The sequence below is a fragment of the Hypanus sabinus genome, chromosome 27 (assembly GCF_030144855.1).
Source record: "Hypanus sabinus isolate sHypSab1 chromosome 27, sHypSab1.hap1, whole genome shotgun sequence".
NCBI lineage: Eukaryota > Metazoa > Chordata > Chondrichthyes > Myliobatiformes > Dasyatidae > Hypanus > Hypanus sabinus.
In genome coordinates, this window is record NC_082732.1 from 24,179,197 (window position 1) to 24,323,375 (window position 144,179).

The 144,179-nt window shown below is 45.4% G+C and overlaps 3 protein-coding genes and 1 long non-coding RNA gene across 7 annotated transcripts; 3 read left to right on the forward strand and 1 right to left on the reverse strand.

Moving 5' to 3' along the window:
- Positions 1-361: 361 nt before the first annotated feature.
- LOC132382106 (olfactory receptor class A-like protein 4) lies at positions 362-3,999 on the reverse strand. The gene has a single exon (XM_059951992.1). It carries the CDS (start codon positions 2,884-2,886, stop codon positions 1,939-1,941), a length of 948 nt encoding a protein of 315 aa, XP_059807975.1. The 5' UTR covers positions 2,887-3,999; the 3' UTR covers positions 362-1,938.
- Positions 4,000-10,829: 6,830 nt separating this feature from the next.
- LOC132382102 (Golgi integral membrane protein 4-like) lies at positions 10,830-85,602 on the forward strand. 3 transcript variants are annotated; one of them, XM_059951986.1, is made up of 14 exons: positions 10,830-11,019; positions 38,500-38,574; positions 47,212-47,261; positions 52,505-52,558; positions 53,695-53,845; positions 58,346-58,428; positions 60,628-60,777; positions 62,406-62,630; positions 66,901-67,064; positions 69,514-69,737; positions 72,966-73,060; positions 74,027-74,179; positions 75,111-75,179; positions 85,037-85,602. In XM_059951986.1, the coding sequence occupies exons 4-14, from the start codon at positions 52,514-52,516 to the stop codon at positions 85,148-85,150; spliced, it is 1,473 nt and encodes a 490-aa protein (XP_059807969.1). In that variant the 5' UTR covers positions 10,830-11,019; positions 38,500-38,574; positions 47,212-47,261; positions 52,505-52,513; the 3' UTR covers positions 85,151-85,602. The 3 variants fall into 3 exon arrangements, with proteins under 3 accessions (XP_059807969.1, XP_059807968.1, XP_059807967.1); XM_059951984.1 differs by lacking the exon at positions 10,830-11,019 and adding an exon at positions 29,057-29,428; XM_059951985.1 differs by lacking the exons at positions 10,830-11,019; positions 62,406-62,630 and adding an exon at positions 29,054-29,428.
- A 322-nt stretch (positions 85,603-85,924) lies between these two features.
- Positions 85,925-96,094, forward strand: fndc10 (fibronectin type III domain containing 10). The gene has a single exon (XM_059951989.1). It carries the CDS (start codon positions 94,697-94,699, stop codon positions 95,498-95,500), a length of 804 nt encoding a protein of 267 aa, XP_059807972.1. The 5' UTR covers positions 85,925-94,696; the 3' UTR covers positions 95,501-96,094.
- Positions 96,095-96,422: 328 nt separating this feature from the next.
- Positions 96,423-100,905, forward strand: LOC132382107 (uncharacterized). Of its 2 annotated transcripts, none has more exons than XR_009508202.1 (2): positions 96,423-97,469; positions 100,673-100,905. It is a non-coding gene; the product is annotated as an uncharacterized LOC132382107 (long non-coding RNA). The 2 variants fall into 2 exon arrangements; XR_009508203.1 differs by lacking the exon at positions 96,423-97,469 and adding an exon at positions 98,857-100,070.
- Positions 100,906-144,179: the final 43,274 nt, after the last annotated feature.

Genomic DNA, 144,179 nt, shown 5'->3' on the forward strand with positions numbered 1-144,179 from the left:
CAACATGCATTATGCAGTATACACACAACAAGCAAAGCACTGTCCACTCAGAGAGATAGAAAGAGAGGGAGGGGAGAGAGAGAGATGAGAAAAGAAAATAGAAAAATCTACTACTGAGGGTGGTTAAGATAGGAAATTCTCTTTCACAAACTGAAAATATAGCATACTTACAGTACCGAACGAAATGTCTTAAACATTCATACATTCACACCGATCCTGTCACTATGTTCAGTTTTATCTTCATTGTATTGAATAGATTGCATTTCTTTATTTAGTCTACTTCACTGTTCATAATTTATTATCAAAGTACTGTATGTTTGTCTATCATATACAACCTTGAGATTCATTTTCTTGCAGGTGCCCACAGGAAAGAAATGAAATACAATAGGATCCATGAAAAGTCATGCCTAACGAGGACCGACAAACATCCAATATGCAAAAGAGGACAAATCATGCAAATAGTTTTAAAAAGTAAAACAAAATGCTGAGAATGTGAGCTACAGGGTCCCCAAAAGTGGGTCCACAGGCTGCTATTCCTCTTTGTTCAACCTCCTCTTCCATTTGCTTCATTTAGAGGCATTAACTCCTACGTTTCACAAGCAATACCTACTCACTTGGACCTCGTCCAAGCCAATGTATTTTGTCTATGAGAGTTGTTGTGGGTACCTCAGATGAAGCTCAACATGAACTCATACAGTTGCCCGATATGAACTTCCTACTGAAAATCATAGGAGAGCAGTTTGTACAAACAACACATTTAATCTAGCAATGCCTATCGGTAAGTTATTCAAAGGTTGAAAGGTGCCTGCAAAAATAATAATGTTTGTATAGTGATGTCATAGGAGGGACCTAACTTAACAGTGCAAGCATCTTAAATGTTAAAATACAGTCAATGGTTAAGGTAGAGGAAACCTCTCCATCAAGTTAAGAAGAAGTTTTAAAAACACAATTAAATAGATACTTGAGAAAGTGGAATCTGGGGCAGTGAGCAGAAGATTGGAATGAGACAAGATAGTTCATCCCCATTGGTGAATGGATGTTTCCAAATTAAAGTTTTCAATGATTTGGTAGTTCTTGAGTTGTCTGATACAATTCATGACTCTATGGGCAGTCCACTTCAGCGTGGCACAAAAACAGTAAAGAGTGGGCTGCCTTATTCTCCATTGCCATTAATGTAAAGGAAGATGAGCAGGTTATTTATTCTCAAACCAAAGTTGTTGTTCCCACAGTGACCAAGTCTGAGCTGGAGTTTCAGCTTTCTTCCGTATTTAAGCACAGCGAAGGGCTGTAGAGTCTAAGAGCAGTGTTTGCTTAGACAGCATTGAAGTGCAGTTAGGAACATGAATTTACAAAACTCATGGATTTCTTAAATCAACGAGTTAATTGTACTGGTTCAAAGTGGTGAAACTGTGAAGGTACTTGGTTTAGTTCCAAGAAAGAAAAACAAGAGAATTCTCTAGACAGTGAAAATATTTAGGAGCTTTGACAAACAGTGAAATTTGAATAACCATGCATCGTAGTTAGTTAGTTCAATACATTAGCCCTTTCTTGGAAATGGGATGGAATTCACATTTAGTGGTGTTGAGTTTTGATCAGTTAGCAATATGGAGACTGGGGTCAATAGGTTTTTGTTAGTTGAGGGTATATTTATTCTGGAAAAAGGGAATACCTGGAGCTTTGATGTGGATCACTGGTGTCAGCATATAACTGAGGGATCGAATGGACTCCTCCTATTTACTTCGAGGATTATCCAATTAAAGCAAGGAGATGGTGGACCAACACATAATTTATACAAATTCTTGTGGCTTGAGTCAATATTACATCAAATATGAATAAAGTATAATCTTTCAGTAAAGATATTCCACAGTACTGATCACTTCCAGGCTAACCTCTGTAAGATTGGACAAGAAATCCACACATTTTTCGTTGGAAGAGTGGTCAGCTACTTTGGCTGGGGGATTTCAGCCACCCACATCTCAAGATGTTTGCCATTTTCCTTCTTAATTTGCCATGGCCTGTTGCCACCACCAGTGGGTAGAATCCCAGAAACCCCGAGGCAGAAAACCGAGCGATAATGAGCATGTAGCGCGTCGAGGGGCTGCCCTTAAAATTATAATAATTCACTGAAAACACATGTGTGCCCCAGCAAAAAATAAACAGCAGAATCAGGTACAGGATGGTCTTGGCTGCTTTCCATTCGGTGCTGATCTGTTTATTGAACATCGTGTCCTGGGTTTTTCTATAGTGATTATACAGAAATAACAAGGTGGCAGAGTTTGCAAAAATCATTAGAGTTATTGGGATTGCTTCATGAATTACAACAGAGACCATTGTATATATCAGACCACTAATGTCATTTGGAAATGTCCACACACAGCCGAGCAAAGGTCTGATGGTGCTACTAATTAACATTAAATTATCGGTACTGTTAGTGTTTGTATTGGATGAGTAGCACAGTGCAAAGCTTGAATACACAAAGCTCAAAGCCCACTCAATCACCATAGCTTTGGCAACCTTCCTTCTCTCATTTAGCCTCTCCAACGCAGTTCGGCTTGTTCTGATTGTGATGAAGTGGAACAGGCTCAGACTGAGGGTGACCCAGATGCTTGCCGATCTCAGCCAGGTCCAGATGAACATCATCATTCTGCACCCTACGTCGGAGAACAAGACGGTGTAGCCGGCGTCAAAGGTCAGAAGCAAGGTGTTCCTCGTGAGGGACAGCAGCAGGTTTGCCCCAGCGATATTCATCAGAATGAGGTCGGACGAGGCGAGGTAGCGGTTCTCTCGGGTGGAGTCGGCGGCAATCCAGATAACCAGGGCGTTCCCCAGAATCCCACAGCTCACGAGCAAACCATACACAAAAACCTGAACAGGGTGTTCTGCCATCTTACATCAGCACGTTGAGTTTGGTCACTGCTAAAATAATGCAAAGAATTAATATAGTCATCAGAAAAGGGAAATCTTAAACATTAAATACTTCAAGGTAAACAGATTAACTGAAATTCTTTTTCAAGCACCTTTTTGTTTGTTATCTGACTTTGACAGTCTCTCTTGACCATTATTATTGTCAATCTTGACTGGCTCTCAATCTGCAAAGAACTGATTTTAAAACCGTTGGTTCATTTCACCAATCCCTCCATGTCTTCACCCCATCCTCATTCCCTGCAGGAACCTATAAGCCCGGCTCTGCTTGACAACACAGGACCCTGTACCTCCAATTAATCTACACAGGCAGTGTCATCGGCCATTTTAATCCTATAAACTCTTCCAGCTCATGATCCCTCGCCCTTCTATTTGCAAATCTTTCTCCCCACATTGCTTGGTGTGTTCAATACAACACGCTTTGTTTGGGATGCTATTGCGCATCACTGAGCACAATAGCAATATATGATTGTAAGTACGGCTAAAGGTGAGTTGTGTGGTAAGCATTCTGGTGAATGTCATGGAAAGCCCTTTGCTCCATAGCTTCACAGACAATAGATTCTGTAGTGCCATGTGGAGGAAAGTAATGAGCAATTGTAAAGAGATGAGTCAGGAGGAGACAGAGTCACCTTTCCCATCTAATCATTGATCTTGTTATCAGATCCACAGCATTATCCAGTGACGTGACTATAGTCAGCAAACTGTATACGCGGCCAAATGTGAAACAACTCTTTGTACCTTTCTCTTTCCGAAGATAACTTTGAATTGGTATCTCCTTATCAATTCTACTGCCTGTGGAAATTAATTTGCTCCTCTAAAACTGTTATTACCTTCCTCCTACCTTTTTTGAAATCTTTCCTTCTATCTAACCTCTCACAGCCTATCCCTCAACCAGCACAATAGTAACAAATCCTTGTTTCTTTACCCTGTCACTCAAAATGACAATGTTTATGCTCTTTCCTGGCTACCACAGTCAGATCTTTCTAAAACCTCCTCTGACACTCCCCAAACCATCCCCATACCACCAATAACATCTCCCTTTCACATTTGGATGTCCCTGTACTTTTCCACCCAGTGATTTCCTTGCTTCCTCTTCCAGAAGTATCAACGCACGTCCGGGTTAAGTTGTACGTCACCTTAATGACCATTCTTCATAGGTTAGCACAGTGAATGTTGGCAATTTGTTAATTTGCAACAGACCCCATTGTCAGCAATGATTATGTGAGACTAGCCAAAGTGATCTAGCATTCTCACTGGGGGAGCTGTCACTGGATTGACTGAATCTAGTTAGTGCCAGAGTCTCTAGTCTGCGTTCCTTGACCCCAAATGAAAACGCACAATCCAAGAACTAGACCTGTCTGTTTTCTTTGACCCCTATTGAAAACGCACAATCAAGGAACTAGATCTTTTTACAGACCTAATAATAAACTGTTATAAAGATCCAATTCTTATGAAGGTATAGCAGTAGGATAGTTTTTATGAATGGCTAAGGAATGGTTTACATATTGACAGGTAGAAAGCAACTTACCAGAATGGTATATTTTGAAATAAAAATTAAAAATAGAAATATAGAGGAGTTGCAACTTATGTGAACAATGAAGATTGCTGCGTACTATTAGATAGTCATCAACACAGTTCAAATACTGGCACACTCATGCAACATATGGTCCCTATAAAAAAGTCCCTGTGGCAGGCTCCTGTCATAGGTTCTGTGTAATAATCATTTAACAGACTCCAGAGTGAGTATCTGTATGTCTAATCTATTTTCCTGTTCATTCTTAGCTTAAAAAGTTCTGAACTGTTCATCACAAGTGCCACCAGGTCATCTTTAACACGGGCAGCTGCTTCTTCTTCTCTTTGTTTCCCTTCGGAGTAGCTATACGTTGGTTAGTTTATTCCGTGATCACTATCTGTTGGTCAGGCATTTGAAATTCCATAATGGCACTGTAGTTCCTCGCTATAGTCATAAGTTCCTTCTCCAATGCAAGGCTAAAATCCTAAATGACCACATCAGAGGAACTGCCTACAATTTAGCATAGTAACTGCAGGGTCCCACTTCTGTTGGATTCTTTCCGTACAACAGTCGAAAGCAAATATAGGAGTTAGAAAAACAGAAACAGAGAATGCTGAAAACATTCCACAGGTCAGGAAACATCTGTGGAAATAAAATAGAATTAACATCTCCAGTAAAAGACCCTGAAGTGTCAATTCTATTCATCTAACTTGATGAGTATTTCCAGCATTTTCTGCTTTTGTTTCAAATTTCCAGCATCTGTATTTTTTAAAATTTGGAACATAGGGGATTAAAAGGCCTCCTGCTTTCAGAACCTTTTGTGGTTCAGTAGAGAGATACCGAATTTCTTCACTTCCTTCACAAACCTTCACCAGCTCTGACTTAGCATAGTGGCTTGTAGAAAAGAAATAAAAATTCAGCTCCCCAACATCTTTGTTTGAGACTCTACTTCAGCACTGTCATGGAGAAAGGGTCAATGTGCTTGCCTAAAAAATTCTCTTTCTGCCATTTTCACAACAGCATTAAATTCCATGTAAGGAAGACTTCAGTAAAGTCCTGAACAAAGGACGATCCTACACTGTGTCTATTGAGTAAAACCATCAACAGCAAAATCTCACCTGCAACTTCACTACCTTTTCTGCCAGGAGTTTTCTACCAGTGAGACATCTCTCCTTTATTAAATCATATTTTAAAGTTTTCAGTAAAAACATTAAATGGCTTATATAATCATTAGTAACTTTTCAGATCGCTGTCAATAATTAAGCTCATTTTGCAAACTATATAATTCTCACCTGTGTCTTTTTCTCTCCACTATGCAGTAGTGTTTAAATCACAGAAGTCCAAGTTTGATGTTGCTGTAATGAAGGTTGGGATCAGAATGTGGATAGACGTTTCAGTGTTATATACAAATAGCTCATTACTCTGGAGACAATCCCTTCTAAACTGCAGTAATACTTACATGACAGGCTAATTAATTAATGTGATAATGTTACTGACACAGCATTGTCCCTCAGTTTGGAAATTAGTCTTAAAACTGTTATCCACAGATCTTCTAGCTCAGTGAGTAAGTGGAACGCTGGGTGGGTAGAGGCCACCACTTACTAAATTAATCTGTTCTTCACTTATCAAATCAGGAGCTTGAGTTATACTAAAGTGAGGGAGTATGATCGAAACCAATAAACTTACACTAAAGGACATCAAAGAGTAGTTTACAGTTTTATTCCCAGGAGTGATAAGCACCTTCCAAGATTTGCCAGAAATTTCCCTAGGATAAGATAAGACTTGATAAAAAGTGGATATAAAGAGCAACAGTTGCATTCACCCACTCCTCCAGGCGGTGCCTCTTGTCGCTGGAGGATAATAAAAAATAATGAACAAGCTATGGTTCTCCACTTTCATGATCGCCTTGCTTGGCATAAAGTAACCTCGCCCTTCAGCATTCTAACCATTGCGATCTGAGAAAGGCCACACTGAGTAACCTTCCCGTTTAAAAACCTGTCAGCGGCTATTTTTATTTCCACTTGCATAAAATACTCACAACCCGCGTGGAGACCTATGGGAGACAACTCCTCCCACTTTCCGGAGACCTGGACCTTTTTAATAGATTGGAACAACAGTGTTTTAATCAATTACTGAGATAGTCTCATCAGCTTTCGATTGCCTGCTTTCCTTTGTGGAATAAATCCAATGCCTTGTTCATCTGCAATTTAGTTAGCTTTTACCTTTTGAAAAAAAAATTAAATGATTATACATTGTTTTTGAAAAAAACCTGCTTATTTTCCTTCTCCTTTCCCTAAAAAGTTGGCTACAAGTTCCGAAAGATGAATTTCATCCTCCTGAGTGTTCCTTTGCAGCTTCAGTATTGACCCATTGATCGCCTTGCTCTGAGCTCCTGCAGAGCAATGAAGTCCTGTAGTCTGTCTTGTCACTCTCTGTGTAACGAAGCAAGACCAATGCAACTGTTCATTTCTTTTTCTTTTCCTCACTCAGTGAAACTCCCAAAGGTGTTCGGTCTTATCCTACAAACCAGATCCACAGAAGCGGATACATCCACTGTGTAGTTACTCACTAATTCCTTACAAAGGAAGGGCCTTCCTCCTTTTAGCAGCCACACTTCTGCACTCTAATCCCTGATGATTTCCAGAATAAATTTTGTAAATATGAAGAAAAGAGAACAACAGAATGTTTTAAAAATGCATTAATGCGTAGAATGAATCACCAATTCCTCACAAAGTGAATGCCTTACCCAACCCTTTGTGAAGTCAGTCAGGAGTCAAATAAACTGTATCTCTGCAGGTTTCTGAGTTACACAGGCTGGAGATAACAGATTCTTTTAGAGCATGAATTTTTATAATATTCGATACTCTTTAAAATTCGGAACTTCACTGTGAATTTAAATTACTCAATCAGTGCTGGGAATTGAACTCATTTTCCAGACCCCTTAGTCTAAGAACTAAGGAAGCTGTCCTACTCCCACACCATCAAGCTGCAAGGCAGGGTGATATTTCAGCATCGGCAGCCTTGGATTCTGTAATTTTACATAGTCATCTTTAAGTCCCCTCCTCTCATTCTGGACTTCCCTTCCAGGAATGCCTACTATGAAGAAGCTCTGTAATTTAATTTAATACAGAATATTATAGGCTGATCAATGCCTCTATGTCCTCAGAAGGCTAAAGAAATTTGGCATGTCGCACTCGACCCTTATCAATTTTTTATTGACACCCCCACAGGAGGCATCTTGTCTGGATGCGTAACGACTTGGTATGGCCACTGCTCTGCACATTACCACAAGAAAAGTGCAGAAAGTTGTGGACTCCGCTCAGCACATCACAACAACCACCCCCCCGCCCACCCTGTAGACTCGGTCTATACTCCAGTAGAGCAGCCAGCGTAATCAAGGACCTCACCCACCCCGGACATTTTCTCTTCTCCCCTCTCCCATCAGGCAGAAAATACGAAAAAAATCAAAAAGAATGTACCAGCAGGCTCAAGGACAGCTTCTATTCCACTGTTATCTGACTCTTGCATGGACCACCCGTACAATAAATACACACTTGACCTCACCAGCTACCTTGTCATGATCTTGCACTTTATTGTCTACCTGTACTGCAGTTTTTACACTTTATCCTGCATTGTTCTTGTCTTACCTGGTTCTATCACAATGGACTGTATGAATAGTACGCAAGATAGGTTTTTCACAGTATCTTGCTAGAGGTGACAATAAATAAACCAATACCAAGACACTGTACACCAAGAAAGCTACTTGGGTGATAAATTATCTTCATACTAGCTCATTTCATCAAATGCACTAGTCCTGGTGATGCTGATGGTCAAAGAATGATGGTGACTATAGCAGGTTAAGGACAAATTGAATTGAGTGGGTTTGAAGAAAAACATTAATTAAATGTGGAAAGTAAAGAGGGAATACTTGGTATGGGAACAGATTTAGAATGAGCTCATTTATTGAGCATGCTATGTTGGCACTGGATGTGTGGTGACACCAGCAGACTGTCCAGCACAATCTTTGTTGATTTGATTTGTTGCAGAACGAAGCATTTCTCTATATGCTTCACGTAAGACAAATAAAGCTAATCTTGCAGTGGAAGACAGGAGGTCAGCCAGGGAGGCTTGTAATAATCCAAGCCGACTGACTCAGAGACTTGTCCTGGAGCCATCCAAGTGACAGAACGGCTCAGGAATTTGCAATGCTGGCTTGTCACTGGTCTCTGATATTTACCTCAGAATAATCCTCCCATGTCATGAAGTGCCGTGGCAATATTGGAGCCCAAGTGCTGAGGAAAGACAGACTCCGGTGTAGAGATGGCGATGAGAGTTTATTTATAATAATTCCGAAAGAACATCGGTGTCTTGACTGAGTGGGAACGCGAGAAGTACCATTTTCAGAACTAGGATCTTGTGATTTGTGATAATCAGGAGTCTGCTTAAATAATACAAGTGACATGCTATCCCTGAGCCTATCAAAATAAACTTAACAAGCTTAGGCAGAAAGCACCAGGAGACCTTGTTACAAAAAACGAGTTGCTGGAGTAAACACAGGGAATTTTAAATGATTAATGACTCCCATCAAACAACAACTAACCAATTCAGGTGCTCTGAAAACCTCAGAGCCCAACGCTGTCCGGCACCCTGCACAGGCCTGAAGAGCTCGTTTCATCCCACGTGCAGAGGCAAAACCATCCTTGCCCCCAGTACATATTAAACACTTTCTCGGCAATGCTAATTAACAGAGAGAGGAACTTAATAAAAAAGATTTGTGGTGGTGATGTGAAAGCCAAAGTTACCCTTGCACTTCAGGAAAGTTATGGGATAAGGAACAATTTTTGGCGGAGGAGACAGAAAACAGTAGTGTTTTACGTGATCCAGGCAGAGTTGATGATGCGCTGAACCCATATCAGTCCCCGGAGGTTAAGGATGAGGGAATGAAGCCCATACCTAATAAAAATAGGGATAAAACATCTAATCTGTTAAAACTAAGCAGTTTCTATCCCCAATCCCCCAAGCCCGGCTGGTATCTCGGATAGAAACTCTTAATTGTACAAGTAGGATTTCTTCTGATTTCTTGCCAAAGTTATAATATTTTTGAAATTCCTGGTGCTAATGTCAAGCATTATCTCAGGTCAAAAGATTTTTGGGGATTAGAAACAATGGGGATTACACAGGGGAAAGGTCTAGATATTTTGAAAAATACAATATTTACGAGAACAACAACACACACAAAATGCTGGTAGAACACAGCAGGCCAGGCAGCATCTATAGGGAGAAGCGCTGTCGACGTTTCGGGCTGAGACCCTTCGTCAGGACTAACCGAAAGGAAAGATAGTAAGAGATCTCTTACTATCTGCTGTGTTTTACCAGCATTTTGTGTGTGTTGTTGTTTGAATTTCCAGCATCTGCAGATTTCCTCGTGTTTGATATTTATGAGAAGTTTGGATAAGTCCATGGAGTATTGGGTTTCTTTGTATAATAGCTGCCTGAAAGAAGATGAATCTCAAGGTTGTATGAACACATTTTGATAATAAATGTACTTTGACTTTGGATGGGAGGGGTATGGAGAGCTATGTCCCAGGTGCGGGTTGATAGGACTGGGTGGAATAATAGTTTGGCATGGACTAGATGGGCCAAATGGCCTTTTTTCTGTGCTGTAGGGTTCGATGACTCTATGACTTAACTTTGGATCCATATTGCTACCCCCCTTTAAATTCTATGGTCTTTCCTTTTTTGACCATCCTCTTGTGTGGAATCTTGTCGAAGTCTTGCTAAAATCTACATTGGCTGAGGCATATCCACTGTCCCCACATAACCCTCCTTGTTTAACTCTTTCAAAAAACTCGATCAAGATGGTCAACACACAACCTTCCCTTAATGGATCCATGCTAACTGTTTATTGGTAACCGGTTTATTATTGTCACATGCACTGGGATGCAGTGAAAAGCTTTCGTTAGCAGGCCATCCATGCAAATCAATCCATAAGCATCCAGGTACTGTGAAAGGAAAAATAAAACATAATGTCAAATATACTGTAATGCTACAGTTGCAGAGAAAGCATGGTGCATTTAAAGTTCAAAGTAAACTGATTATCAAAGTACAGTACACATATATCACCATATACAATCCAGAGATTCCTTTCCTTGTAGGCAAACACAGTAAATACTAGAAACACAATAGAATCAATGAGAGACTGCACCCAACAGGGCGGACAACAACCACTGTGCAAAAAAATCCCAACAAACTGCAAATACAGAAGGAGAAAAACAAGAAATAATAATAATACATAAGTAAGCGATAAATATCAAGAACACGAGATGAAGAGTCCCTGAAAGTGAATCCAGTTGTTGTTCATTTTGTATGGCAGGGCCCGGGAGGGGCAGGCACGAGTCTGTCCGTTCAGGAGCCGGGGTTGAATCAGTCTTCGTCTGGCAACTTTCCCACAGACGTCCCAGCATGGGTGGCCCGAGCTGGCATCGCCTGATGGAGACCTTGAAGCACGCAAGCCTCCACACGACGTCAATGTGTTGATCCAGGTCATGGAGGAATCCAGTTCAGGGAAGCGGTTCAGCGATGGGGTGAGTGAAGTTATCCCCTCTGGTTCAAAAGCCTGATGGTTGATGGGTAATAACTTTTTCTGGACCTGGTGATGCAGGGTCCTGAGGCTCCTATACCTTCTTCTGGAAGGCAAAAATAAGAAGAGGGCATAGCCTGGATAGTGGGAGTCCTTGATGATAAATGCTACTTTCTACATCAGAGCTCCATATAGATATGTTTGATGGTTGGGGTGGCGGTGGGGTGGGGGGGGATAGTGGGTGACCCTGCCACTACTTTTTGCAGGCTTTTCTGTACAAGGGGACTGATGTTTCCATACCAGGCTGTGACACAACCAGCAAATGCACACATCCACCACACATCTGTAGAAGTTTGTCAAAGTTTTACATGACATGCTAGATCTATGCAAACTTCCATGAAAGTACAGGCACTGCCGTGCTTTCTTCTTAATGGCATTTACGTGATGGACCCAGGATAGGTCCGCAGAAATGAAGACACTGAGGGATTTCAAGATGCTGATCCTCTCCACCTCTGATCCTCTGATCAGGGCTGGCTCATGGACCTCCGGTCGTGATTGCGTTTAGACAACTATGTGGCATGGTCACGATGAAGTAAACTGAGTGATCAAGAGTTCGTCTTTATTGTGTACGAGGTCCAGTTAAGTGCCTTATAAAGCAGTACTGTATAGTAGCTGTCCTTGAGTCTGCTGGCATGAGTCTTCAAGCTTTTGTATCTTCTACTTGATGAAAAGGGGGAAGAGGAGAGAATAGGCTGTTTTTGAATCTTTTCTGAGTGAAGGTGTATTCATCCACCTTTTCAAAACAACATTGGCAGTCCTGCTACTCTCTGTCTTCAGTTCTGCAGTCAGGAAAAGATTTTAAAAAGTAGTCAGAACCTCTGTCAATTACTCCATTGTTCCTTTTAACAGCCTGGAATATACTTCACCTGGGCTTGCTGATATATCCATTTCATAGACATTCAACCCCTTAATATTTCCTGTTTTACTATGCCAGTATGATCATTCCACATGATAGTCTGTACCACCATTGAAGCTTTATTGATGGATGTTGTCTTCCAGGGCATCTGCTCCCAGATTCTGCAGATACCTGCAATGGTAATACAGTAAGTTTGGTTACTTCCGGGTACCAACCGTGTACAATGCAGCCCTATCAGGAGATTCCTTCAAAGCACCAAAGGGGGCGACCCTTTCTGTACCCACCTCATGACTTACCAATCAGTGTACAATACTGCACAGTTTCACCACAAATTCTTTGGCTCCCGATATACCTTGATCTTTGGCTACTCTTAAGCATTTTTGAAAGCTTTATCAAATCACATCCCTATACACGAACACAAGAGATCTTCAAAGTTCCTCTAGCATTTTGTGTGTGTTTCCTTGTACATAAAGCCAGCGTTTATTACAAGGATGTGCCCTTTCACCTTTCCCTAAATGATTCATAATTCCAACTGAGCTTTCAGTGAAAGCTGTGTGAATTCATTTTATTGACCCTGTGTAGATTTCCAAGTGCTCACTATCTCTTCACCAAGGACTGTTGTATGAGGGATTCAGAGAACACCCTCATTGTCTCTCCAGTGTTAACTTTTAGATCTGTCTGCATGTCCAACATCTTGACCCTCTTATCAAAATTCATTGATCAAGTATCACATTTCCCAGTGGGGCCCACTTGGCATCTTCAGACAAAATTCATTCCTTTGACTTAAAATCTCATCAAGACTCATTAGAAACATAGGGATATTTTAAAAAGAATTAAACCATAAAGACCTTCCAACCTCTCTGCCATCCAATTACAGTATGGCTGTTCTACACAGTTTTCTTGCCAATGCCCAATTTCCTTGATATCTTAACCTACTCAAGTTCCATCTCAGTCACAGAGTCAGTCACAGCACAGAAACAGGACTTACAGCTGATCTAGTCTGTGCTGACCCAGCTTTCTGTCTAGTCCCATCTACCTGCACCCGGCCCATAGCCCTCTATACTCCACCTATCCATCTATCAATTCAACCTTCTCTAAAGTGTGACAATTGATCCCCCATCTACCAATTTCACTGATAGCTCATTCCACACTCACAGTATCCTCTGAATGAAGAAGTTCCTCCTCAGATTCCCCTTAAATATTTCACGTTTCACCCTAAACCTATGACACGTTGTTCTCGTCTCACCCAACCTGAGGGGAAAAAACCTCCATTCATTCACCCTATCATTGTTCCTCATGATTTTCTATGCCTCCTCAAAGCTTTATATACTTATATATAAGATTTCCCTCATTATTCTGAACTCCAGGCAATAAAGTCTAAGATGTTCAACCTTTTCCACTAAGTTGCGTCCTGGGAATGTCCTTCAAGATTTTTTCTGCATTCTTATTGATAAACTTCCTGTAGGGAGATGACCAGAACTCACACAGAACTCCAAATTCAGGCTTACCAATACCTTATATAACTGCAACATAACAATCCAACACTCCTGTACTACTGCCCTGATTTATGAAGGGCAACGTGCCAAAAACTCTCTCATCACGGACCTATCTATCTGTGATTTTGCTTTCAAGGAATTACGGATCAGTATTCCCAGGTCCCTTCATTCTATCGCACACCTCACGACCCTATCGTTCTCTGTGTAAGATGTACACTGGTTTGTCCTTCAAAAGTGCAACATCTCATATTTGTCTGCGTTAAGTTTCATGAGTCATTTTCCTGCTCTAGATCCTATTGCACGCTTTGATAGCCTTGCTCGCTGTCCACTATGCCCCGCAATCCTCATGTCATCCACAAATTCGTTGATCCAGTTTACCACATTATCATCCAATTTATTAGTAAAGAAATAAACAACAGACCCAGCACCGATCACTGCGGCTCATCAATAGGAGCAGGCTTCCATTCAGAGAGACAACCATCTACTACCATCCTCTGGTTTCTCCCTCTAAGCAATGTTGAATCTAACTGACCATTCCATCTTCAATGCCAAATGACTTAAGCATCTGGACCAGCCTCCCATGTAGGACTTCATCAAAGTCCTTGCTAAGGCCCATGTAGACGATATCCACCAACTTTTTCTCATCATCTTTCTTGGTAACAATCTTGAAAGCTCCAAGGATCAAGGATCAAAGATCAATTTTATTCGAAGTATACATTTACATGTGTTAGGAATTTGCTGTGGTGTTACATGCTACAAAAAAGCAACATTTAACAATGATAAAGAATAAAGACATATAAAAACCATGTTAGTACAGACGTGTATAAATATGTCAATGCCAGCATGTATCTTACAATGTAAACAGCATTACAAAATGTAGTTTGAAGAGCTACAGCACAGTACATTAACTGAGGTAATAGACAGAAGGGATGGAGGTTTGGTGGGGGGAGGGGATGCCAACTAAAATGGTTTTATCACGTGGTGCCCAAGGAGGCAGCCACAGTGTACAGTATTGGCATCTCCAAATGTCCAGATGTCCGTAGGCCTTATGGAATCAGACTTCTACATTTCGGTTGCCATCAATGTGAAAAAATGTGCTTCCCAACCTTGTTCCTGAGTGATTGAACTGCAGTTTTGGAGCTTTGTCCCTGTGTTTTTTTAAACTGCTCATCAGGGACAGTAATCCTCCATATATGTCCAATCAAAGACCTTTTAACAATTGACACAGCACAATCAGAATGGCCCCCATTCTTTTATACCCAGGGACTACAAGCTGACGTTGTGCAACCTTCCTTGATAAGTAAACCTTGTCAATCCTGGTATAACAATGCTTAAGTGGGCAACCCGTATTAACCCCACCTCATTCACCTTATAACTTACCAATCAGTGATTCAAGTCTTTCAGTACTGCACAGTTTCCCAATAGATCCCTTGGTATCTTTCATAGATATCTTGCCTCCATTCAAATCTTGGCTTTGGTCATTTGTTTAGCTTTTAGCAAAGCTTTACCAAATCAATTCCCATTCCAAGATCAATATGCTTTTCAATAATCACACACAAAATGCTAGAGGAACTCAGCAGGCCAGGCAGCATCTATAGAAAAAAGTGCAGTTGATGTTGAAGTCTTGAACTAACTGTGGTGCACCAGCTATGGTCTGACCAAGATGAGATGCAAATGAAGCATAATTAAATTGATTTTTTATTCTAGCCCCTTCAAATCATTCTATTAAACTTTTAGAGTCATTGTGAGACCCAGCACAGAAACCACACATCAACATAAGAACACAGGAAATAAGAGCAGGAGTAGGCCCATCGAGCCTGCCCTGACATTCAATAAGATCATGGCTGATCTGTCCGTAAACTCAGCTCCATCTACCTGCCTGTTCCCCATAACCCTTAATTCCCTTGCAAGCACCAATTATCTACACTATCCCTAGTCTAACCTATTTTATTCTCTTATTCCTTCCCATCAACTCCCTGCAAGTTCACCACTCATCAAAACGAAGGATAATTTACAGTGACCAATTAGCCTACCCATTTGCCCATTTTTGGGTGTGGGGGGCAGGGTTGACCCAGGTATCCAAGGGAAATCCATGCAGTCAGAGGAAGTACATGCAAGTCCACACAGACGGTACTCAAGGTCACGATCAAATCACGGTCGCTGGAGCCATGAGACGGAGGCTCAATTAGCCGCGCGTTCTGACTGTTCTGATTACTTTTTGTAGCCATTTAAAAAAAAATTCTCCTTACCCATTGTGCCTTTTTAATTTTGAGCAGTGACAGAACTCCTGAATCCCTGTCTGTTCCAGCAGTGGTTCCTTTCATTGGTTTCCCAGCTGTGCTACCTACCAGTTTTTAATGATTTGTGTATGTGAACAGGCAAGTCCCTCTGCTCCTTCACACTCCACTGTTTCTCAACATCCAGAGACTGCTCTGATCTGGCAACCCTGTATTATAACAGTGACAAATTTTACAAAAGTACCTTGTCGGCTCTGAAAAGCTTTCTGATGTGGCGAAAAGTGCTCTATAAATGCAGGATGTATTTTCCCCAAGATATTCTGCTGATTCCGATCAGCCAATAGTTACATCAACTGGATACCCAGTGAAATGATGGTTTAAGTATTTTGCCAGAACGTTTCTTCAGTTGCAGAGGCATTAGTTCTTCAAGGATCATCACCTTGCTGTGGTGGAGAGGCCTGTGAGTTCTTGAGATCCCGAGAGCCATGTGGTCTGGAGTTTATCTGTTTGGTGCTTTGCTCCTGGTAGGGTGTGTGTGTAGACCTCCATTAGTCTCAATAGACCATGGATTTGCGCCTTGGAAAGTTTCCGAGATTTCTTTTATGGAAGACTGGCAGTTGCCCAAGCTGCAAGCCTTCCCCTCTCCACGCCACCGATGTTGTCCAAGAGAAGGGCATTAGGACCAAGCAGCTTGGCACTGGTGTCATCGCAGAGCAATGTGTGGTTAAGTGCCTTGCTCAAGGACACACACGCAGCCTCAGCCAAGGCTCGAACTTGCAACCTTCAGATAACTAGACGAACACCTTAACCACTTGGCCACGTGCCAACACAACCTGGTAGGGTCACCCATGGTGGTAAGATCAAGAAAAAGGTTGGAGACAAGGAGCGATTCAACCAAGGCCACAACGATGGAGCTGGAGGAAGAAGATGACACATCACACTGGCAGTAAAGGGTGGAGGAAGACTGAAGGGCCCAGTTGTCTTGCAGTCCATGCCACTGGACATGTCAAGGATATCAGCGCCCCCCCCCCATGTTAAAATCACACCCAGGTGTTCTCTATTAAGGGAATCCGCCCACCCGCAATTACAATAAAGCTCATGTTGATCATCCTCTGGGACTAAATCGGTTAATACGGCAAAGGAAAATACGCCTCTAGGCTAGAGGTGTACTACTAGTGGGAGGACCTTCAATCTCCAGAATGATACTATGTATCCAAGGAAAAGTAATAAAGCAGGGAAAACGATTGGTGACACCAGGTAAACATGTCGTTTCATAAATGAATACTAGCCAGAAATATTGGAAACTGATCTACAGGGAAATAGAGGCAAGGAATGGAACCAAGAATTCGCCTTAGGGCACTGCTTCACCTGCAGCTGAGAAGTGGAAATCCCTGCTTTTATATTGATGGTGCGATAGGGAAACAGAGCCGGGGAACCCCACTGTGTCCCTGGAAACATACTTCCAGTCACATATTTGAAGATCTGCTGCATCACATCGCAATAACCTAAGTGGAAGATCCTCGTTCTAACTTCTGTTGAAAAAGAACGAGTTCACTCCGATGACTGGCATCTAATGAGCCACCTGAACAATTAATTGGACTATTGCCCGAGGATGTTTTTGTTGCTCTTCGTTCATATTTACTCACATGAACTCTTCATTACAATAGTGTTTGTGTCTTCGGTTTTCACTTGATTAATGTCGTCCTCTAGGGTTCAATTATTTTCCATGAATTAATGGAATTAGTGCTCCCTATCCCCCGGTAGGAAAATGCAGGCTGGGCTTTTTGCATTCGGGTGATACCACTAACCACATACAACACACTCCGTCCAGGAGGAATTATCCAACATTAACTCATGCTGCAGAGCCTGGCTGGAGTTACCCCTTCTTTATGAGTCTCTACCTTGGCTCAATGGCAGCACTCTCACCGAGGAGCCTGAAGGTTATATGTTTAACTCCCATTCCAGAGACTTGATAACCTAATTTAGGTTATCGATGGAGCTGTAGAATGTGGCTGCTTTTCATTGGAACCCTGTCTCCCTGGTCACCATGTCCTGACAAAAGGTCTCGGTCCGAAACATCAACTGTTAATTCCCCTGCTTAGACACTGCCTGATCGGCTGAGTTCCTCCAGCATTTTGTATGTGTTGTTCTGGATTTCCAGCAACCACAGAGTATTTTGTGTTTATAACAATTCCTGAACAATATTTGAAGATGAAAAGTTAACATCTCCCCAGATCAATCTTTGCTCTTTATCATGATGTTCAAATTGGCTAGTCATCTACATTACAAGATATATCTTGACGCTATAAAGACAACGCTGCTCTGACTGCTGAATAATAATGTTGTATAAACACACGTACTATCAGGTTTAACTGGTTTTGACAGACCAGTTCAGATATGAACTGAGACAGAATTTGTAGGCCTTACTATTTATATCACTTACCGCCAAGCAGCCAAAAGTCTTTCTAAACTTGAGTGAGTTACAATCACCAGAATAGGGCAGAGGACACATTAAAGTTTTCAATGAGAATAAGACAGTTGTGGACATGGTTTTAGAAAACAAGAATATAAGAAACAGGAACAGGATTTCAGGTTTCAGGGTTCATTTGAAGACCCTGACCTGGAGTTACACGCTGACTTCGGTTCTTTGCGGGAATGGGACCCGCTCTCGAGGTCTCACGACTGGCCGCTATTTGAGATACCAAGGACGCAGCCTAGAAGACTAGCGTGCCTTTAGGGTTCTGGGATTTCGTGGATCTGTGAACTCAAGGTTGGTGCCTCCATAGGAATCTGGTGTGTCATGGGAGGACACGGGAGATCGAAAGCAGCAAGCTGGCTGCTGGCTGCGTGCCCAGAGACCCAAGTTCTTTTGGCACAGAGCTCAGAAAAAGCAACGCATCAGACTTTTAACATCATAAGTCAACAAGTTGTTTGTTATGTCTCCCTTTTCACTGTGAAACGGAGACACCCCTTTTTCCCTTATTAGGGAGAGGGAGAAAGCCTGTGGTATGTCGAATTACCGGGTGAACAAGTCTTTATTGCTGCTTTGCTACACGCTTCAGTGCACGGTGATGGGTGCCAATTCTTTTTTTTTTGCTGGTGGGGGAGGGGGGTTGTTGCTTTATTGCTGCTTATGCGTGAGTGGGGGGAGCGGGGGGGGGGCTTTGGGGTTCTAACATTTAACTGTTGTTCATTCTTTGGGACACTCCTCTGTTTTTGTGGATGGTTGTGAAGAAAAAGAATTTCAGCATTTTTTTCTCTGACATAAAATGTACCTTTGAAACCCTTCAATAGCTCTACCGTTTGGTAATTTTGCGGTTGTGCAGATCATGCCCTCAGTTCTACTCTTCTACTTGTACTCTGTAATCACGGACTCCCTGCATGGTCTAAAATCTAGTGTTGATGTCTTCGGTGACTCTCTGGGGTAGAAACGTACAGAAACTGACCACCCTGTGAAACAAGAAGTGGTAGGACTGCTGTTTGAGAACAGCAGGGTCAATTAGGCCTGAGCACACTTGAATCCGGAAGAGCGAGTCAGGTAGTGGTGAAACTATGGGGGTTTCTCTGCCACCTTCTATGACAGGGGCCAAGTCGCTGAATATATCCAAGAAAGATTTCAAAATGAAGGAAATCGAAAGATTGACTTATCCCAACTTTCATTTTGTGCTTGATTGCCAATTCTCTGCCTAGGCTGGTGCACTCCGGGGCCACTTTATTAGGAACCTACCTCCTGCATCTAATAAAGAGACCACCAAGAGTATATTGTGGTCTTCTGCTGCTGTGCCATATCCACTTTAAGATTGTGCATGTTGTGCATTCAGAGATGCTCTTCTGCACACCACTGTTGTAAATCAGGGTTATTTGAGTTACTGTTGCTTTCCCCGTCAGCTTGAACCAGTCTAGGCATCACCTGACCTCTCTAACATGGCATTTTCACCCACAGAAATGCTGTTCACTGGATGATTTTCTGTTTTTTGCACCATTCTCTGTCAACTCCAGAGGCTGCTGTGTATGAAAATCCCAGGAGATCAGCAGTTTCTGTGATACACAAACCACCCTGTCAGGCACCAACAATCATTCCATGGTTAAAGTCACTTAGGTCCCATTTCTTCCCCATCCTGATGTTTGGTCTGAACAACAACTAAACCTCTTGACCATGTCTGTTCACTTTTATGCATTGAGTTGCTGCCACGTGATTGGCTGATTAGATATTTGCATAAATGAGGTGTGCTTAATGAAGTGACCACTGAGTGTATATTACCCACATGCCATGCACTGTAAACCTTCCACTTGACACCTTATTGATTGCCTTTCAGAAATGAAAATGCATCACATGTTCATCTACTGTCCCGGCTTGTTGCATCCTTAAAGGCCGTCGATAAAGTTGCTTAAAACATTCATAAAACCTTGTGTGATTCTGCTTAATTTTATTTTGATGCTCTAAATGTCCTACTGTTAACTACTTAACAAAGAATTTCAGTATCTTCCTAATGATTGATGATAATCTTGCAGACCTATATAGATTTCTGCTTTCAGTTATCCCCTCTCTTGAACAGCATTTTCCCATCTATAAAATCTTCATAGTATTTCGGGCATTTTAGATGGTTATAATCAATCTGCTCACTTCCACTGAAGCCACTCCCTAATCTGCAGTCATCATTTACACGAGGCTCGACAACCTCTAGTCCCACTAGTATCTCTCTAGGACATGACGGTTTTAAGTTCCTCCCTCACTTAAATCCCGACATTTTTCACTATATTTGAGACTTCTACTATGGTGTTATGTGAAGTTAATTCTTTTCAAAACTTTTTGAGTGGATTGTTGCAATGTGCAAAGGTTGGGCAGAGACTGCTGCTGACAGACATATTTATTCAGAGCCAATATACAGTAATGTCTTCACCCAAAACATTACTATGTATTGTGGAATATCGTAGCAAAAGGATTTCGTCTCAATGGAAACAAAACATTATCATTTAAATGATGCTCCTGAACGGTTTAGTGTTTTATCCAGAAACACAGGAGATGAGCCATGGAAACGGCAGAGGTCATAATCTCTTATTGTCTTAATTTTCCATTTGATGAAATGATAGTTATTAATCTCAGTCTTGATTACACTGAACCTCTGTGGCCCTTCAAAGTTTCCAAAGCAAAAGACAAGATATATCAATCGTTTTTGATTTCCTTCATTCTGAAACCCTTCTGGAATAAATTCAGAAAAATATAGATAAGATGGCAGAGTTTCACACCATCTGGCTCACTCTTCCAAACTCAGTGTACTCGTGGCTAATTGACCCTGTGTCTTCTTGTACAACAGTTCTGCCATCCCTTGTCTCAGAGGATTGTCAATCTCCGTATGAAGAAATCTCCCTGGCCATTAACCTAATTGGAGGAGTTCCACTCTTGAGACTGTATACCTGGTTCCTTCTTCTCTAGCCAGGTGATATACTCACTCCATCAAATCATAAAGCCACCCTCCAATATCCTGTGGGATTAAAAAATAAATCAGCAAAGCCTTGTACTCTAATCATTCGAACCAGAATCAGGTTTAATATCACTGGCATATATTGTGACATTTGTTAACTTTGAGCCAGCAGTACAATGCAATACTTGGTAAGTATAGAAAAAGACTGAATTACAGTAAATATATATATATATAATAGTTAAGTTAATTAAGTAGTGCAAAAACAGAAATAATAAAGTAGTGAGGTAGTGTTCATGGGTTCAATGTCCATTTAGAAATCAGATGGCAGAGGGGAAGAAGCTGTTCCCTGAGTGTGTGTCTTCACACTTCTGTACCTCCTTCCTGATGATAACATTGAGAAAAGGACATGCCGTGGGTGGTGGGAGTCCTTAACGATGGATGCTGCCTTTTTGAGGCCCCGCTCGTTGAAGATGTCTTGGATACTACGGACTAGAAGCCATGATGGAGCTGACTAATTTCACAATGCTCTGCAGCTTACTTCGATCCAATGCAGCAACACCCCTCCCCCCAAGTCTATGTTTGTGGACCCAAAGGGCTAGCCGATTATAGAAACAGCAGCCACAATGGCAGATTCTAATTGTGTTGCTGACATCTGAATTCATACTGGAGAAGAATGGTGCAGAATTTGAATTAAGGATAGACTTTTATAAAATACTTTATGAAACTAAATAATATTTTGTTTATGGAAGCATAGGTGAATGGATGAATGAAAATTTCAAGATATTCACCAACATCAGAAACAACATAAATATGCAGGAAACCCTGCTCACAGATTAAACCATTTATCAATCCTCCTTGTTGACAGATCAAATGGTTTTTTTTCTTTGGCGCCAATTAAATTGAGCAACATGCTTGAAATTGTAAACGTTCTGCGCTGTTGTCTGCATTTCTGGTGCCATTGGTGTAGGAGAAAATGATATTTTGCTTCTAAAAATAAATTTATTTACTCACAACAAAAATGCTAACACTTTTCACTTGATCAGCAAGCATTTTGTAAAGGCTTTGCTTACTGCTTTGGCCACAGACACTGCCTCCTCATCTACAAACTGTGTGGGAAATGGAAAATACAAATCCCGGCAAGATCTGGATATTTGACTGGCGCAGTTCAGTTGACTGCAGACTGCTGGCCCATTGAGAACCACAAGGAGTACAAAAGAAGGCACACGTAGGTAATGGAATGAGTGCACTGCTTCGCAAACTAATGCCGCCCACCCCATTTGCCACTTCCTACCCCATCTTTGGAAGAGTCTGCAGTTCTGCATCGGCCTCATTGGCCATCTAAAGACCTATGAAACTGGAGTGGAAGCCAGTTTTCCTCAATGATGAAGGAGTGCTTGAGATGTAAGGGTATGAAATATTTAGGATGGTGGTGAATATTTGTGACTTGGGTTGAGGCATTTGATGTTGTGGTGTTCGCTGAGCTTGGAAATTAACTTGCAGGCGTTTCACCGCCAGTCGAGGTGACATCCTCAGTGCGCAGTTGTTGGTGTTTCTCTCTGGGAGTGCTCACGTTTACATCGGCCTCTGTTCGCTTGTTTCGGTCCTGATCAACTGAAGGGGTAGACAATCAGAATGGAGGCAAGTCAACAGGGGCCTATATAAATGCAAGCACTCACCGACAGAAACACCAACAACTTCACACCGAGGATGTCACCTCGACTGGCAGTGAATCATCTGCAAGCTAATTGCCCAGCTCGGCCAACACCCCAACATCAAACAAAATGAAATGTATTTCAACATTTATGACTAATCCTGGAAACAATCCTTCAAAAACTGGAAAAATTTCAAATACCTAATGGCAGGTGACAATGAATGAGACTTTTATTAATTTCGACCTGATCATAGGTATTTGTGAATTCAGTGAATTTGTCATGAACCAGCTTTTCTTTTGAAAATATTAATAAATAGATAATAATAAAAGATAAAACTAAACTTGTATACATAGATAAAATCAGGATGCTATCAGCAGTGATATAATTTCCTTTTGTTAGTGCTCACCCAGGAAAGTGTTGTTGCTGAAGATTAATTTCAGATTCACGGTATCTGCGTCAAGAGCCCCAGTGTGATACAGAAGGTTCAGATGCAGACAAGTTCCCTCCATGCTATCTGAAGAGTAAGTTCTTCTATCTCAACAACACATCTCAGCTCCAACCTTCACATGTCCAGCTGCACCCCATTCTTCTATCAGCTCCTCTCAGACCACTCGGAGCATGACTATTAATGAATGCCAAAATTTGGGGCTGCTCATGTGGTCATGTTCACCTCAAATGGATCGAAATTACCCAAACTTTTCACCTTAGGTCCGCTACAGCAGTGGGCTTCTCTCAAGATGTTTTTTTTTCCTTTGTTAACTAGATTGACTTTGATGCTGGGTCCCTGAAGCGTGTTTTTTTCACTTACTGTAGTGCCTAGATTCCCTCAGGAAAAAAATTGTAATTGTTAGTATCATTAATATAAGTCAGCAGTGAAGTGTGACACTATTCAATATAAATTATGTATTTACACAAAACTTGCAATAGAAATGACAGAACTATATATTAGGTGATCTTTAAAGGGAGATCCATTTTAAGGGAAGGATAAGATGCCATCTTGGTTAAGGTCACGCCTGAAAGTATTAACTTCTTCCTTTTACAAATTCAACATTCTTAACGACATACAATGTGCCAATCAGCCCATTATGGACTCAAAAATACCGTATAGTGCAATTCCATCAGCACAGCGGGTCTCTATTGTTTGGCCCTTAACTGGAAACCCTTTCTTTTCTTGGATCATTCTTCATGCAAAGAACGTGGAGTGAACGGACCCAGAGGTTCACCTCGAGCTTGCTTGGCAGCATGCCAGTACCCTTCATCTTGCTGATTAGGAATATTTGAATGCACACAATTTAGTTGTATTTGACACTCTCTCTAGGAAGCAGGTATACAGAACCGTCAATATAATGGGGTTTCCAGTGTTGAAATCTCTAATACCAGAGGGCATGCATTGAAGGTGAGAGGGGGGAGGTTCAAAGGGGATGTGAGGGGTAAGTTTTTTACTCAGAGAGTGGTGGATGCCTGGAATGCGCTGCCTGGTATGGTAGAGGCAAATACATTAGAGGCTTTTGAGAAACATTTGGATAGGCACATGGATGTGAGGAAGATGGAGGGATATGGACATGGTGTAGGTAAGAGGGATTAGTGTTTGGGTGTTTTTGATTTGCTTTGTTGCTGGTTCAGCACAACATTGTGGGCCAAAAGGCCTGTTCCTGTGCTGTACTGTTCTATAATGACTTGTTGATCCTCTCGTTTGGACTCTTTTTACAGATTGTGAAGGAAAATTCAATATCTAACCTTCCAAGCACTGGCAAGATAACAAAACCAATATCAACATCCATGCTTAGGCCAACACCCCTACCATCAAAGCTCTGATGACACTCTGATAGGGCAGTAATGTCGTCTACCATGCACACTAAAATTTCGAAGATATTCTTGGAAATTATAACATCCTCGTCGAATGGGAATTCCTAGCCTGTGATGCTAAAATGGAGCTGAAACATCCAAAAAGTACAGACCTCATTTCTCTTCAACAGGTTCATGTAGAAGGCATGGCCAAACAGCTGAAGGAACTAGAAACTCCCTCTCGTTAAAGCACCTTTTGCGTATCCCATGGCCTTGTCCCCATGTTGACCTATCAGCCATGTCAGGACTCAAAGGAACTGAACTGATGCATCACCCTTGATCTCGAGTGACTGCTCAAGATTTCACTCTATGCTTCATTACACCAACTGTTTGCAGTACTGTTTTATTTATTCACATGAGAACATACGAAATAGGATCGGGAGTAGGCCATCTGTCCCGTCGAGCCTGCTGTGCCAATCAATAAGATCATGGCTGATCTGGCCATGGACTCATCTCCACCTACCTGCCTTTTCCCCATAGCCTTTAGTTCCAGTACAATGCAAAAATCTATCCAACCTTGCCTTAAATATATTTACCGAGGTAGCCTCCACAGCCTCATTGGGCAGAGAATTCCACAGATTCACCACTCTCTGGGAAAAGCAGTTCCTCCTCATTTCTGTCCTAAATCTCCACCCTCGAATCTTGAGGCTATGTCCCCTAGTTATAGTCTCATCTACCAGTGAAAACAACTTTATTGCCTCTATCTTATCTACCCCTTACATAATTTTATATGTTTTTATAAGATCTCCTTTCATTCTTGTGAATTCCAGTGAGTACAGTCCCAGGTGATTCAATCTCTCCTCATAGTCTAACCCCCTCATCTCTGGAATCAACCTAGTGAACCTCCTCTGCATCACCTCCAAAGCCAGTATATCCTTCCTCAAGTATGGAGACCAGAACTACATGCAGTACTCCAGATGTGGCCTCACCAGTACCCTGTACAGTTGCATAACCTCCTTGGCCTTAAATTCAGTCCCTCTAGCAATGAAGACCAACATTCCATTTGCCTTCTTGATAGCCTGCTGCACCTGCAAACCAACCTTTTGTGATTCATGCACAAGGACTCCCTCTGCACAGCAGCATGCTGCAATTCTTTACCATTTAAATAATAATCTGCTCTTCCATTTTTCCCTCCAAAGTGGATGACCTTACATTTACCAACAATGTACTCCATCTTCCAGACCCTTGCCCACTCACTTACCCTATCTATATCCCCCTGTAGACTCTCTGTATCTTCTGCACAATTCGCTTTTCCACTCAATTTCACAAGATTCATTATGATAAAATTTTCTTTCACATATATTCCACAGACCATTTCGTCTGCAGAGGAGAGGACACTAAGCTCTGGCTCTTCCCATTGTCCATTGGCACAGGGTCCTGCACCTTAGTCATACAGGAGATAAAATAGCCCTTCAGCCCATCAAGTTCATACTAACAATCAGGCACACATTTACATCATCCCTCCTTCTCTTCACTCCACATTCCTATCACGTGCCCCTAGACTTGACCATTCCCTGACACATTATGGTCAATTACAGTGAGAAATCCCTTCAAGAGGACCACAACCTTGTTGGGGTTTGGAGGCTTGCGTGCCTCAATCACCCGGACAGCGACGTTGGCTGAAGTCAGGGTTTTATGCTTTGGCTCTTGATGGGGTCACCAATGCCAAACAGGTCAAAGGGTAGAGGCCAGACTAAGAGTGGTCTACTGGTCCTCCAGGTTTCTGGGTTCAACTCAGGCTGACAACTCTTACTCATAAAACAAAAGTGTTTCGGAAACAGCAATAAACAATCCTTCTACATCTGAACGGCCAAGGACCTGTAGAGATGGAGAACTTTTATTGCTGTCCTGAATGCCAGCGGCATAACAGGCAGTGAGCACGTAAAGTGACAATGAACAATTAAACTACCAACCTACGTGATTTTGAGATGCGGGAAAAATCCTGGGCAACTGGAAGAAACTCATGGAGGTTCCACACAGACAAGTGCTGAGGTCGGCATTGAACCTGGGTTACTGGAGCTGAGAAGCAGCAGCTCTACTGACTGTGACCTTATGCTGGTCTACAGTGTGTCAGACAGTACCACGTGCTTGCTGACAACTCCTAACAATGCAAAACTCTTTCCCACCGCTGCCTGTGGGTTTCCTCCGATGGTCTGGTTTCATCCCACTGTCCAAAGACGTACCAGTTGGTAGGTTAATTGGTCATTGTAAATTGTCTCATGATTGCTGGGTGGCGTGGCACAAAGGGCCAGAAGGGATAGTTCGGCACTGTGTCTCAATAAATACATTTAAAAAACAGTAATTATTAGTATGACAACAGTGTCACTGAGCTGTTGATCTTGCAGCTGTAGTTGTTTCTTTCATTATGCACCTTGGAGGGGTAGAACCTCAGTCCATAGCGACAATTTTAGGAGCAGCCTCTTCCCCTTTGCCATCAGATTTCGAAATGATCCATGAACCCTGCCTCACTATCATCATACTTTATTGTCACCAAACAATCGATACTAGAGCATACAATCATCACAGTGATATTTGTTTCTGCGCTTCTTTGCTCTATTTTGCTTATTTCTTATTGTAACATAGTAATTTTTATGTACTGCTGCCACAGTACAGATTCTGAAATTCGGAGTTCTGGATTGCCACATCCTTCCTTACGATCCTGGCAAAACACGATATAACACAGGGGTATGACGGAGGAGAAAGGGTTGCTGTGCCTACTTCTGATTTGGATCGTGAAGGTTTCCATCTCCCAATGTTTAATTGGACAGCACTACTGTTGTCTGCAGCTGTCCTCTCCATTTGCTGATCTCCTCTCCAGTCCCACTTTGGAGAGCATGTCCATCGTTTAAGTGTGTGATCTGCTGTCAAATGTCTTCTCCTGCTCCAAGCTACCTTGGCAAGTGCATGAAGGTTAATGTTTCCCTGGATAGTTCTAATATCCCTGCAAGTTCTAACAGCTCTGATAAGCTCCCCTCCCTGCGTCACAATTGGGTTTCCGAAACGATGACCAATCAATTGAATCAATTGTCTATAGGCCAAGCATTTGGAGGACACACAAGTGAACACCACACTGATGATGTTTCCTTGTATTGTTGAGAATTGTTTGCAAATGGATTGCCACAGTTGGAGAAGGACTCAACCCAACCAGTTCTAATATAAGACCATAAGATATAGGAGCAGAGTTAGGCCATTTGGCCCATTGCATCTACTCTGTTATTTCATCATGGTTGATCCAATTTTCCTCTCAGTCCCAGTCTCCTGCCTTCTCCCGGATCCCTTCATGCCCTGATCAATCAAGTATCTCTCAGCCTCTGCCTTAAGTATACATAAAGACTTGGCCTCCTCCACAGCTGCTTGTGGCAAAGAATTCCACAGATTCACCACTCCCCGACTAAAGAAATTCCTCTTCACCTCCATTCTAAAAGGATGCCCCTCTATTCTGAAGCTGTGTTCTCTGGTCCCACCATATGGAAACATACTCTTCCTATCCACTCTATCAAGGCCTTTCTCCATTCCATAGGTCTCAATGAGGTCATGTTCATTCTTCTGAATTATTGATTGAATGATCTTTATTGACATTATAGTGAATACAGGCCCAAATGCTCTTGGTATGACAAGTCATTCAGTCCTGGATTGTCGGACTTCTTCCAGTTGGGCTTGACCTGGGTTCACCTCCTTTGTGCATCTGGTCCAGGCAGATCATCTGGATCGACAAACCTTCATCGCCGTCTCTCAACAGACCCACCAAATTGTGCGTCATTTAATCCTCCTTAATCCCACTTCATCACGGATGTTCCAACCTTTCCCAGCTTTCCAATTTGAGATTTGGCTGATTTCTATCTTTACCCAGTCACCTTTTAAACCGTTTTAAAACGCTTCCTTTCTTCACAGGCTTTGCCTAACCGGCTGGATATATTCGAAGTTCCCGCATTTATAGCTTTATCTTTTCTTGCGCCAAAGTTTATTCAATCTTTGGGTCTTTCGACCTTAAACTCGGTTCAGTACCAGGTGCAAGATTTGACTCGCTTGCTCTGGGATCGTAGGATTTCCAGGAGCATTCTGACACAAACAATATCATATTATTGGCAAGTTGGCTGGCAAATGCGTTTTAAGAAGCCGATTCAATGGTCGGGGCGAACAGAACTATGCAGTCTTCCCGTGCTGGAGGGCGCTAACAGCGCCTGGACTCTCAAGTTTCAGTCGGAATAGGAGCTTGGAGGGGGGCGAATGATTGAGGGAGCTGTGCGCGGTGATTCCAGTCTCTCTGTGTGACCGCCCCGTCGATAACCGGACGGAACATCGACCCGACGAACCCCGAAAATAAACGGGCAAGTGAGGATAGGCCACATTCATCTCTACAAGTCCCGCCCAGCCTCTCAGTTGAGTGGCTGCAAAGTGTACGCGGGTTCAGCGGCGCCACAGCTGATTGGACAGCCTCACTGTCCATCTCGCTACTTCCTAACTGTATCAAGTTAATGTGGATCGGAGCTGAGTCGTGGGGTTTTGGCTCCGCCGTGCTTCCAGCACACGTTTGTTTACCTTCGTTCGGGTGTCTCGCTGCGAGGGAAGCCAAGGAGGACGGGGATCGCGTCCCCGGCTGCGGAGTCCCGTCAGATCAATGGTTGCATAGAGTGGATCGCTGGATAATCGTTCCACCATGAGCAATGGGATGTGCTCCCGGAGACAGAAAGGGCTGCTTCAAACGGGATTCTGTGTTCTAGTTGTACTTTGTTTTGGGTTCGGGCTGTACACCTACACCCAGCTAAAGGAAAATGTGCGGAGCACCGAAATGCTGGCTCAGAAGTACAAACAACAGCAGGAATCTGTCTCGGCTCAGTTACAAGGTGGGTTTGAAAGAAAGGATTATTTCCCCAAGAGTTTAAAAAGAGCAGCGACGGGGTGTAACGCGAATGGTGGAAGGCGGGGTGAGAGGTATCCGGTGACTAAGATCTTGGGCCGTCGCAATCTGTAGGAGCGAGACTCTGAAGCGTAAAGTTCGCTTAGTTGCACGTCGGACGTTCTCCACCCTTTTTTTTGCGGAGAATATTGTAAATATTGCTAATTTGGGATGTTTACATTCCTGGAATAGTTGTTCTCCGCAACAAGTTTTGTCCCAGTGGACATTACGCATGAACTCAGAAGTCTCCATTTATTAATCTCTAACGCCCGAGGCGGAATCAATACCGCGTACAGTATTCATTAATGTCTGAGGGAGGAATTGACTGAGGTCAGAGACCTTACGGGGTTTTTGATGCACTCAGCTTTTTTTTAGGGAGGGCTAACAACTCCAACTTCTTCCTCGGGTATCGTCAGAAATGTCCCCCGGGAAGGCACTGCACGCTTGAAGTAAAGTTGCCGTTCGTTACTTGCAGCAAGGAACAAGTTTAGATGTTGGCAAAGTTCTGTCAGTAACCGTTCATGGTGGTTCTGATCTGTGTCTCTCTCATTGGACGTTGATCATTTGTTGGACGCGGTGACTTGGTCGGTTCTGAACCCTTGATTGTTTTAGGAAGCTAATCTAAAATTCTCGGAGGCTTCACTAGTTATGTCTTAAGTTCCTCTGGGGCCAGCAAGGTCTGAGTTTAACTCGGGAACGGTGCACCAGAAGGCAGGCTCAATGGTCGGAGGGTTGGAACCTGCCGACAGAGTAATGCCGCGGTGCCTTAGACTCAGCTTTCAAAGAATACAGACAAAATATTTGGGCCGGAAAGTTTTAATAAAATGTAACTGTAAAACTAGAGTGGTGTGTGTGTGTGTGTGTGTGTGTGTGTGTGTGCGTGCGCACGTGGGCAGCCGAGAGGAACGCTGCATGAACCTTTCCAAGCCCAGCAATTGCAGAGCCCTCTCCTGGGAAGTCTTAAAAATTAAAAGCAGACAATGTAAACAGGTGTAGCACCGAGCAGATGTAAGCAACTCCTTGAAGGAAGATTCTGTCCTCGATGGCAGCCAGGTGGAAGGTGGAGCATAGGATCGTGTGTAATAAAAGGGTAAAACTATCATTCATTTACAGGTGAACTTAATCAAAAACACACTTGCACCATCAAATCCAACGTTGGCAGCCTTTAATGACCAAATTACCTTACGCTTAAATAAAAGTCCTAAACGTGCAGAATGGAATGGAATAAGCAAAAAAAAAGATAAATCTTGTATTTTCAAATCATTATGTGGAATATAGAAGTGACATCAATACACCCCATTCGAAATCATCTCAATACAAGTTCAAGCCTATGTATTATTGCCAAATTTTCCTGTGAGGAAATCTCTTAACTCACAATGATGGGAATTTCAAATTAAAAAAAAGTAATATAGAAATGAAATGCTAATTTTTGATTTATGATTGTTAAAATTGAGTTAGCTGTCTGAAACTTTGTTTTGGCAAGTGCTACATTTATTTAGTTGGAAGAGGTGGCACTTTAATACACTATGCTTTGTTCACATGGCAGCATATCTTGGGAATATCCTGCTATCACAAGAAATGGCAGACTTTATTTTTGGGTAGTGATGTTGGCGTTGGCGTTGATTGGTGCTGACGTTTCAGCTACCTGTCCTTGTAACAAATGGGTACACAGGCCCAGGTACATAGAGGAGGTCTGTGTCGCGCCGTGTGAAGCAGCAGGAACATTGGCTTCATAGTGTAGCACGAACTGGTTTCATGTGGTAGAGTACAATATGGTAGCTTCATGTAATCAGTCCCAGTTATTATTGCTGAGAGGCGTCAGCCACTTTATCAGAATCAGCTTTGATGTTGCTGGTATTTGTCATGAAAGTTGTTGTTTTGCAGCAGCAGTACATTGCAATATATTTTTAAAAACTATAAATTTTGGTGAGTATATATATTAAATAAGTAGTGCAAAAATGAGAGCCAAAAAGGGATAAACAGTGAGGTAGTGTATTCATTGTCAGAAATCTGATGGCGGAGGGGAAAAAGCTGTTACTAAAATATTGAGTGTTTGACCTCAGGCTTCTGTACCTCCTCCTTGATGGTAGCAATGAGAAGAGGGCATGTTCTGGGTGACTGGGGTCCTTCGTGAAGGATGCTGCCATTTTGAGGCATCGCCTTTTGAAGGTGTCCTGGGTGCTGGGGAGGCTAGTTCCCATGATGGAGCTGGCAGAGTTTACAACTCTCTGCAGCTCTTTCTGATCCTGTATGGTGACCCCCAACCCCCCCTCATATCAGACGGTAAATGTGCTCACAGTACATCTGCAGATAGTTGTGAGTGTCTTCGCATCAGAAAATCTCATCTGTAGACCTGAACTAAAGATTAAATCCTCCAGTTTAGTGATATTGAGAAATAAGTTGTGCTCTAGGTCCAGGGAAGAACTTTCCTGTTTCTCTGTGACTAGGACCAAAGGAACACCTACAGTCAGTGGCCACTTTATTTTATTAGTGGCCACCTCATTAATGCACATATATAATCAGCCAATCACGTAGCAGCACTCAACACATGGTCAAGTGTCAAGAGGTTCAGTTGTTGTTCAGAATGAGGGAAGCAATGAGATCTGAGTGACTTTGACCGTTGTTGGTGCCAGACAGGGTGGTTTGAGTAGCTCAGGAACTGCTGATCTCCTGGGACTTAACAGTCTCGAGAGTTTACAGAGACTGAGGCAAGAAAAAATTGTGATAGTTCTGTGGGTGAAAATATACTTTTGTTAGTGCGAGGTCACAGGAGAGTGGCCGGACTGGTTCGCGCTGACAGGAAGGCGACAGCAACTCAAATAACCACACGTTACAACAGTGGTGTGCAGAAGAGTGTACAGCGCATGGAGCCATGAGGTGGGTGGGCCACAGCAGCAGAAGGCAGTGAAGATAAATGCATGGGCCACTTTATTAGGTGCAGCAGGTATCTGCCAAATTACCCCTGAGCCCGCATCCACTGAAGAGAACAGTGTGCTATTCCCTCACTAATGTGGCAGATTTTCGGACGAGACCTTATTCTGCAGATTCAAGGTGGAACTTCAGTCTGCAAGTTCTTACTAGGAGATGAGAACGCTGACCATGGAACTGGTTCCAAACAGCGCTGCAGAGATAAACAAGTTTGAGTGGTTTCTGCTCTTGACCTTTGGACTGACCAACAGTCTGCTGCTGTCTAGGCTGATGGTATAGTGGCCAGAGTTCTGATTCTCTATTGTTGGGGCATGCAGTGACCTGGTGTCTGTTGCAGCCTGTTGATGGCATATTAGCATGGCATTCTGCCTGTGCAATCCCCCAGTAATCTGATTATATCTTTTGTTCACTGTCTTCTTCTCATTTCATAAGTATCTAGGCCTTACAGAAAGCCATTTGTTCACTGAACAGAAACGGTTATGATGGCGGAGTTAATATCTTTGAGGACCTAACCTGGTCCTGACCCATTGACGCAGCCACAAAAAAGGCAAGACAGCGGCTATATTTTCATTAGAAGTTTGAGGAAATTTGGGATGTCACCAAAAGCACAAGTTTCTATGGATGTAAGATGGAGAGCATTCTGACTGGCTGCATCACCATTTGGTATGGGGTTGGGTGGGGGGTGGGAGCTACCGCACAGGATCGAAGTAAAGCTGCAGACAGTTATAAGATTAGTCAGCTCCACCCATCATGGGCACCAGCCTCCGAGGTAGCCAGGACCTCTTCAAGGAGTGGTGCTTCAAAAAGCCGGTGTCCATCCCCATCACCCAGGATGCCCTCTTTTCACTACTGTCAGGTAGGAGGTACACAGTGATTCAGGAACAGCTTCTTCCCCTCTGCCATCAGATTTCTGAATGGGCATTAAACCCATGAGCACCAACTCACTACTTTTTTATTTCCTTATTTTTTGCACTACTTACTTAAATTTAACTATTTAATATACGTATATACTTACTGTAATTCAGTTCCCCCCCTATATTATCATGTATTGCAATGTACTGCTGCTGCAGAACAAATTTCATGACATATTCTGGTGATATTAAACCTGATTCTGAAGTCAGGCCTATTGAAACTCTCAGTCTCCTGCAAACAGAGCTGTGTCAAATGGTCTGGGTTGTCACTTGCTCCGCCCTGCCTCACGCTGTGCACCAGTTTAATTTTGTGTTTCCACGCATTCCTGAACAGCCTCCCGTGGCCTGCTTTAATTTACAATGGTCAGTAATTGACGGACCATTTCTCTCTGACGCTTCCCAAACATCTCTTCCTCTCTGTCCACTGCCACCCCAGACCTTAAGACGATTGAGCCCTCTCACTTGCCTCAGCCTTCCGGTTGAAGAAGGCACCGGTGAATCATAGTGATGACTTACTGGCTTCAAAGAAAACTATTCACTACTTTATTAGTCAGACCTTTTTTAGTAAATAATCACTGCAATCAATAGCTTGTAACTTCCTTTTCGGAGTTGAACTTTTAACTCTGCATGACAATGTTCCCTCTGAGGTGTGCGCACGCTCACATCTCCTGCTACTCGCGCACAAAGGAATTTAAACAGCGCACAAAAGGTTGTCCCCTTCTACCATGTTGGCCTGTTTAGTATATTTCATGATCGTATACAATCACATTTCCTTTTCCGGTTTTCTGGTGCGGACGGTGTTGACAGCATGGAGTTTGCGATGGTTTGTCTGCAGATTTTAGAACCGGCTTACGTATACTGTTCTTATTGAAGAAATTATTCAATGTGCTCATGGTGTCACTGGGCAAAAAAATTGCACGGCACAAGATTTTTGTGCACACTGGTCATTACAAATCAGAGGGAACGTTGCTGTACGACCTGGCATTTTTGCACTGTGAAGGGGCAGGATAGTCGCAGCGTGGCGTGTACTGACTGATTCATGGAGGTGGGGAGTTAGCCAATATTTGGCCACTGCCGGAGCAGACTTGGTGGTGATCCGAGGCAGCAGGGCCGAGAGTGGGGAAAGGCCCGAGGTGTGGCTGATTTAAGCCAGATTGAAAAGGTCAGGGTGTCGGGGACGGAGGCGAGGGACGGGCCGGCGTTTGGCTCACTGCCCTGTGAGGTTTGCTGGTCTCTGCGCTGAGCTTCAGCGAACAGGCCCCCGCATTGGCCACAGTGATGACTGGCTTTGTGGCTGCCAACTCACTTTTGTTGACTGCACTTCTGAATGTTATTTGCTTACTTTTATTGTTTTTTAAAAATTCTGCACATTGGGTGTTTGACGGTCTTTTTTCTAAGTGTGTTTCCTTGTTTTGTGGCTGTCAGTAAGGAGGTGAATCTCAGGGTTGTATAATAGAAGATATATTTTGATAATAAATGTAATTTTTACTCAATATCCATCTGGAATCTACCCGAAGCACAAACCTGCCTATGTCTACCTACTGATGGTCCTGGACTCTCAGATATTGGAAGCTGCTGTATTTTCTCAACCTCCCTCGTATTTTAAAACCTTCTTCCTGATTGATCTGCTCACTGCGTCTTTAGTGTTGGCTCTGTGTACCTTTGAAGATGGGTGGATTAAACTGCTGCCAAATGTGAGCTGCACTTCACTGAACTACGTTGCTTGTTAAACATTACCGCAGAATTCAGCTCATGTGACTCACTGTCTGTCGATACAAAAGGTCCATTTCAGAGGAGTTGCAACAGTCAGGACTTTGTCCTGGGTGAGAGGCTTGATCCTGTGGGGAAGGGACAAATGATCAGGAAAAAAAAACATAGAACATTGAACATAGAAATCTACAGCACATTACAGGCCGTTCGGCCCACAATGCTGTGCCAACCATGTAACCAACTCTAGAAACTACCTAGAGCTTCCCTATCACTTAGCCCTCTATTTTTCTAAGCTCCATGTGTCTATCTAAGAGTCTGTTAAGAGACTGTATCGTATCTGCTCGCACCACTGTCGTGCATTCCACATACACTCGCCACTCTGTGTGAAAGCTTAGCTCCTGACATCTCCCCTGTACCTACTTGAAAGCACCTTAAAACTATGCCCCCCCCCCCACCCCAGTGTTAGTTATTTCAGCCCAGTACTATGTTCATGAGATGGTCCTTCCAGGCCAGCCCTCTCTCTTTCCCCAGGTATCCCTCATCCATTGTTATTTGGGACAGGGTGTCACAGCTGAGGAGAGGTTAAAAATGAAGGCAGCTGTTGCTGAGCCCTGCTGGCTTTGAACTGCCGGGTACATAGGCACAGTATTGGCAAGAAACCCTTGGGGGAGGTACAGGGGGCTGAGCTGGTTACCAGGCCACACCTGCTTTAGACATTAAGGCATTGGAGCAGAATTAGGCCATTTGCCCCATTGAGTCTGCTCCGCCATTCCTTCATGGCTGACTTACGCTCTACTAGGTCACTTTGTTAAGGACACTTGTCCACCTACCTGTCAATGCAAATATCTAATCAGCCAATCATGTGGCAGCAACTCATTGCATGAAAGCATGCAGACATGGTCAAGAGGTTCACTTGTTCAGACCAAACATTGGAATGGGGAAGAAAGGTGATGTCAGTGACTTGGACCATGGAATGATTGTTGGTGCCAGATGGGGTGGTTTGAGTATCTTAGAGCCTGCTGATCTCCAGGGATTTTCATGCACAACAGCCTCTAGAGTTTGCAGAGAATGATGAGAAAAACAAAAGGCAGTTCTTTGGTTGAAAATGCCTTGTTAATGAGGGAGGTCAGAAAAGAACGGCCAGACTAGTTCAAGCTGACAGGAAGGTAACAGTGACTCAGATAATGGTGGTGTGCAGATGAGCATCTCTGAATGCACAACACGCCGAACTATGTGAAGTGGATGGGCTACGGGGGTACCTAATAAAGTGGCCACTGCATTTATTAATCCCCTCAACCCCTTTCTCCTGTCTTCTCCTCATAACCTTTGATACCCTTACTAATCAGGAACCCATCATCTTCTGCTTTAAGTAAACCCAATGGCTTGGCTTCCACAGTTGTCTGGCGGTGAATTCCACAGATTCACCACCCTCTGGCTGTAAAAATCCTTCCTCACCTCCTGTAAAGGGACATCCTTGACAATGGGAGGAGGAAAGCAGCACCCAACATCAGGGACTCCCATACCCAGGACATGATCTCTTCCCACTGCTGCCATCAGGAAGAAGGTACAGGAGTCTCAGGACTCAGACCCCCAGGTTCAGGAACAATTATTACCCCTCAGCCATCAGGCTCTTGAACCAAATGGAATAGCTTCACTCAACTTCAATTTCCCCCCATCATTGAAATATTCCAGCTTTCAAGGACTGTTTATCTCATGTTCTTGATATTAATTGCTTATTTTTTTATTTTTTTGTATTTGCACACTGGTCGAGTGCCCAAGTTGGTGCAGTCTTTCATTGATTCTGTTATGGTTATTACTCTATTATGCATTTGTTGAGTATTCCGGCAAGAAAATGAATCTCAGAGTTGTATATGGACTGTGATAATAAATTTACTTTGAACTTTGAACCCTTTCTTTCCCCGGATAGATCTTGTGAACCTCTTCTGGACCCTCTCCAATGCTAGCAGCTCCTTTCTTAGGTGGGGGGCCCAAAACAGCTCGCTGTATCCCAAGTGCGGTCTGACCAATGGTTTGTGTAGCCTCAGCTTTGGATAATATTCCTGCCCTGACGCTCCCAGGTTTACCGTGCTTCTTTTCCCTTCCCTTGGGCGTCACGGGACCGCACGCCCTATTGGATCCTGGTGCTTTTTGAGGGATCTTCAGGAGTTAAGAATGAGGCGTAAAGTGCGTTGCTCGTGACCATTTTGTTAAGCGTTACATGAGCAAAGGATAGAAAGGAAGAGGCATAGCGAGAGAGAACAAAGGGAAGAGAAGAAACAAAGGTTTTAGATCTGATAGGAGTAATAACATTAACCAGTGAAATTGCTAGATTGAAGTCATGTGACACCCACCAATGAGAGTTTCCAGGAAAATTCACAGGCAACTGTAAACACTGAAAAACTTACTGAACTGTCACGTGTGATTGTGTGACGATGCAGTCAAGCACAAGAAAATAAAACTGCAAGAGTAAAACCGATTCCACAGCCCGATCCGACAATAGTGACCACAATGAGGCGGACTCACCCGCTTGCATACCATGTTGCACGTTCCACTCTTGGCAACGTTTCTCGGAAGCGTCCAAGCATCCAGTTTGGCAGAAGCCTCGGCAAGGTGTTGGGCGCCAGAATCACAATCAGGTTTATTAATTCTGACGTCTGTTCTGCAATTCACTGTTTTGCAGCAGCAGGACAACACAAGACCTAAAATAATTGCCACAGGTTACAACGAAAAGTGTAAAGAGAGAGCAGAATCTTTCCTTTCGGTTAGTCCTGACGAAGGGTCTCGGCCCGAAACATCGACAGCGCTTCTCCCTATAGATGCTGCCTGGCCTGCTGTGTCCCACCGGCATTTTGTGTGTATTGTTGTTTGAATTTCCAGCATCTCCAGATTTCCTTGTGTTTGCAGAATAATGAGGTGGTGTTCGTGGGCTGCTGGAACATTCAGAAATCTGACGGAGTGCTTATCCTCCTCCCTGGTTCCACTGAGAGGCACACACTGTAAGGGACCTGTGACCTTTGACAGGGTGGATGTCCGCCCCTTTGGGAAAGGAGTCACGGTCTTGTGATGTAGCCGGCAAATCCCCCTTTTCATTGCGAGCTGGGCTTGATGTGGACACCAGGCTGCTGAGTCCTCGCCCTCTGGCCGTCCTTCCTCACCTCCCGAGGCACTTCTCCTTCAATGCTTCCGCTTCCTGCACAGGCTACCCTCTCCCTCAGGATCCTGCCCCTTCCTTGCCCTATCCCGCTGCCTGTTACCTTCCTCGTGTGCAGCAAGAGTAAATAAAATCTGGGTTGAGAAGAGAGGAGGATGGTGCAGACAGATCTGAACTGCTTCCCGCTGTTCCCTGGAGCTTCATGTAGCTGGGCTTGGGGAGGTGGAAAGTGTCCCATTAATATGTGTGTACTGCATGGGAATAACAGGAAATGGAGGATTGTATGGAATGATCTATAACATCTGTTTCTTTTTACAGTTGTGTATGAGCATCGGTCCAGACTGGAGCGCTCCTTACAGAAGGAACGAAATGAGCACAAGAAGACAAAGGAAGGTTAGCCGTTTCCCTCTGGTCAGGTGTATCGTTTAAGTCTCTGCAGTTAACACCTCAGTTCTAAAGTAACCGACATTGTGTAGTGACGTTGTTGAGATTGGCTACTGATTAATACCCACTTTAATACAAACCAAAAACCTCGCCTCACTATTTTGAGAACAAGGTAGGCTTCTTGAGTCACCAAAACATAGAAGGTGTCTGGCTCAGTTCAATACAAGCTGAGGGTAGCAGCTTCCTCGCTCTTTACTTCATCCCTCCCCTTCCAAGTTTCACCTGTCACCTGGTGTTTCTCTCTCCCCTCCCCCCAACCTTTTAAATCTACTCCTCAGCTTTTTCTCTCCAGTCCTGCCGAAGGGTCTCGGCCCGAAACGTCGACTGTACTTTTTTCCATAGATGCTGCCCGGCATGCTGAGTTCCTCCAGCATTTTGTGTGCGTTGAAGGTAGCAGCCAACAAACTGAAGCCTAATGTGTGTGGGAGTACGGTCAGAGAGAGCCCCTGGAGGCTTACTGCCCAGTGACATTGCCTCCTTGAGGTGAAAAGTGCCCACAGAAGAAATAAAAAGAGAGAAGGCTCAGACATTGCCGTAAGAGGGACAAACAGAGCCCGTAGAAACGGTGACCCAGAGGAGAGTGAGGAGGAGTGACAGCATCCAGGGGCTCTGTGCCCAGAGAGAAGAAAGGAATGCTTGAGTGAAAGAAGGCCCAGGACTGTCTTCGAAAGAGAGAGAAAAAAACTTGCCGGGGGGTGGGGGGGTGGAGACGGGGCTCAGGAACAGTGTGCCTCACAGAGGGGCACAACGGTTGGGGACTGTGTTGCCCCAGTGAGAAACGTTGACAGTGTTCATAAATCAGGCTCAGTTTGCTGAGTGGTGCTTCTCAGTGAAGAGTTGTCTGCACCCCAGGAAGGAACCATGTTGGGGCGGCTCGATAGCATAGCAGTTAGTGCAGCAACAGGTTCAATTCCCTGTGCTTCTGTAAGGAGCTTATACGTTCTCCTCATGACCATGTGGGCTCCAGTTTCCTCCCAACTCCAAAGATGTACGGGTTACTAGGTTAATTGAGCGCATGGGAATAATTGGACGCTGCGGGCTTGTTAGGCTGGAAAGGCCTGTTACCACGTTGTATCTCCAAGAAACTAAACTGTTCCTGTTACACAGGAGAATCAGTTATTTCGGCAGTGCAGGTGGTTTTAGCTCAAGACCGGAGGAAATGCCAGGTTGCGATGTTTCAATTGTTACGTCCTCGTGACACATGACAGTGGAGCCCTTGTCATGTGACTGGGGTTGAAGCTGTACTGGACTTGAGGTGATGGTCTTGTGATGGTGGTGACGTCATTTTCCCGCCAGTAGAGATCATGTGACGGGTTTTTTTTACAGGTTATAAAAGGTAGACCCCACCCTGTGAGGAGGGGCAGTTCGTGGCTGGATTTGCCGGGTTGACTTCATGGCACTGCGTGTTTGAAGTGATGACACAGTTTAGCTGAAGGATGAAGTTTTTATTTAATGCTAAAGTTTAAAAGGTCATTGCCAGCAGGTTCTTTATGATTCTGTTAGTTCGAAATTAGTGGAGAGTGAAGATTGGAAGTTGGAAGTTAAAGATCGAGGAGAATCGCTTTCTACGGTGAAACGGGGGCGACCTTTGTTTGATCCTTATTTGGAAGGATTTTGTTGACTATCTTCGTGTTAATCCCTAGGTTTAACTAGAAAGGATTGAAGGTAGTGGAGAAGGAAAGGTCAGTGCCTTTAAGCCATTCTGTTTCGTAAATACTTCGTGGGAAGTTCGACGTCGGGGATCGAAGCAAGCGACGTGAAAGAGAACCTAAATCGTCTTATAAAGTCTCTCCTTTTAAATGGACTGTGAGCATATTGAACTTTTGGCAATACCACTTTTAAGAACTGTTTTTGGAATATCACTTTAAGAACTGTTTGGGCTGCCGCTCAGCAGCTGTTTCCGGTTACGGTAGTGTTTGTTTACTTTTGGGGGGTTTGTTTTCTGTGTTTAATAAACGTGTTGTTTGTTATAAGAAACCCTTGCCGAACTCATATATTTATTGTTGCCTGAATACGTAACACAATTCACTGGCTGTTGTTGAGAGGAGGTTTCATTGTGTGTTTTTAATATACAAAATTGTGTCACGTTTCAAAGGGAATATTCTCCTTTTGTCGACCTTCAGTCATGATTTAAAAAAAACTAGCTGTCAGATTAGGAGATTGTGCTGTGGATCTGGGATGTTGTTGTTTATGTTTTGGGTGGGTTGCTTTTGACTGGAGTGAGCAAGGGCAAGACTGATCTTGCCTTCGATGGAAACAGTCACTTCCCAAGTTCCTGTGCAGCAACTGCAGACGCTGCTGGTGGGTTCCAGCGTACCACAGCCTGGCTCTGACACAAGTCCATGTTCGGCTGACTCCACGGCCTGTAGGCAAGACTCTCAAGGATTCTACAACTCGTCTCCTCTGTATTATTTAATATTTAATTTTACTTGTGCGGTTTGTCCTCCATGGGATGTTCGTCAGTCCTCTTTGTTTATTGAGACAGGCCACTCAGCAAGTCCCCCCCCCACCTCAATTTAATCCTACCTTAATCACGGGACGATTTACAATGACCAATTCACCTACCAACCGGTATACCTTTGGAACATGGGTGGAAACTGGAGCACCTGGGTGAAATCACTGTGGTCACAGGCCGAGCGTACAAACAGACAGTGGCGGGAGGGTGACGTGGGCAGAGGAGACTGTGCTGCTAATGCCTTCCATTTCTGCTTGCCTTTAACTCCTTACGGGGAAGTGGCGGGAACTGAACCCGAGTCGCTGGCACTGTAAAGCGTTGTGCTAACCAGTACGCTACTGTGCTGCTTTCGTGTATAGTTATTCATAAATTCTATCGATGTACTTATTTTCCTCTACATGCCTGCAAGAGAATGAACCTTAAGGTAAAATATCGTGACCTGTGCATACTTCGGAAATAAATTTACGTTGAATTTTGATATCTAAGTATGCAGTTCAGGCACAGCTGAGTTTACTCTGATTAAAGATCCCGTTGCCTCAGGCTGTACCTTACTGGCTTGGTACTTAACAAGGTGAGGGAGATCTGTTTAGTATGGTGATTGTCCTCCAGTCTAGATCGATAGTAATGTGTGTGCAGCATAGCAAGTATTTATTTTTCTGTCCAACTCTTCTCCAAGTGACTTTGAGTTGGGTCAGGCTGGATGTGGAAGTGGTTCTGATTCAGCTGGCTGGGATTGTGTTGAAACATCAAGTTTGTCCCTGTGCTGCGATTTACATGGCTGTGATCAGTGGGCCGTGGTACCGCAGCAAAGGGAAACCTCCCCTCCTAGGCGCGTGGTCACAAGGCCTGTGTGATGACCTGTCCCACCTAGAACTTAATTACTGCCCGTTACGCCACTGGCATTTAGGGCAGCAGTGAAGGTCCTCCATTTCTGGTGGTGTTCAGGGCTTCCTTCATCGTTCGTAGCTTTCCTCTCGGTTTTCACCACTGTCAGTCATGCAAGTCTGGCTGGAGACTCAGGAATACCGTCACAAGTAGATGTAGGGTTCTTCATTGCTGTTTCCGTAACGCTTGTTAGCCCTGAGCTGAACCCCTGAACCTAGAGGGCCAATGGACCACTCTTAGTCTGGCCTCTACCCTTTGACCTGTTTGGCTTGGATGACCCTACCAAGAGCCAAAGCACAATACCCTGACTCCAGCCAACGTAGCTCTCCAGGTCATTCAGGAACACAGGCCTCCAAACCCCATGACAAGGTTGTGGTCCTCTTGGAGGTTGTACGTAGAACAGTACAGTCCCAGGCCCTTCGGCCCACAGTGTCTGTGTTGGGCATGAAACAGAGTTTATCTAAATTCCTGCCTGCACATGGTCCATATCCTTTATCATGTGCCCATTTAAAAACCTCTTAAACACCTCCGTTGTATCTGTTTCTGTATCACTCTTCTGGTAACCTGTTCCAAGTACCCACCACTCTTTGTGGGGGGTGGGGGGGGGGAAGAAAAACATAACTTGCCCTGCCCATCTCCTGTAAACTTTCCCCTTCTCACCTACAACAACTTAAAATGCTGGATACCAGGTACAGATGATCTTTCAGTTGAATGATTACGGTCTGAAGCCACTGGTGTTGCTGTAGTTTCAGAAATTAGAGCAATTAAGGAACTGACACAAATCTTTAAAGGAGATTTTCTAAATTTACATTTAAGTGCTTTATTTCTGCTCTCTACAGAACTTGCCTACATTGAATTACACCTGACACAGTTTATCTAATGATTTAATCTGCTCTGACCTATAATTAGCTGCTCTTCCCACCTCATTGTCATCTGAAAATTTTGAACTTGAACTCTTCCCCCTCCACCCAAACCATAATTAAAAAATGTTGCACGTAAAAGAGACTGTGTCACAGAGGGGGAAAAATGGGAACGTTGGATTGGTCTGGGAGCCAGAATAGACTCAATGGATCAAATGGCCTCTTGAGGAAAATAACAAAGCCCCTGGAAAACTTACCTGTGGCATCTGCTGGGCAACTTCTTCTGGCTCACCTCTCTGCCACTTCACTCACTCCATTTGTTAGTGAACTGGGCAGAAGGTGAGCTCGTGCCTGCAGAGGTCCCCCGGGTCTGGCAGAGCTTGTGGGGGCCTTGGCCAAGGAAGTATTTATTTATCGAGACCCAGTGAGGAACAGGCCCTTCCGGCCCTTTGAGCTGTGTTGCCCAGCAACACCCTTTCCCCATTTAACCCTGGCCCAATCATGGGACAATTTACAACGACCAATTAGCCTACTAACTGGTACGTCTTTGGACTGTGGGAGGAAACCGGAGCACCCGGAGGAAACCCACGTGATCACGGGGAGAACGTACAAACTCCTCCTACAAGCAGCGGGAGGGTGGTGTGGAGGGAGGATCGGCCCTGTTAATGCCTTCCATTTCTGCTTTCCTGTTATCTGTGAAAGAGTATAATTGTTCCTGCTTCCTGCGACTCCTACTCTGCAGCCACACCACAAACAGTCCTTCATTTCACGAGGAAATCCTGTAAGAGCTGCTGAGCTTTACATTTTAAGCTGAAAATCTTTGTGTCAGAACCTATGTGCTCAGCAGTTTTGCCGGCCCCTGAAATCAACCCCTTCAGGTGGGGATGCAGTGAAATAAAGAATGCCTCCAACAGGACCTCAACGTCGTCGTTGGGTTTGGAGGCTTGCGTGCCTCAATGATCCAGCGAGCTACATTGCCTGGAGTCAAGGCTTTATGCTTTGGCTCTCGGTAGGGTCACCTACGCTGAGCAGGTCAAAGGGTAGAGGCCAGACTAGGAGTGGTTCACCGGTCCTCCAGGTTCGGGGGTTCAGCTCAGGGTTAGTAACCCTGACTGGTCAAACAAAACTGTTAGGGAAACAGCAATGAAGAATCCTTCTACATCTGAGTGTGACGGTATTCCTGAGTCTCCACCCGGGACTTGTGTGACTGACGGGAGTGAAAACCGAGAGGAAGCTACTGAGACATCGAAGGAATCCCTGAACTCCGCCTGAGGTGGGCAACTTTCATTGCTGCCCTAAATGCCCAGTAGCGTAACGGGCAGTAACTAACCAAGGCTCATAAAACCAAGACAGTCGCTACTAAATCCAGTCCACCTTTGCCCACAGAATGGTGGGAGTGCGGAGGATGCAATGGTGCATTTAACGGGAAACGGAGTGAGCGTGAGGAAGGAAGGAAGCGAAGGGATTTGCCGGTACTCTGTGTGGCACAACAGTAGATGAAGGTTTACGTGGAGAATGGACGGTGACAGCAACTCGACGGCCGGACGACCGGACTCTGCTTTGGAAGGGTGCCAGGGGATGTGTGAGGAGGGACGTGGATGTGAAATAAAAGCAGAAAATGCAGGGGAGTGTTGAGCAGGTCGAGCAACATCGGCGGAACAATAAGTGGAGCCAAGGTAGAGAACTGCCAGAGGTGGGAGTGGAGGGCACGATGGGAGTCTACAGAGGTGGGGTGGTAACTGGCTTTGCAGAACCTCTTCTCTCCTTGGCATTATGGGGGCTGCAAGGAAAGGAGCCATCAGGTCCATCACAGAGGGTCCAGATGGCTGTGGGTCAAGAGGGGTGACCCTTGGACCGAGCCAGAGTCAGCTCAACCCTGGCCTGGGTGAGGTTGATATCGAGAGACCCAAAACACCCGATGGCCCCCAGGTTACATTATCACTGATGAGGTGCCCCAGCGCGTCCTAGGATGTACCTTGGGTTTACGTGGAGGATTAGGACGGAGCCAGGGAAGAATGTTCTCGAGGATGCTAAGGTCGTAGAACTCAGTGCCCAAAAGGGTGGTAGCAGCGGAGGAAACGCTTAAAGAGTTCTTGATTGTCCGCTTGAAGGTGCAGGACCTTTAGGGCTACCGATCCGCTGCTGGAAGGCGGGACTAGGCAGGGTAACTCCTCAGTGGTCAGATCCAGTGTCAGAGGCTCAGCCGCGGGGACCGAGTTGAGAAGGAAGTTTTCCACTCAGAGAAGAGTGCGCGGAGAGGGGGTGTCCAAAACAAAGTAATGGGAGCCCTCAGACCCGCTCCCTATTCAGCAAGGACGTCTCAATTTTTACTTCACCGTCATTTGCCTTTTTGTTTTGTGGCTTCGCTCGCTTTTTTTCCCCGCTTGTGCAATTTGTTCTGTGCGTTGGGGTTGGGGGGGTGCGGTTTAATGTTGGAATGAGTTCCACGGTTTTCTTTGTGTGGTGGGCTGTCTGTGTGGAAGATGAATCTCAAGGTTCGAGCACACATACTTGGATCACAAATGTACTTTGAACCTTTAACCTTGGTTCTTTCCATATCTAAAAACGTTACCGACCTCTGCCTTGGACGCACTCAGTGACCGAGCTTCTCAGCCCTTGCACAGTGAAGATTTCAAAGACTACTTGGGTTCTCGGTGAAAATCTTGCTTCTCAGCTCAGTTCGGAATGGCTGGTCCCTGACCTGATGCTGTTTCCCTGGTTCTGGAGAGAGGAAATATCAACTCTCTACTTTGTCGAGTCTTTTAAGAATCTTAAGAGATTACTTCTAGTTTTCCCAGACTCGAGAGCAGGCTTTCCCAACTTGGGGTCCATGGACTCCAGACTTAATGGTGTTGGTCCATGGCATAAAAATGGTTGGGAAGCCTTTGTCTAGTGTTCATAGGTCCAGTCTGTTTACGCTCTCCTCATTGGACAAGCTGGTGAACCTTGACTGCATTCCTTCACACCATGTACATCCTGCTCTGGGTAAGGAGACTGGATCTGTATGCAGTATATCAGATGCAGTCTCACCAGGGCCCTGTATAGCTGGAACACGATGCCTCTCTTCTTTTGTAATCTAATCTTTTAATAAAGGCCAGTGTATGCCTTGCCTTGCTAATTGCTTGCAGATCTTTCAGGTCAACTTTCAGTGCCCTGTACCAAAGGACATCAAGTTCCCTGGACACCAGTACCACCCAGCTTCCTGTGGTGTGTCAAAATATATATTTGCTCTACCAGGCCCCAGTGTCGGCCTCAACCTCTTTAACCATGCTGTCACTTCCTTGTGACTCTGGTCCTCCCCCCACTCCCTCGCGCCTCTTCTCTCTAAATGTGGTTCCTCGCATCATTCTGACTGCACTAATTAAGCACAAGTCAATCATCGGATGTATCGCACATCCTGCTTATTGGCCGCTTGTCGTTCCAGCTAACAAACTCTGCATCGTGGGCAGCCATCCCTGCCCTCAGCTCGGACGTTCCTGCTTGGAGCCCTCCAAACCTCCTCTTCTCGCCGTCTTCAGTTCACATACCTCTTTAACCGAGGTTGTTTATTTTCTTATCTTTAATAATCTCCCTCTTTTGTCCAGAATCATTCTTTTTGGTTTGATAATAATCCCGTAGAGCACTCTGAGTCATTTTAACATGCACACAATGTATGTAAATGAATACGAGCCATGCTTGTGGTGGCTGTGGTGAACTGCTGGGAGACGCATCCATCCTTTGGTGCCAAGCTCAGTCCAAGGATGTCCAGTTACAACGCCTCTCCCTTAGCTACCCGGCTTCTGCAGCCAGTGTAAGATGTGAGAGGACCAGAATATAAGAGCAAGGAGGTATTGCTGAGGCTTTATGAGGCATTGGTCAGACCACACCTGGAGTATTGTGAGCAGTTTTGGGCCCCTTATCCAAGGAAGGATGTGCTGGCATTGGAGACGGTCCAGGGGAGGCTCACGAGAATGATCCCGGGGATGAAAGGGTTAATCGTGACAGCCTTGTGCCTGTACTCTCGTTGGAATTTGCAGAATGAAGTGGGGGGGGGGGGTGGATTTCGTTGAAACCTGTTGAATATCATGGCTTACATGGAGTAGATGTGGAGAGGGTTTCCAGTAGTGGGGGAGTCTAGGGCCGGAGGGCACAGTCTCGGAGTAGAAGGACTTCTCTCCAGAACAGAGTTGGGGAGGAATTTCTTTAGCCCGAGGGAGGGGAATCTGTGGAATTCATTGGCACAGAAGGCTGTGGCATCACAGGTTATGGGGAGAAGGCAGGTATGTCTGCTCCTGTGTCTTGTGGTCTGATAGACATATCAATGACTGCCTAATGCTTAGAATATTAAAAGCATCTACCTGTTCCTGATGATTGTTAATTTATTTCCATTTCCTCCCGTCTCTGCAGATTTTCTAGTGTATAAGTTGGAAGCTCAAGAGTCATTGAACAAGGAGAAGGTGAGTACCCATTTTATTTATAAATGTATCTCTTCATCTCAAAACTGAAACTCATCTCCTTTCAAAGCCTTCCTGTTTATAGATGCAAATCCTTTACCGCCTAACCACTGACCTTGATTAATCTGATCTTCTCTCCTTGTCTTTTCATCCTCACTGTTAAGGCTTTGCATACAGTGATGTGAATTCTGCAGGACCTTCCTGGATGTGAGATTCACAGTGAACGGTTAATTGGGAGAGCAGTCGGGTGGGTGAGGTGTGTCCCAACTCCCGTGCCACCCCGAATTTTACACCCCTGCTGGTTTCAGCTGGAGACTTTTGGCGTAGGAAAGTGCGAGATCAGCCGCCTCCGTTGAAGGAATCAAAAAGCGGGTGTGAGGATTCAGAAAGAGACTGGACAGAGATGGCATATGAGAGAGCTGGGCATTCATGTTGATGATGCACAAAACAATAGTGTGCAGGTGCGGTACGAAATTAAGAAGACAAATGGCAGCTGGGGTCTGAAGTTTAACAGCAGAGAAGTATTGTTACAAATATACGGGGTATTGGTGAAGCTGCATCTGCACGTTGTACAGTTTTGATTCTCTTATCTAAGAAAGGATGTGGTAGTCTTGGAAGCAGTCCAGAAAAGATTCAGTAGGCTAAGTCATGAGATGGGAGGGTTGTCCTTTCATGAAAGGTTAAAAAGCATCGTTCGAAAAATTCAGATTCTGAGTTGTTTGTTGCACGTCTATCGAAAGTTACAGTGGAACGTGTCGTTTGTGTTAACAACCAACACAACCAAAGTTGTGCTGGGGGCAGCCCGCAAATGTTGCCACACCTTCTGGTGCCAACATAGCATGTCCGTGACATTCAGCTGAACAACACAGGCAAGAACAACAACACCAAAAGAAAACGGCAGCAGCAAATCAAACTTCTTTCCCACCCACTCACGCACAGACAGGCCCCCAACCTCAGGACATGCCTTCTCCAGGCCTCCAGCCTCCAGACACTGTCTGGACTCGCAGACTTGGAAATATCATCACTCTGACCTCAGTACAGGCTGACCCAGGGGCTTGAACACTTAGGCCTCTGAATGTACAAGCTGACCCAGGGGCTTGGGCCTTAGGGCCTCTGAACGTACAAGCTGACCCATGGGCTTGAGCCTTAGGGCCTCTACCTCTGGACCAGCTAAACCAGGCGCTTGGGTCTTAGGGCCTCAGACTGTACAAGCTGACCCAGGGGCTTGGGCCTTAGGGCCTCTACCTCTGGACCAGCTAAACCAGGCGCTTGGGCCTTAGGGCCTCAGACTGTACAAGCTGACCCAGGGACTTGGGCCTTAGGGCCTCTGAACGTACAAGCTGACCCAGGGGCTTGGGCCTTAGGGCCTCTACCTCTGGACCAGCTAAACCAGGCGCTTGGGCCTTAGGGCCTCAGACTGTACAAGCTGACCCAGGGACTTGGGCCTTAGGGCCTCTGAACGTACAAGCTGACCCAGGGGCTTGGGCCTTAGGGCCTCTACCTCTGGAGCAGCTGACCCAGGGGCTTGGCCTTAGGGCCTCTACCTCTGGAGCAGCTGACCCAGGGGCTTGGGCCTTAGGGCCTCTACCTCTGGAGCAGCTGACCCAGGGGCTTGGGCCTTAGGGCCTCTACCTCTGGAGCAGCTGACCCAAGGGCTTCTCCCATTAGACCTCTAACTCCGTTCTTGTCAAGGTCTGGACTTCAACCTTCGGCTTTACCCTCGACTCTCCCATCATCCACCAGCTCCTGCTCCTCACTCTGGTATCTGTCCCTCCACTTCTCCCGTTCCAGTCTCGGCCCAGAGGGTCCGGATGACGCACGTGAACAAGGGATGATAAAACTGAAATCTCAAGGGAGAACGATAGAGCAGCTGTGGGTCTGTTTACACCGGTAGGAGAGTCTGGAATAAGGGGACATGGTTACAAGATTAGGGGGTAGCTGATTAGAAACTGTCTCACAGAGGATGGTAAATCCCTGGAATGCTCTACCTGAGGTTTTAGTGGAGGCTGGATGACTGGGGCTAATTAAAGAGGAGGGAGATAAATATTTGAAATATTGGAGACTTGAGGGCCTTGAAGAACTGGGGCAAGGGGAGTTGAAACTTGAGGCAAATCAACCATGTTTATACTTGAAGGACCAGGTGGCACCGTCCTAATCCTGCGTCCTTGTGGTGGTGTTTATTTTATTCGGCCTCCGGGTTGTGTTCTCATTCCAGTTTGTGAAGTGGCTGCTTTATCCACTCTGTGCCTTTGACATCCACTTGCTATCACGATGGCAGAACTGAGGCCAAGCTGGGTGTACATTGAGTTGGGGCTTAGATCCAGCCAAACCGTAGGAAGGATTTCGGGCGTCGTGTCCGAAGCCCATGTTAACTATTGAACTACTTGGTGAGAGGAGACCCTCACTGGAGGCTTGGGGACAAAAGGCTGGGTTGGTGTTCCAGCTCAATACCAAGAGAGGACTACACTGCCAGAGGTGCCTCCTTTCAGATGGTGCCAAGTGTCCTGAGAGCTGCTTTGGCCACTTGAGATTGAAGACAGGACTGATGTTTAAGGTGGTCAGGGAGGGCCTGCTCAGTGCCTTGCTTGATTGAGAGTTTATATGTGCAAATCGACACACAAATAATTATTTCAGTGACTGCAAAGTGCTTTGTGTCTCGAAAGGCGCTGTGTAATTGCGAGTCTGCCACTCTCTCTCTCCAGTGCCGGCGAGGGCTTGTTTACTTGAACGGTGGAGTTTATTGACCATCAGTCAGGGGCCCAGCTGTGTGGTAACCTGCTGGTGCCAGAGGAGTGTGAGGACAGCCTGAGCCGAGGGCAGCTGCCTCCCCTCGGCCTGGGGCTCCTGAGCTTCACAAACTCCCTTCTGTTCCCATCGACTGCCGGGTCCCCGCTCGCTCTCGCTGAAGTAACTTCTATTTTAGGAAGACTCGATTGTTTGTTCGGAGCAGTAACATTAAAAGCTGTTTGGCCGCAATCCAGCACACTCCCTGGAACAGGAAGGAATACATCCAGGCCCTTGGAGGAAATGTCCAGGGATTCTGATCCCTGGCTTATTGAAAACTAACCACAATTCAAAACAGTGAAGATTTGATGATGTTACTTGAACCGGGATTATTGATTTCTGTTTTGTTCTCTCTGTGATGTGGTTGCCTCTGGTAGTTACTGTCTGTTTCTAAGCAATACTTCAGTCCGTTCCTGCCTGAGCCAGACACTCCAGAGCTAGTTGTAAATCGAACATATTGCCACGTCTCTGGAACCGTACAGAAGCCAAGATGAGGAACTTCTTTTCTGAAAGGACAATGGGTTTCATGATTACATGACAGTTTCAGTTATTACCTGACATTACATTTTCATTCCATGCTCCGCTTAAGTCCCCTAGTTGTAGGCATGGAATTTGAAAGGTATAGTCTGGATTGTCACTCAACTGGTTACTTGTCAAGTAACGTAGCCGCTCTGTGGCCAGTGCTTAAACCCAGTTAGGACACTGGTTCTTTAGGACGGAGATGAGGAGAAACTGTTTTTCCCAGAGAGTGGTGAATCTGTAGAATTCTCTGCCCAGGGATGCAGTTGAGGCCTCTTCACTAAATATATTTAAGATACAGTTAGATAGGTTTTTACATAGTAAGGGAATTAAGAGTTATGGGGAAAAGGCAGGTAGATGGAGCTGAGTTTACGGACAGATCAGCCATGATCTTATTAAATGGCGGGGCAGGCTCAGTGGGCTGGATGGCCTACTCCTGCTCCTATTTCCATGTTCTTACGATGCCCCATCAGTGCTTGACCACATAGTTTGTCTGCCAAAGTTGATTATGATTTTTTTTTTGGATAGATGCCAAGGAGTACAAGGCAAAAATGTGATGCTAGCATTTCATTTCAAGAGGACTAGAATATAAAAGCAAGGATGTAATGCCAGACTTTTATAAGGTGATGGTCTGACCACGTTTAGAACTTTGCAGGTAGTTTTAGGCCCCGTATCTAAGGAAGGATGTGCTAGCATTGGAGACAGTCCTGAAGATGTTTATGAAAATGATCCCAGGGACAGAATGATTATCAAATAAGGAGCGTTTGATGGCCCAGGGCCTGTACTCACTGGAGTTTAGAAGGATGACAAGGAACCTCATTGAAATCTACCAAATCTTGAAAGGGCTGGATGGAGTGGACATGGAGAGGATATTTCTGGTAGTGGAAGTGTCTAGGACCAGAGGGCACAGTCTCAGAATAGAAGAGCATCAGAACAGAGATGGGAAGGAATTTCATTGCCTTAGACAGCTGTGGAGGCAAAGTCATTGAGTATACTTAAAGTCGAGGTTGATGGGTTCTTGATTCATAAAAGCATCAAAGGTTATGGGGAAAAGGCAAGTGAATGGGTTTGAGAGGGATGATGAAGCCATGAGAGCAGGTGGTGGATGGTCGTATGAGCAGTCAGTGCATATCACAATTCTTGGTTATGGAACCCCAGACGCCAGGCAGACAGTCTCTGAAGAGTATTGATAATAGCTGGGGCCATCTGTCTTGTAAAGACACTGCCCAGAAGAAGGCAATGGCAAACCATTTCTGTAGAAATATTTGCCAAGAACAAGACCATGATCACCCGCGTCATATGACACGGCACATGATGATGATGTCATATGGCACAGCACGTGATGATGATGAAGATCTGTATGATTTTATGGTCTGTGATATTAGTTACCATTATTCTTGTGCTATATGTTATCCCAGTACAAGAAAAACATTCCCAACAGGAACCTTTCTGTCACCCAAGGAACAGAATTAACACTAAGTAAACCAAGACCTCTTGGATCTAGTCCCTTCTTTTCATTCCTTCTCCCCTTGATCCCGATGAATCTAGAAGTCATTGGGTTCCCCCAAAACAACTTAATTAGCTCGATCTGATTGGCTCCCAAAGTACTCTGGGCTCTTTGTGGCTGAAAGGACCAGGGAGTATCATGGAACGGATTGGAAGACGGGGTGAAGAATTGCTGTTGGGTTTGGGGCTGCGGTACCGGGATGGAAGCTGTTCCTGCGGTTGGGGCTGGAATGCTGTATTGGGATTGCACTGGTTTTAGTGGGGCAGGGGAACTGGGCTGGCGTAGTTGGCTGCAGGTCCAGGCTGGGAGGGCATGAGGGAGAGGTATGAGAGCGTGCGTGAATTTTTGAGGTGGGTCGCCCATTTTATGCAGCCTGTGTGTTCAGCTTCTGAGCCTCGAGCATTGGCTAAACCACTCTGGTGTGATTTTCTTGCAGCAAGATGCCATGAATCGATACAGCGCTCTCAGTTCCCAGCATAAGATCCTGAAGGTGGGTATGACTGCCGGCACAGGAACCAGCCGCAGCTCCTTGTGAGATGGGGCGGGCGGGGGCTGTTCGTCTTTCCTTAAGTTATCAATACTGGGCGGTGTTGGGCAGTCGCAGTCCAGTTCCCAATAAACGGAGAGCAGACTGTGGGCACTCACATCACTGCAGCCTGGGCTCAATTCAGAACGTTTGGCCTTTTAGCTGATGTTACTCTGCCGGCGCTTTGTCCCCAGTTGCCTGTTACCCGTTGTTGAAGGGCGAACTGGTAGGGACAGACAGTGAGACAATTCAGCACCATCAGAAGACCCTTTAGTCAGTGTCTCACTTGTCAGCGGCTCATGGTTCTGTTTGCTCGCTGATGACTTCCACCGTAGTTTTGTGCTCTCACCCTCACCGTAAGCCATTGATGCAGAATTAGGCCACTCGGCCCATCGAGTCTGCTCTGTCATTTGATCGTGGCTGATTTATTACCCCTCCCAACCTCATTCTCCTGCCTTCTCCCTCACAACTTTTTGAAAACCCAGAATAATCAGGAAACTACCTACCAACCTCTGCTTTAAATATATCCAACAACATGGCCTCTACAGCCGCCTGTGACAATGAATTTCACAAGTTCACCGCCCTTCAGCAAAAAAAAATGCTCCTTATCTCTGTTCCAAAGGAACGCCCTTCTATTTTGAGGCTGCTTTTGCTGGTGGGAGAATCTAAAACCAGCGGAGACTTCCCCTTGCTTCCCCGGTGTTTGTTCCTTCTCTGCAGAGGCATCACAGAGCAGCGGAATCCCGTGCTGGCTCCATGTCCAGCATGGCTCGTGGCTCTGCCCAGGTTGGTTCCCATTCCCACCCACTCTCAACCGAGGCCCAGCGTTAACATCCCGACCGATTGGCGCCCCCCCCCCCCCCAACGCAGACAGATCCTGTGGGAGTCCCAGTGACCTCTGTGGCTCTGCCCAGGTTGGTTCCCATTCCCACCCACTCTCAACCGAGGCCCAGTGTTAACATCCCAACCGATTGGCGCCCCCCCCACCCCAACGCAGACAGATCCTGTGGGAGTCCCAGTGACCTCTGTGCGTCCCGCAGTGAGGGGGCTGTGGGATAGTGAGGAGGACTCTGGACTGATGCGCGCCGTTGCTTCCGCAGAACCAGCACGACGAGGTGAGGAAGCAGCTGGCGGAGCTGCAGGTCCAGCACAATGGCCTGCAGCTGGAACACAGGAAGGCAGTCGAGGCCCACAGCCAGCAGTTCCTGAAGTTTCGCCAACAGAAGGAGCTGGAGATCAGCAGCCTACAAGGTGTGTGTGTGTGTGTGTGTGTGTGTGTGTGTGTGTGTGTGTGTGTGTCTGCGTCTGCACTTCGTGTGTGCGCAAGTGCGGTATACTCAGAGGCGTCCAGCACGGAAATAGGCACTCTGATACACCACGTCCGTGCCAGACCTTTTGTCCGTCTGGTGTGTGTGTGAGAGACAGAGACAGAGTGTGTCTCAGCTCTGATGTATGTGCGTCATCAGTGTTTGTGTCTACAGGTGTCCTCCGTTTTTCGGACGTTCGCTTTACGACAGCTTGCTATTACGAAAGACCTACATTAGTACCTGATTTCGCTAACCAAAGAGCATTTTTGCTTTTACAACAAAAAGACGCCCGCTTTATACGTGTGTTTACCCCGAGAAAGACTACCATGACCGTGAAACCTTCTGTGGGCAGTTACATGCGTATGCGTGTACGTGCGTAGGCATGTAAGCGCGCATGCTTGTACGTGCCAATTTTTTTCTCCAAATTGATTTCAGCTCGCTGCCTTCCCAATTTTGATAAGTGAAACTACACCGTACATACAACATTTCTATTTTATTTGGGCTGTATATTTATCATATCATTCCTGCTTTTACTATATGTTTGTGTATTTTAGGTTTTACATGTTATTTGGTATGATTTGGTAGATTATTTTTTGGGTCTGGGAACGCCCAAAAATTTTTCCCTTATAAATTAATGGTAATTGCTTCTTTGCTTTACGACATTTTGGCTTACGAACGGTTTCATAGGAACGCTCTACCTTCAGATAGCGGGGGAAACCTGTATTTACTCTTTCCCTCCTTATCTCCATTTCATTGCAACTATGCTGTATAGATTTTACACAGATATCTGATCCAGACAGGAAATATATATTGTGCAGGAGAGGATAAGAATAGCTTTCAGCAGAATTCTTCGTACTTTTAATATTCTGTTAAATTCAGAGTTTGACACTGACTGACCATAACCTCTAGGCTGAAAGACCTACTACATCTGGCAAAGTAATGGAAACCATCTTCTCCGAACCAGTAACAAGGCACTGAAATGTGAAATAGGAGCAGAGAAGCCTGCAGGTATCCAGGAGGTCAGGCAGTGTCTTTAAAGAGAGAAGCAGAGTGCTTTGTTTATTGATTGAGATACTGAGTGGAGTAGGCCATTCGGGCCTTCGAGCCGCTCCGCGCAGTATTCCCCCTGATTCAACCCTGGCCCAGTCAGAGAACCAATGATGGACCTGCTTTGTGTATGGAGTCAGTGGTGTTGCGTGCTCTTTCGGGATGGATGTGGTAAGTCTTCTGATGAAGATTTAAGACGTTAATCTGGTTTCTCTTTTCCCTGATGCCATCTGATCTGCTGAGAGTATTCAACATCTTCTGTTTTTATTTTGGCAGCTTGTTGATTTTGACCGTCAGTCAGGCGTACCAGTCTTGGTGCTGACGTTGCTTTGGGAACTCGCTTGGACAGTGATCTGATGCAACAGGTGCCAGCACTGGGTGCTGGCATGAGGTCTGATGCTTGCCAACAAGCCGTTGGTTAAGACTTGTGCACCAGCCAGTACTCTGTCCATTTGAGTAGGGCATTTCCAGACACTCGTAGCTTTATTATAGACAGAGATTATTGGGGGGAGGGTGTGGGGAAAAACAAACTGACCAGTAGATGTTTGCTTGGTGGACATCCAAGAAGGTTTGAAGGAAATGCTGAGTGCCTCCTTGAAGAAATTCCACATCCCTACTGACCCTTGGGACTCCCAGGCTCTCAATCACCCAAGGTGGTGAATACCCATGCAGGATGGTACTGTGAACTTTGGTTAAATGCTTCGGGACAACACAGAAGCAAGTCACCACGCAAATTACTCACATCATTAGATGCCCACAGCCTCATTTGTGGAAGGACCTTCAGTTCGCACATTGGCTGTGTCCGTTACCTTGGACTTCAGAAAACTGGAGTGGGATTAAGTCACCCTTGGTCCTGAGGGACTGTTGGAGGAGATGATGATGATGATGAACGAGGCAGTGTGTATTGGCTGAGGTACGGTCCAGGTCATGTTGTACAAGAACAGGATGAGGGGAAAGTCATTTGGCTCTCGATACCTGCTCAGTATTTCCATTAAAGATCACGACTGAACTTCTCCCTCTAACGCCATTTTCCTGCCTCATCCACAGAGTGTAGAGAATGTGGGAATGAGCTGCCAAAATGAGGCAGGTACAAGAATACCTTTTCAGAAGTACTTGTCTGGGTAGGTGGAGGAACAAGGCTTAGAGGGATGAGGGCTGAATGCAGGAAATTGGGACTAGCTGGGACTCATTGGACCAAAGGACCTGACTGTCCCTGTACCCTTGATTCTTCTGATGTGAATCACTCATTGATTCCTTTCAAAAGAGACATTTAAAGGATCTTTAAATTTATTTTAAAGGTATCACTGACTGGTCCAGAGTAAAGAATTCCCGAGGATTCATCACCCTCATTGCCTGCCCTTCACTTGAAGACAGTGACCTGTCATTCTACTTCTCTCATGGTGGGGATTGGGGGGGGGGGGGTAATCTTTTCCATACCTGTCCTTGTTGAACTTCATGTGTTTTACTGAGCTCAGTTCTTATCATTCAAAACTCCAGAAAACAGAGGCCCCGGCCTACACAGTTCCTTCTCATTCAGTATCCTAGGATCTAGCCTGGTGAATCTTTGCTGCACTCCCTCTCTGGCAAGTATGTCCTCCTGTTTAGAAAAGGAGGCCAGGATTGTACACAATACTCTAGCTGTGGTCTCAGCATTACACGTGTAATTTTGAGAAGGTATCTGTATCATTGTTCTCTAATCCCCTTGCAATAAAAACAGTCTTATTTAACGTTTTGGTTGCCTGTGGCATTTGTGTGCAAGGTTGCTCCAATCCTTCTGAGCAATAACTTTTCCCAGTTTCGTCCATCTAAAAGCATTTCTACTTTTGTCTCTACTGAAGACCATAAACTATATTTTAACACATTGTATTGTGTGTTGCTGCTCACCAATTCAGCTTGTCTCTATCCCCTTGACACCTCTGCTTATCATCACTTAGCTCTGTCACGTCAATGTTTTGCGCTGAGCCTCACCATTGATATGGATTGGGAGCAGCTTGGAGCCAAGCACCAGTCCTGTAGTCTCCCATTTGTCACCGTCTGTCGTCCTGAGATGGATTTTATAAGAGATTGTTTGGGATATACAAACCCTCGATCCATAGTAGAATAATACCCCCAATCCCATACTTGTTCAGCAACCTTGAAGGTATGATTGTATTAAAAGGCTTTCTCAAAAGCCAAATGCTCCACAAACATTGGTTCTCTTTCATCTTCTCAGCTTGATCTCTGCACAGAGATCTCGTAAATTTGTCTTGACGTTGGCCAGCTGAGTGAATACACAATATGTTTAAAATACATTTGGTTTTGTTGAAATGGAAGGGTGTTTCTGCGCCTACTTTGATACAATGGTTCTCTCAGGTGATGCTATGTCTTAGTTTGGAGAAAATCAGAAGTCGAACTTTTGATCCTCGATTTGATTTTGGGAAAAAGTGGGGTTCGTTTGCCCGCTACTTTCATCTGATTTGAGTTAATTCGTATGGTTTCCTTCCAATTTTTGTTTAAATGCATTTCAGTTGGTGGATTGATGTTTTTCTTTCATGGAAGCTTGTATGATGTATAGCTTCAGGGTTCTGCTCCCAATGGGGTTTTTTTTTAGTTAGTAGGGGGTTTTTTCTCTTAGTAGGAGTTCTTTTTTCAAAAAAAAATTCTTAAGACTTTATTTTTTCTTCTTATTATTGATATATTGCTTAGCTTTGTTAGTTATTTTGCTAATTTAATTCTTCATTGTACATATTGACATACTGACTTGATTACCTTAATGTACTTTTTTTGTTGATCTTTAATAATAATTAATAAAAAAGACCTTAAAAACTAAATGAAAAGGCATTTGGATTATAACATGGATAGGAGAGAAATGAGCCAAATGTGGGCAAATGGGACTAGTTTAGTCCATCTTGGTAGGCATGGACAACTTGAGCCAAAGTTGTTTTATGACTCGATGGCCCTTTGTGTACGCAGACGCTGTTGTGGACTTGTGTATGGTTTCGGTGTGTACACAAGGTACTATGTACTGGTTCCAGTGGTCACCAAGCAGTGTTATGTAATGGCTCAGTGGTGGGGTTATGTAATAGCTCAATGTATGGACCAGAAATATTGATAGGGTTGAGTGTCAAACTCAAGATATATAATCAGGCATTGCTAAAAGCTGGATGAATCAAAGCATTGGAGGAATTGTCTTTACAAACTGTTCATATTTGAGTTATCAGGATAGGAAAGGATTCACTTTCTCCTATCTTCCTCCTTTAATCTTCCTCTTAGCTTTTTCACAGTGCCTCTTTTCTCTTTCACTCAAGTACACACTTCCTCCCAGCTTTGCCGTTTTGATATGTTCAGGTTAATTGGTTAGGATTGGCTTCTTTCTCCAGTTCTGTAATCACTGTATCTGAACCCTTTCCCCTTCCAGAAAACATCCTAAAGCTGAGGCAGGAGAGCAGGCAGCTCCGGAAGGCCCACCAGGAGATGCACGACCAGCTGGCGAAAGCTCAGGTACGCACCAGTGACTGGAACGGCTTTGGTTCACCTTTACAATCCCAGTTCCAAGTCTCCACGAGAGCCATCTTCTATTTGTGTCAGCTTGGTTGGAAGTTCAGGTGCATAATTCCCTCTAACTCAGTGCCTGTATGGATTGTTAGAACAGCTAGAACTGATGGCCCAGAAGGCTACAATAGCATCGAGGCTTTCACTCATTTAATTCTGCTCCCAGAGGGTTTTTGTCTCATTGCAATGTCCAAATCTGTCATCAGAACGAAGAACTGCCACTGTTTCTAACTGCCCCACTTCGAGATTCTCTTCCTAATTGGACCTTTGTCCTTATTTATTAATTATTAAGTCTTGTGTATAGTTTTTTGCTCTAAATAAATCATTGGAAAGGTCTATGACCAGAAGGAGACCAGTGTTGAGCCATGAGAGGCACTGTTGTCAGTTGTCAGTTGTCTATCTCATGCAATATTTGGTCAATAATCTTGCTCGATCAGATCCCTTCAACAGGAGACTTGAACTCGGTCCCTTTTCAAAAGATTCATTCAAAATAGTAGAACATCCACTTCCTGAAGTCATTCTAGCCAAAGAAGTCTTGTAAAATCCCAAACAATTCTTGACCTTTTGGAGAAGGAAGTCTGATTGACAGGTTCCAGCTGTGAAGGAACCTATCTCAGCAGCTCAGGATGTGACCCCCTTCACCACATTATCAGGGGTGTAAAGATCCCACTGTGAATGTCAGTAATGATCACATTGAGAGAACGACATTAAAGTACCAGTTCATTGGTGCCATTTTCCTTCATCTTTTTTTTTAATCGTGCTTCAAGTAAACGCTGTGGAACTGGTGATAGTGGACTTCTGCACGTTCTCGCTTAAGGCAAACGTTGTGCCACGAGATCACTCTGTCACACATCGCTCCCTCTGAGCAGAGTGCTGGCTCAGGGACCCCCTTGGGCGGAGGTTCAGTCCGTTTTGGCCCCCTGGTGCAGCTTGAACGAGGAAGTTGACTGACAAGGTTACAGTGCGCGCACCTGCTACAAAAGCAGCAACGAGATTCCTCCACCAAATGGTTAATTACCTCTGGCTCCTGGATAGTGTGGAATTTCCAGAAGAACCCTGGGGTTGGAGGGGAACACAGCGAAAGGATTGGTGGCCCTTGTGGACTGTGTCGTAGCGAAGTGGCTGATTGACGAGCAGGACGTCTCGTGGAAACATGTCACTATACGGTGATCGATAAGAGTTCAGCCCACTCTCCAGGACTGTGCCCGGACTGAATAAGCAGGTTGCCACCATTTTCCCATGCAGCCCACTCCGTGGAACTGTGCCGGAGCTATTTTTAGCCGACGTCCCTGATGAACACTGTTCCCACACTTCACTGCCAGCTGCAAGCGTTTTGTTGCCTCGGCTGCATTTCACTCCCTGCTGTCAGTGGCAAAGTGGGGGAAATGGTCAATCCTAGAAGCATCTTCCGGTAACAATTCACTGGGTCTCGGGACAGGTAGGAGGCTTCCCGGTGATCTGGGAAGTGGAATAGAAGGTTTTCCTTAAGTGGCAAGGGTGGTTAGGTACTCACATCCTGAACCCACCACCACAGTCCAAGACTGAACGTATCCCGGCCACACCTCACCTGCCCAGTGTGGGAGTGGGGGTCCAGGCCTCACCTGGACAATCAGCTGTCTACAGACAGCTCTGCTACAGAATGCCCGGCGGCCTGTTAATGGCGGATCGGAGACAAACACTGTGGCGGTAGGACCTGATCTCCTCCCGGTCCTTAAGTCCCTGGGTGGCGGTTTCGAACAAGAAACGAGACGTAAGAGATTCACGCAGAGATATGAGACACTTTAAAATCTGGCGAATCTGCTCCCAAGGGGAATTATGGAACACTGAGCCAGGAAAATATAAATAGTTTCTGAACAGAGTTCCTAGTTGTGTGGCCCAGAAGTGATGGGAGATCCTGAGCTCCTTCAGGCCTCGGGGTTGGCGGGCGCAGGGTGTGGGTACGTTGCCTATCCACGTGCTAGTTTTTCTCACTGTGTCCTGGTCAGCTGGGATAGTTGCTGTGTCCCTGTAGTATTTCTGCAAGCCTACCGAACTCTGTCATTCAGTGGTAAACACTGACCGTCCTCTCGACTCGCCCCTCTCTCTCTGTCTCCGCGTTGCACAATCCCAGTCAGACCCCTAACTGCTTGGTCATGTTTGTGTTTCCAGAGCCAGGTGGAAGAGTTCAGGCAACTGAAGCAAGCTCTCAACGGAATGCCAAGTTTCAAAAACCCCGGACTGAAGCAGGAACAAAATCAGGCAGGCCACAGGCAGCCCTGGGGTCCTGCAAGCAGCCAGTTGAAGTTCACTGAACAGAAGGTGCAGCTAATTTAAGGCAAAACATTTTGAGATTTTTCAGTCCGGATTTGTTAGTTAGTCTCTCGGTGATTCTAATTATTAAATTGTTTTCACTGGAATTCAGCTCATTGGGGAGATAAAAGTGTATTTTGCGTAATCCCAGTAAAATCTATTGAAAACAAATTGACAGGGGAATTGTTTTTAACATGCAGTAGTTTTATTTAATATATCACCTTCTACAGGGCCCTGCATTGCCCATCACAGTCTGAAGCGGTTTTGTTCTGCTCCTCTGGCAAAGGGCCCAAAGCCATGAATTGAGGTGGCTCCCAGGGCAGTGACATGAGGGTTGGGGATTCACTCTGTCCCCTGCCCACCAGACGCTGCTCTAGACCTGAGCGAGGTGTGATCAAGGCCACTGTAGTGTTTTCGACTTGGAAAGATTTCAAAATGAGCTCCTTGGAAAGAGGTTCGATTTTTTTTTTTCTCCCCTCTCCTGCCCGCCCCAGAGTTTCTGGACACGCGGGGAGGGGACATTGAGGCACCAGCTCAGGGGCAGTGTTCAGTAGTGTCAGGCCCTGTGATGGCTGGTACCCCATTTCCCTGTCCTCGTGGAGACTGGAATGTCCCTCAGAACAGTCAGATGTGACTGTGGGTTCTATCTGATTTTGAGGCATCAGACTGTTGAGGATGCTCTGTTTCTAGCGTGAGGTCCCAGCTAACATCCTCTGGCTCTTTGGCAGAACTGAGCTACTCTGACACTAAGGTTGAGAGGAGTGTGTTCCCCAGCAGACTGGTGCATTTCTGGGTTTGGGTTCCAGGCTACTGACTCAGTGAGTGATGTGAACGTGACTCTTTCCGGTTAGCTCTGTTTGGTCAGGCCCCCGACTTTGACCTGGAAAGATTTCAAACTGGGACCACGAGGCCACAAGACGTAGGAGCGAATTAGGCCATTCGGCCCATCGAGTCTGTTCCGCCATTCCTTCATGACCGACTTATCATCCCTCTAACCCCATTCTCCTGCCTTCTCCCTGTAACCTTTCATGGCCTGGCTAATCAAGAACCTGTCAACCTCCGCTTTGAATATACCCAATGATCTTACCTCCACAGCCGTGTGTGGCAGTGAAACCCACAGATTCACCACCCCCCGTCTAAAGAAATTCCTTCGCAACTCTGTTCTAAAGGGATGTCCCTCGCTGTGCCCTCTGGTCCAAACACCTTACGTTTCAGAGTTAAGGGCGTTATACAATGAGGAGTGGAGGTAGGGGTGGGCCTTCCCGCCTCCCTGAACTGCATCCAGCCAGCAATGTTATTTGTTATTTGTGGACCCCAACTCTATTACCTTAGGCGTCTGGTTCTCAGCCTCAATGAGAAGCCACTGCAACTTTGTTGGAATTCCCTACCCCCACCATTCTCAGTCTCTACGTAAATGGCTGCTTGAAGCTCGGTGGAGGAGAGTGATCTGGCTACCTTTCTCCTCTTTCCAAATCCTCAGTTGTTTCCGTTCCCAAACGTCCTGAGTTGTGGAAGAGCTTGGTGCTCGGTTCCTTGAGTCAGAACCCAGTGCAGGTCTCCTTTCTGCTTGCTCCCACCTCGCCGTCGAGCCACGGGCCCATCGTGGAGTTGTCACCGGCTCTCTTCCCGTTCCGCAGCCGCCGCCATCGGAAAGGGGGGAGCGCGCGGCGACTCCCAGGAGACTTGCAGAACAAGATGCGGGCGGGCGGCCGGCCCAACCGAATGAGGGGCAGCAGGAGCATCCCGAGCCGAAGACCACGCCCGCCTGGGAGCCGAAAGACCAGCTGAGCCTGCAGGAGGCCGGAGCCAATCACATGCCTCGGGTCACCAGGATGGTGAATAACCTGCCCCCAGAGAACCAGGTGAGGGCTTTGCCTGCTGTAGAGCAGGGTTTCTGTCGTTGCTACTGGTAACTGGACGAAAGCTGAAGAAGGTGACTGCAAGACAGCAATTGATTTGCAAATTAGTTTGCAGAGCCTGAAGCTGCTCCGTGCATTTAAGGAGTGCCTTGTACCAGACACTTGTGATCTGAGGTTGCGATCTTGGCAATTAGCTTGCGAATGTTTCACTGCCAGTCGAGGTGACAATCTCAGCACACAATTGTTGGTGTTTCTCTCTGGGAGTACCAGCCCCCGTTGGCCTACCTCAGTCCTGACCTTCAGCTGACCTCTGAATTTTATTGGTCTGTGTTTCTTTGGCTCTTAGGGATTCGTAGAAGGCGTCTATTTCGATAGGTTTGTTTAGGGAGCGATCAGAGAACCACGCTTCTACAGATTCTTGTTTGGCTGCGCCAGAACCTCCTCGGTGTCGCAGCTGAAGTGATGTCATTGTTGGCTCTCTTCTGATAACTCTGTAAGCAAACATATTAAAACAGGCGCAAGCCAATCGAAATCAGAGGTCAGAGGTCAGGGGTAGCCAGTCAGGACCGAGGCAAGCCAATAGGGGCCTAAATAAACGAGCACTCCCAGAGAGAAACACAAACAACTGCGCACTGAGGGTGTCACCTCGACTGGAGATGAAACAGCTGCAAGCTCGGCCAACACCCCGACCTCACACGCCTCAACCCGAGTCACAAGTATTCACCACCAGCCTAAACCTGCGATTTGTTCCCAGGAATCGTCGGAGGGTATTTGGTACTGGTTTATTATTGTCACACATACCAAGATACAGTGAAAAGCTTGAAGTAGATACGGATCAGGTCATTACACCAAGCATTGATCTAGGATACATTAAAGCAAAAACAGTGCAAAATGAAGTGTAAGAGCTACAGGGAAAGCACAAAGCAGGTAAACGATAAACTGCAAGGTCATAACGAGGCAGGTTGTTGGGCCACAAGTCCAACTCGTCATACAAGGGACCTGTTCAGGAGTCTGACAACAAGGGGGTTGAGGCTCTCCTGGAGTTGTGTGTTGCGTTCTTTCGGCCCATCTGCCTAATGGGAGAGGGAGAAGATGGAATGTCTGGGGTAACATTCCTGTTGGGGATTGAATTTAAGAGCAGGGAGGTCATGCTGCAAATGGGTGCTGGTGAGGCCGCACCTGGAGGACTGCATGTAGTTCTGGTCTCCTTACTTGAGAAAGGATTATTGGCTTTGGAGGCGGTGCAGAGGAGGTTCACCAGGTTGATACCAGAGATGAGAAGTTTAGACTACGAGGAGAAATTGAGTCGCCTGGGACTGTACTCACTGGAACTCAGAAGAATGAGAGGAGATCTAATAGAAACATATAAAATTATGAAAGGGATAGATAAGATAGAGGCAGGAAAGTTGTTGAATGGGAGGTGGGACTAGAATTAGGGGACATAGCCTCAAGATTTGGGGGAGTAGATTTAGGACGGAGATGAGGAAGAACTGCTTTTCCCAGAGGGTGGTGAATCTGTGGAATTCTCTGCCCAATGAAGCAGTGGAGGCTACCTCAGTAAATATATTTAAGACATGGTTGGATAGATTTTTACATAGTAGGAGAATTAAGAGATATGGGGAAAAGGCAAGTCCATGGCCAGATCAGCCATGATCTTATTGAATGGCGGGGCAGGCTCGACAGGCCAGATGGCCGACTCCTGCTCCTATTTCTTATGTTCTTAATGATATGTCAGTGCTGTATCTTCAAGTATTACGGACACTGGAAATCTGAAATGGGAAAAGAAATGCTGGGAGTATCAGTGAGCCCAGCTGGACGGGTAGAGTTGTGTCTCCTTTGGATTCTCTACATAATCGGTGCATGGAACCGGGGTTAAGTGAAGTGTTAACACAGAATTGGAATTCATGTAAACAAACCCTGGAATCTTCCACTAAGTAATCTATTTCTATGTGGTTTGCGCCATTAAGCAGCGTCGCGGGCTCTGTTTGCTCCGTGGTGTCGTCTGTGTCCTTTGGCGGAATGGTAAAGTGACCACTGCGTGACGGTCTGAACGTTGAGGGAGCCGAGCTCGTCCCTAGCCTCTGCGGTCCGTGGCTGCGCGTCACAGCTGTGTGAGCTGTGGTATTCGGCTGGCAGGAGCCTCAGTCTGTGCCTAGGACTGCAGGTAGTGAACTTTTCACAGCAGTTGCAGTTTAACACAATGGTATTTGCTGGGCGACATTTTAAATCCTGCACATTTTGCGGTGAATGAGACACAACTGCATGGAATAACAATAAGTAGTAACGTTTTGATTCCGTTTCTTTTGTGGTAACTGTGGGCAGAAACACATTCACAATGTCACCAGGCATGTGATATTTGTGACATGTTAGTGCAGGAAGTGCCCGGTCCACTTGCAAGTTTGCCTCACTTCAGCAGTTTGCTGGAAAGACCCAGCATGTCAGTCAGCATCTGTTGAGATAGAGAATCAGCCGGTTTCTTCTGTATCACCTGTGTACTTCTCCAAATAAGACCATAAGACAAAGGAGCAGAATTAGGCCATTTGACCCATCGAGTCTGCTCCACCATTTCAGCACAGCTGATTTATATTTCCTCTCAGCCCCAATCTCCTGCCCCGACCAATCAAGAATCTATCAACCTCTGCCTTGTGTACATAAAGCCTTGGCCTCCTAGCTGTCTGTGGCAACAAATTCCTCAGATTCACCACTCTCTGGCTAAAGAAATCCCTCCTCATCTCCATTCTAAAAGGATGCCCCTCTATTCTGAGCTGTGTCCTCTGGTCTTTGACTCTCCCACCACAGAAAACATCCCCTCCACTTCCACTCTGTCAAGGCCTTTCAACATTCGATAGGTTTCAGTGAGATCCCCTGTAGTTCTTCTGAATTCCAGTGAATACAAGCGCAGAGCCTTTTTTCATATGACAAGCCATTCAAACCTGGAATCATTTTCGTGAATCTCCTTTCAACCCTCTCCAGTTTCAGCACATCCTGTCTAAGATAAGGGGCACTAAACTGCTCACAATACTCCAAGCGAGGCCTCACCAGTGCTTTTGTGAAGCCTCAACATTACATCCTTGCTTTTATATTCTGGTCTTGAAATGAATGCTAACATTGCATTTGCCTTCCTCACCACTGACTCAGCCTGCAAATTAACCTTTAGGGAATCCTGCACGAGGATTCCCAAGTCCCTTTGCACCTCAGATTTTTGAATTATCTCTCCATTTAGAAAGTAGTCTACCCTTTGATTCTTTTTTACCAAAGTGATAAAATAAAACAGGAATAAGGTGTAAACTCCACATCAACAGCATCTGAAGACAGGATTGAACTCAGGCTGTGAGATACTTCTACCCTTTCAGTACTTAAGGCAGAGGAGGTGACCTTTATTTCTCTCCAAGGGCTGTGTGTCTTTGCTGGAAGCAGCCATTGATTTTATTTTAAGCAGAGAAAGATTCTCGGAGCGCAGGAGTGAGTGGTTACCGCAGGTAGATGGGAATACACTGCTGAGGTTACCATCAGATCAGCTCTGACTATGAAGCAACAGAGTAAACTGGAGGGGCTGAATGGCCTAGTTCTCCTCCTAATTTGTAGCTCGGGTTTCCAGCGCTTGGAGTCTCCTGCTCTTTCTGTTGGTTTCCCATGGATTTGGAAGTTCCTAGGAATAAAGAGATGGTTGACGGCGGAACGACGGCCACTCTGGTACAATAATCTTTGAGAGTGCAATCAGACTTGATTTAGTACTCTGGTGTTGGAGGATCTGTTCAAAAGTGAACAAAGTCACTGGAGAGACACTGAAGCTAGTGGGTACAGTGTTTTATTCAACAAATTGGGACACTCTTGGAGGAAGAGGCCTCTAGACCGAATATTACACAGAATTTTTATATGCTAAACATCAAGGGTAACAGCAAGACAATGCTATAGCTACAGTGTACCTACAGTGCTTCCTTTGAATTACATATAATTTTCACACCCACACTCCGGACACCCAAAATGAATGTTAATCAGCATTGTCTGGTTTTCAGTCAACTGCTATCCACAACTCCGGGAAACTATTGTAAATTTAATCTACAGGTTTAAAGATTGGTTGTTGCCAAAGGGTTTCGGCCCAAAACATTGACTGTAGTTTTTTCCACAGATGCTGCCTGGCCTGCTGAGTTCCTCCAGCATTTTGTGTGTTACTGAAGTTCATATTTGCTATGTACCCTAACTCCAGAATGCGCCCTAAGGTGCTTGGTGATCGACTTACTAACGTCCTTTCTTTCTTTGTGCATTGGCCCAGGGTGCGAGGACATTGGTCAATGGCCAGATCCGGACACTTGGTGGCGCCACTGAGCAAGACCGCCAGCCAGAGAGAGACGTGGTTGCCCCGCAACAAGAGCACCTCATGTCCAACAAGTTGCAGCTGGAGGGTCGGCCGGTCAATCGTCAATGGCCACCGAAAAGGTGGGTAACGGAGAAACGCTGATACGGGACTTGTGTTCTTGGTTGCACTCCCACCTTTATCTGCCAGGGCTGTTGCAATTCGAGGTAGATTCATACGGTCACTGATTATTTTGGGGAAGAGCGCATTGTGGCCCAGGGCTGAGTCAGTACTATCTACCTTTGAAGCATGGATCCAATGGTCTGTTTCTCTGCTATGGATCCAGTGGTCACAGTTATATGTATTTTTTCTAAATTTCCTTACATTATAGACCTAGACCCTTCAGCCCATCAAATCAATGGCAGCCTATTGAGTAATTCACTCCCCCCACTGCCAGTAGTTCCCCCTGTAACCTATTCTCTCCACTCTCCCGTCAATTCTGCTTCCCACCTACACGAGGGCCAGTTAATCTGTCAACGTTCACGTCAGTGGGACGTGGCAGGAAGTCTGAGCGCCAGGGGTGTGTGAGTAACACACACAAAATGCTGGAGGAACTCAGCAGGTCAGGCAGCATCTGTGGAAAGGAGTGAGCATTCCTGATGAAGGGTCGTGGACTGTTTATTCCTCTCCACAGGTGCTGCCTGACCTGCTGAGTTCCTCCAGCATTTGTTGTGTGTTGGTCTGGATTTCCACCATCTGCAAAATCCCTTGTGTTCAAATAACGTTTGGACAACTGTTGCCTGGATACCACAGGTAAATGCTGAACTCCTGGTTATGGTAGCAGTGACGGAACAAATCATTGGTCAATCTTTTCAGGAGGGAAGGAAGAGGGTACTTTAAAAGTATTAATGAAAGGAAGCACAGTACTGTGCAAAAGTCCAAGGCATTATATGTAGCTAGGGTGCCTAAGACTTTTGCTCAGTACAGTAGTAATTTTGTGTAACACATTTCATGATGTGTGTGAGTGATGATAAACCTGATTTTGATATGGGTCTCTATTGTGGACTGAGAGTGGGAAGGGGGCAGGGAGAGAGGAATCATGGTTGGGAAATGAAGGGATAGGAGAGGGGAGGGAGCAGGAAGCACCAGAGAGACATTTTGTAATGATCAATACAGCAGTTGTTCGGAATCAAGTTACTTTACCTGCTGCCTCAGGGCTGGGTGTATCAGCACCAGTGCCACTCCTTCTCTGCCACCTGACCGACACCCCTCCCATGGTGCTCGATCTTTGCCAATCCCAACATCCTTTGCTCCCGCCAGATTTACAAACTTGCTCTCCATGTTGACAAAGTTCAAAGTAAATTTATCATACAACCTGGAGATTCATTTTCTTGCGGGCATACTCAAATCCATAGTAGAATAATAACCATAATAGAGTCGATGAAAGACTGCCCCAAGCTGAGCGTTCAGCCACTGTGCAAAAGACAATAAACCGTCCAAATACAAACCGCAATAATAATAAGTAAGCAATAAATATTGGGAACATGAGATGAAGTCTTTGACAGTGAGTCCATAGGTTGGGGGAATATTTCAATGATGAGGCGAGTGAAGTTGAGTGAGGTTATCCCTTGTGGTTCAAGAGCCTGATGGCTGAGGGGTAATAACTGTTCCTGAACCCGGTGGTGTGAGTCCTGAGACTCCTGTACCACTTTCCTAATGGCAGCAGTGAGATGAGAGCAGGTCCTGGGTGGTGGGGGACCCTGATGATGGATGCTGCTTTCTGGTGACACCTTTCATGTAGGTGTGCTCAATGGTGGGGGTGGACTGGGACACATCCACTACTTTTCGTAGGTTTTCCCATTCAAGGGCATTGGTGTTTCCATACCGGGCTGTGATGCAGCCAGTCAATATACTCTCCCCCCCCACATCTACACAGGTTTGTCAGCGTTTTAGATGTCATGCCAAATCTTCACAAACTCCTAAGGAAGTAGAGGCACTGCCGTGTTTAACTCATATTTGTACTGCGTGCTGGGTCCAGGACAGGTCTTCCAGAATAATAACACCGAGTAATTTTAAAGTTGCTGACCCTCTCCACCTCTGATCCCTCAATGAGGACTGGCTCGTGGACCTCTGGTTTCCTCCTCCTGAAGTCAATAATCATCTCCTTGGTCTTGCTGACATGGAGTGAGTGGTTGTTGTTGTGGCACCACTCAGCCAGGTTTTCAATCTCCCTCCTTTCATCACCACCTCTGATTTGGCCTCAGCAAGCTCAGATATGGCACTGGAGCTGTGTTTAGCTGTAAAACGAGTAGAGCAGGGGCTAAGCCCTCAGCCTTGTCGTGCAATAATGCAGATGAGATCGTGGAGATGTTGCCAATCTGAACTGACCGGGGTCTACAGGTGAGGAAATCGAGGATCCAAGGAGATATTGAGGCCAAGGTCTTGAAGCTTAATGATTAGTTTTGAGGAGATGATAGTATGGAATGCTGAGCTGTAGTCAATAAAGAGCATCCTGTGTGTGCGCCTTTGCTGTGTGGATGTTCCATGAACCTGAAATTCTTTGGTGTTTGATTTGCCTCACTCTGCTGACAGGTGGGTTGAGATCATTAACGATGTGAACAGAGACATCGACTTCGAACCGGACAGCCAGCCAGAGCAGCGCCCCGCTCCCCCCCTGGAGAACAGGCAGGAGCCTCAGGCGACCCCTGCCAAGTCCACCAGCAGTCAGTGGGGCGCCGGCCATGGGAACGCTGACTGGAATGTGGATCGTGCGAGGGATGGGAAGGGGGAGCCTGAAGAGGAGCGCGAGACGATGAGTAGGTCTTTAAACGTTTACTGCAGCTGCAACCCTCCAGCAGAGAGTTACTCTTGCGGATATTCGGGCAAACGCCAGCGTCAACATTTTCTTCTGTTGTGTTGCAGCTCACTGTATTTCTCTCTCACTTCCTCCTTTACCTCTCTCGCCCCGAACCAATGCAGCCAGCTGCTTTCCTTTAAATCACACTGTCCCACATCCAGCTGTGATAGGGCATGCCTCCTCTCTAATCTTCAAACTCCCCATAGCAGAGAAACCTACACTGAGCGATGTCATCCATCATCTGGGACCCCTACCACCCAGGACATATCTTCTCACTGCTGCCATCAGCAAGGAGCTTTAGGACCCACACCACCATGTTCAGGAAAAATTATTACCCCTCAGCCTTCAAACTCTTGAACCAGAGGGGATAACTTCACTCACCCCAACACTGAACTGATCCCAGAACCTCTGAACTCACTTTCAAAGACTCTTCATCTCATGTTCTCGATATTTATTTATTATTGTATATTTTTTAAAACTCTTTCTTCTTGTATTTGCATAGTTTTGTTTTGCACACTGGCTGTTGTCCACCCTGTTGGGTTCGGACTTCCTCTGATTCTGTTGTGTTTCTTGTATTTACTGTGATCGCCCCGCAAGGGAAGGAACCTCAGGGTTGTATGTGGTGACATACACGAATGTACTTTGGTAATAAGTTTATTTCAAATTTTGATCTTCTCCAGATGGAGCCGAGGAGCCCTGAAGCATGAAGCTGACCCCCAAAAGTGTCAATGTCACCCACTCTGTCCTCAGCGTTTTGCCTGCGGCATTAGTGCCTCTGAGCTGTCAGACATCTGCTTTAGATGAGTCATATGTTTCTCAAGCTTTGGCTGTGTATTTTGAGCTGAATACTGACTGTGACAGTAAACAAAATTTAATGTCACTGCCAGCTTCTGAGACAGGCAGTGAACATTAATACGTACAAAATCTGGCATCTGGCTGCACCTCAAGCCAGCAAGATTTTGACCTTGCCGTCATGTTCTTCAGAGCCCTGTCTCCCATTAATGGCCGTGTTCGTGAAAGAATTTGCAAACTGTTGGGGTTCGTTCCTTTCGAGTAAAAAAAAGAGGTCGAGTAGAGTTCTGATCAAGATCTTCAGGAGGAATATTTCCACTTGTATGAGACCAAGTCTTGGGATCATAATTGTCAGAGAGGCAGGAATGAAGTGAGTTTAATAAAGAATTTTCTTTATCACAGAGTTGCGAGAGAGTGGAACTGTCAGAGAAGTGAAGCCCAGTCGCGCTAATTGAGTGTATCTGGTGTCTCCGGGTCGGGAATATTGGCCTGGTGGAGAACACTGTTGAGTTGTTTGACCTTACAGAGACTTCAAAGGTGTTAGTGGTGTTTTTCCAGTTTCCTGTTGTCCGGCTCTGGGGAGCACGAGGGAGGGAGGGGAGAGTTCTGTGGTGTTGACCTTTCCTCGGTCAGCCAGTGGAGGTGCTGCCGTGTTGAAGGGAGGGGCGAGTCTCGACATTAAATGTTTGTCTTCTCCGAGAGGTGGCTCTCCACACCTCTTTGTTGTCACGGGGTCTTACCATCTCTGCAGAGAATGTGCTGGCAACCGGTACTTGTAGAGCTGTGAAGGCAAGCAGTTTGGGGATCTCCCTGCAGGGTCAGCCCTCCTGATGATTCCCACCCCAACCAACATTACTATATAAGGAAAACTGGTTTCCTTATTTGCAAACGTTCCTAAAATGTTCTTTCTTCTGTCTGTGTCCTAACTAATTTACTAGCCTTGATGTATAGCAGCACGATTGTCATGTAGAGACACAAACACACCGTCTGGTTGTGGGGGGGGGGGGGGGAGAGAACAGAAGGATCACCAGATGTTAATAAAGTTGTGGAATGGTGCAAAGATCCTTCAACCAAGTATTTATTCAAGTTAGGAATAACTGTTATAGAATTAGTCTGATTCTTGGTGAGTGCTCTTTAAGAGAGAGCCTATTTCCTACAGAGCTGCCACCGGTGCTCTTAAAGTTGTTAGAGCATTGATTGCCATTCGAAAGACGTGATCATATAATCTGGTGCTCTACCACAGGGGTGCTGCTATGCTTCAGGTGATGCCTCTTGGTGAAGAAATTAACCTTTTGCCATTAGATGTTTGCAAAAGATCCATGCACTCCTTTGAAGGGGCTGCCTGCACTGTCACAGGCGGTTGTGGAGGCCAAGTCATTGGGTATACTTAAAGCGGAGGTTGATAGGTTCTTGATTAGCAAGGGCGTGAACAGTTACAGGGAGAAGGCAGGAGTATAGGGTTGAGAGGGAAAATGAATCAGCCATGATGCGCTGGCGAGGCATGCTCGATGGGCTGAATGGCCTCATTCAGCTCCTTTGACCTGTGGTCTCCTTTGTAGTGATCTTCAGCTGCCTACATGGTCAGGCCCATTGTAATGAGCCCACTCCTGCAATTAGCGTGACCCAAGGGTGTAAAATGCTGCATTTCGGAGAATGTGGGTAACCAGTGTAATAAAACTGGAACTGTCGCACCCTGCATGCCACACAGACTGAATCTGTTTCCTACTTCATGAACGAAGACAAGCTGATAACACAAGTGTTAAGAAAGGTTGCATTGATGTCTTCCTGCCGAGTTCACTCCTGCATCCATCGGTCTCTTGTCTCTCTCCATCTTTGTTATCACTTCCTGTTTGCTCCCTCCCGGTATTGAAGGTTATTCAGTCCATCGCACCCAGACCAGACAGAACTGGACTTCGGGTTCGCCTCACTTCTCACCTCCTGCCCATAGGCAGGCTGCTTGTGGCTCCAGGAGCTTCTTGCTCGCCCGCTATCTTTGCCCCTTTCTCTCTCCTGCTTCCCCTCCTTTGGGTGCTTTTCTGTGTAAGTGCAAGAGGTTCAGCAGTTGCTGGAAATCCAGAGCAACGCTCACAAAATGCTGGAGGAGTTCAGCAAGTTTGGCAGCATCTGTGGAAGGGAATAAACAGGCAGTGGTTCAGACTGAGGCCCTTCATCTTGATGAAGTGTCTCGGCCCAAAACACTGACTATTCATTCCTTTCCGAAGATGCTTCCTGACCTGCTGAGTTCCTCCAGCATTTTGTGAGTGTTACTCTGCTTTTCTGCCTCTCTCTTTTGTGGCTTCACTGTTGCATTACACGTTACCTGTGTTTCATTAGCTGCTGGTTCTTGCTGTAACTTTACAGTTGAGCTATTTACAATCTGGTCCTTCATTTTAAGACAATAGATTGAAGGAAGTGGACAAAATGGATGCGGGGAAGCTGTTTGCACACGTCATGTCATCTCGGAGACAGTTGATTCCACAGGAGCCTCTGGTGAGTTCCGAGACTCTGCACATTTTGTGTTCTTCAAAGTTGAGATGGTCATATGTACAAGAACATGTAAGAATGGAAGGAGGAATGAAAAACTTGCAGCTGCATCACAGGCACATAGCATCAGATTAAACATCATTCACAAGAAAATCATAAATTAAACATGAATAATGCAGAGCTTTTACTAAAAAGGAGACAATTGGACCGAAAAACAAAGTCCGTAGTGGTACAAAGCAGCCATGCTATTGCTGTGCTGAGGTAGTGATTAGGCTTGTGCAGGTTGTTTCAAGAACTGAATAGTTGAAGGGAAGTAGCTGTTCTTGAACCTGGTGTGTGGGACTTCTGGCTTTTGTATCTCCTGGCTGACTGTGGCCGTGAGATGATGGCGTGGCCCTGATTGCGGGGATCTCGATGGCAGATGTTGCATCTTCTCCAAGAAGTTTCGAGATGGGGTGAATGTAATGGGAATGACTTTGGAAGCTAATACTCCCAGCTTCTGTTCGGAGTTGAGCTCTGTAACCAGCCCACGGACTAGGACAGACAAATTTCACAAAATGTTATTATTTCTTAAGTTTTCAAAACAAAACCCAGATCCTGATGCACAGGAAAGAAATAGGGTGCAAGAGAATAACATATTCCAGCTATATCCCTTTTACCTTCGACCTCAACTCCAACCCCTTCACCTTCGACCCCAACCCCTTCACCTTCGACCCCAACCTCTTCACCTTCGACTTCAACCCCTTCACCATCAAATCCAACCCTCTCATCCAGCCCTACTCTTCAGTAGTCCCACCATCCCTTCACTAGGTGGTGAGGGAAAGAGAGATAGAGACAAAGAAAAGAGTAGTTAGTTGGGTGAAAGGGGAGAGGGAGTGCCAACTTGAGGATTTGAAGTGGGAGGGGTTAAGTGGGAGCGAGAGGGGCAAGGGAGTGTAAAGAAAAGGTTCAAGTTTCATGCTGTCATTTCAGATTCCAGATATTGACCAGGACCCAGCTCAGGACCCCAACAACCAGGGAGAGGATGAGTTTGAAGAAGCTGAGCTGGAGAGGCCAGGCTATGCGGCGAAGGCACCCGGGCTCAGTGCACTGAAGGATCAGCTGCTGCTGAAGGCCGGTGCCAAGGTGAGGGAAGGCGGGGGTACGGTGTCGGAAAGGGCAGTGCCAAACAGCCTTCGGCAAAAGGCATACGATGTGCCCAGTGCTTGCTATAATGTCTGGATGTGTACGATTATCCCAGGGGACTTCCAGGCTTCGCCGCCTGAATTTAATGTGGTGGGATTGGAGCCTCTGCGGTGAACAGCAGGTGTGGGGGGAAGCACACAGCTGGGTGCTGTGGCTCATGTAGCCGGGCCAGCCAGACAGACTGTTCAAGCTGCCTGCAGTGCCAGCGCCTCGCTCTGGTACATCGTCTGATCAGAGATAAGAGAGCACTTCATTACCAGTTTAATACTGCTGATCCGCTCTTGTCTGTCCTGAAAGCCTGTGACAAATACACATTACTGAGGCAAATGATGCTTCAAAGATGTTTGGGAAAAGAGAGTAACCGGGGGTGAGGGTGTTTTTGCTCTTTAAGCTTATTCTTGCCACACTGACCCTGCTGGCTCAGCACTTTCCGTGCCCGGGCCCCTCTTTTCCCCCCCCCTCCACCCTACCTCCCACCTCCTCTCCCTCCTTCCCTTCTTAGTGCCCTTTTCTCTGCCTCACTCAGCCCTCCCACCCTCTTGCTGTTTCCCTGCGACTCCCCACCTTCCCACTGCCTCCTGATTCTCACCTCCTCTCCCACTCTCCCGACACCTCTCTCCCCCATCTTCTCTACCCGTCCCTTCCTGCCCTTTACGTTCCTTTCTCTCTCCTCCCTTTCCCCTTTCACATTCACTAATTCTGGCTCCATACCCACTCAGTTATCCCTCTGCACCCCATCCCTCAGCCGAGTGAGAACGTGACAGCACGGTCAGGATTGGGGCGTTAATGGCCGCAAATTCTCTTCAGTGTCGTGCCCGTGAAGGAGTAAATCCAAAACTTTTAACTTCTTCTCTCCCTCTTCTAACTCCAGAACGTCGATGCAGCAAGTAGAGAAGGAGATAATGTGGATGAATACCAAGAAGACCAGGAGACAGAAAATGTAAGTAGTGATTGTGTTTCACTTGGAGCCCAACTCCAACTGTTGTTTGCCTGACTGCCAGTGTATCTCAGGTGCCCCTTTGCCAAGCTGGTCACCAAACCTCTGGTGTTACCACAGACCCACATCCCGGGCAAAAACATACCAATCAGTCTTTTGCTTCAGAAACTACAGTGGAAGAGATCCTGCTTCATAGTTCCCACAGTTCAGTTCTGGGATCCTGTGAAAGAGTTAGATAGAGCTCTTAAAGATGGCAGAGTCAAGGGATATGGGGAGAAGGTAGGAACGGGGTACTGATTGTGGATGATCAGCCATGATCACAGTGAATGGTGGTGCTGGCTCAATGGGCTGAATGGCCTACTCCTGCACCTATTGTCTGTTGATCCAGTGTGTTCATGTGGAGTTTGCTCTGGGATTGTGTAGCTTTAACCCTCACCTTCCCAGGTGTCCTGGATTTCTCCCACATCCCAACGACGTGTGTGTTGGCAGGCTAATTTGTTACTGTAAACTATAGCCAGTGTACAGTGCCAATAAAAAGTGTTCACCCCCCCCTCCTTGGAAGTTTTCATGTTTTATTGTTTTACAACATTGAATCACAGAGGATTTGATTTGGTTTTTTTGATGCTGATCAACAGGTAACGACTCTTTCATGTCAAAGGTTCAAAGGTTGAATTTAATGTCAGAGAAATGTATACAATATACATCCTGAAATGCTTTTTCTTCACAAACATCCATGAAAACAGAAGTGGCCCAAAGGATGAATGACCGTTAAACATCAGAACCCCAAATTCCCCCCCCAGTTCCCCCCTCCCGCATATAAGCGGCAGCAACAATGATCCCCCCTCCCCCCACCAGCAAAATAAAGCACATTGGTACCATCACCGAGCCCAAGAGTGTGCTAAGCAATAGCAAAGACACAGACTAAAGTCACCCCAAAGGCTTCGCATTTCATCCAACATTCGACAAACCCCAGGTTCTCTTTCTTCTTGGCAAGGGAGGGGGTGACCCCATTTTCACAGCGAGCAGGAGACATAACAACAACCTGATGGTTTACGATGTTAAAAGTCCATTTCATCATTTTTTTTGAGTCCTGTGTCCAAAGATCACAAAGACCTCGGGTTTTTGGGCCCACAGTGAAAGATTCTCTGGCCTCCTCGACGACACACGAGTCTCCTGCCGTGACATGGACCCTCGATCCACCCGTCTCCAGAGCCCTGAGATCTTAGGCTTCTGAACACGATCGAGACTCTCAGGCCGAACCCTTGGCGTGTCGAATAACGGCCAGTCGTGGAACCCCGAGAACGGGTCCCATTCCCGCAAAGAACTGAAGCCTGCATTGTAACTCCAGGTCAGGGTCTTCAAAAGAACCCAGAATGGGAAAAATAAAGATATTAGAGGTAGAAATAGAGCTGTTTCTGAAGATGCAAGCAAAGGAGTCATCGTTTGTAATTAATTTAGTTGGTCTAAATTAATTACAAATATAAAACACAAGATAATTTTTTGCATAAGTATTCTGCGCCTTCAAGTCAGTATTTAGTAAATGCACCTTTGGCAGCAATTACAGCCTTGAATCTGTGTGGATAGATCTCTATCAGCTTTGCACATCTGTACACTGCAATTTTTCCCCATTCTTCTTTATAAAACTGCATAGGGATTGTGAGTGAACAGCCCTTTTCAAGTCCAGCCACAAATTCTCAATTGGATTGAGGTCTAGACTCTGAAGTGGCCACTCCAGGACATTAACTTTGTTTTTAAGCCAATCTTATGTAGCTTTGGCTTTATGCTTGGGGTCATTGTCTTGCTGGAAAACAAATCTTCTCCCAAGTCGCAGTTCTCTTGCAGACTGCATCAGGTTTTCCTCCAGGATTTCCTGTATTTTGCCCCATTCATTTTACTCTCTTCCTTCATGAACCTTCCAGGGCCTCCCGAAGTGAAGCATCCCCACAGCATGATGCAACCACCACCGTGCTTCATGGTAGGGACGGCGTGTTTTTGATGATGTGTGGTGCCAAACAGCATTTAGTCTGATGGCCAAAAAGCTCAATTTTGGTTTCATCAGACCAGAGAACCCTCTGACTGAGATTTCATGTGAGTTTTTTTGTCAACAGTGGCTTTCTCTTCGCCATTCGCACATAAAGCTGAGACTGGTGAAGCACCCGGGAAACAGTCACTGTATGTGCAGTCTCTCCCATCTCGGTCACTGAAGCTTGGAACTGTCATGGGTCTCTTGGTCTCCCTTACTAGTCCCCTTCAGTTTTTGAGGATGGCCTGCTCTGGGCAGAATTGCAACTGTGCCATATTCTTTCCATTTCTTTATGATTGAATTAACTGTACTCCAAGGGATATTCAGTGACTTTGAAAATTTCTTGTATCCTTCTCCTGACTTGTGCTTTTCAATAACCTTTTTGTGGAGTTGCTTGGAGTGTTCTTTTGTCTTCATGGTGTAGTTTTTGCCAGGATACTGACTCACCAGCAGTTGGAATTTCCAGATACAGGTACATTTTCACTATAGTCAATTGAAGCACTTTGACTGCGCACAGGTCTCTGAAAACAAGTCTCCATTTAACTAATTATGTGACTTCTAAAACCAGTTGGCTGCACCAGTAATGGTTTTGTCTGGCATTTTAAAGGGGGGGGGGGCGTCTGAATACTAATGCAATTAATTATTTTGTGTTTTATATTTATAATTAATTTAGATCCCTTTATAGAGATCTGTTTTCACTTTGACATGGAAGAGTCTTTTTCTGTTAATCAGTGTCAACAAAAAAGCCAAATTAAATCCACTGTGATTCAATGTTGTAAAATAATAAATTGGGAGCAGAATGGTGGGTATGTGAGAGGGAGTGGGTGGTAGGGAAGTTTGTGGGATTGCTGTGGGAACTGGCGCAGTCTGAACCGGCCACAACACCTCCCTCTACGTCATAAATCAGAGTCAACCAAGAGATAACATTTCCTTGATTTGACTACACCCAGTGAGCATGATTTGTGAATGTGTAATGTAAATTGAGGCTTTATGTGTATTTGTTAAGGGTTATTATTAACCCGAGTCTAGAAAATGTTGCCTGTATTTAATTTGCTCCAGATCAACTCCAAATCTACAAAACTTAAAATTACATTCATTTATAATAGTTCTTGAATTAGGGGGAAAATAAGCCTTGGTAATCCCTCAACACTGTATAAAGCAGCTTTAACAGCAAAAACTGGCTCAACCCACCAGAAACAAGAGACATTAGGGCTGGTGAGCAAAAGGCTTCGTGAAGGAGACTGTTTTAAAGGACAAGCAGACATAGGGAAGTCTGGCGGGATTCCAGAGCACAAAAGCCTTGAAAGCTGAGGAGATGTGGAGTTACTAATTTTTTAGATGCTCAAGTGGATAGATCTGGAGGAACATGGGTACCTTGGGTGGGCAAGGGGGTGAAGAGATGAGAGGGAGAACACTAAATGTGGGAAAGGTTATAGATATGCGGAGTGAGGTCATGGATAGATTTGAAAACAGAGAAGAAAATTTATAAATTTTTACCAGAGCCACTGAAGGTCAGAGAGCATATGGAGATGGTGTTTAGAACCTGTTCAGGGAGCACATGGAGATGGTGTTCAGAACCTGGCCAGGGAGCACATGGAGATGGTGTTTAGAACCTGGTCAGGGAGCACATGGAGATGGTGTTTAGAACCTAGTCAGGGAGCACATGGAGATGGTGTTTAGAACCTGGTCAGGGAGCACATGGAGATGGTGTTTAGAACCTGGTCAGGGAGCACGTGGAGATGGTGTTTAGAACCTGGTCAGGGAGCACATGGAGATGGTGTTTAGAACCTGGCCAGGGAGCACATGGAGATGATGTTTAGAACCTGGCCAGGGAGCACGTGGAGATGGTGTTTAGAACCTGGTCAGGGAGCACATGGAGATGGTGTTTAGAACCTGGTCAGAGCCAATGGGGTGGTATCCAGCTCCTGGTCGGAGACACATGGAGATGGTGTTTAGAACCTGGTCAGGGAGCACATGGAGATGGTGTTTAGAAACTGGCCAGGGAGCACATGGAGATGGTGTTTAGAACCTGGCCAGGGAGCACGTGGAGATGTTGTTTAGAATCTGGTCAGAGCCAATGAGGTGGTGTACCAGCTCCTGGTCGGAGACACATGGAGATGGTGTTTAGAACCTGGCCAGGGAGCACATGGGGATGGTGTTTAGAACCTGGCCAGGGAGCACATGGAGATGGTTTTAGAACCTGGCCAGGGAGCACATGGAGATGGTGTTTAGAACCTGGCCAGGGAGCACATGGAGATGGTGTTTAGAACCTGGTCAGGGAGCACATGGAGATGGTGTTTAGAACCTGGTCAGGGAGCACGTGGAGATGGTGTTTAGAACCTGGTCAGGGAGCACATGGAGATGGTGTTTAGAAACTGGCCAGGGAGCACATGGAGATGGTGCTTAGAACCTGGTCAGAGAGCACGTGGAGATGTTGTTTAGAACCTCGTCAGAGCCAATGGGGTGGTATCCAGCTCCTGGTCGGAGACACATGGAGATGGTATTTAGAACCTGGTCAGGGAGCACATGGAGATGGTGTTTAGAACCTGGTCAGGGAGCACATGGAGATGGTGTTTAGAACCTGGTCAGAGCCAATGGGGTGGTATCCAGCTCCTGGTCGGAGACACATGGAGATGGTGTTTAGAACCTGGTCAGGGAGCACATGGAGATGGTGTTTAGAAACTGGCCAGGGAGCACATGGAGATGGTGTTTAGAACCTGGCCAGGGAGCACGTGGAGATGTTGTTTAGAATCTGGTCAGAGCCAATGAGGTGGTGTACCAGCTCCTGGTCGGAGACACATGGAGATGGTGTTTAGAACCTGGCCAGGGAGCACATGGGGATGGTGTTTAGAACCTGGCCAGGGAGCACATGGAGATGGTTTTAGAACCTGGTCAGGGAGCACATGGAGATGGTGTTTAGAACCTGGCCAGGGAGCGCATGGAGATGGTGTTAGAACCTGTTCAGAGAGCACATGGAGATGGTGTTTAGAACCTGGTCAGAGAGCACATGGAGATGGTGTTTAGAACCTGGCCAGGGAGCACATGGAGATGGTGTTTAGAACCTGGCCAGGGAGCACATGGAGATGGTGTTTAGAACCTGGCCAGGGAGCACATGGAGATGGTGTTTAGAACCTGGCCAGGGAGCACATGGAGATGGTGTTTAGAACCTGGCCAGGGAGCACATGGAGATGGTGTTTAGAACCTGGCCAGAGAGCACATGGAGATGGTGTTTAGAACCTGGCCAGAGAGCACATGGAGATGGTGTTTAGAACCTGGCCAGGGAGCACATGGAGATGGTGTTTAGAACCTGGCCAGGGAGCACATGGAGATGGTGTTTAGAACCTGGCCAGGGAGCACATGGAGATGGTGTTTAGAACCTGGTCAGGGAGCACATGGAGATGGTGTTTAGAACCTGGCCAGGGAGCACATGGAGATGGTGTTTAGAACCTGGTCAGGGAGCACATGGAGATGGTGTTTAGAACCTGGTCAGGGAGCACGTGGAGATGGTGTTTAGAACCTGTTCAGAGAGCACATGGAGATGGTGTTTAGAACCTGGCCAGGGAGCACATGGAGATGGTGTTTAGAACCTGGCCAGGGAGCGCATGGAGATGGTGTTTAGAACCTGTTCAGAGAGCACATGGAGATGGTGTTTAAAACCTGGCCAGGGAGCACGTGGAGATGGTGTTTAGAACCTGTTCAGAGAGCACATGGAGATGGTGTTTAGAACCTGGCCAGGGAGCACATGGAGATGGTGTTTAGAACCTGGCCAGGGAGCACATGGAGATGGTGTTTAGAACCTGGCCAGGGAGCACATGGAGATGGTGTTTAGAACCTGGCCAGGGAGCGCATGGAGATGGTGTTTAGAACCTGGCCAGGGAGCACATGGAGATGGTGTTTAGAACCTGATCAGGGAGCACATGGAGATGGTGTTTAGAACCTGGCCAGAGAGCACATGGAGATGGTATTTAGAACCTGGCCAGGGAGCACATGGAGATGGTGTTTAGAACCTGGCCAGGGAGCACGTGGAGATGGTGTTTAGAACCTGGCCAGGGAGCACGTGGAGATGGTGTTTAGAACCTGGCCAGGGAGCACATGGAGATGGTGTTTAGAACCTGGTCAGGGAGCACGTGGAGATGGTGTTTAGAACCTGGTCAGGGAGCACGTGGAGATGGTGTTTAGAACCTGGCCAGGGAGCACATGGAGATGGTGTTTAGAACCTGGCCAGGGAGCACGTGGAGATGGTGTTTAGAACCTGGCCAGGGAGCACGTGGAGATGGTGTTTAGAACCTGGCCAGGTAGCACGTGAAGATGGTGTTTAGAACCTGGTCAGAGCCAATGGGGTGGTATCCAGCTCCTGGTCGGAGACACATGGAGATGGTGTTTAGAACCTGGTCAGGGAGCACATGGAGATGGTGTTTAGAACCTGGTCAGGGAGCACATGGAGATGGTGTTTAGAACCTGGTCAGGGAGCACATGGAGATGGTGTTTAGAACCTGGTCAGGGAGCACATGGAGATGGTGTTTAGAACCTGGTCAGGGAGCACGTGGAGATGGTGTTTAGAACCTGGTCAGAGCCAATGGGGTGGTATCCAGCTCCTGGTCGGAGACACATGGAGATGGTGTTTAGAACCTGGTCAGAGAGCACATGGAGATGGTGTTTAGAACCTGGCCAGGGAGCACATGGAGATGGTGTTTAGAACCTGACCAGGGAGCACATGGAGATGGTGTTTAGAACCTGGCCAGGTAGCACATGGAGATGGTGTTTAGAACCTGGTCAGGGAGCACATGGAGATGATGTTTAGAACCTGGCCAGGGAGCACATGGAGATGGTGTTTAGAACCTGTCCAGGTAGCACGTGGAGATGGTGTTTAGAACCTGGCCAGGGAGCACATGGAGATGGTGTTTAGAACCTGACCAGAGAGCACATGGAGATGGTGTTTAGAACCTGGCCAGGTAGCACATGGAGATGTTGCTTAGAACCTGGCCAGGGAGCACATGGAGATGTTGCTTAGAACCTGGTCAGAGAGCACATGGAGATGGTGTTTAGAACCTGGTCAGAGAGCACATGGAGATGGTGTTTAGAACCTGGCCAGGGAGCACATGGAGATGTTGCTTAGAACCTGGTCAGAGAGCACATGGAGATGGTGTTTAGAACCTGGCCAGGGAGCACATGGAGATGGTGTTTAGAACCTGGCCAGGTAGCACGTGGAGATGGTGTTTAGAACCTGGCCAGGGAGCACATGGAGATGGTGTTAGAACCTGACCAGAGAGCACATGGAGATGGTGTTTAGAACCTGACCAGAGAGCACATGGAGATGGTGTTTAGAACCTGTCGAGGGAGCACATGGAGATGGTGTTTAGAACCTGGCCAGGGAGCACATGGAGATGGTGTTAGAACCTGACCAGAGAGCACATGGAGATGGTGTTTAGAACCTGGTCAGGGAGCACATGGAGATGGTGTTTAGAACCTGGCCAGGTAGCACATGGAGATGTTGCTTAGAACCTGGTCAGGGAACATATGGAGATGGTGTTTAGAACCTGGTCAGGGAGCACATGGAGATGGTGTTTAGAACCTGGCCAGGTAGCACATGGAGATGATGTTTAGAACCTGGCCAGAGAGCACATGGAGATGGTGTTTAGAACCTGGTCAGAGCCAATGGGGTGGTATCCAGCTCCTGGTCGGAGACACATGGAGATGGTGTTTAGAACCTGGTCAGAGCCAATGGGGTGGTATCCAGCTCCTGGTCGGAGACACATGGAGATGGTGTTTAGAACCTGGTCAGAGAGCACATGGAGATGGTGTTTAGAACCTGGTCAGGGAGCACATGGAGATGGTGTTTAGAACCTGTCCAGGTAGCACGTGGAGATGGTGTTTAGAACCTGGCCAGGGAGCACATGGAGATGGTGTTTAGAACCTGGTCAGGGAGCACATGGAGATGGTGTTTAGAACCTGGCCAGGGAGCACATGGAGATGGTGTTTAGAACCTGGTCAGGGAGCACATGGAGATGATGTTTAGAACCTGACCAGGTAGCACGTGGAGATGGTGTTTAGAACCTGGCCAGGGAGCACATGGAGATGTTGCTTAGAACCTGGTCAAGGAGCACATGGAGATGGTGTTTAGAACCTGGTCAGAGAGCACATGGAGATGGTGTATAGAACCTGGTCAGGGAGCACATGGAGATGTTGCTTAGAACCTGGTCAGGGTGCACATGGAGATGTTGCTTAGAACCTGGCCAGGGAGCACATGGAGATGGTGTTTAGAACCTGACCAGGGAGCACGTGGAGATGGTGTTTAGAACCTGTTCAGAGAACACGTGGAGATGGTGTTTAGAACCTGGCCAGGTAGCACATGGAGATGGTGTTTAGAACCTGGTCAGGGAGCACATGGAGATGTTGTTTAGAACCTGGTCAGAGCCAATGGGGTGGTGTCCATCTCCTGGTCGGAGACACATGGAGATGGTGTTTAGAACCTGGTCAGAGCCAATGGGGTGGTGTCCATCTCCTGGTCGGAGACACATGGAGATGGTGTTTAGAACCTGGTCAGAGCCAATGGGGTGGTGTCCATCTCCTGGTCGGAGACACATGGAGATGGTGTTTAGAACCTGGTCAGGGAGCACATGGAGATGGTGTTTAGAACCTGGTCAGGGAGCACGTGGAGATGGTGTTGAGAACCTGGTCAGAGCCAATGGAGTGTTGTCCTGCTCCTGGTCGGAGACACATGGAGATGGTGTCCAGAACCTGATACAGATTAGGGCTGTTGCTCGGAATAAAGGTGTTGAAAACTGACAGGCTGGCTGTATGAGATTTGTAGTCTTGGGCAAATTCCATTTCGACCTGGGAAATACAATAATGAAAATGTTTAATGTCGCATTAGTTGTGATTTAACAAAGAACAAAAATCTGAAGGATTTCACAAGGTCATTGACAAGTTGGCAGGCTGGTGATACAAAGGATGCTGGAATCTGGAGCAACAATCTGCTTCGGTCCTGACGCGGGGTTTTGACCTGAGATGTCGACAGTTCCCTTCTCCCACTTGATCTTGCTTGAGCTGCTGGTCAAGCAGATCCTCTGGCAGATCACTTGTTGCTACCAGAATGGTCAAGTTTGCTATTTAATATGGATAAGTCATGTGAAAAATAAAGAATGAGAGTCAACGTTTAACAGAAAGTCACTAAAGGCTGTGAATAAATACAGCAACCCTGGACTTCATGGAAAGGGTCACCTGAAAGTTAGTGCTGTTCGGGATCACAGAAAGCATACACTTTAAGGAGAACGATAACTGAACTATAGATGTAGGAGTAGCTTCGGATAACTGGATTTATTCCCACTGGAAGCTGAGAATAATTTCAATTAGGGGTTGTAAAATCAAGCAGAACTTTGATAATTGAATAAGAAGCTGGCAAGTTAGAGAAGCCAGTGGTTTTAAATGGTTATAGGAAGAACTGTTGATTCATTTGCTATTCAGTGGTGGGAGCAGAGAGGTAAAACAGGGTAACCCCCCCCCCCAAAAAACTGATGAAGATGCCACATGCCTAGGGAAGGTGGGGTAAAGCAGTAAGCTTTGGGTTTGGCATTGCCAGCTGGGTCTGTTCATTGGAAACTTTGGTCTCTTACTTCCCCTAGTTTTGATTTCAAAGGCTGTTCTGGCAGTTGTGGCCCAGTGATGTGATGGCAAAAGGAGTAAGGTTTCCAGCAGAGTTGCCTTCCTATCAGGGGTAAACTGTGTAGGGTGTGCAGTCCGTGAGCGGAAACCGTACGAGCCTCTGCGCTACGCACAGGTTGTTATAGTATCAGTTTGGACGGTTGCACCGTCTGACGTTGTGTGCTTTCCACTACAGGAGGATAACGGAGGCGAGATGGATGATGAAGACCCTGACGCAGCTCGCAAAGACGACATTCAGGAAGACACCAGAATCCAAGACGAGGAAGCCAATAAGGAAGAAGAATATTGAATCAAGATATGGATGGAGCACTGTGGTATAATACGGGGTGATTTCTCATTCCCAAAATGAGGAGACGGGGAGCTGAGTTATGGGATGAGAGCAGATCCTGTCCTAGTGGAATTCTCCGAACTGCAAGACCAAGGCAGACGCTGATATCTGAACTTAAGTTTTTCCATTTGACCTACTATAAACTTGATCCCAACAAGTTTGTTTCAAAACAGAATTTAAGTATCGACTGATGCTTGGCTTTGTCTAAGCATATTATTTGTCCAGAGGTGATGGACTGTGGTAATGTTCAATTCCAGAGGAATTTGAAAATGGTCAGGAGGAAGCGGAAACTTCCCATTAATGGTCCCACTTTGAATGAACCAGAAAGGACAGCCAAACAGCTGGTTCAATGGGATAAAAGGGCATTGAAGTGATAAATAGTGTAAAATACATTGTGTCTATTTCTCCTTGTGCACCAGAGCGCATACTGGATTTTTTTTTTACAGAATGATTTCTGGAAAATATGTATTTTTCACATGCCAGCAATCTGATATTGAAAAAGAGGAATCCCATTGAATCTATAAAGAATGAACATTGCCTGGAGATGGTGGAGACCAGCAAAGCCTTGGAGGCTGTTATACAGTAGAGAATGACTCTTCTCACCTGTTGAATTTGTTCTTTGCATTTTTATGGTGTAGTGTTCAAAGTAAATTTATTATCAAAGTATATATATGTCACCATAAACAGCCCTGAGATAGGTTTTCTTGCAGCCATTCTCAGTAAATTCGAGAACAGTAACAGAATCAGTGAAAGACCGCACCCAGTAGGATGAACAATCAGTGTGCGAAAGACAACAAACTGTGCAAAATACAAAGGAGAAAATAATAATAATAATAATAATAATAAGCAATAAATATTGAGAACACGAGATGAAGAGTTCTTGAAAGTGAGTCCGTAAATTGTGGGAACAGTTCAGTGTTGGGGCAAGTGAAGTTGAGTCAAGTTATCCCCCCTGGATAAAGAGTCTGATGGTTGAGGGTTAATAACTATTCCAGAACCTGGTGGTGTGAGTTCTCACGCTCTTCTTCCTGATGACAGCAGTGAGAAAGGGGGCATGTCCTGTATGGTGGGGGTCCCCGGTGGTGGATGCTGCGTTCCCATGATGTACTGGTCTTGTAGTATTTTCTGTTCAAGAGCATTAGGACCTAGATGAGGAAAAACTTCTTCACACAGAGAGTGGTGAATCTGTGGAATTCTCTGCCACAGGAAACAGTTGAGGCCGGTTCATTGGCTATATTTAAGAGGAAGTTAGATATGGCCCTTGTGGCTAAAGGGATCAGGGGGTATGGAGAGAAAGCAGGTACAGGGTTCTGAGTTGGATGATCAGCCATGATCATACTGAATGGCAGTGCAGGCTCGAAGGGCTGAATGGCCTACTCCTGCACCTATTTTCAATGTTTCTGTTAGTGTTTTCATGCCAGGCCGTGATACAACCAGTCAATCACACCTCTATAGAAATATCAGCTTTAGGTGTTGTGCCAAATATCCGCAAACTCCTAATGAAGTACAGGCACTGCAATTCTACCTTCTTCATTACACTTACATGCTGGGCCCAGGGCAGGTCCTCCAAAATGATAACACTGAGGAATTTAACATTGCTGACACTCTGATCCCCACGTGAGAATTGCCTTGTGGACCTCTGGTTTCCTCTTCCTAAAATCAATAATCAGCTCCTTGGCTTGCTAACATTGAGTGAGAGATTGTTGTGGCACCACTCAGCCAGATTTTCCATCTCCCTCCTGTATGCTGATTCATCACCCCCATTGATTCAGCCTATAACAGTGGTGTCATCAGCAAACCTGAATACGGCATTGGAGCTGTGCTTAGCCTTGGAGTCATAGTGAGTGGAGCAGGGGGATGAGCACAGGGTCTTGTGGCGTACCTGTGCTGATGGAGATGCTGCCAATCTGAAATGACCGCGGTCTTCAAGTAAGGAGATCGAGGAGCTAGTTATACAAGGAGGTATTGAGGCCCAGTTTTTGAGGTTTATTGATTAGTTTTGAGAGGCTGATAGTATAGAATGCTGAGCTGATATCGATAAAGAGCATCCTGATGCGTGTATCTTTGCTGTCCAGATGTTCCAGGGTTGAGTGAAGAGTCAATGAAGTTGCATCTGCTGTGGACCTGTTGTGCCAGGAGGCAAACTGGAGTGGATCCAAGTTGTTTCTCAGGCAGGAGTTGATGTGCTTCATCACCACCCTGCCCAAACACTTAGTCTCTGTGGATGTAAGTGCTCTTGGACAACAGTCATTGAGGCAGGTTACCACATAGTGGGCTGTACATTCAGCTGTACCAGTTAAGACGGTAATTTTAAGGAGAATTCACAATGACTACCCAGCACTTTTTTCCCGTTTCTGTTCTATAACCCCAGGTTTTGGATCTCCTAATAACTGGTTCTGCTTGCGTCACTATCACTTCAATTGATGGATAGCTCCAGTTCCAGGTGGACTGGCCACCCTCAGCTGCTGCCTAGCTGAGCCGCTCAGCAGCAGTAACTCCCCTCTCTGGTGTAGCCGGTGCTCAGCGGGTTCTGCCACACCCCTTTAGGTGGATGTGTTTACCTGTCTCTTCAATCCAATGAGATGGTCATCACATGTTCCAGCCTGGTTCTATACCGAGTGTTTTAACTGAAACACTTGGGTGTTTCTGTTTCCATAATGTTTAATCTTATATGCATCATCTCCCAAGTGACGTGAAGCAAGAGCGTTATAAGCCTGATACTGGTCCTCCCTGGGGGTACAGCAAGATCCCATTCCCGTGAACTGTTCGTAACAGACAGTTCACAAGCCAAGTACGCACAGGGCAGACGATGCCCGCAGCTCCACAACAGCAGCGAGGGAAACGGCTGCTATCAGCAACCCGGCTTCCATTCCGCCGCTGCCCGCTTGTACGTTCCCACTCTGATCGCCGTGGGTTTCCCCCGGGTGCCCGGATCTCCTCCCACCCTCCAAAGACGGTTAAATGGTCACGTGGGTGTAACCGGGAGGCACAGACTCGTTGGGCCGGAGGGGCCTGTTACTGTGCTGTACCTTGAAAGCTTGAAGTTGACATGTAATATGTTAACTTCCATAGATCTGTAAGGTGGTGGGAGGCATAATACACTGTGTGTGTGTGTGTGTGTGTGGGTGGGGTGTCATTTCTAATATATAGTCAAAGCCAGGCATCTTCCACAGGTTTTCTGTGCAGACTGCCCCATATTAATACACAGTAATATTGCAGCTTCCCGGTATTACAGTGTATCATCTGAAATTGTTTATGTAGATTCTTCACAAAATCCAAACATTTTGGTTTTGTACACTTGCAATAAAATGTCACCGTAGAGTATGTTAGTGTGTATGTATGTGTGAGACGGTGTGTGATCAGGAGAAAAAGAACTTACTGCATTTTTAATCATCTAGTAACAATGTTATGACAAAGTAATGTGTGAGCTTCCTCATCCTGGGTGAGAATTAGCAAAACCTGGTCAACTACAGAATATAAAGAGCTCAGAAAGATGGAAAAAAACTCAATGGATGATGAAGGACTTTCTGTAGGACATAAATATTGATCCAGTAAATAGTTGGAGTAACAAGTTTATCGTGGAGATTGCGGAGTGGCGCAGATACAAACATTGTCTCCGTTTTCACGGAGAGTGGGAATTGTGATTGTAGAGCTGTTAACAAGGATCATTATTCTGCAGAACTGGTTACTGTGCAGAGGTAAAAAATATTAGCAGTTGCTCTCAGCTGAGAATAGTGAGCAGGCTGTACACTGGAGAGTAACGTTATTTGTAGGAAATTATGGGACAGCCTTTCTTGTTTCAATTGGTAGAGGAACTATCAGTTCTTAAGTCCTGATGAAGGGTCTCAGTACAAAACGTCGGCTCTTTATTCCTCTCCGAAGATGCTGCCTGACCTGCTGAGTTCTTCCAGCGTTTTGTGCATGTGTGTGTGCACGAGTGTGTGTGTTGCAGTCAGTTATTATTATTTGAGAGTCAGTTGGCACATTTATCCAAAAGTGAAGCGATGAATAGTTTCTGTGTTCCTTCAAAGAGTTCTGAGAAATGGATTGCCTCTGGTTCATCCACACAGGATGAGTTGGGGACTGGAGCTTCATGGGTGGAGAGGAATAGCTGGAAAGCAAGGGGTGAAGCTACTTATCAGACAAGAAAGCTAGAATGAGTGGATTCGTCCAGTATTAGTATACATACTTGGGCCCTTGGCTCCTAAGTGGAGCATAGACCATCAATGGCCTCCCATCACCATCGTCCTCTGAAGTCGATGGTCTGGTTGGAGTTCATCAATGTTCCTATATCACTGTACAGGGGATTGGCCTAGACAGCTTCAACAGAGCCCCGTTAGCCAGCATTCATGTGTGTTACAGAAAATATAGCCTGTCTGCATTTGAGATTCATCGAATGGAGGGTTAATGTCTGTGTAGGAGCAAAGGGTTACATCGATCACGGAGTGTGTTTATGTAGTATCATGGACTGGAGGACCCATACTCTGGTGTACTGTTCTATGTCTAAAGTTACTGAACTGGGGGTGCAGAAACAATGGAAGTATATTTGAAAAAGGATAATGAAACAAATACCAGAGCTTTGACTAAAGTCATAGAACCTTACATGTTAATTGTTTCTAACTTTGCAGATGCTATCTGATCTGTTGACTGTTTCCAACATTTTTTGATTTGTTCTTCCCGTTAGGCCATTGGTGTTTAGCACAGCAATGAAGATCCTCCATCTCTGGCAGTGTTCAGGGCTTCCTTCATCATGTTGGTAGCTCCTTCTCATTTTCACTACTGTCAGTCATGCAAGTCCCGGGTGGAAACTCAGGACTACTGTCACACTCCGACGTAGAAGGATTCATCACTGCTGTATCTGTAACAAATGATTTTTAACCAATCAGCATTGTTAGCCCTGAGCTGAACCCCTGAACCTGGAGGACTAGTGGACCACTCTTAGTCTGGCCTCTACCCTTTGACCTGTTTGGCATGGGTGACCCTACCGAGAGCCAAAGCATAAAGCCCCAACTCCAGCCAACATCGCTCTCCAGGTCATTGAGGCACGCAAGCCTCCAAACCCCATGACGAGGTTCTGGTCCTCTAGGAGGATTTTCTGTTTTACTTCCAAAGTAAACTAGTGCACTTTCAAGTAATTCTGTTCTCTCTGATGCAGTGCCAAACAGGTTTGATGTTCAGATAAAGGCCATTAAAAGCTGCAGGAGAAATAGAAACAGGCCACATTAAATTGTTGTTTTCCTGCCTAAAGGTATTAAATAGGAAAACAACTCCCGTCACATGAAAGCTGAACAAGATCTTTAGTACTGTGCACAATTCTGGGCATCTCGTGATAAAACAGTGCAAGTTGATTCTTTTGGATAGTCGCAGTGGAGGAAAGGAATTTGAGAAGTTGTAACTTCTCCCCCAAGGCTTTCAAAATCAGCCTTTCATAACAGCTTTTCGTTTAAGTGTCATTGGGATGTAGAATTTTCTGCATTTCCAGTTGCGGTGATGAAGAACATTTGGAGGTGGAATCATACCTGACCCTGTTGCTGACACAAGAAATTCATTCCACTAAAATTAGCCAGACCTGAGCGAGGGGATTATTTCACTTAGCCTCGGGGCTGACAAGCTTCAACTACTTTATGCAGAGTTGGCACAATGAATAGCTCCCAGTCTGTTGTCCTTCAGGAATTATCAAAGAGACAGGTCTTAAATAGAACGGCAGTGATGTGTTCTGACCCCATCACCATCCTCCGAGGACAACTGTAGCCAAAGACAATTTATTAGTCTGCTCTGTAGCTCATGACAATCTCCCTTTTCTGTACTGTGAGCCTTATTGTTGACAATTGTGTGTGTGTGTGTATGTAACTCATTGAACCCCAGAAAAAGACCATAAGATATAGGAGCAGAATTAGGCCATTTGGCCCATCGAGTCTGCTCTGCCATTTCTTCATGCCTGATCCATTTCCCTTTCAGTCCCAATCACCTGCCTTCCACACTGTATCCCTTCATGCCCTGACTAATCAAGAATCTATCAACCTCTGCCTTAAATATACATAAAGACTTTGCCTCCTCTACTGCCTTTGGCAAAGAATTCTACAGATTCCACTCTCTGGTTAAAGAAATTCCTCCTCATCTCCATTCTAAAAGGATGCCCCTCTATTCTGAGCTGCATCCTCTGGTCTTAGACTCTCCCGCCATAGGAAACATCCTCCACATCCACTCTATCAAGGCCTTTCACCATTCGATAGATTTCAATGAGGTCACCCCTCATTCTTCTGAATTCTAATGACTACAGGCCCAGAGCCATCAAATACTCTTCATATGACAAGCAATTCAAACCTGGAATTAGTTTTGTGAACCTACTTTTTTTTTGAACCCGCTCCAGTGTCAGCACATCCTTTATAAGGGGCCCAAAACTGTTCACAACACTCCAAGTGATGCCTCACCAGTGCTTTATAAAGCCTCAACATTACATCCTTGCTATGATATTCTAGTCCTCTTGAAACAAATGCTAACATCACATTTGCCTTCCTCACCACAGGCTCAACCTGCAAATTAACCTTTAGGGAATCCTGCACGAGGATGTAAAAGTTTGGCCGACGAAAGATTAACTTTGTTCTGCCTCTGCAGATGCTGGCTGGCCTGCTGAATATATAAACGTTTACTGTTTATATTTCACATACCAATAACCAGAGTATTTTTGTTTAGTTTAATTTGACGCAGAAACTGAATTCTTAGTACAATGCGTGGTTGAGTTTGCCTGTCACAACAGCCGGAGTTTTTACCAGTTCTGTTGTTTTAGCTGGAGAATTGCTGGCAGCTTTATTGTGAGAGTTGTGATTATTTTTCATCCAGCCAATCATTAAACGCCAGGGTTTTTGAAACCACAAACTGCCAGAACTTCGTATCAGGTGCTATCTGGTGAGATTCAAACAGCTCTCTGAAAATAGTATTTTCTTCATTAAGTTTTCTGTTTTCCTGCAGCCCTGTTACAAATTCAGTCAACAGCTTGTCTATTTATAATTCAATTATTTATGACCTACTTACAAGTTTTTGCTTTGCTACGCTCCCAGAGTTTATCTTCACAATGAGATGGGGTAAGGGGAAGTGGTGGATATGGCAGACCTTCAGAGAGTGCAGGGTCTGGCGAGGTCCGTCTTATTTAATCTACAGTTCAATGTCAGGGCAATTGGAGCTACAGTTCAGACTGGAATGGCAAGATACCTGCAGCTGTTTAATGCAGTACTGAGTAAGGAAGGCTGCAACGTACGGACAGAAGATTGTTACCAGGATAAATTTCGGATATTGATCATTTATGTTTTATGTACATAAATACTATTGTATTTGTTAAAGTTTCCTGTAAATGCTGCAAGAAAATGAATCTCGAGGTAGCATAAGAAGACATGTACATACTTTGATAATACATTTTATTCAATAGTGTAGTGGTTAGCACAATGCTTGACATGACAGGTGACCCCGGTTCAATTCCTGCCACGGCCTGTAAGGAGTTTGTGCCCGCGTGTGTTTCCTCTGGGTGCTCTGGTTTCCTCTCACAATCCAAAGACGTACCGGTTGGTAAACTAGGTTAGGAGCAAATTGGGGGATTGCTGAGCAGTGTGGCTCGAAGGGCAGAAAGGGCCTATTCCACACTGAATCTCGATGATTAAATAGATAGATCCAAGATTCAATAGATACAGTATATTTTAAGTGGAATTTACCAGCTGTTGGAACATTAAAAATCGCTTTAAGATGTAACAACTGCGGAGAGTCAATGGAACCATGATGGGAGTCAGAACAAAACATTTTACAATATACAAAAAGTAGACATTCTGCTTGGATTTTAGAAAATGGAATAGAGAAAATGTTCTGGGATGTTACCTAGGTGAGCCTCTCCATGGGGCTTGACAAGATACATGCAGAATTGATGTTTCCTCCGGTCAGGACATCTAGAACACAGTCTGAAAATAAGTGAAGAACTTTGGAATTCATTACCAAAGAGTGTGGTGAAGGCTCCATCACTGAGTGTATCCAAGGCAGGGACAGTTACACTCTCAGTGATACTGCGTTAACACAGCACAGGAAACATACTGTTTTAAATATTCAGTAGTGGAGCAGGCTTAGAAAGCCTGAATGGCATGCTCTTGCTTCTATTTCTTACGTTCACAACATCTCTGAAAATGTGCCTTTATGTTTAAAAGTACTAAATTGACTAACAGTAAAATGGTGGCTGGGCTGGTGACCTCCTGCCCAAAGTCCCCAGTCGTTTTCACCCCAGTCACCCAACTCTTTTCCTACAGCCCCGTAATGTTCTGGTGGGGGGGGGGGGTAACAAAAATAATGAAATGTTTGAGGAAGAAATACTCAAGTGTTTATTAGAATTATCCAGGAGGTCACAGGTGCTCTTAACTATTACTTTGTGAGGAAATCTGCCCTCAATAACGGGCTCAGTCCAGCCGCCCGCAGTAGCAAGAGCACTCACCGAGCCAACTCATGCTGTTGGGGAAAAGTACCGCCTAACATTACTTTTCCTTTTAATTAATTATCGTTTAAATTCATACCCTGATCCTCAATCGTTTAAACTCTAATAATCCACTTTATTCACTGTTTAACAGTCTTAGAGACTTGTGTTTGCTTAACCCCACACCTGCTTCAGAGGCTCCGGGCTGGTCATCATCTGCCATTGGGTGGGTTTCAGAGACCCTCGTGTGGCAGGAGAGGCCATGTACCCCAGGTGAGTAATAAAAGACAGGGCGGGACACTGGGACTGGCTGCATGGGTCAGCGAAACAGTATGTGACACTTGCACTGGGGGTGTGAGATAGAGACCCGGGGGAAGGGCGTCGGGTCTGGGAAGTCCAGAGAGTCAAGTTGGGGCTTACACTTGCCCACGTAGTGATCTGGCTTAAATTTTCAGCTGTATGTATTTTTAAAACTTTTCACGACTGAGCACTCTGTAATAGGAGAGATCATATGCGGCGGCGCGTTCCTGTTTGATCATTTAAACAGACTGCGCTTTGCAATTTTCAAGCCAAATGGTCCGATTTTGGTAATGGAATATTACTGTGAAAATGAGCCAGATATCAGGGAAGCCACTCCAGGCGCTGCTCAATAGGGAGGGCTCCTCGGCAGGAGTGAGCACTAGAGCCAGTGTCTGGTCCGTTTGTTTTACGTGCGGTCACCGCTTCCTCGCTGCGACCTTCCAGAGATCTGAGTGCACTGCTGGCATTTAGGGGGAACAACCGTGGCACCCACCGACTGCGGGGAGTCGGACTGCAGGGGCTCCAGGCAGGGTCCGGCCCAAGCAGCGGGGGTCTGCCTGTGCAATCGAGAGCCGAGCCCACCGCGGCCTCAAGCTTCAGCCCCAAGGACACAAAAGATGGACTGAAAGTCAAAGCCGGTGACATCACTGGCGGAGCCATCCTCCGCCAGCAGGAGAAGCGGCGGCTGCTCCGCGGGGGAAGAGCCCGGAGCCGGAGCGGAGAATGTGAATGGTTTGGAGACCCGGAGCCCGCACTCAGTCAGGATGCGGCCGCCGCTACTGCTGCTGCTTTTACTGTGCGGACTCGGCTCTGCCGGCGCTGGCGGCGGCTCCTGGAACTCCAGCGGCAGCGACGGGGAGGAGAAGGAGGGGGTGCCGGAGCCGGGATCCCGGGAGCGAAGCGGCAATGGCTCAGAGCCCGGAGAGGAGGCGCTGGTGCCGGGAGCCCAAGAAAGGGAGAACGGTGGCGACGCGGAGCCCGGGGAGGTGGGTAGCGAACTGGAGGAAACCACCTGCGCCTACAAGGTGCTGCTGAACGGGAGGGGAGCCGAGCGGGTGTGCTTCAGGAGCACGGACAGTGGCTTCAGCTGCGGCCCGGGCAGCTGCCGACTCTACCGGTCGGGCCGCTCGCTGGTGGCCAACGTGCTGGCGAACAGCAGCGTCTTCCTGCAGTGGCGGCCGCCCCGCCTGCGGCAGCTGCGGGGCTTCAGGCTGAACTGCAGCTGGAGCGGCCTCTACACTCGCTTCCAGTGCGACAGCGTGCAGCTCGGCGTCGCCTGCCGAGACTACCTGCTCAGCAACGTACACGACAGCGTGGACTACCGCATCTGCCTGCACACCCTCTACAACAACGCCAGCCAGCGCGACGAGGACTGCCTACAGTTCAGGGCCGAGCCTGCCGGCATGCAGGACATTGTCATCGCCATGACGGCGGTCGGCGGCTCCATCTGCGTGATGCTGGTGATCATCTGCCTCCTAGTGGCCTACATCACCGAGAACATCATGCACCCCGCCTTGCCCAGGTCCTCGTCCAAGCGGGGCCACGGCGACCACAGGATGACCACATAGAACCGGGAGAGGGGAGCAGAAGGGGACCCAGAGCCTCTGCAGACGCCGGAGGCTGCGGGTGTCGGAACCTGGAGCAACAGGCAAGATGCTGGAGGCATCATTTTGTGGAGGGAAACGGGACAGCCGGGACCTTCATTCGGACTGGTGAACCCGAACTGTCCATTGAGAGTCTTTTGGCAGCTCCCCGCGCCTCTCACGACGTGACTCCCTTACCCCGGTGCTGGATTCGGGGAGAGGGAGAAATGAGGCTGGACGACTATTCCCGTTTGTGTTGCAGATGCTGCTTCAGACTGACTCGGGAGACGGAGGGGCTCCGCTGGAGCAGGGGATCCCTGGCTGGGAGGGACGCTTCAGCAAGCCGCCTCACCTCTATCATTTCACCCTAAACTCCCCTCTATCAGACGGTCACTTTGCTGCGAAATGGACCCGTCCCAGGACTTAAGCACAAAACAATAATGTTAGAAACCGTTGATCTCTCCGGATCAAAACGCGTGCCCGGTTTAATTTTTTAAAGGTTTATTTTGAATATTTAAGAGCGGAATCGTCTGTGTGTTTATCGGTTGTAGGAAATTAAAACACAAACGTTGAGTGTTACACGTGTGGTTTTATGTTGAGTGTCTCCGAGCGACCGCAGTTTGTACTTTCTGTTGGGACTTCCCTGGTCGTCTGTGAGTTCGGAAAGGGGGCTTCGAGGCGGGCAGGAGGCAGGCATGACACCTCGCCACCCGCATCCTGCGACTTGTGAAAGCGAGCGACGGGAGGGGAATGAGAATCAGGACAGCGAGGGAGGGGCTCGGTCAGGAGAGCAGACTGATGGCGACTCGGGGACAGGGAGGGGGGGCAGCGAAACGAGAGGAAGAAAAGATAATTGGATACAGATTTAAGAAGTAAACGGAGGAATGTTGGAGTGTTCATTGTGAGTAGGAAAATCGATATAGTTGACTCCTTGGTGGGATAAACCACTTCCTGAAATCAGTCTGTGAGTGTGTGAGAGAGAGAGAGGAGACACTTGGACGAGAAAGTCTGCAGATGCTGGAAATCCAAAGACACATACACACACCATCCCTTCCCGGTGGCCAGACATTTAATTCCGAATCCCATTCCCGTTCCGGTGTGTCGATCCACGGCCTCCTCTTGTGCCAAACTGAGGCCACCCTCAGGTTTAAGGGGCAACACTTTGTATTCCACCCTGATACCCTCACCTGATGGCATGAATATCGATTTCTCCTTCCGGTGAACAACCCCCCCCCCCACCCCCATTCCGCTTTATGACTTTTTAACTACCTCTCACCTGGGTATAAGTTTCCCCTGGGTCCCCTCCTCCTTCCCGTTCTGGTTTGGTCCACTCTCCTCTCCTGTCAGTTTCCCTCTTCATCAGGCCCTTGACCTCTTCCCCCCCCCCTTCACCTATCACCTTCCAGCTAACCTCTTCTCCCTCCCACCACCCTTTGATTCAGGCATCCTCCCCCTTCCCTTCGGCCCTGATGAAGGGATCCGGTCCAGGCGCATCGGCTCCGGAAACCCGTTTCCGTAGACACTGCCTGAGCCGCTGAGTTCCTCCAGCATTTTGTGGAGACGCTGTGTTTTAGACGGACGGGGGACAATCTCCTTGTATCCTCTCAGCAAAAGAGAACAAAATTCGAAGGCGGGCTCAATAAACCCCCTGACGGTATCACAGCAGCAGAAAGGGGGAAGGTTGTGGAGAGATACTCTGCTGAGTCAGAACAGGAAGGGAGCAATCACCCCTCCCCCCACATAGCAACAGATACCGAGGAACTGATCATAAAGCAGATTTTGGAAAGGTGTTTTTTTTAAAAAAGGGGTTGTCATGGGGTGGGGGCCGACTTAAACTTCCCTAATACAGACTGGCACCTCCTTAGTGCAAAAGATGTGGAAGGTGACCGAACTTTGAGGTGTGTCCAAGAAGGATTCTTGATTCAATGTGTGGACAGACTGGAGGATGTCAGAGGTATGGTTTTTTTACACAGTGATGAGTGTGTGAAACGGGTGGTGGTAGAGGCAGATTCATTGGGGGCATTTGAGAAACTCTTAGGCACATGGACGATAGATAAATAGAGGACAATGTACGGGGGAGAAAACGGTTAGATTGATCTTGGGTGTAATTAAAAGTTAGCACAACATTGCGGGCCGAAGGGCCTGTGCTGTGCTATGTAACCCTTTCTTGATGTGATCTAATGCAAATCTGCAGCTGTCCCTGAACCAGGGAAATTTGCTAGTGAAACACACTAGAGCAGAGGACACTGAACTTTGAAATAAAAAAAAACAAGATTAAAAGTATTAAGTTCCAATGAAACACTATCTCCATTCCTTTTTCCATGGGTGCTGCCTGACCTACTGAGTATTTCCAGTATTCTCTTTTTTATTATTTCAGATTTCCAGTGTCTGCAGTGTTTGATTATTTTCACCCTGAACGTGACTTATTTAATATTGAATACATAGAAAACCTACAGCACAATAGAGGCCCTTCAGCACACAAAGCTGTGCCGAACATGTCCTTCCCTTAGAAATTACCTAGGGTTACCCATAGCCCTCTATTTTTCTGAGCTCCAGGTACCTTTTAAAAGACCCTGTCGTATCCTCCTCCACCACTGACACCGGCAGCCCAAAGGTCAGTATTGTGGGAAGTACCAAGCAGTAGCTTCAGTGTAATTCCCAGGAGATGGCTTGGGGACTTATCAAAGACAAAAACAAAACTCTAAATTAAGTAGGAAGAATATAAACACTGTGGGTGGTGTGAAATTTGCAGGAGTTCCAAGGTTTATTGGCTTTAGCGGCTAACCAGTGAATGGAGGAATGTGTTGTAAAATGTAACAATGAATCAGATTGTCAGTAATTCCCACTTTGAGCTTTCAAACAGAGGCTTCCTGACTTATTGTAAACGGGATTGATGTGTATGCCTCAGGAGTACTGGAGAAGTGAGAGTCAAAGATCTCCAGGACTATTTCTGTTATGGGTGGGCCTGAAAGCTGATAAATCCAGCCCCAGGTTGAAACACTCTAGCAGCCAGGCAGTATCTGTGGATGGAGAAAGTTTTGGGTCCAAAACTTTTTGTTGGAATTAAGGAAGCAAACACGGTAGTTTTAAGTTGCAGAGAAAATGGATGTGAGGAGGGGGCAAAGGAAATATCTAGGATCTGTCTGTATAAATGAATAAACAGTCAATGTTTTGGGCCAAGACCTTTCAGGACTGGAAAGGAAGGAGAAGCCAGAATAAGAGGGGTGAGGGAGGGGATAGAGTACAATCTAGAAGGTGATAGGTGAGGCCAGGTGGGTGGGAGAGTGGGGATGATGATAGAAGCTGGGAAGTGATAGGTGAAAAAGGTACAGGGTTGGGGAAGAAGGAATCTGATTGGAGAGGGGAATGGACTATGGGAGAAAGCGAAGGAGGAGAGGCACCAGGAAGAGGTGAAGAAAAGAGGTGAGTGGGGAATTGAAGAAGAGGGAAGGGGGAAAGTACCAGCAGTTGGAGAAATAGGAGTTCATGCCATCAGGCTGGAGGCTGTCCAGACGGGATATGAAATGTGAATCCTCCAACCTGAAAATAGCATCATCATGGTAGTAGAGGAGATCATGGACTGACATATCAGAACAGGAATGAAGATTGGAATTAAAATGGTGGCCACCAGAAAATTCTGCTTTTTGTGATGGAGCAAACGTACTCAGCAGAGTGGTCCTCCAATCTACATTGGGTCTCACCCATGTAGAGGAGGCTGCATTGGGAGAAGTACAAGCTTCTAACTTGTTCTCCTTCCCCTCCCTCTGCCACCTTATTCTACTTCTCCCCTTTCCTCTCCAGTCCTGATGAAAGGTCCCGGCCTGAAACATCGACTGTTTATTCATCTCCATAGATCCTGCCTGACCTGCTGAGTTCCTCCAGCAGTTTGCTCTGGATTTCCAGCATCTGAAGAATCTGTTGTGTTTATCTTTGTGAGGACATGGTTACACCCGGGTGAACTTGTGGTCGATGGGCACAACTTGTATGCAGCCCACACAAATTGCGGGCTTTCCGACGTGTCTGTAGGGCAGACTGTGCAGAGGGAGAGAGGAAAAACTGGGCCAATAACACAGACTTTTTGGTGGGACGAGCCAGTTCAGGGACAAGCAAAGAAAAAGAGTTACTGGAAGTTGAAGAATTCCATCCTGAGCCTGGGATGCTGGAATATTCCCAATCTGTAGATAAAACAAGTTTGAGAATCAAGACTGCATTTTCTGTCTGGGTACAGACATGGCAGGTACTGACAGAAGGTTTTTAAATTTTATTTTATTTAGAGATACAGTGCGGAATAGGCCCTTCCAGCCAATTGAGCCGTGACACCAGACCCCCAATCTAACCCAGGTCTAATCACTGGGCAATTTACAATGACCAACTAACCTTCTAACCGGTGAGCCTTTGTACTGAGGGAGGAAACTCATGCATTTCCTGGATAGGGTGTATAAAACTCCATACAAAGGATGCCAGGATTGAACTGCAAACTCCAATGCTCTGAAGTGTAATAGCATCGCGCTAACCACTACGCTACCGTGTGACAATGGCAGGACCGTCCCATGAGGTGAGACTGGGTCAATGAGTCCTATATTTACCAGCACTTAGATGAAAATCTCTCTGAAGCATGCAAAACTCTGATAGGGTTAACATGTCAGAAGGGTTGCTCCCCACGCCCCTCCCCAGGCTGGAGATTGGGGAGTCGAGATGGAATGTCAAGCATTGTAAGTTTCTGGCTCAGATGATAGAAAAAAGCCAGCAATATCTTGAAGGATCCTAGCCTCCCCCCCCCCCCCCCACCTCCACCGCCACTCGATTGTTTGTCCCATCCCATCAGGGAAGGGCTAGACAGCATCCACACCAGGAGCACCAGGCTCAAAAACAGTTACTTCCACCAAGCCATCAAGCTGATCAACACCTCCACCCTCTAGCCCACCCCACCACCACAACATACACATCACCAAACATCACTCTACGTACATGCAATCAGTCAATGTAATGTGTATACGAGTTACCTGTACATTGTGTTTCATAGGATTGCATTTATATTTGTTGTGGGTTTTTATTCTTGTGTTTCTTTAGGCTGCATCCGATTCAGATTAATAGTCATTTCCTTCTTCTTTGCACTGGTACTGAAGAGTGATGGTAAACAATCTTTGAATCTTACAGGATACGGCATTTTCGACTGAGATGAGAAGAATTTTCTTCACTCAGAGGGTGGCAAACGTATGGCATTCTCTACCACAGAAGGCAGTGAAGGCAAAGTCATTGAATAGAAAAAGAGGATTTCGAGACAGAAAGCCGCCTAGGGTATGGAGAGAGAGAGAAGGAATCGATATTGATTTGGAACAGGGTTTCGAAACCTCTTGTTTCCCACCCACCCCCCGTGACAACACCCCTAATTTTTACACTCTTAACATTAACCGAGGGGTCAGTGAGCCCTAGATCATCCGTGATTGTATTGAATTACGGAGAAGACGGAGGAGCTAATGACGTACAACTGCTTTTATTTTTTGGTATAGAAATAAATCCTTTGATGTTAAAAACATTTTACGTACCCTCTTGCCTCTACCTCTCTTTCACTGAATCTTCCTTCCCAATATATTTCCTTCTTCAGAATCACAGAACATTTCCAAAATAGAAATAAGTCATTTAGCTATTGTACTTGTGCCAGTTTGGAGAAAAACAAAGTGTTTCAGGAAATTGGAGCTTGTATACTGTTTGAAAATGCTTAATGCAGGAATCTATTTGGGTCAATTTGTCTGACCCAGCTTTCATAAGACATATAAAATATCCTGTCATATAAATCCCATTTCCTCGCCTTTACCTACTCTTCAGAATTTTATTTTTATAGATTGATTCTTGTGAAAAAGGAAACTTATGAGTTCTTATTTCCAATAACATTTTGTCAAATCAAATCTTTGTGACTTTGGTGATTTATGTCTGTAGTTATTCACAATATCCACAACAAATCACTTTTTATTCCATAACGATGAACAAATCTCTCACCATTCTGATCTCACATATCAGACATGCTCGTAATTTCTCATCATAGTCTTCTAAAGTCTGAAATAGCACTTAACACTAATCTGACAAACAAGAAACCAGGTTCAAACTAACCATGTCAAAAAAAAAATCCTTCAGCTTCCGTAGTGACTAACACAAGGAATAGCCTCTGGGTAGAGAAGTGCATAGAAAGTGTAGTGGTCACAGAGTCAGACAGCACAGAAACAGGCTCTTCGGCCCATCTGATCAATGCCAACCAAGATACCAGTCCCATTTCCCTACGTTTACCCCATATTTCTATTAAAAAAAATCCTTCAAAGTGCTTTTTTAAATACTATTAATGTACCTGCCTCAACTATTTCCTTTGGCAGCAGTTTCCATACCAGGCCACCCCCTGAATGAAAAAGTTGCTCCTCGTGTTTCTATTAAATTGGCCCTCCAGTTTCAATTAAATCTCTCCCCTCTCGGTTTAAGAGGGAAAACCCTAGGTGTTGAGGGTCCTTAATGATGGAGGCCATCATCTGGAGGCGACACCTTTGAAAGATGTTCTTGATGGTTATAAACTTGGCTCCATCATGGGCACTAGTCTCTGTTGTATCCAGAACACCTTCAAGGAGCAGTGCCTCAAAAAGGTGGTGTCCATCAGCCAGGACATGCCTTCTTCTCATTGTTACCATCAGGAAGGAGGTACAGGAGCCTGAAGGCATAAACTCAATGATTCAGGAACAGCTTCTACCCCTCTACCATCTGATTTCTGAATGGACATTGAACCCAATGCAATACTATATTTTTTATAATTTTTGCACTACTTAACAATTTAAAATATAAATGTTTACTGTAATTCATGTTTTTACTATTATTATATATTGCATTGGACTGCTGCCACAAAATCAAGTTTCACGACATTTGCCAGTGATATTAAACTTGATTCTGATGGTGGGGAGGCTTATGTTGGCTGAGTTTACAACTGTCTGAATCTTCCTATGATCCCGCACATTGGCACCTTCATACCAGGAGCAAGCATTCCTGAACTGGATTGAAGATGTTGCGGTTTCTCCAGGTTGAGCTGGAGTGGTCCAAATGAGCACGCCAATGTTGACAGTATATGTGAGAGCAAACATTAGTGTAAATGAAAACATGGCCATAATTGAAGTGCTAATTATCTGTAATATTGGCCCAGATTCTGCAAGTACTAATGATGGCAAAACGGCAGCTGTTTGTCCTAATTACTCCTTGAAATTAGCAGTAGTTTCTGGATTTTTCTATTTGCGTGTCCAGTGTGGAAATCATTAAATTGGTGTCGTTGAATTGGCTCCCCTCACCTGGTTATGTGTTTGCCCCTACAGTCAAGGGAAATCACGACTTCACCTCAATTCTGATAGCCTGTAATTCTTACATTTAGTTACACACAGTTTTAATGTCATACTAAGCCAGAATTACTGTTTAGTAATCCTGCAGCAAAATGATTTTTGAAATTGTATAGTAATTCCCTGATACGAATGCTTTAAAATATAAGACAACTGAGAGTAAACTAACTTTTTGGATACTTTAACTATATTAATTAAAACGGCTGATGTCAGAAACATTCAGCAGGCTGGGCAGCACCTGTGGAAAGAGAAAAGAGTTGATGTTTGAAGTCAAAGACTCATTTATGCATACCACAAACCTTATTTAAGGTTCTGTATGTTGGTTAAAAAGTCCGTTTGAAAGCTTGCTGACAATACGTTAAATTATAATCCTTCTAGAAGGTTAAATTAGTCCACTCATTGTGGAGGTTCTCTATTTTTAAGTCCTGTTTATGTTCTAATACAAAGCTTAGAGTACTGCAAAATGGGTCAGATATTCTGCCAGATGGCATGCTGGTTTATACTTAATGATGGTACCTTCTGTGCAAATATTAAAAATCCAGCATCCTATTCTCTATCATGGTGGCTGCATTCTTGGCAAGTCTGATATCTCCTTATCCTGATCTGTAAATAGTGCAAAATATCATGTTATACCAGTCGAGCACCATCTTGTATTGAAGGTAAGACAAGTCAGAAAATTAAGAGCATAGATTTGAGAAGGTAGCAGGTTTTCTCACTCTCCTACAGAAGCTGACTGTAGTCATCAAATCCCCCTTTAGGCCATAAAACATTGGCGCAGAATTAAACCATTTGGCTCATCAGCTTCACCATTCCATCGTGGCTGATTTGTTCCCTCTCAATTCCATTTCTCCTGCCTTCTCCCCATAATCTTTGATGCCCTGACTAAACATGAACCTTTCATCCTCAGCTTTAAATATATTCTTGGCCTCCCCAGACATCCGTGCCTATGAATTCCACAGGTTCACCACCCTCTTGCTAAAGAAATTCCTTCTCATCTCTGTCCTCAGTGGTGTTCTATTCTGAGGCTGAGCCCTCTGGTCCTAGACTACCTCACTATGGGAAACATCCTCTCCACATCCACTCCATCTAGACCTTTCAGTATTTGATAGGTTTCTTCTAAGCAGCAAGTATAGGCCCAGAGCCATTAAATGCTCTTCGTATGTTAACCCTTTCATTCCCTTGGCTGAATTAACTCACTGGAAGGCCAGATAATGTCTTTCCGATGATGCAAATGTAACAGGCCTGGTATTTTCTCTTTCACATATGGGGATAGGTTACACATGGGGAATACAGGGTCATGGGAGGACTTTGTCAAATGGAGCAAGCTGAATTATCTGCAGCGCCACATCAGTAAGACAAAGGAGATGGTGAAGACTAAGCCTGCACTGTTCCGTTACTATTGATGGTGAGGGCACGAATGTGGTGAGGACCCACAAGTACCTGGGGTGCACCTGGAAGGTAGGATTGAGTGGAGAACCAACACAGAGGCTGTGTACAAGAAGGGCCAGAGTCGCCTCTACTTCCTGAGGAGACTGAGGTCCTTTGGGGTATGCAGGGTAGTGTGCTGGGGCAATGGCATCAACATGGGTGATGCCAACAGGCTCAGTATACTGATTAGTAAAGCTGACTGTGTTATGGGAGTGAAAATGGACACACTGGAGCCTGTGGTAGAACAAAGGACCCTACGGAAGATCTTGGCAATTCTGGACAATGTTCCTCACCCTCTGCATGCCACCTTGGCTGAACAGAGAAGCACTTTTTGTATAGACTGAGACAACTACACTGCTCCAAAGAGCGCTATATGCGGTCATTCTTACCCTCTGCCATTAGGCTCTATAATAAGTCAACCTATAGCCCCTCTTGTTAACACGAGGAAATCTGCAGATGCTGGAAATTCAAACAACAACACACACAAAATGCTGGTGGAACACAGCAGGCCAGGCAACATCTATAGGGAGAAGCACTGTCAATGTTTCGGGTCGAGTTAGCCCCTCTTGTTAATCTGTTTGAGGTATCTTATTTTCTTATTTTTTCTTGGTTCTCTTCTAATGTTTATATCTGTGCATCTGTAAAGCTGCTACGGCACTGTAATTTCCTTTGGGATCATTTATCTATCTATCTTGTATATAGCGAAGAAATTAGAAAATAAATACTATTGATATTTTCATGAATAAGTGATTCTCCAGTTAAACCATTACAGTGAATGAGGAAGCAGAAGGTAGATCTTAAAACTGCAAGGGAAAATAATTTAGATACAATTAAAAGTAAATTGTGCAGTTAAAAAAACAAATGTCACGCAGCCCAAAACATGGTACAGTGAGACTGCCAGCTTGATATCTCAAGATTATATAGTAACTAAATCAGGCTCTCATGGTTTGAAGACAAATATGCAGCATTCATCTTAATGACTGTTATGTTATTTCCTGAGCGTCTGCTTTTCCAGTCAGTGGCCACTATACTAGGCACCTCCTGTATCTAATAAAGTGACACTGACTGTATGTTTATGGGCTCCTGCTGCTGTAGCCCGTCCACTTCAAGGTTCGATGTGTTGTGCATTCAGAGATACCCTTCTGCAAACCACCTTTGTAACGCATGGTTATTTGAGTTATTGTCGCCTTCCTGTCAGCTTAAATCAGTCCGGCCATTCTCCTCTGATCTCTCTCATTAACAAGGCATTTTCACCCACAGAACTGCCACTCACTGGATGTTTATTTTTAGTTCTCGCACCATTCTCTGTAAATTGTAGAGTCTGTTGTGCATGAAAATTGCAGGTGATGAGCAGTTTCTGAAATACTCAAACCACCCCATCTGGTACCAACATGGTCAAAGTCACTGCGATCACATTTCTTCCCCATTCTGATGTTTGGTCTAAACAACAACTGAACCTCTTGACCACGTCATTTATGTATTGAGTTGCTGCCACATGAATTGGTTGATTAGATATTTAGATATATATCTCACCTGGGAATCAAAATATGACATCAAGCTCCTGTGGTAACCTAGATTATTTCAGAGAAAAAAAAAGTTATGTTAACTTTAAATTGTCCATCCACTAGCCACTGTCTAATGTCAGTTCCCTCAGATACCATTTGTGAGTTTATCAAACATTTCATATCTGCCCTATTTCTACACCCTCCCCTTTTCTGATCTTTGCATCGTGCTCACTTTTCCACCTCTCCTTTTGTGCTCTTGCAAATCCTATCTCTACATCTCCACATGCTCAGTAATGCATTGTCCTCTTGGCAACCCCAATATCCATGAATGAATCCTATGCATTACATCAACCACCCTTGCTGAGGTTATAAACCTGAGCCTACCCTTCAGACTGTTCCCCTCTAATGCTTTCAGAGTTTGCTACAGCTTCGCTACTGACAGACCTTGTTAGTGTGTGAGAGAGAGAGAGAGCCTGCGGCATGTCGAACTGTTAGGTGAACAATGGTTTTTGTGGGCTGCAGATCATGGGAGGGGGCTTTGCTATTGGTGGGCACTGATGCTTCCTGCTGGAACAAATCGGGAGAGGGGGTGGGTTGATGCTTGTGCACGTGAGGGTGGAGGGGGCTTTGGGGTTCCAAGCTTTTCTGCCTTTCATTCTTTGAGGTCTTCTGTTTTGTGGCGGTCTGTGAAGAGTAAGAATTGCAGGTTGTATACTGTATACATTCTCTGGTATTAAACGGGAGCATGCAACCACTGAACCTTAATACTGTCTTACAGAGCAGTATACTTGTCCACTCAGAGAGTCTCACTGTGTACATTTCTACCAAAAAATGGTGTTTAGTGAGACAGTTCATCCCCTGGGGCAGCACAGTAGCATAGTGATTAGCAAAACGCCATATAGCACCTGCTATAAGAGCAGGGTTCAAATATTCCCAAAGTGCTTTCACAGGCGGTGAAGTATTTGACATGTAGTCAAGCTATAAGATAAGAAATGAAACAATCAATATTGTGGGCCAGCAAGCTTCCAGCTACAATAATGATAATGATCAAATAATCTAATTTTGATCAAGATGATTGAGTGATAAACATTGGCCAACAACTTCCTTGCTCTTCAAAACAAGAGAAAATCTGCAGATGCTGGAAATCCGAGCAACACACACAAACTGCTGGAGGAACTCATCAGGCCAGGCAGCGTCTATGGATAGAAGTGCAGTGGATGGTCCAACTGCCTGGCCTGCTGAGTTCCTCCAGTATTTTGTATGAGTTCCGTGCTCTTCAAAGTATGCTAAAGGGGCTCTTTACACCCCTCAGAGTGGATTTTAATATTCCGTTTGAAACACATTGTGCAGATTCTGCTTCTATCTTGATACCATTTGAAAATCAATATATAAATGCAATTATCAGTAATGATAAACTGGTTATAGTCCAATCTATTATGTTATTCCTTGGCAATTTTGCTGCTTCTTTCGCATTTTATTTGTGTTTTTTAATGAGGCTGAGTTGCTAGCTCGATGCTCAACCCAACACGTATGGCAAGCCTGCCAGATTCGGAGCTGGGACCACTCTCCTTGAATTCTGATGCTGATAACTCTGCACTACCAGCCAGCATCATACAATATAGGTTACAAAATTTATCATCTCCATAGAAGTCCTTTGTAAATCCCAATGCATTTGGTCAACATAAGTTTCTTATTTTCTTTTATATTTCTGTTTGGAGACTGGAGAGCTAATCCTATGCTGGTCAGAGAGAGATGCAAATTCAGAAACGAGCATTCATTTTATATGCGTATGAATGCTGAAACAGGTCCAAGATTGTCAGCTGGAGCCAAGACTGATCTCTCAATCATCCGGGAGAGCGCAGCACTCACACTGTGAATAGAATGCTCTGAATAATCTGTCCCTGCCCATCAAAATATATCCCTGTATAGATGAGAGCTCGCTGAATTTTAAAATACCCTTAATTACTGAAATTGAGATCGCTCAAGAATCTATTTAAACACTGAACTTCCTGGTAATTATCCTCTTGGTCTTCCAGCGCCTGTCACTGAAATCTCATTCATGGACTAATTGACTTGTATGTTGCAGTTAATGGTGGCTATCTGACCAGTCATTTGAATGGTACACTGCAGCCCAAGCACCTGCTGCTGGTCAGCACAGTGCAGTAATGAATCAGCAACGTCTATCTGGAGGCATCTGGCTTATACTATATTAAGCCCCATTTATTTTCAATGTCTTAATTAATGCTTAGGGAAAATAACCAAGCTAACGAAAATGAGAAAAGTATGATTTTGGCTCTAGTGCACATAAGACTTTGACGGGTCAGGTACACTACAGGCTCGGCACAGAATAAACACTTCCTTTACATTTGCTAATTCTTCAGATCTTTGCACTACTTTTTGAATTTAACTATTGAATGAATATATATAGTAATTCAAAAATTCAGAGCACATTTATTCTCAAAGAATGTATAAATTACACACCTTGAAATTTGTTTGCATATGGGCAGCCGCAGAGCAAGAAACCTGAATAACCCAATTAAAACACAAAAAGACCAAAATCCTATGTGTGGGGAAAGAGAGAGAGAAGACAAGCCATGCAAACAATAGAACGTAATTCACGTTTTTTTTTCTATTATGTATTGCATTGTACTGCTGCTGCAAAGTTAACAATCTTCACAACATATGCCAATGATATTAAACCTGATTCTGATTCGAGGACAGAAAGACTTTTATATCCATACCACCGCACATCATCCCAAATCAATTTACACTGAATGAAGTACCATTCAGTGGACTCATAGATGCGCAGGAAGCATGGCTACTAATTTATGCACAAATTCCCTCGGAGAACCAGGTGACAGCTGCCAGAGAGAAGCAGGATCATGAAATAAAATTTGGCATCTTATGGAGAGTTGCATTAAATTTATATGTTTATTATCAGACTCAACTTTATTCATAATAGAAAAATATTCACAATAAGCAATGCAATGACTCTTCTTTCTTGCAAGCAGGTATTTTCCACTGAGGTTGGGTGGATCATGGGTTAAGGATGAAAGGTGAAAAGTTTAAGAGGAGAACAAGGGAAAGCTTCTTCATTCAGAGGGTTGTGAGAGCGTGGAATCAGCTGCCAGTGCAAGTGGTGCAGGCGAGCTCGACTTCAACATTGAAGAAAAGTTTGGATAGGTACATAGATGGTAAGGTTATGGAGGGCTATGGGGCTGGTGCAGGGAGATGGGAGTGGGCAGCATAAATGGTTTGGCATGGACTAGATGGGCCGATGGGCCTGTTCCTGTCCCATACTTTTCTATGACTCTATTCACAGTCAATGCTTTCAGTACTGTTCTATTATGCTCTGTAAAACCAATAGGACCATTGCCCGCTTGTGGCCCTCTGGGGTGGTACACTACTACTATAAATGAGAGGCTTCTCACCAGACCAGGCCCATTCCATCTCCAGTGGTAGAAGAGCCCTATACTGTGGTTCTTCCCCACCAAGCACTTGCTGTGAGGGCTGCATTAAATACCCGTTATACACAAATGCTCATACACGTGCTCCAATTTCCTCCCAGATTCCAAATACGTACAGTAAGGTTTACAGTTAGTGAGTTGTGGGTATGTTGTGTTAATACTTGCTGGCTGCCCAGGTGCAATCCTTGGACTCTGTTCCCTTCCTTCCATGGCCTTCTGTCCTCTCCTATCAGATTTTCCCATCTCCAGCCCTTTATCTCTTTCACCAATCAACTTCACATCTCTTCCCCCCCCCCATTGTTCCACCTATCTCCTATAACCTTGTCCTTCTTCCTCCCCTCCCCCCACCTTCGTACTCTGACCTCTTACCTTTTATTCCAGTCCTGAAGAAGGTGCATGGCCAAAACCGTCAACTGTCTTTTTAACTCTTTTCTATCGATGCTGCCTGGCCTGCTGACTTCCTCCTGCATTTTGTGTGTGTTGCTCGGATTTCCAGCATCTGCAGATTTCCTATTGTTTGTGTCACTGTATGTTTCGATGTACGTGTGCCAAATAAAGATAATCTTTTTTTAAACAGTTATTGGGGTGCTGAATTCCTGTTGGCATCCCTCCACATCCCTCATAGCCAGATAATCTGTGTGGTGATGTTGATTGAAGATCAGATGATGGCCTGGATTAGGTTATTCCCACTGTTCCTTTTCAAAGCCAAAGGCATTGTCAGTAAAATTCTTTCCCTTTCTCACCATCAAGTGAAACCATTGAGCGTTACTTTAACATTTCCAAGAGTCTCTGTGTCCCTGAATGTTACTGAAAAGTGATTATTTCCAAACTGTGGGCTGGGATGGAGGAGATAGAAATGAGGGAAGTGAAGGGTTCTGGCACTGGAACGGGAATTTTACCAGTCTGGCCTTCCCTCTTCATGACCATCTTGATGGAACCGCTGCTTGCAGGGCTTGTGCAAATGCCGTGTAAAGAGAAACGTGGACATGTTCATTAGATACTCAGTCCCTGATGCACCTGGTCCAAATAAAGCTTCAGTATTACCGCAGGTGGCTTTGGAGGAAATCCAGAGGGTGATTTATTTGCTCATATTTTGGAAATTGGGCATGGCTGGCAAGACTAGTCCTTAAAGCCCCTGAGAATGAATCACCATTTTAATCTACTGCAGTCTTTCTAGTGAAAACATTCTGTTGAGCAAGGTGTTCACCCAGTGATGATGAAGGAATGTTTCCAAATTAGGACAACGTGCTTATGTGGAAATCTGTGTGTGATAATGCTGTGTATCTTCTGCCCCTGTCCTTCTTGAGGGCAGAAGGTGTGAGTCTGGAGTGCATCTGTACATGGCGCACACCTTGAGTGAAGCTGCCAATCGAGAGGGCTGGTGGTAAACATCCAGAGTATTGGTGGCTCTTTGCCTATTGACCTCCTGAGGAAAAACTTGCTCCACCCTGACGCCCTATGGGCTACTCATCCTATAAGACTTCGGCCCTGGACATTGATAAGCTCTGCGGATAATCCCAATGCTTTATTGACACATGATCCCTACAATTCAGTAGTTCCATTTAATATCAGAGAATGCATACAATATACAACCTGAAATTCTTACTCTTCACAGACATCCTCAAAACAAGGAGAAAAAAAAACACAAGCAGCATCAAACTCTCCCCCTTCCTCTTCCTCTCCCCCCACTTATTCAAGCAGAAAGCATCAGCATTCCCCTCACCCACCATGCCAGCAACAGCAAAGCCCCCAAAGAGAGACCATGGTCTACAGTCCATTAAAAACTAACCATTCACTCCAACGTTTTTGATGTCCCACAGGTTCTCTCTCTCACTAATAATGGAAAGACAGGTATTGCTCCTTCCACAGTGACAGGGGAGACAACAGTTGCTATTTCGAGTTTACAGTCGGTCTGAAGGATTTTTTATTCCAAGTTTTCCAACTCGAGGTTTGGCAAATCGATTACTGAGTGCAGAGCCCTCTGACAGCCCCTCTCGCCGACTTTGATGTTCTGGCTCCCGCTATGCTTCAGGAAGTGACACCGGTGAGAGTTCGTGTCTACAGGGCTGCACAGGCCCCAAAGGCACCCGACTGCAGACCGAACCTGGTCAGACCGAAATGCAGCTGATCAGCGAGCTCCAACAGGAATGTGCCGTCATGCAGAACCACAGTTTTTGAGTGCCACTGTAGATCAAAGATCCTGACAGGACCCCAGCCACCCGGAAAAGGGAAACAGAGACATTAGAATAGGAAGGATTTAACTGTTTAGCTGACGAGCTGGGAGAAGTCGTCTGCTTTAGCCCCACCCACAATACCCTCCTCACCACTTGCTGGTGGTAATGCCAGTTCTTTCCTCCCAAATGTACATCTTTGAAACATCACTGGGCTCAGGTCAACCACCGGTTACTTAGCATAAACTGAGCAAGTAGAGAGTAATCCATTATGCCGCTGATTTACCTCACTATTTATTCTCTTTTACATTCTTTAATTACATGCCTTATTGTAATTTCGGGTAATTTTTTATGCATTATTCTTTACAACAAATTTCACTGTATGTCAGTGATAATAAACCCGATTCTGATTATGTCTTGAAAAAGGCGGAAAGGCTGAGTATCATAGAATACCCAGTTACTGCCCTGCTGTTGTACCCCATTACACTGGACAATAGATTCTTTCAGAAGTTTTGCTTCCTTGGAATGTTTCTTGTTTATGATAGACAACTTGAAGCTGAGCACAAATATAATTTCAGACTATTTGTATCACATAGGAACTTGGAGAAATAAGAGATGAAATTTTACTGAACATACTGAGTTTAATTGCATAATGGTGCTGACGTTTTGCAGTAGTTCAACTAAGCTAAAGATGTTTTGTTGATGATTTTCATTTGTACTCAGTGTCTGAGGCTTCTCACTTAAGTGTTCAACAATAATCAGCCAGCACTGATGGATTCCTGTTGCACTGATACTATTTCTCCAAGTCTGCAATGTCCTGGTGAAGCCGTTCACCGTGCTCGTCACTGACAGCGCCAAGATTTGCAGGGAAGTTGTCTAAAAGGGAATGCAAAAAATGAATCTTTAGTGACATGCTGCTCTTCATGGTTTTGTCTGCCTGAAGCACGTTGTCAACCAGCTGCACGCAGTTTGTTGCTCTGTAGTTGTCAAAAAAATTTTCAACCTCCTTGAATGCTTTCCGTGCGATTTTCACTAGAAGTTCCTCAAAATGCCTGTCATCGATGACATGCTTGATTTGTGGACCAACAAAAATGCCTTCCTTAATGTTGGCATCAGTGATCCTGACTCGAATTATGAATTGAAATTACAATTATTGGCAAATTTCAAAAAATGCTGCATGATAGGGAAATTTCAATCTCCCAGTCTGGCTGCTCTGAGAGTGGATCTCGGGACTCAGTCTGGCTTGGAAGACTGTTGGTTGGCTTCCATTGTTTGCACAGTGTGTGTTTTTCTCCCTCTCTTTCTCTGCACAGAGTTTTTGGTCTTGCTTCTTTTTAAATTGGGTTATTTGGGTTTCTTGCTTTAGTGGCTGCCCGTAAGCAGACAATTCTCAAGGTGTATAGTTTGCACATTTGTGGAGAGAGGAGCACATCTCACACTCTGAGATTTAGGCTTTCTTGTTGGAGGTGATCATTGGTTGCCACTTGTGTGAAAAGTATGATACTTTCCTTTTACTTATCGGTACATGTCTGACTGGTGGCTAATCTACTGTTTGCGGTCACTTTCTGGGAGGCTACGAACGGAATTAAACACATCTCCTCCTTATGATGGAAGGAACGTCCTTGATGAGAAGTAGGCAAAGATGTTTGGTCCTAGGTGCAACTCCTGCAGCAATGTCTGTAGGCTAGAGTACAGACTCAGTCACCACAACCCTGTTCCTTTCTTTGTGAGGTAAAAGCGTGATGTTCTCCGAAGGGGTTGTCTATTATTGTGTCCTCAGGTAGATGGCAAGGCTGATCCAGGATGTCAGGGTGGATTCCCTTAAAGGAGAACACCAGCATGTGATTTTGGGTAATGTGGGGAGGCTGCTGCATGTCAGCCATCTTGACAGGCTGGGGTCAGGGTCCAGCGGCATGCAGTGCGAGATAACGCTGCTACAGCCTCCGTCTGCATTCACTGCCATCGTGATGCATCATCATCCTCTGCCGGCCCCACCACTGAGGTCCTGGTTGGATCGCTCTTTGCTTGGAACCCTCCCCCTTGACCTTACCGCCATGGCCGTCCGTAACAGGAGCAAAGTACCAGACGGCTGAAGTCCTGGTGACATTGCTCTCAGGAACTCAAAAGCCTCTCCACTGTGACAAGGAGAGGATTCTTGGAGAGGGTGTGAGGTACGACTCCAGACACTGCAGGTTCTTCTCATTGACGCCCACTGACGTTATATTTTCCCTTTGCCGCTACACTCAGTCAAATACTGCCCTGGTAGAACATTGAACTATACAGCGCAGGAACCAGCTAAAAAGCAAATCAAAAAACTCCCAAAAACGAATCCCTCCTACCTACACAATGTCCATATCCCTCCATCCTCCTCATACTCATGTGCCTCTCTAAACATTTGTTAAAGGCCTCTTATGGATTTGCCTCTGTCATTAAGCCAGGCAGCGCAATCCAGGCATCCAGCACTCTCTGAGTAAAAGACTTACCCCTCACATCCTCCTGAATCTACCCCCTCTCACCTTCAATGCATGCCCTCTGGTATCAGACATTTCTACCCTGGGAGAAAAGCTACTCCCTGTTTACTCTATCCATGCCTCTCATAATCTTGTAAACCTCTATCAGATCCCCCTTCAGCCTTCGGTGCTCCAGAGAAAACAACCCAAGTTTATCCAGCCTCTCGTGATAGCACACACTCTCTAACCCAGGCAGCATCCTAGTAAACCTCTTCTGCACCCTCTCCAAAGCCTCAACATCCTTCCTATAGATATCAAAGGAAATCTCTCAACTACCTTTTAGAATTCAGCTCCATGGTCTATCTTTGGATCAAGGTGGTGATATGGTTTGATGTGAATAGCATACTCCTGTTTTCACTTTCTCTAAATTTTGAATTACATGCTCAACCTTCGTTGAAGACTGCGCAAATTTGATTGGCAGTGGCACACTGTTGTTTGTTCTAGGATGTTAACTCCAGCTGGAGAATAAGTTCTGCTACAGAAAGGGCTTTTGAATTATGCCAATGGACAGTGAAGTAGAGTCAAACATTGTCAGTGGCTCCTGAGCATAACTTATAAATGACTTCCTGGGTTCTTTCATGAATGCTCCTTATTTGTTTATGTGACTAAAAAAAACCTCATGTCCAACAGTATAAGAACCTGCCACTTACAGCCCAGAAATGATACATGCTGGGAGTTGTAACTTGTCTGAGCGAAGGACTTCATAATACTGTGGTGTAATGTGTTTTTAGTTAGAGATGCATCACCTGAAAATATTTTTGTGTTAAGGCTCCTGGTATAGTGTGGGTTAACATGATTCATTCAATGTTTTCTACTTGTACCTATTACTGAAGTGTAAGACTGCTTTAGCAAGATATGTAAGTTCTTTAGAAAGTCAATTTTTCTTCTCAGTTTGATAATACTTAAAAGAATTCAGAAGTGAAAACAATTTCAGTTTGCCAAACACTTAATGGAGCTCCTGATTGAGTCTGGCTCCTACAACACGGCACTTGCTGCCAAATTTACCTTGAACAGCACTGCCAAGTCTCCAGTCACTTCAGGATGAAAGCCTCTCACCATTGTCATAACTGAATAATGCTACTGACAGAATCTGAAACACTTAAGTAGCAAAGAATGATCAAACTGACACTTCTCAAGCTAAAATTCGACTAAATATAGAAAGCAGTATATTTTGCCAAAACATAGGTCAAAAATGTGCTACACTCAGAAACTGCTAAAAATAGTTTGCTTATATTAAGACCAAATGGACGATACAGAAATAGTTAGTGATATAATTTGAAGAGACTTGTCAGTGTATTTCCTCTGCTCCTTTCTTCTCTGTAATTCTCTCTTGCAGCCTCTAACTCTCACTGGTTCTCACACAGATCTCCGGAACGCCATCCAATTCTGAAGTCCTGTTGCTGTAAATGTTGCCACTGTTCAGCTTAACCCTGCCCCGATGTTCTAGCCAAAAGTGTGAACTTGGCCATTTTTTAAGTATCCCTGACCCAGAAGCACCCAGTGGGCAGATCGGGTAGCACGCCACAGATTGTGAAAACAATCAGGAACAGTCCTGACCAACATGTCTTCTTCCACCTACTGCACCAGCAGCATTCTGTCAGAAGGTCCACCTTGTTCATTGTCTGAGCTTCTGGGCTTAAATTGGTTCCAGTTTCCGATAGGTGAACCACCTCAATGGCCCAGAGGCCATGAAGTGTGACAGGTCCTTTACTATCAGCAGAGAAGAACATAGAAGAAGAAGTAGGGAAACATTCAGCCCTGACTGTTAGCTGCACCACTCATTAACATCAAGGCTGATCTTTTAACTGGAAAACATTACTTAAGTTTCCACAGTCCTGGGGAGAGAATTCTGCAGTCTCAGCCATCATGGTGAGTGATGTCAGCTCTTCTCATTTCTATCCTGAATGGCTAGAACCTGTGACCCTAACCAGGTATATATCATCTGTCTCAAGTCCATTACAATTTCTATACATTTCAAAGTCAAGGTAGAGTTTATTGTCAAATGCATCACAGGCATGTGGCATCATATAATCAGCATTCACAAAAGAAACAATAACATGAACTATAGACCATTTTTACACAAACACAATCAGAACAGGGGAAAAAAACAAAGCAACACACACAAAATGCTGGAGGAACTCGGCAGGCCAGGCGGCATCTATGGAAAAGAGTGAACAGTCAACGTTTTGGGCCAAGACCCTTCAGCAGGACTGGAGATTTTTTTAAAATCAAGTCAATTTTAGTGCAAATATGATCAATTTAGCCATAGTGTTGCTGCACAGTAATGATCAGGGTTGTGCCATTTGGCTCAAGAACTGAATGAATGAAGGGAAGTAACTGTCCTTGAATCTAGTGGTGTGGGACTTCAGGCTTCTGTACCTCTTGCCTGAGAAGAACTGTAAGAAGATGGCATCACCCCGATGGTGGAGGTCTTTTACAATGGATGTTGCCCTTTTGAACCGGTGCCTCGTATAGATAGCACCGATGGTGGGGAGCTAGGTGCTCATAAGTTCACTAGTCTCTGCAGCTTCATACGTTCCTCCACATTCAAATTATTGTACAATGTGATCACTCCTCATTCATCTAAGCAGAAAATCCCTTATTAGAGACCTGACCTCTATTTGTATTGCAAACACAAGGTTTTCTACCAGGGGCTGAGAATATGGACTTAAATTCTACTATAGTGTTTGTTTGTGGTGGGAAATCTTCTGCCTGAGATCTGCTTGCTGGTTCTCCACCTGACTCACAAGGAAGGAATCCAAGTTCGGATCAACGCACACAAAATGCTGGAGGAACTCCAGTGGACGGTGTCTATGGAAAAGAGTAAACAGTCAAAGTCTCAGGCTGATACCCTTCATCAGGACTGAAAAAGAAGAGAAGTTAGAGTAAGAAGGAGGGGGGTGGGAGGAGGAAGAAGTACAAGGTGAAACCTGGAAAGGGGAGGGGTGAAGTAAAGAGCTGGGAGGTTGATTGGTGAAAGAGATGAAGGTCTGGAGAAGGGGGAATCTAATAGGAGGAGGCGGAAGACCATAGAAGAAAGGGAAGGGGAGGAGCACCAGAAGGAGATGATGGGCAGGTAAGGAGATAAGGTGAGAGAGAGAAACAGGAATGGGGAATGGTGAAATGGGGAGGGGAGTGGGGGGAGGGCATTACCCTGAAGTTAGAGAAATTGATGTTCATGCCATCGGGTTGGAGGCAACCCAGACAGAATACAAGGTGTTGCTCCTGCAACCTGAGTGTGGCCTCATCGTGGCAGTAGAGAAGGCCATGGACTGGCATGTTGGAATGGGAATGGGAAGTAGAATTGAAATGGGTGGCCACCAGGAGATCACGGGCCAAGTGGTCTCCCAATCTTTGTCGGGTCTCACACTATAGAGGAGGCCACACCGGGAGCACCGCATACAGTTGATGATCCCAACAGACTAGCAGGTGAAGTGTTGAATGGTAGTAAGGGAGGAGGTGTAGGGGTAGGTGTAGCATTTTTTTTCACTTACAAGGATAGGTACCTGGAGGGAGATTGATGGGGAAGGATGAATGCACCTTATTTTGCATGGCAAGTTGTTTTCTCTTCACACTTCTAATTGGTTTTTGTCATCCCACTCCTCCAGCTCGAAGCCACGTCGATGGGTCATGGCGTAGCCTTCTCGGATCTTGGTGAGAGGGCATGTTTGAACCAGGTGGAGGACATCCTAGGTTGGGACACCATAGGGGCAAGCTGGAGTTTGCCTGACTTCCCATCGGTGTAACGTTTGCACTGCTCTGGCATGTTGATTTCTGAGTCTATTTGAGGCTGTCCAGTTTTTTTGGTAGCTGTAGTAAAGCCTGGGAGGGACGAGGTGGGATCGCCGATCAGATCTCCGCCGGGGGAGGGGGCGTGTTGGTGTGCCAGTGTTGAAGCCACTCATAGGAGTCGAGGTTTTTCGAGTTGTAAAAAGGTTTTCTATGATGAGGACCCAAACAACACCCAAAGGTCAGAGCACTCAGAGGCATTTAGTCCCTCCTACTGCAAAACCTGCAGGTGCAGTGTGTGTGAGGCTCACTGACAAAGAGAAATATTTATAGTGAAGGATAGACGATTAGCTTTCTAGAGATGGAGAAAATCAACAAACTGATGAAGAAACGGTAAAATAAAAAGTATGGAAAATTGTTTTGGGACTGGACCTATTGGGTCTGGTGAATTAGAATGAGCTATTCATTGTGCAATACAATTTCTCCCACTTGCTGCTATTTCCAGTGTTTTCTGGAAAGAGACAATTTCAGGTTATTCAAGCGAATCTCTGTTTGTTCAGCCAAAGCTTTTCAATGTGCCTTTGGTCTCCTGAGGCAGAGCTAATTCCATGAAAAGCTAACTCTTAATTTCTCTTTTTCCATCTGAGGTCCTACAGGCTTTCTTATATAAGCTGGCGTCCTTTTTAACAAAGGGTAGCACATTGGACCTGTGCCTGTGGCAGACCGTTTTCAGAAAACTGCATTCAAGTTGCTTGGGAATAAATGGACCGTTAATCAAGGTTTCATTCCTTTCAAGCGGAGCAGAAGGTTACACCCATCTGACATTGCTAGAATACTAACAAATTCAGCCCTTTCAGTATTGGTCAGATATTTCCAGGCAAAGCTAATTCTCATCCGCTTTCTTTCATTGCGCAGGTAGATACTAACTGGCAGTAAATCAGAATAAGAGAGGGCAGCATTCTGTTTGAAGCTCCATTGTTCAACTGCTTCTCAGTTTCACACAGTCTCTGCACAAGCATACCGCATCCTCTGCGTTGGATACCGATAATGGGCCTTCCACCTGAACATTAACTCTGCTTTCCTTCGCAGATGCTGCCAGAACTGTTGGGTACTTCCTCCATTTTCTGCTTATTTATCTATCCATCCATCTATCTATTGATTGATTGATTGATTGATTGACATACAGTGTGGACCAGATCCTTTTGCCCCTTCCCCCTTCCAGCCACAATCGCCCAGCAATCCTCTGATTTACTCCTAGCATGATCATGGGGCAATTTACAATCACCAATTAACTTATCAATCAGTACATCCTTGGACTGTGGAGGAGGCTAGAACACCCGGACCAAACCGATGTGGTCACGTGGAGAACGTGAATGCTCCTTACTGACAGTGGTGGGAACTGAACCCGGGTCGCTGGTACTGTAAAGCATTGTGCTAACCACTACGCTAACGCACCGATTTCTGTAATTTTTTTTACAATTTATTTTTTCTCAGTGATCCTACCCACTGTGAAATTTAAAATATTTTTTCTTAAACCTACCCCCCTTCCCCACATTTTGCTACATCTGATGACATTCTGAATGATAGCTTTGAAATCTGAGCATTTCCTCATGTCCGTGACGACATCCCTCTAACTTTCTATGTACTCTACACAATCATTAATATGCCCATGACAAATAAAACTCTTACCCTTACAACCCTGGCTTCAATTTATCTCGTTCCCTGTTTTCAATCTCCACTTGCTAGGTCAATTCTGTCACAGCTGAATCTACTTGACCACTTTCTCACCATAAGATTTACTGACATTGTTCCCAATAAAACTATCAAAGTGCAGCACAAGTGTGGAGTTGTATTTTCCTTGTAGTTTAACTTTCCTATGCTTGCTAGTATTTATAAGTAATCCCTTACTGTGTGATTATTCAGTGAGTTTTCCAGTAATTAGAACATAGGACAGTACAGCTCAGTACAGACTCATTCCTGGTGCAGTTGCCAATGTATTTTTCTGTACAGGTTCAATCTCTCTTTGTTGCAGTCAGAGATTCCCACCCGCTTCAAGAGGGTGACAGTCATATCAGTGTGCAAGAGGAGCAGGGTGAGCTGCCCCAATGACGTTCGCCCTGTGGGACTCACGTCTACTGTGATGGGAGGTTGTTCCTGGCCAGAATCAACTAAGGGCCTGGGCCAGCTGCAATTTGCCTATCACTGCAATAGGTCCACAGTGGATGCAATCCCACTGGCTCTCCCCTTGGCCTTGGGTCACCTGCACGACGGTAAGCTGCTGGTTGGTCCCATCTCTGCGTTCAATACCATAAGTACTAATCAGCAAGCTCCAAATCCTGGGCCTGTGTAAATCTCTCTGCAACTGGATCCCTGACTTCCTCAGCAAGAGAACACAGTCATTTCTTCCTCACCGACCAGCAACACTGATGCACCCGAAATGCATGTTTAGCCCAGTGTTCCACCCTCTCTACACCCACAACTCTGTGGATAGCTCAAATACTATCTTCAACTTTGCCGATGACCCAACTGTCGTTGGCAGAATTTCAGATGGTGACGAGGAGCCACGCAGGAGCAAGTCAGATCAGCTGGTTGAGTGGTGTCACTACAACAACCTTGCACTCAACATCAGTCAGACCAAGGAATTGATTGTGGACTTCAGGAAGGGGAAGTTGAGGGAACACACACCAGTCCTCATCGAGGGATCAGCAGTGGAAAGGCTGAGTGATTTCAAGTTGCTGGACGTCTGTATCTCTGAAAACCTATCCTAGGTCCAGCATTTTTACGCAATTGCGAGTGGAGGCTATATTTCATCAGGAGTCTGAGGGGATTTGGTACGTCACCAAGGACTCTCACAATGTTCTACAGATGAACCACGGGGAGCATTCTGACTGGTTGCATCACCGTCTGGTCAGGAGGGGCAACTGCACAGGATTAGGAAAAGCTGCCAAAGGTTGTAAACTCAGTCAGTTTCATCATGGGCGTTAGCTTCCACAGCATCCAGGACATATACAAAAGGCAAGGTCTCAAAAAGGTAGCATTCATTATTAAGGACCCCTATCACCCAGGACATCTTCTCTTCCCATTCTTACCATCAAGGAGGAGGCATACACTCAATGTTTCAGGAGCAGCTTCTTCAACTACGTCACCAGATTTCTGAATAAACTGTGAACCCATGAACCCCTCACTACTTTTTGCACTACCTACTTAATTGAATTTTTAATATATTTTGAAATCATAATTTATATTTTTATTAATATCCATTGTGATATACTGCTGGGAAAAACAACAAATTTCATGATGTATGCCTGATTCTGAAAATCCCTTGAGCGGGTGTTGTATTATTTGCATCTGGCTAGCTTAATGGTTAACTGTTATCTCCAGCCCAGTCTGAAAAAAAACACGACTACTTTTGAGACTCCTCTTTTCTTTGTTTCTCTTGCCACTCTTCTCCCTCTTTGCTCATGTAACATTTGATAAAACACTGTAAGCAGCAAGTTTTATGCCTCGTTCTTGACTTCTGAAGGACCTTTGGATCGCAACAGCATCGAAGTTGAAACAGCTGGTGGAGCTGCTACCTCCAGCTTCAATGGACTACGTTCAGTCCTGTTCTCCAGCACCGTCTCTGTGGTGTTTGCACATTCTCCCCGTGACAGAATGTTTCTTCCCGACATTCTCCAGTTCCCTCCCATATCAGGTGCTGGTTGATAGGTTAATAAGTAAGTTGCCCCTGATGTGTAGGTGAAATTTGGTGGTGGTGGGGGTTTGATGGGACTGTGGGAAGTATAAAATAGAATTAAGGTAAATACGTCACAAACATAGACTCTGCCATGGAGTCTGGGCACCCCTGCAGGTGGGCAGCTGAATGCGGTCAGCAATCACATTCATAAGAATGCACATTCCAGCTGATTAGGGTGTCCCTGTGGTTGTATTTCACTCCCTTTCATTTCAGTCTTGTTGAGACTTGACTGGAGCACAGTGACGACAACACTCCCTGCTGACCTTAGTCCACATTTTGGGGAAAAAAAGGCCACAATATAGATTGCTTCTGTTAAAGAGCGGTCTTAATTTAGTATTGAGTTACTGCTGCCAACCTGCAGTGTCGGTGTTTGATTTTTAGTTGGCTGCCCTGTTGGCCTAGCACTTAATCTTTTTGTTCTGTATAGTTATTTTTTAAATGCAGCGAACTGCTCATCTGCTTCTGTGTCTCTCCCTCTGTACTTGGGCCATCGTCGAACACTCACGAGCTAAAAGGGCTGGTTTCCATGGTCTATGACTCTATGATTCCATCACTTCTCTGACACATACACAATTCTGCCAAACTCATCAACAACTTCTGTGGTTCAGGCTCTTTGGGGTGTGTTAACAGTGAGCGCAAGAACAGTGGCCTTTGTGTGTTCAACAGAGCACAGAAACAGGGTGTGTTAAAGGGAGCTTGGGACCTGCAACTTAATGCAAAGCCAATGGGATTTCCAAATAGTGGGATAGTGGATTATCTAGGTTTTGCTATATTCAACTTTCTTTTGATATCTTTTCTCCTCAAATTTATTTTTCTTCTTATTTAATGGATGTCAGGAGCTACATGCTATAGAATCAGAATCAGGTTTAATATCACCGACATGTGTTGTGATATTTGTTAACTTTGCAGCAGCAGTACAATGCTATACACGATAAATCTAGAAAAAACTGAATGAGAGTAAATATCTATATGTATATTAAATAGTTAAGTTAAAATAAGTAGTGCAAAAACAGAAAATAATTTTCTAAAAAGTAGTGAGATTGTGTTCATGGATTAAATTTTCATTCAGAAATTGGATGGCAGAGGGGAAGAAGCTGTTCCTGAATCGCTGAGTGTGTGCCTTCAGGCTTCTGCACCTCCTTCCTGATGGTAACAGTGAGAAGAGGACATGTCCTGGGTGGTGGGATCCTTAATCATGGATGCTGCCTTTTTGAGGCATCACTCCTTGAAGGCGTCTTGGATGCTATGGAGGGTAGTACCAGTGATGGAGCTGACTAATTTTACAACTTTCTGCAACTTACTGCAATCCTGTGCAGTAGACCGCACCCCCCCCCCATACCAGATGGTGATGCAGCCAGTCAGAATGCTTTCCATCGTAGAAGTTCTTGAGTGCTTTAACTGACAAACCAAATTTCCTCAAACTCCTAATGCTGTCTTGCCTTAAGCTGCATCAATATGTTGTGTCCAGGTTAGGTCCTCAGAGATATTGACACCAAAGAACTTAAAATTGCTTACTCTCTTCACTTCTGATCTCCCTACGAGGATTGGCTTGTGTTCCTTTCTGAAGTCCACAATCAGCTCTTTGGCCTTGCTAACATTGACTGCAAAGTACACCACTCCACTAACAGGTACGTCTCACTCCTGTAAGCCCTCTTGTCACCGTCTGAGATGCTGCCAACAACGGTTATATCATCGGCAAATTTATAGATGGCATTTGAGCTACCTCCGTGTCTAGCCACACAGTAGAGAGAGTACAGCAGTGGACCAGTGTTGATTGTTAGCTATTATCAGATAGACACAAACTCGTCATTATTTCTAACTACCAGTGTGAGACTTTTCGATAGCTTTTACCCCCAAAGGTCTATTACAACCTAATTCCTATAGATTTCTGGGCCAGTTGTGGAAGCTAAATCAAGATTGCCTCTTGTGATTTCTTCGATGTTTGGCCTTTGTGAGTCATAACTATGAATAACACTGCAGGCTGTAACACCTGGCTCAGCGTTGATGAGAGTCAGAACTGGCAGGTTAATCCAGACTGTGCACCGCAAGGATAAACCACATTGGATTTCAAGTCCACCCAGGCACAACATAAGAAAACAATGTTTTCATTGTGAGCTGTTATGATTTGTGCCACAAAGCCTGAAACAAATACAATAAAATTCAAAGAGAAATTGGATAAATAATCGAGGGAATGACAAATCCTATGTGGAAAGAGCAAGGGAGCTGAAATGATTGGGTAGAACTGTCAACCCCTGTGGCAAGATTATGGGTGTACAATCAGTTCCTCAGTTTTACTAAAAATGTAACTTCATGAAGCCTTTAGAAATTACAGAGTCTGCAAAACATAATTATGTTGAAAATGATGACCCCAACAAGCATTCAGCAAGGTTTTAATTTATACCTTTTATAGTCCTGGAAGAGGAAATGTTACAAGTTTGCACTAGAAAAATACATTCAGAGCTTCAAAAATGCCACAGACCCAAATGTCTGTGAAAAGGGTACTCCTTCATTGAAACCTATCAAATGGTGAAAGGCCTCGGTAGAGTGGATGAGGAGAGGATGTTTCCTGTAATGGGGGAGTCTAGGACCAGAGGGCACAGATAGAGTGGACGTGGAGAGGATGTTTCCTATGGTGGGGGAGTCTAGGATCAGAGGACACAGATAGAGTGGATGTGGAGAGGATGTTTCCTATGGTGGGGGAGTCTAGGATCAGAGGACACAGATAGAGTGGATGTGGAGAGGATGTTTCCTATAGTGGGGGAGTCTAGGATCGGAGGACACAGATAGAGTGGATGTAGAGAGGATGTTTCCTATAGTGGGGGAGTCTAGGATCGGAGGACACAGATAGAGTGGATGTGGAGAGGATGTTTCCTATGTGGGGGAGTCTAGGATCGGAGGACACAGATAGAGTGGATGTGGAGAGGATGTTTCCTATGGTGGGGGAGTCTAGGATCAGAGGACACAGATAGAGTGGATGTGGAGAGGATGTTTCCTATGGTGGGGGAGTCTAGGATCAGAGGACATAGATAGAGTGGATGTGGAGAGGATGTTTCCTATGGTGGGGGAGTCTAGGACCAGAGGACACAGATAGAGTGGACGTGGAGAGGATGTTTCCTATGGTGGGGGAGTCTAGGATCAGAGGACACAGATAGAGTGGACGTGGAGAGGATGTTTCCTATAGTGGGGGAGTCTAGGATCAGAGGACATAGATAGAGTGGACGTGGAGAGGATGTTTCCTATAGTGGGGGAGTCTAGGATCAGAGGACATAGATAGAGTGGATGTAGAGAGGATGTTTCCTATAGTGGGGGAGTCTAGGATCAGAGGACACAGATAGTGTGGATGTGGAGAGGATGTTTCCTATAGTGGGGGAGTCTAGGATCAGAGGACACAGAGTGGATGTGGAGAGGATGTTTCCTATAGTGGGGGTCTAGGACCAGAGGACACAGATAGAGTGGATGTGGAGAGGATGTTTCCTATGGTGGGTGAGTCTAGGATCAGAGGACATAGATAGAGTGGATGTAGAGAGGATGTTTCCTATGGTGGGGGAGTCTAGGATCAGAGGACACAGATAGAGTGGATGTGGAGAGGATGTTTCCTATAGTGGGGGAGTCAAGGATCAGAGGACACAGTTAGAGTGGATGTGGAGAGGATGTTTCCTATGGTGGGGGAGTCAAGGATCAGAGGACACAGTTAGAGTGGATGTGGAGAGGATGTTTCCTATGGTGGGGGAGTCTAGGACCAGAGGACACAGATAGAGTGGACGTGGAGAGGATGTTTCCTATGGTGGGGGAGTCTAGGATCAGAGGACACAGATAGAGTGGACGTGGAGAGGATGTTTCCTATGGTGGGGGAGTCTAGGATCAGAGGACACAGATAGAGTGGATGTGGAGAGGATGTTTCCTATGGTGGGGGAGTCTAGGATCAGAGGACATAGATAGAGTGGATGTGGAGAGGATATTTCCTATGGTGGGGGAGTCTAGGACCAGAGGACACAGATAGAGTGGACGTGGAGAGGATGTTTCCTATGGTGGGGGAGTCTAGGATCAGAGGACACAGATAGAGTGGACGTGGAGAGGATGTTTCCTATGGTGGGGGAGTCTAGGATCAGAGGACACAGATAGAGTGGACGTGGAGAGGATGTTTCCTATAGTGGGGGAGTCTAGGATCAGAGGACATAGATAGAGTGGATGTGGAGAGGATGTTTCCTATAGTGGGGGAGTCTAGGATCAGAGGACATAGATAGAGTGGATGTAGAGAGGATGTTTCCTATAGTGGGGGAGTCTAGGATCAGAGGACACAGATAGTGTGGATGTGGAGAGGATGTTTCCTATAGTGGGGGAGTCTAGGATCAGAGGACACAGATAGAGTGGATGTGGAGAGGATGTTTCCTATAGTGGGGGTCTAGGACCAGAGGACACAGATAGAGTGGATGTGGAGAGGATGTTTCCTATGGTGGGTGAGTCTAGGATCAGAGGACATAGATAGAGTGGATGTAGAGAGGATTTTTCCTATGGTGGGGGAGTCTAGGATCAGAGGACACAGATAGAGTGGATGTGGAGATGATGTTTCCTATGGTGGGGGAGTCTAGGATCAGAGGACACAGATAGAGTGGATTGGAGAGGATGTTTCCTATGGTGGGGGAGTCTAGGATCAGAGGACACAGATAGTGTGGATGTGGAGAGGATGTTTCCTATAGTGGGGGAGTCTAGGATCAGAGGACACAGATAGAGTGGATGTGGAGAGGATGTTTCCTATAGTGGGGGTCTAGGACCAGAGGACACAGATAGAGTGGATGTGGAGAGGATGTTTCCTATGGTGGGTGAGTCTAGGATCAGAGGACATAGATAGAGTGGATGTAGAGAGGATTTTTCCTATGGTGGGGGAGTCTAGGATCAGAGGACACAGATAGAGTGGATGTGGAGATGATGTTTCCTATGGTGGGGGAGTCTAGGATCAGAGGACACAGCATCAGAACAGAGTGGCGTCCTTTTAGAGTGGAGATGAGGAGGGATTTCTTTTGCCAGAGAGTGGTGAATCTGCAGTATTCATTCTCACAGGTGGCTGTGGGGTCCAAGTCATTGGGTATATTTAAGGCAGAGGCTGATTGATTCTTGATTAGTCGGGGTGTGAAGGGATACAGGGAGAAGGACTGAGAAGGAAAATGGATCAGCCATGATGAAATGGCAGAGCAGATTCGATGGGCCAAATGGCCTAATTCTGCTCCTATATCTTATGGTCTTACCTCTGGTATGGTATTTTGTCTAATTTAGATTAAATATTTGTACGAAAATCAAATGACTCAAAATCAAGAGATGACACAGATGGGGAGGTGATGGGTAACTCTCAAGGAGATTGCACCAGGGTGCAAAAAGGTAAGAGGAAGGACTCGCAGATTGAACAGGTAAGTAGCCAGTGAACTTCAACGCAAGTCAATGTCAGGTGGAGCAGTCTGGCAGGAGAAGGAGAAACATCATTTAAAGCTGAGAAAATAAGAAACTGGAAGTTCAGTGCAGACGTTGTCAGCCAAAGTGTCCATTCATGTGCTGTACTGTTCGATGTTATATAACCTTAGTCTTTGATTTGAGGTAACCAAAGGTCCGGGGAAAACCATCACCAAAAGATAAAATTGCACAATTAGACGTATCGTAGCGCCTCCTCACAGTATTCATCCTTCACAGGGAAATGAAGAGGGATTGTACAGGGGACTTGTGTCAGTCACCTCTGTAAATTCATACTCTTCAAACAAAAGTAGTCAGAGGTTTCCTATTTCTTATCTTGTTCTTGATGCTGGTGGCAATTTTGTTACCCTTCTTTGTTTTAACTTAATCCATCCCTTTGGAGATTTAGCTGTCAGTGAAATAAACATCCGTCTCTGTTCTTACCGTCTTGCTTTTGCATAATCTGGTCAAATGAAGCAGAGGAATATTTTCAGTGCTATTTCTCCAATGTACCAGGAGGGGGCAGTGGCAGGCTATTCCCGTAATGATGAATTCATCTAATATAGTTGGGCGACTATTTTTATGTAGCAACAAGCAAAGTGAATCAGAGCTATCAGTTTCAAATGGATTGCCCCTCGGGGTGTTAATTTATGATTGCAAAAGAGGCACATTTTGCAAAATTCATTTTCTGCAAAGTAGCTTACATTGAAAGATGTGACACCAGAATCAAATTCTTGTTTACAAATCCCTGAGGCAGTGAACTGACTAAAGGTTTTATAACTTTTGGGTATATGTTGCTCTACTGCAATTGGGAAAGTCATTTTTTAAAAAGTATTTTGACTTTTATCTTTCTTCTTAGAATTATATTTTCAGGGTTATCGAAAAACACTCAGCGGCCACTTTATTAGGTACGTCTGTACGCTTGCTAATTACAGCAAATATCTAATCAGCCAATCATGTGGCAGAAATTCAATGCCTAAAAGCATGCAGACATGGTCAAGAGGTTCAGTTGCTGTTCAGACCAGACATCAGAATGGGTAGGAAGTGTGATCTAAGTGACTTTGACCATGGAATGATCATCATGGAATGTGGTGCCAGATGGGGTGCTTTGAGTATCTCAGAAGCTGCTGATCTCCTGGGATTTTCATGCACAACAATGGCGCATTTGCAGAGAACGGTGAGAAAAACAGTGAGCAGCAGTTTTGTAGGTGAGAAGTCAGAGAAGAATGGCTAGACTCTCCTCTGAGTTACCGAGTTCTAACAGTAACTCAGAAAACCATGCATTACAACAGTGGTGTGCAGAAGAACATCTCTGAATGCACAACACATCAAAGATTGAAGTGGATGGGCTACAGCAGTGGAAGACCACGGACATACATTCGATGGCCACTTCATTAGGTACAGGAGGTGTGGTAGATGCGGGTTAATTGTGACATTTAACGAGTTTATACAGGTACATGGATGAATGAGATGTGGAGGGCTATGATCTGGGTGCAGGCAGATGGGACCAGGTAGAAAACCAGGCTGACACAGATTAGATGGGCTGAAGGGCCTTTTTCTGTGTTGTAATACTCTGATTTTAACTCATTTTACTTAATGAGTAGAATACAGTTTGTTCTACTTCTGACACCTTTGAGTAACAATAACTACTTATATGATTGGAACTCCTAACGTCTGGAGTTTATGAGTGAATTTTGAGAATTTGCACTTTAGAAAATGTATTCTAACAATATTTCACGTGTTTAGGGCAGATTTTAGAAAAATGGGGCATGAGTTAGATGCTCATGAAGTCATAGACTTGCCCAGCATGGAAGCTGGCCATTCGGCCCAGCTCATCCATGCTAACCAAGATGCCTTCCTGAACTTCCTGTCACTTTTGTCTGCATGTGGTCCTAACACCGGCGCTCTCCCACAAAGGCCTCTCCCTTCTTTTTATGGGCTCAAATAAAACTCACTCCGAATGAAACTTGTTCTTTCCAAATGGCTCGCGGCCTGCAACAACAACATTTGCTCACACACTTATCGATGTGTTTTCGCCCACAGAGCTGCCACTCACTAAACGTTCTTGTTTGTTTTTTTTTGCACCCAACTTCAGCTCCTGACTAACGAGATCAAAGAACTGGAGCTGGAGCTGGATACACTCAGGACCATCTGGGAGGTTGAAAACTTCATAGATGAAACTTTTGCTGAGGTGGTCACACCCGGAGTGCAGGCACCAGGGAGTAGATGGGTGAGCGGCCGGAGAAGGAAGGGGAGTAGGCAGCCAGAGCGGGGTTCCCTTGTGTCTACTCCTCTCAGCAACAACCATACCTGTTTGGATCTTGCTGGACTTACAGCGCACAGTGGCAGCAGCCAGGCCGGTGACACTGAGGCTCGGTGGAGAAGGGTAAAGTCAGGCAGAACGATAGTGATAGGAGGCTCAATAGTTAGGGGGACAGACAGGAGATCACGTGGCTGTGAAAGGGACACCAGAATGGTGTGTAGTCTCAAAGTTGTTAGGGTCAAGGATACCTTGGAGTAGCTGCAGAATTTTCTCAAGGGAGAGTGCGAGCAGCCAGGGCACCAATGACATGGGTGGACAGGGGGAAGATGTCCTGTGCATAGAGTATAGAGAGATAGGAAGAGACTGGAGCAGGATCTCCAGGGTAGTAACCTCTGGATTACTCCCAGAGTCAGGGCAGGAATAGGATGATAGTACAGATGAATGAGTGGCTGAGGAATTGATGCGGGGGCACGGTTTCAGGTTCTGGGTATTTGGAACCTCTTCTGGGGGCAGGGGTGACTTGTACAAGAGGGAACCAATATCCTGGCTGGGAGGTTCTCTCCCAAGGTGCTACTTGGGGTGGTTTAAACTAACTTGGCGGGGGAAGGGAACCAGGACGCCAGGTCAAAGAGTAGCAGAGGAAGGTAGATGTCAGGGCCAGTAGATGCCAGGAGCAAAGTAATAAATACAATTGATATCTGTGTATTTTAATGCTAGGAGTATTATGAGTAAAGGTGATGAACTTAGAGCATGGATCAGTGTATGGAAATATAATGTTGTGCACTCAGAGGGCTTGTTCATTGTCTCTATACGGGAAGAACTCAAAAATAGGAAAGTGCAATCACTCTGATGGGATTAAACTTCAGAGCCTCCCCCCCAGTGTCCACTGGGTATTGAGAAACAGATATGCAGGCAGTTTAAGGAAAGTTGTCAAAACAATAGAGTTGTTGTCATGGGGAAACTTCAAGTTCCTTAATATTAACAGGGACCTTCTTAGTGCTAGAGGTTTAGATGGGACAGAATTTGTCAGGTGCATCCAGAAGGGTTTCTTATATCGACATGTAGATAGATAGTCCAACAAGAGGATGGGCTGTACTGGATCTGGTGTTATATAAAGAGCCTGGCTAGGTGACCAAACTTTCGATGGGTGAGCAGTTAGGGAACAATGACCAAAACTCCTTAAGTTTTACAATAACTATAGATAAGGATAAGTATGGACTTTGAGGGAATGTACTAAACTGGAACAGGGCAAATTATGAGAGCATTAGGAAGAGTTAACTGGGAACAGCTGTTTTTTTGGCAAGTCCACATCCGACATGTGGAGGGTGTTTAAAGACCAACTGCACAGAGTACAAGACAGGTGCATTCCAGCCAGAAGGAAGGACAAGGACGAGAAGCTAAGAGAAACTTGGATGTCAGTAGAGATGATGAATTTAGCCAGGAAAAGCATGTGAAGCTTAGGAAGCTAGAATCAAACAGAGCCCTTGACAATTATACAGAAGCCAGAAATGAACAGAAGGAGGGAATTAGGAAAACCAGGAGAGGCCACGAAGAGTCCTTGGCAAGTATGAGCAAAGAGAATCCCAAGGCATTATCTACATAAAAAGCAAGAGAATAACAAGGGAGAAGGTAGGACCACTGAAGGATGGGTGGGGGGGGGGGTATTTTCTTGCATATGAAGGATGTGGATGAGGTTCTTAATGAGTACATTATATCAGTATTTACCAAGGAGAAGGACACGGCAGACAGGGAGATCAGCGCTGTGTCCTCAGGGCCTGATGGGCTAAACTGCAGATTATTGAAGGAGGCAAGTAAAGAGATTGCTGGGGCCTTGACCAACATGTTTGTGTCCTCCCAGCCACCAGTGGGGCCTCGGTGGACTGGCGTGTAGCTAATATTGTTTCATTGTTCAAGAAGGGAACCAGGAATAATCCTGGAAACTGTAGACTGGTGAGTCTTACATCAATGGTAGGGAAGTTACTGGTGAGAACTCTTAGGGACAGGGTTTATGAGCATTTGGAAAACCGTGGCCTAATCAGAGGGAGTCAGCATGGCTTGATATGGTGCAGATCATGTCACTCTAATTTGATTTGAGTTTTTGGACAAGGTGATGAGGGTGATTGATGAAATTAGAGCTGTGGATGTTGTCAAATGGATTTCAGTAAGGTGTTTGACCAGGAACCTCATGGGAGAAGATTAATATCAATGTCTCATCCAGAAGATTAATATGAATGGGATCAATGGTGAGCTGGCTGTTGGGATTCAGAACTGGCTTGACCTTAGAAGACAGAGGGTAGTAGTCGATAAGACTTATTCTCGTTGGAGGTCTGTGATTAGTGGTGCTCTGCAGGGAACTGTACTGAGATCTGAGCAGTCTGTGATGTATATAAAGAACATGGATGAAAATGTAGATGGGTTTGCAGGAGATACAAATATTGGTGGTGTTGTGGACAGATTAGATGGCTGGCAAAATATATAGATCAGTTGCAGATACGGGTGGAAGAATGGCAGATGGACTTTAACCCGACTAAAAGTGAAGTGTTGTACCTTGGTAGGTCAACTGTAAAGAGGCAGTTAAGGACCAGACCTTCAAAAGTCAGGAGGTTCTGTTGCGACTTTATAAAACTCTAGTTAGGCCACAACTGGAGTATTGCATACATTTCAGTTCGCCCCCATTATAGGAAGGGTGTCAAGGTTTTGTAGAGGTTACAGCCAAGGTTTACCAAGATACTGCTTGGATTAGAGGGCACGGCTATATTAATAGAGGTTAGACAAACTGTATCTTACAGATTTTGGGCTGCTGATCTTGAAAATTACAATGAAATTTCCCTAACATGTACCAATATTTTTTAAAAAATCACCGATATTTGTTATTTCAATTCATGATTCAAGTCAGAGTAACCGATGCCTACATTAAGGAACACAGGGTCAGGAGTCAGTTTACTGTCTGTGCCAAGGGAAGGGGACAGTAAGGGATGGTGCAACAGAGTTCTGCACACTTGTGGTTGAGATGGGGTGGAACAAGAGGTCCCTCATTACTGCCTTCCAGCATGGGCTGAGTACAGAGGTCCAGTGTGAGATTGCGGTGCATGACAAGCAAGGCACCCTGGATGACCTGATAAATCTGGCCATTCGAATTGACAACTGGGCAACTGAGTGGCACAGGAAAAAAAAATCCCCCCAAGCTTCTTATTCTTTGGATCACTGTCTGTCTTCACCTTCCCTGATCCCTGGTACACAGTCCACGGAGGAGCTTATGCAGGTGGAGCGCACGTACCTCTCTCAGGAAGAACGAGATCGGCATAGGAATACAGGTTCCTGCCTCTACGGTGGCCATCCAGGACGCTTCCGGACATCATGTCCCGCATGCCCAGTAAAAGAGGAAACCTGTCTGTGTGAAGGAGAATTTTGACAGGTCAATTTTCCCTGCTAGTATCTTCCCCCAGCTTCCTTGTCATGGGGGTCTTAGACCCATGAGCTTCAGGCATTTGTTGACCCCAGGACAACTGGGAAACTCATGGACATTCTCTGGTTCAAAGGTGGAGAGTTGCAATTCAGCAACTGAGAGAGAACAGCAATGTAAAGGCTCTGGATAGTGGTGCTCTGGGCACCACCAAGTTTGACATTTTCACAGAACCCCTCCAACTTGTGCTAGAAGGTAATCACAGGAAACAGTTCTCCTTCTCCCTTGTTGATTTGTCAGCACTGTCATTCACACTTGGCCTTTACTGGCCACCTCAACACAATCCATGGATTCTTTAGTCCCTAGAAGCCCTCCAAGAGTGCAGAACGGCTTGTCCCAGTTCAAGCCCCTGACAACGTATCCATCCCTGGGCCAGCTGCTAGTGTGGACCTGTCTGGTGTTCCAGCTGAATATGTTGACCTTCTTGAGGTCTTCAGTATGACCTCCACACCGGCCATACAACTGTGCCATTGATCTCTTTACTGGTTCTAACCCTCCCCAAGTCTGGCTCCTTGCCCTCTCTCATCCTGAAATGATGGCCATGGAAGAATATATCAAGGAAGCATGGACTTGTGACTTATCCACCTATCTACCTCACCAGTCCGGGCGGGCTACTTTTCTGTGAGCAACAAGGATGGCAAGCTCCATCCCAGCATTAATTATCGGCCCCTCAGCAATATCACATTAAAGAACCACTACCCTTTTCTCCTGCTTACTTCGGCATTGGAACATCTCCAGGGAGCAATCATATTTTGCAGGGTATATCTGTGCAATACCTACAACTGTTACGAATGTGCCACAGCTCTGAGGGGCCGAAGGGTGCGGGGTAGCCCCCTCCTTTTTGAGAATCGCAAGATCACTATTGAGTCAGCTCAGGAGACCCAGGAAATGAGAGAAAGACATGCAGGATCCACAAAGAGTTTGGAATGTGTCCTGGCCTCCGAAAGGCGGAACCATTGATAACGGCTATTGTCTCTTGGAGACAGGATTGTGTATTGAATCCTGTACGATGCATCGAAGCCCCAGGCAGTGAACCGAGGGGGAGGTTGGTGGAGGAATTGCATCATCCCAACCTGATTGACATCTGAGACCCTGTGAGTCAGGATAAAAGAGGGTCTGGGGAACAGCCCCTTCAGACGCACCAGAAGAAACACTAGCAATCCCGTAGTAGCAAAAGCTGGTGGGAAGGCCATGTGCGTCTGTTTCCATTTGCCCCGGACTCGGTGTGCCTTTACCACGGAAGAACAGTTTTTAGCTAACAACGGGGAAATCAACTCCCAACAACTCTCGAAAGATTGACATCATAAAAGGAATGGGCAAGTTTTAACCCGTCTTTCTCTCCAACCAAAAAGCTGCAGCTTGAATGAACTAAAATGACTTTTATATTTCCATCGGACAATACATTATCCCCTAGACAATGATAGAGCTATTTCTTATCGATTATTATTAAACCCGCGCTTTTAGATTTAGAATTGATGATGTATATTATCTATATGTTTGCATTGATATTATTTTTGTGTATTTTTATCAATAAATACTGTTAAAAATAGTACCATCAGACTTCAACGGACCTCTCTATCTTTGCTGGTAAGTGACCCAGTTATGGGGTACGTAACACAACCAGGAAGGTATATGTGGAAGAAAACATTCAATACCTCCAGTGGTCGCTATGAATACACACTTGATGCCTTTTGGTCTAGCCAATGATCCTGCTGTTTCTCAGGCCCTGATCGACAATGTGCTCTGGGCCATGCTGAATCCGTTTGCTTTCATATATTTGGATGACATTCTTATCTATGCCCTCTTTCACCAGGACCAAGTCCATCAAGTCCAGAGGGTTCTCGGACGACTCCCTGAGACAACCTTTATGCCAGTCAGAGAAGTGTGAGTTATGTAAGTTCCACAAAGAGAAGGTGTTCTTGGGCTACATCCTCACCCCTTCCAGTGTTCAAATGGACCCGCGTAAAGTTCAATCACTGAGTGGCCCAAACCACCTACTGTCAAACAGCTGAGGTGCTTCATGGGGTTTGCAAAATTTTATTGCCACTTCATCAGAAACTTAAGTTCCGTCGTGGCTCTCACTAAGCAGATCTCTGATGGATTCCGCTGGGCAAGCAAAACAGACCAAGCATTCTCAGACCTAAAGTGTCACTTCACCACTACCCCATTGCTGCAACATCCAGACCCATTCCATCCATTCATCGTCGAGGTCAATGCATCAGATGTTGGCATTGGAGCTGTACTCTCCCAGTGCTTTTCTCCAATGTCGAGCACCAAGAACTTTTCCTGCTAAGGTGGTCCTGGAAGTATGGCAACTCTGGCTGTAGGGGGCAGAGCACCCCTTTCCAGTATGGACAGATCACAAGAATTCCTCATACATTCGGGATGCCAAGAGATTCAACTCCCATCAAGCCCATGGGGCTCTCTTCTTCACCTGGTTTAATTTCACCTTCATCTACCATTCTGGCAGCAAGAATAGCAAGGCCGATGCTGACACCTACCAGTTTAACATCCGAGGACATCGCCAATCCAGAGCACATTCTTCCTCTATGCATTGGTGCTATAGTGATTTGGGGAATAGAGGCAGAGGTGAAGGTTGCCCAACAGTTGGATTCAGGCCTTGGTGGGGGATATCCCTGCCACTATGCACTCCAGAGTGTTGGAGTGGGGTCACTTTTCCTGTCTGGCTGGCCATCTGGGGATTCAACGGGCCCTGGAATTTAAAAAGAGATTATTTTGGTGGCCACCTATGTCCCAAGATGTTCATGACTTTATCTCAGCCTGTCCCACTTGTGCTCAGAACAAGCACATCATGTTAGCACCCTATGGGTCCATTCTACCTGTTATCTGTGCCTCACTGCCCCTGGTCCCACCACTTGGTGGGTTTCATCACGAATTTGCCTCTGTCAGATGGAAACACTATTGTTCTGGAAGTTGTGAATCAGTTCTCCAAAGCTTCACACTTCATTGGTCCCTCCAATTTCCAATAGGCTCATAACACTGCCAAACTCATGGTCCAGCATACGTTCAGACTGTACGGCCTCCCTCAAGACATAGTGGCTGATCAAGGACCACAGTTCATGTCCCATTTTTGGAAGGCTTTCGGTTCTGTTTTGGGAGGTATGGCCAGCCTCTCATCAGGTGCACTGCCTTGTCTCTTCCAAAACCACAACCTGGAGCTCCCAACTGGTTTGGGCAGAGATTGCCCACAGTTGCCTCTAGTTATTCTCCACTGGCGTGTCCTCCTTTGAATGCCAGAATGGGATCCCACCACCACTCTTCCCTGACCAAGAAATTGATGTGGGAATTCCTGCTCCAGAACAGTTGATCCAGTGCTGCAAACATGCGTGGAGACGGGCCAGGGCTTTTCTGCTCCACACTCAGAAACAATATGCCTGCAGGCTGATCAGCGCCACCGATTGGTGAGACCTCTCAATCCAGGGAAATTCTGGCTTGCGTCTAGAGATCTTCCTTTGAAAGCTGAGAGCCACAGGTTGGCACCATACTGAGCAAGACCATTCATAGCGGAGAAGGCTATCAACAAAAGCCCTACAGACTTCGCCTACCATCATCAATGAAGATTCACCCAGTTTTCCATGTTTTTCAGCTCAAGCCAGTAACTTCCTACCCCTTGCTCCAGAGACCCCTCCACCCTGCTTGGTGGATGGGTTGCTAGTCTATTCTGTGCAACTCCTGCTGGGGGAGGACAGGGTCCAGTATCTTGTGGATGGGGAGAGCAATGGCTCTGGGGAATGTTCTTGGATTCCTGCCATGACATCCTGGACAAGTCTCCCTTATCTGGGACTTCCAGTGGGCATAGGTCTCTGGCACCTTGGGGACAGCACCTAGGTCTCCTTGGCTGCGTAAATCTAGGGAAGACACTCTCAAGTGCTGCCAAACTCGTGGGATTCAGATGGCTCGTCCCACCCCAAACCCCGATTTGTGTGGATGCTGTGTAATTTGCTACCCTGTTACAAATTAGTGCCACGAAATAACAGACAGTACACTGCATATGATTAAAGGAATTATATTTATGAATCTTAACTTAAAATAAAGGATTAGTAAAGAATAACAAAAAGGAAAGGGCCCATTCTAATTAAACAGTCAAATGTGCACAAGTTGGAGCTCATCTTGAACTTCTCTGTCACTTAAGCGCTGGGCCCTCGGTCAACGTGAAAACACACACCACCTTCCGAATGTTGCTCACAACCCATCTCGAACAAACGGGTCTCTCACCAGATTGCACACTACGACCATTCTCCCTGGCATCTTCTCTCTTCGTCTCCTCTCAAACAGAAGCCCCAAGAGCAATACTATTGTCCCTCACCAAGAAAAACCTGCTGCTAATTGGACGGCACACATTCCACATCATCCCTTATCTTCAACAATAACCCAAACAGGCTGCTAGATGAAATACCTACAGCAAAACAGTAAGGATGTGAATCAGAGCATTACATATTTAACCTCCTTCCTCTCATTTCAGTCTTGTTGGGTCTTGACCAAAGCTCAGCAATGTCAATGCTTCTTGCTTATCTTTGTCCTTGTTCTGGGAAAAAAAGACTATTTGTTTAGATTGACGCTGTAAAGGAGTGGAATTTATTTAGTATTAAGTTACAGCTTTCAGTCTGAGAGTTTTACTTAACAGCCCTGTTGATTTAGCGTTATTTGTTTTCCTTTTGTTCTGTGCAGTTCTTATTAAAATTCTGTGAACTGTTCATGTGCTTCAGTATCTCTCCCTCTGCACTTGGGCCATAATCGCACACTTGTGTCACAAAGGGCCTGATTCTGTTCTGAACTGTTTTATGTTCCAAAGTTGGATTAAAAATCAACCAAGGGGAAGGAAATTGAGAAAAAATAAAGACAGCATTTCCAAAATTGTATCAAAAATGGTGGCTCCCATATATTTACTCTGAGTAGTTGCAGCTATTCTTGGAAAGTTTGAAGAAATCTAAAGGGATGTTGTTAAGATGTAATAGGTTAAAATTTTCCCCAGGTGCCTCAGTTTCCTTTGTGGGTTAACTGGCAGACTGTGCTATCGTTCCGGTGTAGGTGAGTGGTTGATGAATTAGAGGTTGCTCATGAAAGGGAGCAGGTTCCAGGAAATTAAGTGGGAAAATGGGACTGATAGCATTGATACAATGGGCTGAATGATCTCTGTGATAACTAAAAATGAAGTATTTGAAAAAATAAAATATTGGAGAAAACAGGAAGGAAATTTGGCACTCAGTGCAATGTTGAATTTACGATATCAAATTTCAATTTATTTTGTTAAAAAGAAATTATTTAACATGCCAAGAATGGTTACTAATAATAGCCAGCTTTATCATTCTCCCAGAGAATACTATGTAATCCTGCTCCTATTGATAGTTTCCATTTCAATGTCATGAACTTGATAGAAACAGATGGAATTTCATGTCAGCAAGTTTAAAATGGTACATTTTGATTGAAAAATAAACTGCTATTAATTTCCTTGTTCATGCGTGAGTGGCAGTAAGGTGCCTCTAATGAAGTCAAAGTCTGATTTATTGTCATATGCACAAGTACGTGTATGGAAAGGAGCAATGAAAACATTACATGCAGTGGCACCACAACTACTTAGCATCATATAAGCAGAATTCATAAGGAAAAAGAAAGAACACAATTAGAAAAAATGTCAAAGTGATCAAAGTGGTCATGATGGTGCTAAACTGTAGTGAATAAGGTTGGTCAAGGTTGAATATCTTGAACCTGCTGACATGGGACTTCAGGCTTCTCTATCTCCTGCCCGATGGTAGCTCAGATGTTGCCTTCAATAATCAATAATCAGCTAGTCTTTGTTTGTGGGAAAATGAGTCTGCCTTAAACTTTCTACTTGGTGTATTACAACAGACTAGTTAATGGGAGCATTTAATCTGTAAAGTATGAACTAAACGTTTGGGGCAAATATTGTTATACTAGAAGTGAATAATCCAGTGAACTGTTCACAGACTCAATTCCTTGGAAACATGAGAAAGGAAGTAGTGATGACGAAGAAGAAAGACAGATGCCTTATCCTTGTAATGGTTAATCAAACTATTGAATAGACAAGTTCATGACATTGAAGTAGAAACTATAAATAGGACCAGGATGACATAGTATTCTCTGAGAAAATGATAAATCTGGCTATTATTAGTAACCATTCTTGGCATGTTAAATAATTTCTTGTTAACAAAATAAATTGGTATTTGATATTGTAAATTGAATGTTCCATTGAGTGCCAATTTCATTTCCCATTTTCTCCAATATTTCATATTCTTCAATTTTGGTTATGAGTCAGAGACCATTCAGCCCATATCAATGCTATCAGTCCCATTCACTGACTTAATTCCCAGACACCTGTTCCCTTTCATTAGCTACTTCTAATTCATCAGCCACTCACCTACACCAGAAAGACAGCACAGTGTGGCCTGACCCCTACATTGTTGAGGCCAGGCAGCAACTCTGATTCACCTCCTCTTACTTATCCTTTGAAAAGGACCCCACTCCGGAGCATCGGGAGTCTTCTGCACTATCACTAACATCATCAACTCTTGACTGAAACCAACCTCATAGTTCCTCTACCCCATGCTGCTCATTTCTACCTCCTACCCACGATCTACAAACTGAGTGTCTGGATAAGCCCATTGTCTCTGCCTGCTCCTGCTGCACTGAACCCATGTCTGCATACCTCAACTCCATTCTATCCCCCTTGGTTCAGTCCCTTCCCACTACATCCATGATGCTTCTCACACTCCTGATCTCTTCAACAAACTTTCAACTCCCTGGCCCTGACTGCCTCATTTTCACCATGGATATTAAGTCCCTATATACTCCTATCCCTCGTCAAAAAGGCCTCAAAGTTCTCTGCTTCTTTCTCAGCAAAATATCCAACCAGTTCCTCTCCACCACCACTTCCTTCCATTCAGCAGAATTGGTCCTCACATTCAATAATTTCTCCTTCTGCTCTTCCCACTTTCTCCAAGCTCAAGGGGTAGCCATGGACACGTGCATGGATGCCGTTTCGTTGGCTATGTGGAACAGTTCATGTTCCAAGTCTATCCTGGTAATGCTCTCCAACTCTTTCTGTGCTACATTGATGACTGCATCAGTGCTGCTCCATGCACCCATGCTGAGCTTGTCAATTTCACCAGCTTTGCCTCCAGCTTCCACCCTGTTCTTAAATTCACTTGGTCCATTTCTCAAATCTCTCTCTCCTTTCCTGGCCTCTCTGTCTCCATCTCTGGAGACAATCTGTCTACCGATATATTTTATAAACCTACTGATTCCCATGGCTACCTTGACTATACCTCTTCCCATTTTGTCTCCTGTTAAAATAACATTCCCTTTTATTTCCTTCTGTTCCAGGATGAGGCTTTCCTTTCCAGGACATCAGAGACAAACAATTACACCTTTGATTGGACCTGGAGCGGCCTCTCATAAGACCATAAGACATAGGAGCAGAATTAGGCCATTCAGCCCATCGAGACTGCTCCACCATTCCATCACAGCTGATCCTGGATCCCACTCAACCCCATACACTTGCCTTCTCGCTGTATCCTGTCATGCCCTGACCAATCAGGAAAACGATCAACTTCCGCCTTAAATATACGCACAGACTTGGCCTTCACTGCAGTCTATAGCAGAGCATTCCACAGATTTACTACTCTCTGGCTAAAATAATTCCTGCTTACCTCTGTTCTAAAGAGTTGCCCCTCAGTTTCAAGGTTGTACCCTCTAGTTCTGAATACCCCACAATAGGAAACATCCTCTCCACATCCATCATATTAGTCCTTTGCATCCAAGCGTGCTGCCCACTTCTGGGACTTCCCTTTGTCTACCAAGTGGAAACTTTCCTTGTCTATCAAGACTTCCCTTCTTCCACCATTGGGATTCTTCATCCGCATCTCCTCCATTTCCCGGACATCTGCTCTCACCTCATCTTCCCACCACCATAACCGAGAGAGAGTTCTTTCTGACTTCACCTTCCACACCAAGAGCCTCCATATCCAACACAACATTCTCCTCAACTTCCACCATCTTCAACAGGATCATACCACCCAACACATCGATAATCCCCCCCCTCCACTCCATTCTCTTCTTCCCACAGGGATCACTCTCTCTGAGGTTCCCTTGTGCATTTGTCCCTCCCCACTAATATCATTCCTAGCAAGCAACAGAAGTGCTACACCTACCCATTTACCTCCTCCCTCACCTCTATTCAGGGCCCCAAACAGTTCTTCCAGGTGAGGCCACACCTCACTTGTGAATCTGCTGGGATCGTTTATTGTATGTGCTGCTCCTGATGTGGTTTTCTCTACATTGGTGAGACCCAACATAAATTGGGGGAACTGTTTTGTTGAGGCTGTGCTCTATCTGCCAAAAGAGAAATTTCCCAGTGGCCAACCATTTTAATTCCCATCCCCATTCCCATATATTGGTCCATGGCCTCCTCTTCTGCCACAAAGAAGCCACTGTCAGAGTGGAGGAACAACACCTCATATTCTGTCTAGTTAGCCTCCAGCCTGAGGGCATGAACATAGATTTCTCCTTCTGGTAATTTTGTTTCTCTTTTCCTTTCCCCCTTCCCTCTTCTTCTATTCCCCACTTTGATCTTCATCTTCCCCTGGTGTCTTTCCTTCTTCCCTTTCTCCCATAGTCTATCTCCTCTCCTAACAGATTCTTTCTTCGCCAGCCTTTTACCTTTCCCACTCACCTACCTTCATCGATCACCTTCTAGCTTGCCCTCCTTCCCCTCCCTCCACCTTTTTATTCTGGCTTCCTTTCCAGTCCTGGAGAAGGGTCTCGGCCTGAAACGTCAACTGTTTATTCATTTCCATGTATCGCTGCCTGACCTGCCGAGTTCCTCCGGCATTTTGTGTGTGAATCTCTAGTGTTTACAGTGGCCGGTTGACCTATGTTTGGAAATTGGAGCACCCAGAGGAAACCCACACACTCATAGGAAGAAGGTGCAAACTTCACACAGACAGCAAGAACAAAGCCTGACTGCTAGAGCTGTGGGCAGCAACACCAAATGCTGCACCACTGTACACCCGCCACCCCCAGGCCCTAAGCTTTTATCAAGTGCAGATTAAAAGCCATCTTTATTCACCACAGCCCAAAGGCTTCTGTCTCTGTGACAGCTTGGATAATATGAAATTCTAAACTAGCATACGTGTCCTAAGAAGGCCAATGGAAACTGAATGAGGAGAGGAGGTGATGCACTAGTGAGCAGTTTACACCTGTGCCCAGCATGTCCCTGCCTGGCCCTCGCTGTATCTGACCCTGCCATCAAAGTTTTGTGTTTCCCTCTGCTAGCGTAATGGTCTTTCTGTAGAAGCAGTGTTTGTGTTATGGTTAGAGTTAACGGGTGCTTTGGATTGTGAGCTGGGTCCCCCGTTCAGCGGGAGATGAAGAGAGACGACGCCGGCGAGAAGCAGTCGTAGGGTACAACCCGGTGGAGGGATTATGATTCGTTGGAGCCAGGTGCCGAGATTGGCTGAAGATCGGTGAACTGAGCTCCAACTGGTGCACATTTTGATTGTTTAATTATGATGGGCCCTTTTTGTTTTTCCCTTCCTTTTCTGTATTAACCCTTTAATTAAGATTCATAAATATAATTGATTTAATTGTGTGCAGTGTGTTGTCTGTTGTTTCTTGGCACTGAGTTGCAACAGGGCAGCATCCACACAAACCGGGGTTTGGGGTGGGAGAACCGACTCAATCTCACGGATTTGGCGGGTCCGGGATTTACTCAGCCAAGGAAACCAGCGGGGTTTCACCTCAAAGACCTGCCACAATGGCAAGCAACAGAAGTCTGAAAAGCACTTGCTTAGTTTCATAGCAGCTCACTTTGTAGCGACTTAGAATGAGCCGGCTGTATTACGGGCCCACCAAGCAAGCAATCTGCGCCGAGGAAAATAAGCAGAGCACCGTGGCAAGTTATTTACAAGGCAACATCTGTCACATTGTGGGCCCGAGCACAGTTGTGACCAGGCTCATCTGTCAGCGAGGTTGCTGGCAGCTTTGTCCTTGCGTGTTTCTAGATCAAATGCTCAGTCCGATTCTCCCAGCAGACTGCCAAGCATCGTTTAGAGAATTAGGCTGTTGCTGCCCACAAACACCCGCGTCCGCTCTCTCGGTCAATTGGAAGTGAAGCAGAAATATCGAAGTTAGATTCATTTCAACTCTAATATAAAGTCGGTTTTCATTAACAATCCGCCTACTAACTCTAACGTTCATAAGCGGGTTAATGAAAGGCCATCGGCGGGAAGAGATTGACTGTTAAAATCAAAGTTCAAAGTACATTTATTATCGAAGTATGTACAACGATATCTCGAGGTTAGTCTCCTTACAAAATAAAGAAACCCAATAGAACCCGTTGATATCAATACGATTCAAAGGATAATCAGTCCTGCTGCATTCAGATAATGAATGCAATTTTCCAAATTCCAAATTCGTGTATAAACTAAAATCATTTATATGTAAATTTCCTAGCCCAGGGTCCAGATTCAGGTCAATTTTTCCCAATTGCTCTGTGAATTTCACTGTGAACTCAGTTTTCTACAGACTGAATGAAGGCAACTGCATTGGACCCATGTTCACACCTACAGAATGATTTTCTGTGGTTTAGCATCAGATTTCAGATTTTCATATTTAATTCCATTCAACTTTGATTGTCATTCAACCATATATGAATACTCATGAATATAGCCAGACGAGGCAGCATTACTCCAGGGTCAAGGTGCAAAACACAGTACTGACAGTCACACGCAGCACAAGACACATTGAGCACGTAGAAGATAGAAAGATACAGCCACTCTATAAGAGAGTCCAAACTTGAGGCATCCAATGCCGCAAAAATCTGCAGACCACAACAGAGCTTGTCTGGGAGGGGGTGGGGGGGACAGTGCACAGTACCGAGTCCAGCCTGGACATCGCCACACTGCTTCTGGCGGAGCACACTAGCTCCAATGCTTCTCCCCTGCTGGCTGTAAACAGGTGACACCACGGCTCGGGGCCTAGTCCTTAAATATACAGGATGTCAGTAAAATAAAACCACACAAAATATAAATGTGTAGACCAGACTCTGAGTCCATTGTCAAGCAGACACTGGGGGAAGTGGGCTGATGTGGCACAATGCCACCACGGTGGCGCACACTGGTTCTGACTCCTCTGTCCTGGTGGCTATAAACAGGAAACACCTCGGCTTGACGCCTTGGGTCCACTGAACCCTGCAGTCAACCAGAACAGAACTTGCCTTCTGTCAAGCGAATACTGGGTGGGGGCAGCATTGGCTCCGCCATGAACGCTGCACCACACCGCCCCCTGGTGGAGCGCAATAGCTCCAAGACCATGCAGCCTCCCCCTGCCACCCACACCTGCTCCCCTCCAATAAATCGTTCTTGCAGCATTCCACACTAGCAATGTCCAAAAGGGGTTCTGTGATCACAAGAAAATCAACCAAGGTGATCACTCGCTAGTGGACTGTACGCCTCCTTCGACTCAGGCAGCAGCACGTTGCGCAGCTCCTTCATTTTCTCCGCCAACGAACAACTCGCTGTTGGCGTAGACCTTCAGTATGCTGAGTTCTTAACG

Excerpts from the sequence above, each read along its gene's own strand:
- LOC132382106 (XM_059951992.1), bottom strand. The coding sequence starts at position 2,886 with ATGGCAGAACACCCTGTTCAGGTTTTTGTGTATGGTTTGCTCGTGAGC.
- LOC132382102 (XM_059951984.1), top strand. The coding sequence starts at position 29,242 with ATGAGCAATGGGATGTGCTCCCGGAGACAGAAAGGGCTGCTTCAAACG. Across the intron at positions 29,429-38,499 it reads TGTCTCGGCTCAGTTACAAG|TTGTGTATGAGCATCGGTCC; the intron begins GTGGGTTTGAAA and ends TTCTTTTTACAG. Across the intron at positions 69,738-72,965 it reads AGAGGAGCGCGAGACGATGA|ACAATAGATTGAAGGAAGTG; the intron begins GTAGGTCTTTAA and ends CTTCATTTTAAG.
- fndc10 (XM_059951989.1), top strand. The coding sequence starts at position 94,697 with ATGCGGCCGCCGCTACTGCTGCTGCTTTTACTGTGCGGACTCGGCTCT.